Genomic DNA, 121,368 nt, shown 5'->3' with positions numbered 1-121,368 from the left:
TGATCAAGCTCATTTAAAGTTTTTTGGCTTAACTTATATCACCACTCTAAATGGAAAATCAGTATCACTTTTTGTAAGTAGGGAATAAAGATAGAAGATAATGAAAGCAAATTACTTTCATTGGAACCTAGAAAGATAATGACGATCACAGCAGGCCATCAACTTGAGACCGGCCCTCATTATTAAAGAGGAAGATTAGCAAGAACTGACATAATTAGAAGGCTTGTAAGAGAAAGAGACGACTTTCTCACTCTGTGACTATGTGTCTAATGCTGAGTCAGTAAACCACCTACCATCATCTTGTGTCAGTGGAAATGCCAGTGTGGCAAAACTGCATCATTTCTACTGAAGACAAGCTTGCATGGGGCGGGGGGGACACTGAGTCAAGATATTTAGTACACACATTGAAAAAAAAACATCATTCCACAAAGTACTAAAAGACATCCCATCTTTCCGGATTCTGTCCAGTCTTACCACTTAAAATAAACCCTCTCTCCCCTTTTCAAACAAATATATTCTGAGAAAGAAAACTTAATTAGGATTTGGCTAGCTCCTATCCTCATCTGTCTGAGCGTCAGTCCTCCACTTCTACAGAAGAACCTGTATCCCTGTGCCCAACCACAACTTCTTATTTATCATTGTGTGTCACTGATGGTAGGGGTAGGGGTCTGAGACTTACTGTAAGTCTCAGACTTCCACCCCTGCTGTAAACAATCTTCCTGCTATTAAAAAGTCCCAGTAGGAATGTCAAAAAATTGTTTTGACAAAAGAATAAAGTTGGAGCCCTATCTCACATCATTATAAAAATTAGCTAAAAAAAAATTCATAGAGCTAAGTATAAGAGTTAAGACTACTTTTTAGTTAAGACTTCTTGTTTTTCTTAGGAGAAAAAGAATAAATTTTTGCAAAGTTAGATTTGGTAATGGTCTCTTAGATATGACAGAAAACCACAAGTGATGTTGGTAAATGGAATTCATCAAAATGAAAAGCATCGTGCTTCAAATGATGGAAACAATCAAAAAAGAGAAGACACAGCACTGGGAGAAAATATCTGCAAATGATATAACTGATAAGGGACTTGTATGTGGTTTATATAAAGAACTCTTATAACAACAAAAAAATCAATTAAAAAAGTGGGCACATTTACACTACGTATATTATATATATATATATATATATAAAATCGTGGGTTCACACTGATAACTCCAATTCTAAACCAATTACAAAGTTTTAGTTGTAACCTTTTTCATTCTAAACTCTTTTCATATTTTCAAAGCCATTTCCCCTGCTAGTTGGAAAATGACTTCTGTTAATCTCAAATTACCAACTTATTGCATTAATCACCTTAGTATGTAAGCATTTTACCATCAATCTGCCATGCCATTCCATGCCCCCTCAAGAGATGCCGTCCAGTCTGCTCAGATCCTGACATCTTGCTGTGGACTACCACCAACCAGCTCCCTAACTGGAACCCTCCTTATCCCTGCTCAGGTGTTCAAACCCTGTGCCCAAGCTTCTAACAGTCTGCCTCCCCCTGACATAGAACTCCTATGGAACCTACTGTTCAAATGTCCTTTTTATCACAACTGGGCTCTGACAACCTTAGTTCAGTGATCCCCAACCCCATCCCCCTACCCACTGTGCACATGACCTCCTCAAACTTCTTTGGCTGCTCACTCCCTACTCTGGGCCAAAGTCACCCCTGCCCTCACCTTCCCACAAATGTTCTATCTTCTGCAGAGACTTCATCGCCACTCACTGGCCACTACTATTACCTACACCCTGCACCATAACTTGGCAAAGAATAATAGTAATAAAAAAGAACCTATGGCTTGAGCCCTGGATGCCTTCAAGATCCCCAGACCATCATTCATTGAGTTCTCTCTTTTCCTCATGGACAAAGGCTCTGTTCACAGCATTCTTCAAGGTAGTGTTCCAGGCGATGGACAAGGCTTCACTGAGTTTGCCAGAGAGAGGCTAGAAGAGTGAGATTCCATTTAAAGGAATAGAAAGTGCCAGTCAAAAGAAGAAACTGCTTGCTTCACAGAGGCAGTTACACTTTTGAAGATGAATCTCTGGATTGGAGATCAGCTGACAACTCTGGGAGCCATGAGTTGAAGATAGCAGAGTCACATGGGAGGAGCCTGGGTTACTGAGTCACTACTGGAGGAAAGCTTCCCCCATCTAGGAATGCTTTGATTAAATGGGGGTAAATTGGCCCCAAAGAAAATCCATGAACTGTTAACACACTGCCAAATTTGATACTGAAACCCAAGGCTGTTACTTAATACCTTTTTGAGGACCTTCAGGGCTCTGCCCCTGCCCACATGAACTGACCAAACACAAACCAGAAGCCTCCAGGAGAGAGAGGTCTCTGTGATCTTTGCAACCAGGATTAGGCTTCCACCCTGTTGAACACAATTATAATTCAAGAGAAGGAGCCTTACCCTGGGCTGTGGGCATGATCCTCTACTGCAGTGTGCCCTACAATTATGCCTGTTCAGCTCATGGGTAGAGAATACATAATGGCATGGAGCTGCTTTGATCTCAGAGGCTTCCTGCAGAATTGGGTTAAGATTAGAGTAGTCAAAGCTCATGGGTGATCTCCTCTGGCTGCAATCAGTGTTTTCCACTTATCCAAATGCACTGGACAGATAATATCACTATTTGTGCAGTGAGCAGAGCAAAGTTAGACAGTTCTGGTCTTCCCTCATCCACTCACCCTGCACCAGCCCTCAGAAGCTGTTTTCTCATTTTTGAGATAAAGTGCAAGTCTCCATGGGTTTCCTGAGAAGATTATGATACTACAAAGATGAAAAAAAAGCTAGCCAAAAGACTTTTTGCTCAAGTTAGTCAGTGAGAAGACCAGACTGATTACACAAACCAATGAAGTGCTCAAGTCACCTCCAGTAGAGACCAGTTCTCTGAAATTACAAACACTGAGTTTGGTAGTACTTATAAATATCTGGACAGCTCCACTCGTCATTTGAGAACATTGTAGATCTTCTCCCAAAAGAACAAAAGTAAGCCCCCTAAACTCTCATTCCATGGCTTGATTTTAAGGACGGTCACTTAGGGGCTTCCTTGGTAGCTCAGACGGTAAAGAATCTGCCTGCAATGCAGGAGACCCAGGTCACTTAAAAGTTCCTTCAAAATCCCTTAATCTCAAGTGACTGTCCCAGAGCATGTTAAAAGCATTTCAGAAGGACACAGAACAACTTCAAAGGGAAATCATGGATGGTTTGAAAATACATATTTTAAAGAAAGCCTAAAACTGCTATCCCAAGAAGCTATGCGTGAGGTGGAGGAAGAGCGGAAAATAAAAGAACAGGAAAAAATGCTTGGCAACTTGAAAACACAAAGGAAAGAGGCTTTCCATGGTAAAGAGGGCCCATTAAAATCTCTGAAACTGCACTAAAGACAATAAGTTTGCCTGATTTCTCTAGAGATTACATGGTTGATGGCAACTTGAAATTAGATAAAGAGAAAGGCAGAAACTTGAGAACTCTCTGGACTGTCAATCAGAAGTCAGTTTGAAGGAATCCACTGACTCTGACAAATGTTTCCTTAAAAAGGTTTGAAGGAGAAAAACCGATGACTATTTTAAAAGTGAAGAAAATTAAATAAACAAATCACTTACAGTTCAAATGAATGCTCTCCAAAGTAGACAAAGTCTTTGCAGTCTGAAAACAGTTTGAAAGTGAGGTCCAAAAACTTCAGCTAAAACTTCAAATAGTGTCTGAACTATGTTAAGAATTAAGAATGTGTGACACAAATTTGCAGAAAACAATCAAGGAGAGAATTTACTGCATATAAATTGAGAAATGTCCCAAAGTCCACAAAAATATCAGTCATATACATCAGAAGGATAATCCCTAGAAAGTATGGCCTTGAGAAAGAGCTGGAAAGAAGTACTTCCTTTTATCAAAGCTGGATTGTCTCCCATGAGGAAAAAAGCTCAAAAAACTTGTTTAGCAGCTAAAGGTACAAGTCCATCCCAAACTCCCTAACTATCCTTCCCTCTCCAACCCTCCCACCAGCAACCATAAGTTCGTTCTCTAAGTCTGTGAGTCTCTTCGTATTTTGTAAGTTCATTTGTATCATTTTAGATTCCACATATAATGGAACTCTGTTCAATGTTATGTGGGGCCTGGATGGGAGGGGGCTTGGGGGAGAATGGATACATATGACTTTGTATGGCTTTGCTGTTCACCTGAAACTATTACCACATTGTTAATCGGTTATAACTCAATACAAAATAAAAAGTTAAAAAAAAAAAGAAAGTTGTCTGGCAGTTACTGAGCTAAGAAGATAAAATAATCAAAACAGACAAAATTGGCTAGAGCAGTTTAAATCCAGCTTTTCCTAAGTTGCCCACATTGTTCCACATGTATCCCTGGACAGAGGTAGAAGAGTATCAGGAGATTCTGAATCATCAGGCCCCCAAGGAAGACGGAAAGTTAAGCTCTCACCCTGAACAGGTTAAAGCGTCTGCCCGCAATGCGGGAGACCTGGGTTCAATCCCTGGGTCAGGAAGATCCCCTGGAGAAGGAAATGGCAACCCACTCCAGTATTCTTGCCTGGAGAATCCCATGGATGGAGGAGCCTGGTGGGCTACAGTCCACGGGGTCGCAAAGTCGGACACGACTGAGCGACTTCACGTTCACGTTCACTCTTTTGCTACCATTACTGGGAGGTATCAGGTCCTCACATCACCTGCTTAACTCACCTAGTAGTCAATCGGTCTTCCTCTCTCTCAGCTGTTGCTCAGCCGTGTCTGACTCTTTGCGACCCCATGGACTGCAGCATGCCAGGCTTCGCTGTCCATCACCAACTCCTTGAGCTTGCTCAAATTTATGTCCGTAGAGTCCATGATACCACCCATCTCCTCCTCTGCCATCCCCTTCTCCTCCTGCCTTCAATCTTTCCAAGCAGCAGCGTCGTTTCCAATGAGTCAGTTCTCATCAGGTGGCCAAAGTTTGGAGTTTCAGCTTCAGCATCAGTCCTTTCAATGAATATTTAGGACTGATTTCCTTTAGGACTGACTGGTTTGATCTTCTTGCAGTCCAAAGGACTCTCAAGAGTCTTCTCCAACACCACACTTCAAAAGCATGAATTCTTCAGCACTCAGCTTTCTAACTCTCACATCCACACGACTACTAGAAAAACCATAGCTTTGACCATATGGATCTTTGTCGGCAAAGTAACGTCTCTGCCTTTTAATATGCTGACTAGGTTGGTCACAGCTTTTCTTCCAAGGAGCAAGTGTCTTAATTTCATGGCTGCAGTCACCATCTGCAGTGATTTTGGAGCCCAAGAAAATAAAGCCTGTCATTGTTTCCCCATCTATTTGCCATGAAGTGATGGAACCAGATGCCATGATCTTAGTTTTTTTGAATGTTGAGTTTTAAGCCAAGTTTTTCATTCTCCTCTTTCACTTTCATCAAGAGGCTCTTTAGTTCTTCGCTTTCTGCCAAAAGGGTAGTGTTATCTGTGTATCTGAGGTTATTGATATTTCTCCCTGCAATCTTGATTCCAGCTTGTGCTTCATCCAGTCCGGCATTTCACAGTGATGTACTCTGCATGTAAGTTAAATAAGCAGGGTGACAATATACAGCCTTGATGTACTCCTTTCCCAATTTGGAACCAGTCTGTTGTTCCATGTCTAATTCTATCTGTCGCTTCTTGACCCGTATAGATTTCTCAGCAGGCAGGTAAGGTAGTCTGGTATTCCCCTGGGAATACCTGGTAATTCCAGGTAAGGTAGTCTGGAATTCCCAATTTCCATCTTGAATTCCCCAATTTTCTTTAAGAATTTTCCACAGATTGTTTTTGATCCACAAAGTCTTTGGCATAGTCAATAAAGCAGAAGTAGATGTTTTTCTGGAACTCTTGCTTTTTCGATGACCCAATGATGTTGGCAATTTGCTATCTGGTTCCTCTGCCTTTTCTCAAACAGCTTGAACATCTGGAAGGAAGTTCATGTTCACGTACTATTGGAACATGGCTTGGAGAATTTCTAGCATTACTTTGCTGGCATGTGAAGATGAGTGCAATTGTGTGGTAGTTTGAACATTCTTTGACATTGCCTTTCTTGGGGATTGGAATGAAAACTGAACTTTTCCAGTCCTGTGGCCACTGCTGAGTTTTCCAAATTTATTAACATTTACTATGTGGCAGGCATTATCTCACCTAAATCTCACAGGAATCATGAATGGTAATTTAATTATCTTCACTCACATTACTTTTGCTTTCAAAGCTTCCTTAGCTTCCTAATTACTTTCAGCATATTTTTCAGCCCTCTTTCACCCAACACAAGTTAATTTTTAATCCTTCTTCATTAATCCTCTTAACCTGTATTATTCTATTCAAACCCAAAGGTTCTGTTCCATGTTCCTTGCACTTTTCCTTTTTAAAAATTGAAGTACAATTGACATATAACCACATCAAGTTAACATTCACTACAGAGTTATGATTTATTAATTTTAGGCACTTGCAAACATACAGTAGTGTTGTTAACTTCCTTGTGATTTTCTGTGTCTTGAATTCTAAACATACCCTTTTATCTCAATACAACCACCTTGTGTATAGCAGCTCTGGCAGCTCCCTACTAAACTCTTAGCTCTTTATTACTCTGACATTTACTTTTGTTATATTCTTTTGCTTTTTGTAGGACAGGGATGGAAACTTATCTATGTCGTTACTACAGCCTCTTTTGTATTATATGGTTCTCAATAAATGTGTAGAATGAGTTTATACAACTCTTCAGATTTGATTTTACGTTGAAAATTATGCCTTCAATTTATGTTGATAACTATATATATTAAGAATGATATTAAAAGGACTTCCCTAATGGTCCAATAGTTAAGACTCCGTGTTCCCAATGCAGGGGGCCTGGTTCAATCCCTGGTCAGGGAACGAGATCCTGCATGCTGCCACTAAGAGCCTGCATGCCTCAATGAAGACTTAACACCGCCCCCGTCAAAATAATATTATACATAAGAACACATATAGTTTTGGCTCTCTAGCACTTCATGTATTATTATTATTATTATTATTTTTGTTCGAGTTGGTTTGAAATCCTTGAGCAGAGGCAGTGGATATGTTGTTCATGTATTATTTTTAACTATAGATTTAATTATAGATTTTCAGAGTCTGTCTCCAAGTTAAATTATAAGAACTTGAACCATACCATCCCCTTCAGCTTTCTTGTTAGTAAACAACCAAGCATCAAGCACCATGATATATATAAATGCTTTTTGACAAAATGAGGAAAAATACCTGGGGCAGATGACAGCCTAATAGCAACAATGAGGCTTCAGGTTCAAGTGATGGCAAAACAACTTCTGGAATGAAGGTAAGTTGTATATCATTTCTGTATTATAGAACAGTGTAATTTTTAATAACTAAACTCCCCATCATATATTTTAGATCACTTTCAGATCCTGCCACCTTCCCAAGCTTTTAATATTAACTGTATCTTAATTTACTCTATGTCAATGACAAACTAGATCGTAAACATTTTCATTTATCTTAGTGTATGTAATAGCCATCACTGCTTTGATCATAAAACTATTGATGTCAATTATGTATTAAACACACCAATAAAATTAAGAGCCCTGGAATGAAAACAGAGATCTAAACAGCCACTTAGTATTTTATATATATACTAAATCACAAAGGAAAATTTTTTGGTAAGAAAAGTCATAAGGAATGAGAGAAAAGAGCTAATACATGAGAAAGAGGAATGTTATTTCAGCATGTTTTAACTTAGCATTTAAAATGATACTGAATACTGACATTCAAATGGCTTATTAATTCTATACTAAATGTGGAAACATACTCTTTTAGGATCATGAAGTCCTGCAGGCAGCATTGTGGCGATTTTTCTTCCTTTACATGGACACTTTAATGGATGACCTTTAAAGAATACTAAATGATAACACTGAACACAAAGAACTGGGGAATTTGACTTTGTACTCTTTGGCCAAGATTCCAGAAATCCACAACTTACCAAACTGGAGGCAGAGGAAAAACAATTGGACTTTTTGATTATATAAATCCATTAATTTCATCACATTTCTAGTAAAAATGGGGTATTACTTTTTAAAAAGTAAACTAGACCTTAAATAATATAAGCTAACTAGATTCCTCATTCGTTCAACAAATGCATATTGAATACCTACCGTGTGACAACTGCTGGGGTGACGATGAAGAAGACTAACAAAGTCTCTTTTTAAGGAAGACAGGCCTTAAATAATTGCATACAAATAATCTTATTACAGCTTTGAAGGAGTTCCAAGTACTTCTCACTCTATAACCTCAATATGAGTGACTGCAATAACATGATGCTGGCTGGCATAAGGAGATAAATGAGGGCATATATAATGAAACATTAAGTCAAAGAGAACATCTGGGAAGACCGTGAAGTCTTGAACTTTCTAGGAACTAAAAGAAAACTACAGTACAGAAAGCAAGGAGGAGGGTCAATTAAAATGAAGCTGGAGAGTGAAGCAGGCACAGACTGAAGATCCCTAAGTAGGGAGGAGGGACTTTAAGGTTCACCATACCACACAGAGCTTTGATAGTCATATTAAGAGTTTGATTTAGGAGTTAGAAAAGAATTAGTGGTTAATAAGTGAGAGCCTTCACTGGGAATAAAGTGAGTCCTAAGTGATTTAAGCAGTTTCTGGAAGTGATCTATGGAATTCTTCTCAGACAAAAGATGAACTGTTTTAGATTTTAAAAGTTAAGTAGGTAAATCAATGCAATGTATTCAAGCATCACCCACTTCTCCCTGAAATCCAACCAGTTTCTAAACTGACAAGGAAATGGGGAAGGTGACTAGAGTACAACATAGACATGATTAGCAAAGTTACTTCCTTAGAGTATGAATACAGGCTTTTGAGAGACTTTAACAACTTTCCAGGAATATTCTCACTGCCCTCTTCATTTTGGTAACTAATAAATTTCAACGTAGTTTCAAAAGAAGTCTTCAGGCCTACTCTTCCGTACTATCTTCAACCTTGGACTATCAACTCCATGTGATGAGGTTTAATATCATACAAAGATGTGGATGAGTATACAATCATTATCCCAAATAAGATAATGGATACAAACATTGAGTAAGTATAAAATCTACCTTTTATTTAAGATGAGGCAAATCTGAAATACCGTAACATTAAACCCCAAGAGTAAGCTGACCCATAAACACTGCTTTACCATGAAATTTAAGTAACTGCTCTGTACTGAAAAATATGCAAAAAAGGAGGGAGTATTCATAAATAATTTTAAAAGGTGCTCACATTCGTCATTTTAAACTAAAAAAAAATAATGCTTTTAAATATCATTTTGGAAAATCACTCTGAACCAACCCCTCAGTAAATGTATTGGGGGAAATTAGATGAAGGGTACCTGAAACTTCTCGTACTATCATTGCAACTTCTTCTGAATCTAAAATTATTTAAAAAGTTGAAAAAACATATTTGGCTTAAGATTACTTACTTTGATCAATGTAGAATTTGGTGATGGATTAAGGAAAAAAAAAGGTAAAACAATGAAATCCAGAGTGAAATTTTAAAGCAGAAGTCATGTAAAGTTATGCAAAAAGGATTTAAAGCATTAGGTTCAAATACTGAATATACCATCCACTTGAAGAAGGAAATGGCAACCCACTCAGTGTTTTTGCCTGGAGAATTCCATGGACAGAGGAGCCTGGAGGTCTTAAGTCCATGGGGTCACAAAGAGTCGGACATGACTGAAGCAACTTAGCACAGCACATACCATCCACTAGCTGAGTGACCTAGGACACATCATTTAAACTTTCAAGATTACTGTGGAAGTCAAATGAGATATGTGGAAACAAAGTTTGTAAATTGTAAAGCCTTGTAAAAATGCTGTTAGTGATTCAAATTTCCTAGCTTAAAATTCCTTTTTGTAAAGATCTGTCCTCATTTTATATCACGTTATCTTTCAACAGAACAAGAACGCACTTCAAAAATGGTATTCAAACAAGGAAATACAGCAACTCAGTTTATTACATGCAGATTCTTCTGCATTGATGCTAACAGTTCACTGGTCCAAAATTACTAAAATACTTAAAAAACTATACATTATGTAAACAAAACATAAATAAGACAGCATAGTTCTTTGTACATATAGTTTAGTACAGGTTGTTAAGGATTTAGGGATATGTACAATTTTACACAATGGACTGCATTTTCACAATGCATAAATATATATATATCTATTTTTTTACAGAAACAAAAATATTATTCCACTAAAGACACAGAATATTGTATCAGAGATACACGCTGCAACAGTCCAAATTCAAGAAGAAACATGTCGATGCAAGTGTGCAAAACCCTAGCTTATTCCAAACTAGTCAAACTTGACTGTTCAATGTCATACAGACAGGTAAATCCTGTCTATTTTAAACAAATAACCTTTGAAAACATACTCATACCAATGAGCGAAATGGAACAGATTTTTTCCTCCCCAAGAAAATCAGAGCCTTGTTGCAAGCTAATGAAAGGATACATTAACACACACACACAAACTATGTATAGTATGTTTTCAACAGTATAATAAACAGTTAAAATTTTTATGGGAGTCAAAACAATGCCCCATTATTTAAAAACTGGCTCGTTTAGTCTAAATTCAAGATGCAGCTGTGTCAGGCTTCTCTAAGCCAGATGACTGAAAAGCAGGGAAGACAGAGGCAGGATTTCGACTGGCAGATACAATCTGAGAGAGTGATGGAGAGACTGAAGGAACCTTAGATGCTGGAGTATTTATGGTATTCAAAATGGCTCCTTCTGGGCTGACCAATAGTTTTTTGACTGATGTGTCCAAATGAAATACTGAAGTGTTACTTGGCAGTGGAGGATTACTAGAACAAATGGCAGAAACCAACGATGTCTTAGCCAAAAGAGTTGCTGGAGGAGACTTAATTACTGAAGTCAGTGACACTGTTGGTACAGGAGGTGGAACAGAAACTTTAGCAGTTGGGTTTATGATTTGTGGTGCTGCAGGTACTGTGGATAGAGAACTTCCATTCCCAAGAGAGTTTACAATTTTTGTAGAGCTTTTTAGACAATGTTTTACAGGTTGCCCACTTAAAGAATTATTTGATGCTAGTGTGATCTTCTGGGCCAGGTTATCTACTGGTGTAGGCTGAGCGCCTTGGCCACTATTAAGAACTAAGGGAGGTCCATATTTTGGATTAGTAGATATAAGAAGAACATGGCTGCCAGCTCCAAGACCTTGTGGTGGAACAATAAACCGGGCTCCATTAATCATGATCTGAGTACCAGGTGCCAAAGGTGTACTGGTATTGATGACTATTTTTTGCTGAATACAAGGTTCACTGAACTGACTCCCTATTACACTAGTTACATTTGATGGTGCTGTAGCAGTGTGAATGGCAGTGACATCTGGAGTAGAACTGTAACTAGGGGTTGATTTTAAGAAAGCAGGGGACATTTGCTGGTTTGGCAGAGAAGCAAAATTGGAAATGTTAATTATTTTACCTGGATTTGGTGAAAGGGATGGCAATTCAGTTTGAGGTTTATTTGTGTTTATATTTGTTGGCACTGTAGTTGAAACCCCTGGTGACTGAATCTGGACCGAAGTCCGAGATTGTCTTTTAGAAAGAGATACAGAACGTGTGGCTCCTGGTACTGTTGCTGCTTGTGCAACTGTGTTGATTATTTTAGGGGACACAGTCACAGGTGTAGGCAAGGCAACAGTAACAGGGATTTGCAAAGCTGATGTTAGACATTTCGGAGACACTGTTGGTTGTGTAGTTGAAATCAGAACAGATGATGCAAGATGTCCTGTTTTCACAGTTGATATAGCCACAGTGTTTCCGAGATTTGACGTGCAAAGTCTGTTTGACAAACTAGGCATAATTCTTGAAGAGGTATCATTTCCACTGACTAAAACAGGAGGTCGTGTCCCAACTGAGGCAGAGGTTGAGGTCACTGAAACAGAACCCAAAGATACATTTGCTCCTGTTCCTGAAAACATGTTTACTGTTCTTGAAGCAGAAACCACTGATTCATTAACAGGAGTAATATTTTGACTCATAAAATTTGAGCTTACTGGAATTGAACTGCCACTTGTTGACAATGGTAAAACATAGCCCTTGCTACTTTTTTCTTCTCCTTTTGAGGTTACATTTTGCAGTATGTTAATTGACGGTAGAGCTGGCACACTGCCTGAAGTATTAACAATTGCTTGGCCTATGTTTAGCCCAATTTTCACATCTTTTATCTGAGACACAGTTGGCGATGAATTTATTTTTATTGGTGTTCCCACTGTAGATGGAATTAGGACTATCTGGGGCTGTTCTGGAGACTTAACATATGTTTTACTCAATGGAGAAGGAAGAGCTTGTTTTAATGGTTCTGCTACAATTGTTGGGGTTGAAGTGCCACTGGGAATTGCAGCATTTATAAAAACTAATTTCTGGGTAGAAATACCTGGAGATGTTGGTGCTGGTGCCACATTAATCGAAGTTCCACTGCCAGAAGAAAGAACAGATGGAGCTGACACCAGCATAAGTTTCTGCACTGGAGTCCCACTGATAGTATCTCCATTTGCTGCTGCTGTTGCTTCTGATCTTGTAACAGGGTAACTTTTTGTGACATAATCTACTTGTTGATGTTTAGCTGGTGTACGAATAACATTTGAACTGGTTTGTCCAAAATTTCCTGTTGATACGTTAATTACACTTACCGAACTATTTGCTGTTGATGATAATAGAGGGCTAGAAGAAACAGAGGACTTTAAGGGAGAGGAGGGCAAGGGTGAAGTTTTATCTATCATATGGCCCAAATTACCACTGCAGGAAGGTTGGCTTAATGTAAATTTGAGATTTTTCCCTGTGGATGGATTAAAGCCAGCTGGAATGGAAACAGAAGTAGGTGCTTGACCAAAAGATGGGAGACTAGATGTAGCAGTTGTTCCAGCTACTGACGAAAAAGCAGATGATGATGAAGCTGTTGATTTTGGTACCAGAAATGCCTGAAGCTGAGGAGCAATAGTAAAAACTGAACTTGAAGATAAACTGTTGGGTGAATTCTGATCTGGATTGGTCTGTACTTTTACAACTCCAGTGTTTCCACCTCGTGTCCTAACAAGAATTGACTGTGAATCTCTTATACACACAGTTTTCAGTTCTTGCTTTGCTTCAGAAGAATCAGCAGTTTGTTGTGCAAAACAGTTGAGGGAACTACCGGAATTTGTAGATCCATTTAGTGTTGTTGCTGATAACTGAGGCTGAACTGTTGAAGAAATGGTGGGTGAAGCAACGGGCTGCGGGAATGCGGCAGCTGAAACTGTGTTCTTGACTTTTCCTGCCTCACTCTGGCTGGTCTTAACTGGTGGTGCTAACAAATTACTTATGGAGGTTACAGGTGTCAAAGACTGTGGTCTAGCACTACTCACATTTGACGAATGGGTAACTGTCTTGTTGAAAGCTGTATTAGGTAGTTGGGTAGAAACAGTTCCTGTTGGGTTGACAAGAACTGATGGTAAAGAAGAGTTTACATTTGCTGTCTGTGGGAAAGGTGAACCATGTTGTTCTGTACTTTTTTGTTGAAATGGTGGTATTTCTTTTGCAACTGCTTTCCCTTCCTTGTGCTGAATCACAAAATTCTTAGGCAGAATGAGAACCTGTTGCATAATTTTTTCTCCTGATTTAGGATCTAGCATAGGTTGCATCTGAATCTTTACAGAGCTGTTATGAAGATCTATGGGCAACCACTGACCACAGGGCATTTTGTATACCATCTGTAAAGGACCTTTTGTACTGGTGTGGCAGGTCAATGCTGGCTTTATGGGGCTTGCCTCTGGAGGAGATATCACTGGCTTTTCCACAGCAGGGGCACTTCTACCTGTGGAAGGGGACAGTTGATTTGTTAAGGTCACTTTGTTCCCAATATTCTTTGCAAGCAAGGCCTGAATAGGTTTGGTCCCTTTCTGGAGAGTAGACACTGGTGTTGAATCCAATGAGGCAAATGACTCTGGACACAGTGGCTCTGTATGCTTTGATTCATTCAAACAGTCCATCTGCACATCACCTTCTGCATTCTCAACCACTGTCTCATTTGTGCTTAACTTTGCTTTCTTCCTTGGGGAAAGCTCTTTTGTGCTATCATCCAGGTAACTAATTTGCTTGGACTGTCGTTTAAGTGTTTTAGGCAGTGTCTTCAGTACATCTTTAGAAGGCAATTCCTTTTTCAACAACTTACTTCTGGCCAAAGGAAAATCTATTTCTGACAATTTCATATCATCTAAAAATGATAAAAACAAGCATTTTGTTTATATAAAACAACAACTGAATAGCAATGATAAGATCAATTATAAAAAAAGAAAGTCAATCTTTGATCCAGCAATTTATTAAAAAAACTGTAGTGTGATTCAAAAGTCTCAGTACCACTGATGGAAATTAAGGTAAGGAGACCACTGACATGGTTATCCTGATATTGTAACCATTCCCAAGAACAACATATTATTAATGAGAAAATTATTTTTGGTCAGATTCTGCTCTAATACAAGTGTAAAAGGAAACTTTACAACCTGAGATACTCAAGCCAGCAATTAGGGCTCAGAATTTAGAGTAGACTAGTACACAACTAGTTTACTTTTCTCCTTCTAGACAGAGAAATCTTCATATCAAAGAGAGATGTTTCTCCCTATTTTTTTTTTTTTAAGAGAGAGACTGTAAAGAATAAAAAACATTCAGTTTTTTTCTGCTGTTCAATTATTCCTACAGTAAAAAATTTATGTTCATATCTGGTTAAACTGGGCTGATGAGAAGTTACATCTTTTCAATTCATCAAAGACATGAAATGTAATAGGTTAATACATTTCTAAGCACAAATTTTCATACCTATCAGATAACTAAGGAAAGTTATTTAACTGGATTTATAGAATAATATAATCTGACAAACTGAAAGGAATTAAAGATAATCTTATCCAGCCTCCTTATAAGAATGAGATGTCCATTCTAGTCACATTAGGTCATCAACATAAAAAACAAAAACAAAAAATGCTTCACAATTATTAGGGACTTGCCAAGTTCCATTTAAGCAAACATCAGATATATTGTTTCAAAAATAATAACAATAAAAAGAAGAGGATACACCTATTTCAAAGGGATTGTATATTAACGATGGGTGGTCTGTACTGAGCAATAACATGCCTAGTTTGGAGTCAGGTACTGGTTCCAGAAACTCCTAGAACAGTAATAATGACTCCAAAGAACCTTTAATAAGACATTAACACACCTTCAAACATAATAGATTTCCCCAATCAATAACCCTCATTAACCAGACTATCTTCTATTGCCACAAAAGATACTAAAATTTCTCTCTGTGCTTGTAGTGTTGATTTAAAGGAAGTTTGAATGCCCACCTGAATCAAAATGATCCTTCTCCAGGATATCTAGAGGTTCTGTGGTGTCTATAGACTTGCTACTGATTTCTACTTTAGAGGTTTCTCTTCCAGGATCTCCTTCACCTTCTTCACTAGTCCACAGTTCTCTAGCAAATTTATCATGATCAGGCTGTCTTCTAAAATCATCATAGTCTTTCTTTAGGCGACTCCTGAAATAAAATATTCAGCATAAAAATATGTATGTGTTAATCTCTTGGAAGCTAAAGTAACTCAACATTTCAAACTATTTATTTCAGTATTTTCAATTAAGTCACTAAACCTATATTTTAATCAAGTGTGCGTAAGATGTCAATGATGATTGTTCAAGAAGACACAACACAGGGTGTAGGCATAGGAAGCTTAAAGATTGTATCTGTAAAGTATTTGCACATACCACCCACTATCATTTTAAAGGCTACTGGGAGACCTATTAAATGTGCAAATGTGAAAAAGATTAACTTTTTTTTTTCTAGCTGCACTGACAAAAATAGACTTGAGATAGTTTTAAAATTGATTATAATACTATTTAAAAGGTCACTTAAAAGCATTAATCAAAAAATTCTAAGAAACGATATTTATTATTTTTGACTCCTACAAAGAGTAATAAACAAAATAATCCTTCGTTTAATACTGAAAGCAATCCTATCTAAACCTTGGGTCTCACTAGAATTTTTTTTTTTTAATTAAGTATAGGGAAACAAAGCTGGAAAGTGATTTTTCACAAAGCTGGAAAGTGATCCTTTTCACGTAAAAACATAGTACTTATGTTTCTATGAGACTGAAAGAGATAGAAACATTTCCAAGTGATTGCATGGTATTTTAGAAATCCTTTATTATTCATTTGCTTTCAATTGAGTTTCTCTATTCTACTTTAATCTTTGTTTGTTTAAAAAAATCTGAAAATACATTCTCTAATTTACTTTTGCTACAAATCCCTATCTGTGCATACCAGAGTTTAAATCTCACCTCTGTCACTTAACAGTTGTAAGACTTCAGACAAGTTCCTTAAACTTTCTAAGCATCAGTTTACTTATGTGTACAAAGATACTTATCTCATAGTTATGTGTGGCACATAAATATTTAACAAATATTAGTTAATAATTACTTTCAATTTATTTACGTTTCAATGACTGCTTAAGGGTTTTACAGAGCAGATGAGAGCTATAAGATAATAGACTGGATTATCAAAGGATAACTAAATTTCCTTTTAGAACTGTCTAAAAGGGGGGGGTGTATAAAGTTTCTCCCTTTTCAGTCGTCTTTTCACCTTGGCTAAAGACTTTGCTCTTCATTTCACAGAAAATGGAAGAAGCAATCAAACAAGAACTTTCATATGCTCACACCTTGTCTGCAACTTAAGACATCCATCTAACCTCCTCATATTCTCTAAGCTAACCCCTTCAACTTATGCATCCTCCCTCAACTAGTCAAGAATCTCCAAAGTACCTTCCATTGTCTGATCCATTTCTGCCTTTCTATTTGATCATTTCCACCAGTATACAAACATGTTATTTCTCCCAGGAAGAAAAACAAACAAGGACAAAAACAAAATTTAAGCACTCTCTTGACTCCAACTTGTCCTTCTAGGTACTGCTCTATTTCTCTGCTCTACTTTTATAGAGAAACTCCAATTCCTCACCCCTCATTCTCTTCAAAAGACTAAGACTTTTACCCTCATTTTCCTCAGTTCATCATGAGCAGTTTCCTTTTTGAAACCTTTTTTTTTTTTTTAACCTGTTTCTAAGACATCACTATTTCTCTTGGTTATGCTCCTATCTTGCAGATCAGTCTCTTCTGCTGAGTCCTACCATCTCCACCACATCTAAATGCTGGAATGTCCCAGGGTTCAGTCTCTCTTAACTGTGCTCATACACTAGGTGATTTCTATTATCTCATAGCGTAAGTATAATCTATATCCTGACAACCCCCGAATTTATACCTTTAGTCTAGTTTACTCCCTTGAATTGCGACTCATATACTAAACTGTTTATTCAGTATCTCCAATTAGATGGCTGAAAGGGATATCAAACATAACATGTTGAAATCCTAACTCCTCAATCCATCCCCTCCCCAAAATTCTGTTTCTTCCATCTCAACTAATGGCAATTTCATTATTCTAGCTGTTTAGATAGAAATATTGGCACCACATTTTTCTCATTTTTTTCTGACACTCCATATGCAAGTCTTAGGGAAATTCTACCAATCCTACTTTCAAGATATATCCAGAATTCAACCACTCTTTGCTGTCTGCATTGCTACTATTGTCGTCCAAGCCACTATCATTTTTCACCTAGACTATTGCTAAGTGTAACTGATTTCCTGCCTGTATCTTTGTCCCACTCTAATCTCAACCAAGGAGGCAGAAGGGAGTACTTTAAAAAAAAGTCAGGCCATGTAATTCCTCTGTTCAAAACCCTTCAAAGGCTTCTTGTCTCAGAGTAAAAGCCAAACTCCTTAAATTCCTATATGGTCTGGCTGTGTTGTTGTTCAGTCATTAAGTTATTTCCAACTCTTTGCTACCTATGGACTGTAGCATGCCAGGCTCCTCTGTCCTCCACTATCTCCCAGAGTTTGCTCAAATTCATGTCCATGAGTTGGTGATGCTATTTAACCATCTCATCCTCTGAAGCCCTGCTTCTGCTGAAAAGACATTATTTTCTGTTTTTTTTTAATAGCCATCCTAATGAGTATAATGTGGTATATCCCTGTAGTTTGGATTTCTACTTCCCTAATAATGAATGAAATTGAGTACATTTTTTAAGTGCTTATTGGCAATTTATGTGACTTTGGAGAAATGTCTAGAGATTTTGTTGTTGTTGTTGATTGAATCTCCTTACTAGTTATGTTTATTCAGAAACAGACATGATCTGGCTACGTTTCTCTGTATTTCTCTGGAAAAGACATGATCTGGCTACCTTTCTCTGTATTTCTCTGACTCTCGACTCTTACCACTTTCCTCCTCATTCACTCAGCTCTTATTCTCACCCCTTTGCATTTCCTTTAAATGTCAAACATGCTTTCAACCTTAGAGCTTCTGCATCTTAGATATCCACATGGTTCTCTTCCCTATTTCTTTCAGGTCTTTTTTCAAACACCAACTCATTAAGGAAACTTTATCCAACATCCTGTAAAAAAGCAATCATTATCCCATCTAAACCAAGCATTTCTTTCTTTTTTAAAAAGTATTTATTTATTTTTGGCTGTGTTGGGACTTTGTTGCCACGCTTGGGCTTTCTCTAGTTGTGAGTGGGGGCTTCTCTCTACTTGTGATGCACGGGCTTCTCACTGCAGTGGCTTCTCTTGTTGAGAAGCATGGGCTCTAGGGTGTGCAGGCTTCAGTACTTGCAACACATGGGGCCTAGAGCATGGTGGCTTCAATAGTTGTGGCCCACGGGCTTCACTGTTCCAAACCAAGTGAAATCTTCCTGGACCAGGGATCAAACCTGTGTCCCCTGCAGTGGCAGATGGATTTTTAACCACTGGACCACCAGGGAAGTCCAAAACAAGTATTTCCTTTTTTTTTCTTTTCTGTATAGCACAGTGAACTATATTCAATATCCTGTGATAAACCATTATGAAAAAGATGAAAAAGAATACAGTATATAGATGAGTCACTCTGCTGTATAGCAGAAAGCAACACAACATTGTAAATCAACTATACTTGAATAAAATACATGTAAAACATTTTAATTATAGGATAACTGCTTTACAATATTGTGTTGGCTTCTGTCTTACAGTAACATGAATCAGCCATAGGTGTACGTAAGTTCCTTCCCTCATGAACCTCCCTCCCACCTCATCCCACCCCTCTAGTTGTCACAGAGCACCTGACTTGAGTTCCCCGCATCATGCAGCAACTTTCCACTGCCTATCTATTTTACATATTGTAATTTATATGCAAAATAAATATATCTTATTCCCTTTAACCAGCTTCATTTTTCTTCACAGCACTTATCCTATCTGACATTTGAGTCTGTCTGAATAGACGTAACTAGTAAGGAGATTCAATCAACAACAACAACAAAATCTCTAGACATTTCTCCAAAGATACATAAATTGCCAATAAGCACTTAAAAAAATTTACTCAATTTCATTCATTATTAGGGAAGTGGAAGTCCAAACTACAGTGATATATCACATTATACTCATTAGGATGGCTATTAAAAAAACAGAAAATAACAAATGCTGGTGAGGATGTGGAGAAACTGGAGCTCTTGTACACTTATGATGGGAATGTAGACTTGTACAGACACTACAGAAAACAATATGATAGTTCCTTAAAAAATCAGGTTAATGATGTCTATCTTCTTTGTGAAATGTACCTTCTATCATTAAAAACATTCATCTTTGTTTCATTTAGACAAAATTAAAAGTAGAATTACCATAGTCCACTTCTAGGTATACATCCCCAACATTTGAAACCATGGTCTTAGATGTTTGTACACCCATGTTCACAGCAGCATTATTCATAATAACTAAAACATGAAAAGCCTCCCAAATGCCCATTACAGATGAATGAATAAGTAAAATGTGGTATATGCATAAAATGCAATATATAGTTCAGTTGTTCAGTCGTGTCTGACTCTTTGCGACCCCATGGACTGCAGCTTGCCTGGCATTCCTGTCCATTACCAACTCCTGGAGTTTACTAAAACTCATGTCCATTGATTCGGTGATGCCATCCAACAATCTCATCCTCTTTTGTCCCCTTCTCCTCCCGCCTTCAATCTTTCCCAGCATCAGGGTCTTTTCAAATGAGTCTTTTTTTTTTTTTAATTCAGTCTTTAAAGGAAGTAAACTCTACAACATAGATGAACCTTGAAAACATTATGCTAATTGAAATAGAGACAGTCACGAAAAGACAAATATTTTATATTATATGATGTACTTAGAGTGATGCTTTCAAAGGCCCACTTGACTTCACATTCCAGGATGTCTGGCTCTAGATGAGTGATCATACCATCGTGATTATCTTGGTCGTGAAGATCTTTTTTGTCCAGTTCTTCCGTGTATTCTTGTCACCTCTTCTTAATATCTTCTGCTTCTGTTAGGTCCAGACCATTTCTGTCCTTTATCGAGCCCATCTTTGCATGAAATAGTCCCTTCGTATCTCTAATTTTGTTGAAGAGTCTTTCCCATTCTGTTGTTTTCCTCTATTTCTTTGCATTGATTGCTGAGGAAGGCTTTCTTATCTCTTCTTGCTATTCTTTGGAACTCTGCATTCAGATGCTTTTATCTTTCCTTTTCTCCTTTGCTTTTCACTTCTCTTCTTTTCACAGCTATTTGTAAGGCCTCCTCAGACAGCCATTTTTCTTTTTTGTATTTCTTTTCCATGGGGATGGTCTTGATCCCTGTCTCCTGTACAGTGTTACAAACCTCCATCCATAGTTCATCAGGCACTCTATCTATCAGATCTAGTCCCTTAAATCTATTTCTCACTTCCACTGTATAATCATAAGGGATTTGATTTAGGTCATACCTGCAGGTGACACCACCCTTATGGCAGAAAGTGAAGAGGAGCTAAAAAGCCTCTTGATGAAAGTGAAAGAGAAGAGTGAAAAAGTGGGCTTAAAGCTCAACATTCAGAAAACAAAGATCATGGCATCTGGTCCCATCACTTCATGGCAAATACATGGGGAAACAGTGGGAACAGTGGCTGACTTTATTTTTGGGGGCTCCAAAATCACTGCAGATGGTGACTGCAGCCATGAAATTAAAAGACACTTACTCCTTGGAAGAAAAGTTATGACCAACCTAGATAGCATATTCAAAAGCACAGACATTACTTTGCCAACAAAGGTCCATCTAGTCAAGGCTATGGTTTTTCCAGTAGTCATGTATGGATATGAGAGTTGGACTGTGAAGAAAGCTGAGCGCCGAAGAATTGATGCTTTTGAACTGTGGTGTTGGAGAAGACTCTTGAGAGTCCCTTGGACTGCAAGGAGATCCAATCAGTCTATTCTAAAGGAGATCAGTCCTGGGTGTTCTTTGGAAGGACTGATGCTAAAGCTGAAACTCCAGTACTTTGGCCACCTCATGTGAATAGTTGACTCATTGGAAAAGACTGATGCTGAGAGGGATTGGGGGCAGGAGGAGAAGGGGACGACAGAGGTTGAGATGGCTGGATGGCATCACCGACTTGATGGACGTGAGTTTGAGTGTACTCTTGGAGTTGGTGATGGACAGGAAGGCCTGGTGTGCTGCAATTCATGGGGTCACAAAGAGTCGGACACGACTGAGTGACTGAACTGAACTTAAGAGCAGTCAAAATCATAGACACAGAAAGTACAATGGTGGTTGCTAGGGGGTGGGGGAAGGAAGGTACAGAGTTTCAGTTTCACAAGATGAAGAGTTCTGTAGATGGATGGGCTGAGAGAAACACAACATTATGAATGTTAAAAAAAAAAAGTGGTATTAAATATACCACTGAACCATACACTTAAAACTAGTTAAGATGGTGAATTTTATTTGTGCATTTTACCACAATGAAATAAACTAGGGGAAAAAAAATATAAACCACACAATAGGGGTTTTGTTTAATTAACATTACCTTGTCAGGACAGGATCAAAAATATCTGAACTACAAATCAACGGGACACTAGTAATTCCAGGATATCTTCCATAATCATAAAGTAAGAGTGTTAAACTAAGCGAACCAGATAATAAAGCTTGATTTACCTGTTTCTTTGAAAAGCTTTCATTAACTTTGGTTCCCATGGCAGCAATTCGTTTAAAAGACGTATCAATGTACTATGCAATTCTTTTACAGCTTGCCTCCGATGATACCATTTGCCCTAAAAACACAATTTGAAAAGTAAATCCTTTAGATTTAATCTAAAAGTCAACATCAAGACTTATTTTCTGAGTAAAAAAAAACAAAAACAAAATGCCGATACCCATCAAATAAGTACATATCTCTTCTTCAGAAGATTGCAGAAAGGAGAAAAATATCCTATAAGAAATCTTCTTTGATATACTTTAAACATTTTCAACTATACAGGAGAAATCTAAAATGCATTGAATCAAACTAGGACATAAAAAGTTTTTTAAAGCTTTTAATTGGGTCAATTATAAATAGTCATTAAATCACAAAAATGTATGTAAAGATACAAACATTCATATAATTATGTAAATTATATGGCTCATTTCTGTAATGCTTTTGCGATTTTTTCAAAAGGCTGGGGAAAAAAAAGAAAGAGAAAAACCCAAACTGTTATCATATCCAAAAGCAGTCCTCTTAACAAACTTCCTTAGGAAATTTTACAATTATTTTATTTAAAAATGTTTTCAGCACAGAAAAGCAAACAAGTGGTCACCATTTCCATTATTTTTATGCTATATTAAGGGATAATAATTTGACACCTCCCTCCCCATTTGCTAAGTATTATCCTAAGTATTTCATACATGGAGAGAAAGAGACAGGGAGAGAGAGATTGAGTGAACATGAGTGTGTACATGAAACAGCAGTTTCAAAAACCTTCTAAGGTGTGTGCATTTTTAGTCTTACTTAACAAATGATGAAACTAAGGGTCAGGGAGATTAAATGACTTGTTTAAAGGTTCTCTGACTTAAACCCAGATCTGCCTGTTGGTGTAGTCCAAGTTCTAGAACTAAATGTATCACTACCTCTTAAAAACTGTATCACATAAATTCAGTCTGACACAGGTTATAAAAACCTCTAGTAAAGATATATTTTACTGTATCCATAAAATCATTTGCATACCATAGAAACAATAAGATTATAGAAGTTATATCTTTAGGTAAGCAACTTCTCCACATCTATCAACATCACCACCACTATTATCATTTACTGTTATATAACCATGTTGCAATTTTTATTTGGTAAACAGCTTTGAGATATAATTTACATACCACACAGTCCACTCATTTTGCTTCGTTTATAACAAAAACATACAAGTAAATGTTACAGATCACATTTAACCTGCATAAAACTAGATTTCATCCCACAGGAACTCTGAGTTACATTTGCATACAGGCAGAATATTAAGGCAGAAAAATAACCACTCCCTAGAGTAAAGCATAGGAGAAGGCAATGGCATCCCACTCCAGTACTCTTCCCTGCAAAATCCCATGGACAGAGGAGCCTGGTAGGTTGCAGTCCATGGGGTCACTAAGATTCGGACACGACTGAGCAACTTCACTTTCACTTTTTACTTTCATGCACTGGAGAAGGAAATGGCAACCCACTCCAGTGTTCTTGCTTGGAGAATCCCAGGGACGGGGGAGCCTGGTGGGCTGCCGTCTATGGGGTCACACAGAGTCGGACACGACTGAAGTGACTTAGCAGCAGCAGCAGAGTAAAGCATATACTAATCTGTGCATAAAATCCCCAACTTTATTTGTGTCTTCTTAGCAGCATAACAAATTATAATAAGTGAAAATTTCCAAGAAAAGTTAATTTTTATTTCATATAATATACTAACCTGAACAGACATCTTGTCAAAAAGCTTTCTAAAAGGACCCAACTAACAACAAGTTATACCTCAAGTTATTTTTCTCAAAGGAATGTTATGAGGTAGTATAAAACACTTATTCTAACCCATGAAAGTAAAACTACTAGACTATGAACAATAAAACTTAGCAAAACAATACTTTTAACCTATGGAAAGCTATCTGAGGAAGATGAAAAGGCAGACGATAGTCACCCTAAATTCTTTTTGGAATGAGGTAAGATTTTGTTTCAATAAAAAATAGAAACTAGGTAGATGGAGAAGACTTTCCCTTTAACAAGGTGTATTAACAACATTCCTTTTTCTACATCTCAACTTCTATTTGGTTCAAAAGTGAAAAGGTGACTGTGGAAATAAACTTTTCCTAAGCTAGAGAGGGAAAGTCGCTCAGTCATGTTCAACTCTTTGTGACCCTATGGACTATACAGTCCATGGAATTATACAGGCCAGGATACTGGAGAGGGTAGCTGTTCCCTTCTCCAGGGGATCTTCCCAACCCAGGGATTGAACCCAGGTCTTCTGCATTGCAGGCAGATTCTTAACCAGCTGAGCCACCAGGAAGATGATGTTGTTAAAGTGCTGCACTCAATATGCCAACACATTTGGAAAACTCAGCAGTGGCCACAGGACTGGAAAAGGTCAGTTTTCATTCCAATCCCAAAGAAAGGCAATGGCAAAGAATGTTCAAACTACTGCACAATTGCACTCATCTCACACGCTAGCAAAGTAATGCTCAAAATTCTCCAAGCCAGGCTTCAACACTGCATGAACTGTGAACTTCCCAGATGTTCAAGCCAGATTTAGAAAAGGCAGAGGAACCAGAGATCAAATTGCCAACATCCGCTGAATCATCAATAAAGCAAGAGAGCTCCAGAAAAACATCTACTTCTGTTTTATTAACTACACCAAAGCCTTTGACTGTGTAGGTCACAACAAACGGTGGAAAATTCTTCAAGAGATGGAAATACCAGACAACCTAACCTGACTCCTGAGAAATCTGTATACAGGTCAAGAAGCAATAGTTAGAATCGGACATGGAACAACAGACTGGTTTCAAATTGGGAAAGGAGTACCTCAAAGCTGTATATTTCACCCTGCTTATTTAACTTACATGCAGAGTACATCATACAAAATGCCAGGCTGGATGAAGCACAAGCTGGAATCATGATTGCCAGGATAAATATAAATTAACCTCAGATACACAGAAAACACTCACCCTTATGGCAGAAAGCAAAGATGAACTAAAGAGCCTCTTGATGAAAATCAAAGAGGAGAATGAAAAAGTTGGCTTAAAACTCAACATTCAGAAAACTAAGATCATGGCATTTGGTCCCATCACTTCATGGCAAATAGATGGGGAAACAGTGGAAACAGTGAGAGACTATTTTTTGGGGCTCCAAAATCACTGCAGACGGTGACTGCAGCCGTGAAATTAAAAGATGCTTGCTCCTTGGAAGAAAAGCTACGACCAACCTAGACAGCATATTAAAAAGCAGAGACATTCCTTTGCCAACAAAGGTCTGTCTAGTCAAAGCTGTGGTTTTTCCAGTAGTCATGTATGGATATGAGAGTTGGTGTGAGAGTTGGACCATAGAGAAAGCTAAAAAGTGCCGAAGAATTTATGCTTTTGAACTGTGGTGTTGGAGAGGACTCTTGAGAGTCCCTTGGACTGCAAGGAGTTCAAATCAGTCAGTTCTAAAGGAAATCAGTCCTGAATATTCATTGGAAGGACTGATGCTGAAGCTCAAACTCCAATACTTTGGCCACCTGATTCGAAGAACTGACTAATTAGAAAAGAGCCTGATGCTCGGAAAGGTTGAAGGCAGGAGGAGAAGGGGATGGCAGAGGAGGAGATTGTTGGATGGCATCACCAACTTGATGGACATGAGTTTGAGAAAGCTCTCCGAGTTGGTGACGGACACGGAGGCCTGTTGTCCTTAAGTCCATGGGGTCACAAAGAGTCGGACACTACTGAGCAACTGAACTAAACTGAACTGAAGTTAAGGAGCGCAGAAAGAGGAAAGATATAAGGAATGAAGCTGGGGAGAATATGCTCTTCCCAGTATAATTAAGTGGAAAAGTGTTAAAAGACTAGGGGGTGCCAGCATGCTGAATTCCTTATTGTGCGTGCAAGCTAAGTCACATCAGTTGTGTCAGATTCTTTGCGACCCTATGAACTGTATAGCCCACCAGGCTCCTCTTGTCCATGAGATTCTCTAGGCAAGAATACTGGAGTGGACAGCCATGCCTTCCCCCAGTTATTAACTGGAAGTTAGTATGAAGAAGAATGACAGGTTTGAGTCAACCTAGGCAGTATGGTTGCTGTATAAGTTAGCATAGTGGTGGTAGAGCAGGGAATACAGAATGAACAGAACTGCAGGATGTTTAGGACTAGGTAGTTGAGGCAAATGAAGTGGAGACTGTGTAACTGGATACTATTTCAAGACATTTATTAGCTCTGTTTGTGTCTTGACTAAATTACAATATTAATTTTTACAGGAAAGAATTTGAAACATATTAGGAAGACTTTACCTTTTGATTTTATTTTGGTTACTAAATTTTAATTAATCTAATGCCCAGAAAATATATGTCTGAACTAACAGCACGCAGGGACGGGGTCATATATATTCATCAGAGAACAGAGTTCTAACTTTTGTATAACTCTGTTTCACCCACTGACCTGTTTGTAAATGTCTAAGGCCTTTTAACTTGATATATATATTTTTTGGCCTTCTTCCCTTTCTTTAGTCTACATATTTGCAACTTGGGGTAGTGATGTGTGGCTCCTAATTTATATTTGAAAATGCCTATTTAATCACTCTGTATTTCAAAAAAAGTTTATTATTTTCATAACACAAATTACAGAAAGTAAAGGCTGATAAAATGTTTGACTAGAAGAAGATACACATAAAGGATATAACGACCTCAACAAAAGGGCATCCCTATATCTGCCAGGGGGTATGTGTGTTATCGATCAAAAAGTGGGACATGTTTAAAAAAAAATTCAGACTCACTGCTCTGGGACTGGTATTTGATGTGTACTTTAATCACTTGACAGTAAAAGAGAAACTCACACTGCTTGTTTCATTTATTATCTTCTTTGGTCAATATAACCCAAATGGATTTAAAACAGTATGTTCTTTTCTACCCAGTGCTGATCTCAAGAGTATCACAGTATACAATGAAACTAATGTAGAGAACTTATGAATTTTTAAATAAAGTTAGCCAAATGGTAATAATCTGACTTAACTTAGATCTAATATAAAATAAAAATCCATTTAAAATTAAGTATTTCCTGAACTTCTGACTGACCAACTTTATATACACAGAGAAAGGAAAAATTATCATGCTTCTAGGATGAAATTTTTAAAGCTAAAGGGGAACTTAGCAGACATAATTTTACAGGTGGAAAACGTCTAAGGTAAACAGAGAAGTACATGTAGGTGGGAGAACATTTTAGGACTTTAGATCTCCTGAATGCTAAAATCCACTTTCCTTCCACTGCACAAAGCCACTTCTCCTGGCTTACATATAGACAGTCCCTAAAGAACAGACTGTATTGTGTAACTCCTATATTTACATATCTCTGTGATGCAAATATTAAAATCTCTAAAATTTACTTTAATTAAAATAGTACTTAAAACTATGGTGATCTAAAGTTTAAAAGTGAATTAAAAAACAAGGAAAACGGCAAGCTCCCCATCTCCATGTAATACATGAGAGAATATGGCTACAATGAAAATCAGAAAGGCTCTTACAATCTTCATCTGCACTGATCAATACAGAATAAAAGATAAAGATGGTAGGTAGACAAAAATTTAGAGACGAGCTAACACCTATCCTACTCAAACTCTTCCAGAAAATTGCAGAGGAAGGTAAACTTCCAAACTCATTCTATGAGGCCACCATCACCCTAATACCAAAACCAGACAAAGATGCCATGAAAAAAGAAAACTACAGATCAGTATCACTGATGAACATGGATGCAAACATCCTTAACAAAATTCTAGCAAACAGAATCCAACAACACATTAAAAAGATCAACATCATGACCAAGTGGGCTTTATCCCAGGGATGCAGGTTTCACCAGTATTCACAAATCAATCAATGTGACACATCACATTAACAAATTGAAAGATAAAAACCATATGATTATCTCAATAGATACAGAGAAAAAGCCTTTGACAAAATTCAACATCCATTTATGATAAAAACTCTCCAGAAAGCAGGCATAAAAGGAACATACCTCAACATAATAAAAGCCATATATGATAAACCCACCGCAAACATTATACTCAATGGTGAAAAATTGAAAACACTTCCCCTAAAGTCAGGAACAAGACAAGGATGCCCAGTCTCACCGCTACTATTCATCATAGTTTTCCAAGTTTTAGCCACAGCAATCAGAGAAAAAAAAGAAATGAATCCAAATTGGAAAAGAAGAAGTAAAACTCTCACTGTTTGCAGATGACATGATCCTCTACATAGAAAACCCTAAAGACTCCACCAGAAAATTACTACAGCTAATCAATGAATATAGTAAAGTTGCAGGATATAAAATTAACACACAGAAATCTCTTGCATTCCTATACACTAACAATGAGAAAACAGAAAAGAGAAATTAAAGAAACAATTCCATTCACCATTGCAACGAAAAGAATAAAATACTTAGGAATAAATCTACTACCTAAAGAAACAAAATACTTATATATAGAAAACTATAAAACACTGATGAAAGAAATCAAAGATGACACAAATAGATGGAGAAATATACCATGTTCACAGATCAGAAGAATCAACATAGTGAAAATGAGTATACTACCCAAAGAGATCTACAGATTCAATGCAATCCCTATCAAGCTACCAAGAGTATTTTTCAGAGAATTAGAACAAATAATTTCACAATTTGCACGGAAATACAAAAAACCTCAAATAGCCAAAGCAATCTTGAGAAAGAAGAATGGAACTGGAGGAATCAACCTGCCTGACTTCAGGCTATACTACAAAGCTGCAGTCATCAAGACAGCATGGTACTGGCACAAAAACAGAAACATAGGTCAATGGAGCAAAATAGAAAGTCCAGAGATAAATCCACACACCTAGAGACATCTTATTTTTGACAAATGAGGCAACAATATACAATGAAGAAAAGACACAAGTGGTGCTGGGAAAACTGGTCAACCACTTGTAAAAGAATGAAACTAGAACACTTTTTAGAACTAACACCCCAAAAAGATGTCCTTTTCATTATAGGGGACTGGAATGCAAAAGTAGGAAGTCAAGAAATACCTGGAGTAAGGCAAATTTGGCCTTGGAGTACAGAATAGAGCAGGCAAAGGCTAATAAGAGTTCTGCCAAGAGAATGCACTGGTCATAGCAAACACCCTCTTCCAACAACACAAGAGAAGACTCTACACATGGACATCACCAGGTGGTCAGTACTGAAATCAGACTGATTATATTCTTTGCAGCCATAGATGGAAAAGCTCTATGCAGTCAGCAAAAACAAGACCGGGAGCTGACTGTGGCTCAGATCATTAACTCCTTATTGCCAAACTCAGACTTAAATTGAAGAAAGTGGAGAAAACCACTAGATCACTTGGTTATGACCTAAATCAAATCCCTTATGACTATACGGTGGAAGTGAGAAATAGATTTAAGAGACTAGATCTGATAGACAGAGTGCCTGATGAACTATGGACAGAGGTTCGTGACACTGTACAGGAGACAGGAATCAAGACCATCCCCAAGAAAAAGAAATGTAAAAAAGCAAAATGGCTGTCTGGGGAGGCCTTACAAATAGCTGTGAAAAGAAGAGAAACAAAAAGCAAAGGAGACAAGGAAAGATATAAGCATTTGAATGCAGAGTTCCAAAGAATAGCAAGGAGAGATAAGAAAGCCTTCCTCAGTGATCAATGCAAAGAAATAGAGGAAAACAATAGAAAGGTAAAGACTAGAGATCTCTTCAAGAAAATTAGAGATACTAAGGGAACATTTCATGCAAAGATGGGCTCGATAAAGGACAGAAATGGTAGGGACATAACAGAAGCAGAAGATATTAAGAAGAGGTGGCAAGAATACACAGAAGAACTGTACAAAAAAGATCTTCATGACCCAGATAACCACGATGGTGTGATCACTCACCTAGAGCCAGACATCCTGGAATGTGAAGTCAAGTGGGCCTTAGAAAGCATCACTATGAACAAAGCTAGTGGAGGTGATGGAATTCCAGTTGAGCTATTTCAAATCCTGAAAGATGATGCTGTGAAAGTGCTGCACCAAATATGCCAGCAAATTTGGAAAACTCAGCAGTGGCCACAGGACTGGAAAAGGTCAGTTTTCAATCCAATCCCAAAGAAAGGCAATGCCAAAGAATGCTCAAACTACTACACAACTGCACTCATCTCACATGCTAGTAAAGTAATGCTTAAAATTCTCCAAGCCAGGCTTCAGCAATACATGAACCGTGAACTTCCAGATGTTCAAGCTGGTATTAGAAAAGGCAGAGGAACTAGAGATCAAATTGCCAACATCTGCTGGATCATCAAAAAAGCAAGAGAGTTCCAGAAAAATATCTATTTCTGCTTTCTTGACTATGCCAAAGCCTTTGACTGTGTGGATCACAATAAACTGTGGAAAATTCTGAAAGCGATGGGAATTCCAGACCACTTGACCTGTCTCTTGAGAAACCTTTATGCAGGTCAAGAGGCAAGTTAGAACTGGACATGGAACAACAGACTGGTTCCAAATAGGAAAAGGAACATGTCAAGGCTGTATACTGTCACCCTGCTTCTTTAACTTCTATGCAGAGTACATCATGAGAAACGCTGGGCTGGAAGAAGCACAAGCTGGAATCAAGATTTCCAGGAGAAATATCAATAACCTGAGATATGCAGATGACACCACCCTTATGGCAGAAACTGAAGAAGAACTAAAGTGCCTCTTGATGAAAGTGAAAGAGGAGAGTGAAAAAGTTGGCTTAGTGCTCAACATTCAGAAAACTAAGATCATGGCATCCGGTTCCATCACTTCATGGGAAATAGATGGGGAAACAGTGGAAACAGTGGCTGACTTTATTTTTTTGGGCTCCAAAATCACTGCAGATGGTGATTGCAGCCATGAGATTAAAAGACACTTACTCCTTGGAAGGAAAGTTATGACCAACCTGCTAAGTCACTTCAGTCGTGTCCGACTGTGCGACCCGATAGACGGCAGCCCACCAGGCTCCCCCGTCCCTGGGATTCTCCAGGCAAAAACACTGAGTGGGTTGCCATTTCCTTCTCCAATGCATGAAAGTGAAAAGGGAAAGTTAAGTCGCTCAGTCGTGTCCAACTCCTAGCGACCCCATGGAGTGCAGCCTACCAGGCTCCTCCACCCATGGGATTCTCCAGGCAAGAGTACTGGAGTGGGGTGCCATCGCCTTCTCTGTATAACCAACCTAGACAGCATACTAAAAAGCAGAGACATTACTTTGTCAAGAAAGGTCAGTCTAATCAAGGCTATGGTTTTTCAGTGGTCGTGTATGAATGTGAGAGTTGGACTATAAAGAAAGCTGAGTGCCAAAGATTTGATATTTTTGAACTGTGGTGTTGGAGAAGACTCTTGAGAGTACCTTGGACTGCAAAGAGATCCAACCAGTCCATCCTGAGGGAAATCAGTCCTGGGTGTTCACTGGTAGGACTGATGTTGAAGCTGAAACTCCAATACTTCTGAGCATTTGACCTGAACTGAACTGAGAACACTTTCTAACAGCATACAGGAAAAAAAACTCAAAATGGATTAAAGATCTAAATGTAAGACCAGAAACTATAAAACTCCTAGAGAAAAACATAGGCAAAACACTTTCTGACATAAATCATAGCAGGATCCTCTATGACCCACCTCTCAGAGTAATGGAAATAAAAGCAAAAATAAACAAATGGGTTCTAATTAAACTTAAAAGCTTTTCCACAACGAAGGAAACTATAAGCAAGTTGTAAAGACAGCCTCACAATGGGAGAAAATAATAGCAAATGAAGTACTGACAAAGAGTTAATCTCAAAAATATACAAGCAACTCTTGTAGCTCAATTCCAGAAAATTAAGCAACCCAATAAAAAAATGGGCCAAAGAACTAAACAGACATTTCTCCAAAGAAGACATACAGATAGATGTCTAACAAACACATGAAAAGATGCTCAACATCACTCATTATCAGAGAAATGCAAATCAAAATCACAATGAGATACTATCTTACGCAGGTCAGAATGGCTGCTATCAAAAAGTCTACAAACAATAAATGCTGGAGAGGGTACAGAGAAAAAGGAACCCTCTTACACCATTGGTGGGAATGCAAACTAGTACAGCCACTATGGAGAACAGTGTGGAGATTCCTTAAAAAAACTGGAAACAGAACTGCCATATGACCCAGCAATCCCACTGCTGGGCATACACGCTGAGGAAACCAGAACTGAAAGAGACACGTGTACCCCAATGTTCATCACAACACTGTTTACAATAGCCAGGACACGGAAGCAACCTAGATGCCCATCAGCAGATGAATGGATAAGAAAGCTGTGGTACATATACACAATGGAATATTACTCAGCCATTAGAAAGAATGCATTTGAATCAGTTCTAATGAGGTGGATGAAACTGGAGCCTATTATACAGAGCGAATTAAGTCAGAAAGAAAAACACCAATATGGTATATTAACGCATATATATGGAATTTAGAAAGATGGTAATGGTGACCCTATATGCGAGACAGCGAAAGAGACACAGATGTAAAGAACAGATTTTTGGATTCTGTGGGAGAAGGCGAGGGTGGGATGATTTGAGAGAATAGCATTGAAACATGTATATTATCATATGTGAAACAGACTGCCAGTCCAGGTTCGATACATGAGACAGGGTGCTCAGGTCTGGTGCACTGGGATGACCCAGAGGGATAGGATGGGGAGAGAGGTGGGATGGAGGTTCAGGATGGGGAACACATGTACACCCATGGCTGATTCATGTGAATGTATGGCAAAAACCACAATATTGTAAAGTAATTAGCCTCCAACTTAAAAAAAAAAAAAAAAAGAACAGAAAAAAAAAGATGGTAGGTAGGAAGATTAAGGAGTAAATGGTTATCTGTGGAACAGTGTTATAACTGTTTCTATAATAAAAAATACATTTTATAAGCTTTACGTATATAAGTTTAGTCCTGACTTTTCTTTATAAACAGGTATGGGGATAAATGAACTATTTTTAATAATTAGAATTCTATTTTCAGGAATAAAAAAGGTTTCCAAAATAATCCCAATATGTTACATGAAGTTAATAATCCAAATATTTACTGATGGTCTCTTTAAAAAGAAGAGAGTGATATATCTTTCTTTTATAAATTTACTATAAAGTTTAACATGAAGTATGAATTCAAGCACACACCATGGAACCAAAAGTATACAGTATGATCTAAATTTGAGGCTTACCTTTCAATATTTTCTCATCCAATGTCCACAGCAGCTGTAGATTGCCAGCTCCCTTTCCATGAGATGGCTCAACTGTCAAATACTAAAGCTTTTATAACCTGATAGGGATTACTACAACAAGGAGTTCGTCTATGGTCACAAGATAAGTGCTTTATTATATTATGCAGTTTTATAAGCTTTATAATGTGATATGTTAATAACCTAAGGAACCACAAGAGAAAAGATACTCTGAAAAAACTTACAAAACTACACAATATTGTAAAATGGAAAGCTAAGTCTGTTTGTGTGGAATGAGTGGGGAGGGAAACTTACCTTACAACTAAAGAAAAACTCCATTCTGCTGCAGTAATCTGGGATGGGTATGACAGACCAGCATTAATACTGGCTGGGGTGTTGCGAGGAGAGGGAATTGGCAATCTACTGATGCTGGGGACACTGAACATCTAGAAGGAAGAAAAGAGGAAAACAAATAAATTCTAGATTTATTAAATGTCTTATCACTATGGATCTTTTGCATATTTAATAAGTTTAGACACTCTGAATATTAGGTGAAAGTAATTGATTTATACAGTTCATTCTGTTACTTTTAGATTTTCTTACACCGATTTCTAAACAAAATCAATATCAACTGTTGCATGCAAAAAAGATTATCATATATAAATACATAAAGAATATTTTTAAAATTGAAATGGTATTATTGTGATGATAAAAATATAATTTTTATTAAAAAGAAGAGTACAAAAACATAATGTATATGAAAAAGGCATCAATGCTCTCTTTCTACATGCTTCTACTTACACGTGTTGCTGGAGCACAGAAACAGGGATCATAAAACAGAGCATTTTTTGTTATAGGCTTGGTTCTTGTCACTGACATAAATCATATGGTGGAAAAGGATTATATAATAATACATCATGCTTTTCTAATAAAATTCAAATAGCTTTTAGAAAAGGCAAATGGATTTACATATAAAGATGTCTTATTTAAAAACATTAGGAATATCCAAAGTTAGGTTGCAAATAATTTAATGGAAATGGATAAAAAACATAGCACAAATTAACTGGAATTAAGCATTTTAATAATTTAATTATTTCACATTCTCATTAATCTAAGTAATAGTAAATGAAAAGGTAACAAGTATTTACTTTTTTTGCTTATTGCTCACCTAAAGAAACTACCACTGTATTAATATATTCGTGCATATTCACAGTTTTGGGGGTAAAATACCACATTCACCTTGGTGGTATACAGTCTCTTGAAAAAGTACTAGTTAGACAATATAGTGAAGTGTTTGAATATTAGTATGGAAGAAGTTAAAAAAAAAGTATTTTAACACTACCAGAGGTCTTAATATGAACTATTCTATCATATACTAGTATTTTCTCTTTAGGTACTCTTACCCACTTTCTCTTAATACTAATTCAATAGGAAACAAAAGCATTTAAAGATACCAACACTGCACAGCACATACAATGTTTCCACTGTATTTCTAAATGAGCATTTAACTAGAAAGCATGATGATAAACAACTACATCAGTGATAATACTGGAAATTTCAGTGTCATTTGACTTTGCAGAGACAGTGGACAGATCACATTCCCAGTGAAATAGTCATGATTACTGGGGAAGAAAATCTAACAATATGGATATAACTGATGGTATGTAACCACTTCCATTCATAAAGAAGAAAAAATCCTGGACTAGAAATTAACTACTGAGTAGTATCTGAATCTGACCCTTTTTAGTAAACTGGTGGTAGCAAAGAGGTTAATAACATTTAATCAAATCTACACCTGTTATCAGAAAGGTGGAGTCTCATGCAATTCACAGCACAATCTGAATCACTAAGTAATGCAACACTGTAACTTCAGAGCATAAAAAGTTCCATGTAAATGAAATTATGACTGGGGATATACTAAAAGTAGGGTCAGTATTCTACTTATTTTTACTTTCTCAGGCTCCACTACAATACTCAGTACACAGTAGGTCCACAATAAGTATTCAAACCACAGAAGTAAATTTCTTAGCTGAGATTTTCTGCTTAGCTGAAAAGATTTTTAAAAATTGATAAACATTCCTAAAATACATGTCTTCCAGATTTTCTGAGCACACAATGAATATAATTTAACTCTTACTGACTTGTTCATCATTATGAACAAGCCATTGTTTCATATTTTAAAGCAGTGATGCTAGGGTTTACAGGGCTATAACCTATATTCCTATATTAAATGGTTATTGATTACTGTTAGTTTTGGACCCTAAAATCTTGTTTTTCAAATTGTCTATCAGTATTTCATGCAACTAAATCTGCCTTAAAATACTTCTGTCCTAATTAAAAGCACTTGCTACAACTAGTTAGCATCATATCTTCATTAAAAGAAACTGGTTCCATTTTGTTTGTTTTCTATTTTAAAGTGCTAGAGATCCATATGTGGACTCTGTCTTCTATTTAGACTCTTTTATTCTTTGGTAGATCGGATTAATTTTCCTTTAATATATAATGTATCACTTTTACCTTCGTATCTACAGAGTATAATAAGATGGTAGGGAAGTTTTATTAGTGTTTAATCTTCTCTATTGTTTGGATGATATTCTTCCCTAATTCACAAAAGGTATTAAACTATTCTATCTTTAAATTTTGGGGGCTTTCCAAAGATTTTCATTTCTTCTGTAATATAAATAAATAGAATGATGCAAAGTTTATTTTTGGTCTCAAGCACCTCATGGATTTAAATTCAATTTGTCAGAACTCTTGTCAGTGAAAGGCAGTAGAGTTAAATAGAAATAGATAAATTAAATAGAATACAAATTTAATTGGGGCTTTGAAAAATATTTGGCATTTAAAACTTATATTTGAGTGTGTATGATTTGTAATTCAAGAGAGTTTAAAGCAAATTATAAAAGCTGCACCATGAAGCTCAAACTATAGAAGGATCTGTCACCTAGTTCAATTCTTCCTTGAAGTTCACTCCTTGCTGAGAAGACACAGTATTAATACTCTGGCTGATGTAAAAAACATAAAACATTTTCCCTTTTTAATTGGAACTTTCATTGGGAAAAAACAGGTTCAAATATTACTTTTAAGAAAGTTTCCCTGATGGGATATAGACTACGCCAAATTCCAGTAATGGAAACAGTGAACACTATTAATAGGAGTTAATATCCAGTTCTCAGTTGAGCAGAGTAGTTATTAAATGTCAAAAAAAAAAAAAAAAAAAGCCCCAAAGTGAGACCTACCATAGACAAATGAAGATAATGCATTCTCAGATAATTTGGTGACTACAGTCAATTGAAGCTTTGTCTTACTAGCCAGCTATTGTTCTGGTTCATGTTTCCCATCATCTAGTTCTCTTTCCTTACTATTATTTTGATTATGTCAGTTAATATTTGATTCTTCATAAAGTCCATGTTATCTACCCTTCCACCCTTACTCCCAAATAATACATAAACATGTCTTTAAGTGAGTGAAGCAAGTGTCTAGAAGTAGTGACTCCTGAATTTAAATGACTTGAAAATCAAAGATCAAGTCTTTTATAAAAAGAAAGGAATCAGCCCAACCAATACTGATTAAAGATTTATTCTCAGGATTGGGGAGAAAAAGCTTAAGCTCTAAAGTGAACTCCTTGAGGATAAAGACTTTCAGTCTCTGAATATCTACCAAGTTCCTTGGTGTTATGTACAGTACACAGACCACAATGAGGAAGTATGTGCCTATTGAATAAGACTAGAATATGACAGGTAAAGGAACTTATTTATTATACAGGGTTTCCAAAAGGCTGTTTTAACTTTTTGAAAGCTTTAAATATGACTATTTAACGGCAAAGCATCTTTTTCCCCACAGCTGAGAGTTTTTTCAGTTTTGTTAACATTTATCAAAAGATCTAGAATGAGAAAATAAGATATATAATGATGTAATGGTCAAAAACTTATTTAAGGATAATTTAGATATTATTGCAATCTCTGCATGACTGGTACTTGAGGCCAGATAATTCTTTGTTGTGGGGGGCTATCATGTGCATTATAAGATTATACAATGTAGAATATTTTTAGTAGCACTACTGGCCTCTATCCATTAAGTGCCAGTACCACCTCTTCAACTATGTCAATCAAATATATCTTCAGACATTGCCAAAGTCTCATAGTGGGGGTGCAAAGTCATTCCTCATTGATAACCACTGGCTTTTACAAAACTCTGACAAAAACTAGGGTGTAATCATCTTTGATCTAAGCTTCTGATTTCTCTAATGTTTGATCTAGTTAATGCATAGCCTTTGGTTAAGCAAGAGAAGTCTTATTATTATGAATTTAAATTATTTCAAGAACATAGTAAAGATTAATTTTATTCATGACTTGTAATTTCTTTCTAATTCTCTTAAAACATGTCTTACAAAAAAACTATGCCTTTTGACATACTGTAATTATTGTGTATATATTTTTGAATGTTTTTAAAAGTTAACAATTTCACAAATACTTCCATATAGTAACAATGATCTACAAATATTTTATTTTACCAGCCTTATGACATACCACTGTTAATATTATTGCTCTCTCTACTATGAGAGAGATATTGAACATAATATTGTGTAAATTACTTTTGGGGGGACAGGGGAATAGTGTGCAAAATGGGGAGGATAAAAGTTAAATACTAACTACGATTACAGGACCAAAGAGTACAGACAGTTTTATAGCTTTTATTACATACTGAATATGAAATCTGGAAATATCTGAAGTCTTAAAACCTGCTCAGTGCTGAAGTGCTTAACTGCTAAAAGGTATATTAGAAAGATATGGTATTATATTTTAAAGTTTAGTTTGTTTATATTGATGACTATCATTTATCATGTCATAGTCCAGACAAGGTTTCTTTTCTTGTATCTTTTTGTTTTTTGCCAAATGTTCACTTTTCCATACACCCCATCTCTACACTGACTTTTCACTATCAAAAAGACTGAAAACTCTTTTAAGATCTAAACAATAATATAAAACATAAGGAAATTATGCAAATATGAGATTAGGGTCACATGAAAAATTAAGAAACGTAATAACCATTTCTGTATCAGTGTTACAAAAATCTATCAAGTTTGATTATTTATACAGCAAAAATGTTTAACAAATTTCAAATATAATAGGATCAGGAAAATTTATCAATATCTTAGGTGTAAAACTGTCTTTCTAGAAAACTAATAAATTTCCAAAGTACAACTTTTATCTCTTGATTAAACCCACAAAGATAAAAACAATAAAATATCATGATGTCTTCTTTAGAGCACTAAAAAAAACCTCCCTATGATCTAAATAATAATGAGACAGACAAAAATTAAAGGATTTTGTCAAACTATATAATTCTATTTATCTCTGTCAGATGTCTCACTTTAAACAAAACTCAGGTAGGTAATTTGTATGGCACTGGAAGATGTAAAGGACATTGATTCCTCTTTGAATAAACCTTTAAATGAAGTAATGGGATCAAGTGAACTAAAGTAAACTCAAGAAAACTAAATCACTTATTTCTCTCTTCACACTATAAATCGTAAGTAGAATTAATTGTCCTGCAATAATGAGTAAACAATCCAGATTTTAAAAGACTAACTCTTCCAGTACAATGAGCAGTTCAATGGCAAAACCTCCAAGAGATTAAGAAAGCTTTTTTAACGGAACATTGACCTGGATGAGGAAATGGGGTAATTCTTCCTTGTTGCTTTGGTAAGAAAAACATCTTGAAATGCCCTGTAGAGAAGCTTCCCCAGACCACCAGGTGTTTAAATGAATCCGTGTTAAAACCCTCTATCACATATGTAATTTCTATCTTTAGTAATGACATTTATGACAACCAAAAGTTTATATGGAAATATATCTTCTTTGTTATTGAAGCCATTATTATGGATATGAATGTTGATGATAAACAACAGAGTTGTTTTGACATTATTTTTCACAGTGATATCCTTTTATGAAGAACAATATTAATAACTTCATTTGTCTGGCAATGGTGAAGGAAGCTCACTATGCAAAGAATAAACAAAATGGTTATCACTACCACCAAGTTCATACATTTCATTATTAATAAAATCTCTCAGGTCCTTACCATGAGCCCAATTTTGACAATATGGCTACTTGCTCTGCAACCATCAGTTAGGGCAAGTAAATGGACACACAAGAAATGACAGACTGACAATGAAGAGACAGAACAAAAGCAAGCAAACAAACAAAAACCTTCAAAACATATAACCTAAAGGCCTATCTGTGAATGTTTAATAAGAGTTACTGACATCAATAGATTTTTAGGGTATCAGTACAATTATGGATATTCATAATGATCCCTGAGTTATCAAGAAAAGGGTTCAATTATGTTCAGTATAGTACCAGGAGGCAGGGAAATCTTTTTCATTGAATGATTAAAGTAAGGATTTTAGTACTGAATGTTAAGGTTTTCTAGAAAATTCAGTTAAGTGGAATCCCTACTCCCAAATGATGACAAACTAGTATTCAATACCAACATAAAAGTTCAATAAAATTTATCATACTCAGTATCAGCGTTTGTAAAAAATAAGGAATGACACTGAGATGCAAACTTTTACTATTCCTTTATTCCTGGACATTTTATTAAGATAAGTTATTCATGAAAACAATATTTTAGTCAGTTTATTTTAGAGCAAGTAGCCTGTATACTGGGAATCTCAATTATTCCCAAAAAGTAAAGTTCAAAGAATTTTTATTTCTTGAAGAGCAGAAAACATATTTTAAAACTAATATGCAAATACCAATGGTTTTGGACAAGTCAAAAATTTAGAGACACAAAATCTAAACAATTAAAACCTATACATAACCTAAAATTTTCTGATAAACATACCCCCAAGTACTATAGAGTCAAATATTTGTAATTTGTATTTTCTTTTACTCTTATAATTACTTCTGTGAAGGAAGGCAATATGCTAATCCCTTATACTACCAATGGAAATGAGGTGGATGGCTTATAGAAAAACTCTAGGATGCTTGCAAAAGTCTTTTTGTCTTACACTACATACCATAAGTAAGCACATAAGCCTATTATGCTTTGAACTATCCATTAAAAACAAAACCCTAATTTATAATATGAGAACAAATTAAGATGAATGTTATTGTTTAACTGCAGCTAATAAAAAACAAATTTTTACTTAACAGAATTCTGTTTAGAGTCATGAAGTATGGACAAGTCACTAAAAATAAATGGCTTCTGCAAAAAAAAAACTTTAAATATCCTGATCAAAATATTTTTCCTATTAAATAATAGAATCAATCCTTTAAAAACATACACATAAAATACATTAAAAAAAACACTGGTTGAGGAAAAAATATTTTAATATAGTTTGAGAAATATATCACAGAGGTTGTTTTAAAACAACATGTAGGGTTCGTTCCACACCAAGAGATTGCTGACATATTCAAAACAAAACAAAGCAAAACAAACAGATAACCTCTCATAGTCTTATAATGATCTAAACCATTTTTAATGGAAATAATCCTAAAATAAAGTTTTCTGCATTCTCAGATTATATATTGTACACAAAAGTGTACTGAACATGATGCTTTCTTAACGCTTTTGATAGCTGTCCTCATATTATCTCATCTCTTAGATTATAGCCAATAGTTTCAGGGGTATCATGTGAGATACTTCTGAAATGCTTAAGGCTGTTTTACCTCTGTATTAAATGATCTCACAGTACTTTAATTTCCTTCCTTCAAAGTGCTACCAATATGCCCTTTCTGAACAACATATAAAATGAGTATTACAAATCTGCTGATATGAATGAAGCCTGCTGTACCTCTAACCTTATTATCATACACAATTCTAGATTAACAGGTTCTGAACAAGTTCCTAAATGTGGTTTCATGACATTCCTGAGGCATAAAAAAAAGAGATTTTTTAAAATAGTGACTGATTTTTTTTTTCAATGCTTAAAGCCTTCTCCATTTATTTATTGGTGTTTGTGTTTCAAATCTATGATATAATAGAACTATAAATGTCAGTTAAATGGGTATTACTAATTTAATAAATAACATAATTGAGTGTTTTACCAAGTGCTGGGTGAATAAAAATAAAGCCCTTTATATTCTATTCTCTCAAGAACAGTTAAAAGCAAAGGTAAAGATTAATTGTGAATTTAGTATAGTGAAAGTTAAAAGACCTTTAGATGCTAAAGGTTCTTAAGATAATACTGTTAAGCATGTATCAAAAACATCTGGGGCAAGATTAAATAATTTACATGTTATTTATGTCAGAGCTAATCCATTAAAAGCATATAATTATTAATTAAGAATATCAGTAAGGTAAGCACTACCCCAAAACTACCAGTCAGAAAACAACCAACCAGTATATTGGGAAATACATAAAACTAAACCTGTTGGAACCAGGCAAACAAAATTAATGTACTTGCCCCAGCACCATGTTTGTCTACTAAAAGTGAAAACTAGACCACATAGGAAAAATAAAAGAAACATCTTTCTATTTTTCAAGCAAATTTATATGTAATTCAGGACAACAAGATTTAAAAAGGCTTTAGAAAAAGCAGGAATAAATTTTAATGCTGACAATAATAGATAGAACTTTTGGATCAACACCTACCGATTTTTTTCTATTGTTTTCCAGATCTTTGAGTTCATTCTCGATTTTTGTGATTAATTCCCTGAGTTCATCAAGATTAGTGCAAATAAGCTAAAATAAAACACAAAAACACAGCTTGATAACACATAATATAAAACACCCAAAATGTGGTAACAGAAGTTGTTTTAACACACATTGAATTCACAATTATTTGTCTTTGTAACAGTAAAATGCAAAGAAAGCTCCACAGTTGATATTTTAAAAGATATTTACTTGTTATGATGTATGAACTTCAGGCTTAGTATAAAATTAGCTGAAATTTCAACATTGGTGGTTTCATCCCATGTCCCCATCTTTCAGTTTGTTTTATAATCCAGGTTTTTTTTTTTTTTTAAAACATTCTTAACTTTCAGCCCAGAATGACAAAGATCTGGAAACTCACCCTATATTTCACAAGTTACTGGATCACCTTTATGAAATGTTTCATCAAGCAGTCTCCGAGCAGGTGAATAAATGCACCCCTGGAGAACAACTGTTTTACTTTTGCTTTGGTTGCTAACTATATAACTTAACAAATTGTATCATTGCTGTTGGGACTGCTAATAAAGAGGGACTCCAACTATATGAATATATTGAAAGAAGTTAATGAAATTAAGTATACATTCTTTATATGACCTTAGTAGTCTTTAATAAAACCAGATCCAAAGATAGCATCTATTGCCTTTCATAACTGTGTGGTTTACCTTATTTCACTTTGGTAATATTGGCAAATGGTCAAAACAACTGGTCTTTAGTTATTAATTAATAATCAAGTTTGGCTTAACTGCTAAATATTTATAAACAGTGAAGCATCAGCAACATAACAAAAATATTAGTAACTACATTTTAGTTCTTGTAAAATTATACTGAATGTTTCAATCAGTTTGATAATATTCAACTTTTTTTCTAAAATAATTTAAGCTTAGATTTTTAAAAATCTGTTGTGAAAAAGAAATAGAAGATTTCTAAAACAGAACTGCAATCACATACAGGGGAAAAGTTTTAGATTTAATGAAAGTCTTATAATTATATACCGTATAAATGAAAAATACTATACTTATAAAGCTATTAATTCATTATTAATTTTTTATTAGTTTCATGTTTTTTACATTCATTAATTTTTGGTAAGGGCACTGTTTTCCTAAAAGGCATATTTTCTTCTAAAAGAAAATGGACAAAAACATAAAGCAAAAGAGAATTACAACAAGATCATTCCCAGTGACTACTATGTGACAAAAATGGGAGACTAGGAACCTCCACACTTTAAGTTGAACCATATGAAACGTTGATATGCCTTTGATTACAAAAAAAGACAATATGGTTCAACCGAATAGACTAAGAAAGAATTATCACAGATAATATAAATTATACTCCGTATTAACAATGATTAGAAACATCTACATAATTTCAAACTCACAGAACTGACAAAGCAGGGGAAACATGTATTTAGGTAACCCAAATTAACAATTTCAGAGTAGAAAACACCAGTATAACAACTAAATAGTAGGATATTGCTGCTGACACATTATACACATTTCCATTTGCCAAATCTAGAATTATGGAAGAAATGTTGATGGTTAAGTAGTAAAGTGGCTAATTATGTAAGTGCCTTTAGAACTAGATAATGTCTTCAACTTCTATCATAAAAATAAAGCCTCAGAACTGTGTTGGCCCTACACCAGGTTTCTAGTAAGTACTCAATGGGAACTAAACTTGTATAAACTGCTATTATGACTACCATGTCAAATTTGCCATGGAACTTGCAAATGGTTACACCCCATTCATTGAACTTGGTGTACTAGTTAATGACATGGCATGGATTTCTCATTTGTACATACAGCAAAGCTCAGAGCAATTTTCACTTAGCTGTCTCATTATACATGGAGTAAAGGTACATTTTCTTTGTACTTTTGTAGAAACTCACAGTAACAATGAAAATATATACCCCTATACCTGAACACATCCTAAAAAATTTAAGATCTTTTAATTAGCAATTAGTCATGAGATCAGAAAATATTTCTATTTCATTTATGGAAATAGATAACGTAGTTTTGAAGTCAAACTAGGAATTATTTCTATACTGTAAGAGCTATATATTAAAAAAATACTTTCCTAGTTATCAAGCTGTATTAAATCAGTGCTTCTCAAACTTCAATGTGTGTAAGAGTCACTTGGGAATCTTGTTAAAATGAGGTTTTTGATTTAGTTGGTCTGAGGTGGGACCTAGGATTCTACATTTGTAACAAGTTCCCAGGTATGGGCTGCAAATCTCACATTTTTGGGCAATTATGTTCTAAATGATTACGAATTACAAATCTGCATGGTCACAGAAACATTTGGTAGTATGGAGCTAAATGAGTACAAAATTTAAAAAGATTATCTTCAAATAGGGGATGGAATACTGAATTAAAAGCACAAATGTTCAATGTTAATGCACAAATGTTCCTTAAATGCCATGATTCAAACATAAATTTTATTGAATTTGAGGGTTAAAATATTTTTAGCAATATTTACTTTGAACCTATCTTAAAGTGACTTAATACCTACCTAACAATTTATACTCTTTAAGTACTAATATATACCTCCCTCTACATATATATGTAATATGTAATACGTATACTCCAAATATAGAGTCAAGTTATTAGAAAATTCTTGTATGAGAACATTATTCTAAATTTGTTACTTATCATTTTGAGGTTATATTTTAAGGGAAAATATTTATGTCAATTCTGTCATTTATACACTCTTCTCTTTACAAAGTAAGGTGTGTGTTTGTGTGGCCTTTTTTGTGTGTGTGTGGGCTTTATACTCAGCTTAATTTCAAATGATGCTTTTAAAAATACAATCAATCCAATAAGAAAAGTTCACTTTAATAAGGAGAACATAAATTTTTTTGAACAAAGCAAAAAACCTTATTAAGACCTCCTTCTCATTACCTTAAATTTTGGGAAAAAAAAAAATCTAGGGCTTAGTGCCTCCAAGGGTGAAAGAAAGCTCCACAGCAGCTTGGATTACAGTCAGGACAAACTGCCAACACTCAAAGAGAAGGTTTTCAGTCATACTGCAGAGGTTAACAAGAAAAGTTTTATCTCCCAGGAAGAACCTCTTCAAGGCTGTTAAACTCTCCCTCAAATTAATCTTTCACTTGGTGCAACTTGTGACAGTCACAAAATCATAAATTTTAGAGCTGAAAGGGACCAAAAGAAAAAAAAAAGTAATTTGGTCCAAACCTTGGCCAAGGCTAAAGAGGGGTATCTCCAATTCACACACAAGCTAGTTGAACAGAGATTAAGTGACCAAAGATGACACACTCATAGAGAAATACCATGGAACCTAGGACTCCTCTTCCTCTTACATCATATTCTTTAAGGGTTCTCTCTAAGCAAAATGAAACAAAAAAAAAATCTAACAATAATTTGAACGTGTATTATAGTTTTGAGCTTCACAGGTGGCGCCAGTGGTAAAGAATTCGCCTGCCAGTGCAGGAGCCGTTAAGAGATGCAGGTACTATTCCTGAGTGGGAAAGAGGCCCTGGAGAAGGGAATGGCAACCCACTTCAGCACTGTCTGTAAAATCCCATGGACAGAGGAGCCTGGTGGGCTACAGTCTCGCAAAGAGTCAGAAAGAACTGAACGACTGAGCACCACATTATAGTTTTAGGAATTAATTTATATCTAAGCTTTCATATCAAATTTAAGTATTAAAAGGCCCTCTCTCCAACTCAAGAAGCAAAAATGTGTGTATATAGTCTATAGAAATAAGTGTATATAGTGGAGAAGGGGAGGTCCTGTAGAGATCAAAAGAACTCCATAATCACATCTCAGAAAAATTACAAAGTAAATCACTATTTTAAGCTACATATTATGTCCTTCAGGTATAAATTCCATAGGTTTGAGAGATATTTACTTTATTTGCTCCAAAAAGAATGTAAGTAAGATAGCATACAAAAGTAAAACAATTTGGTAAATTACATTAAAAAGCAAAGGGAAATGCAGAGAAGTCAAAATGAATAGGTCCAAATAAATAGGTCCAAATAAAATGGACCATGTTCACTACCATTCTAATAAAACATTCCAATAATTTATTACATTATAAAGTTATAAGCAAAAAACTAAATGCATGGTATAAATTCAAAATCTATATTATACTTAAACTAAAATTATATTGATATCTGTTAAAATTATTAGGACAGAACATTCCTTCTCACTTCTTATGATCATCATATCAGCAATAACGATTACTTCAAAACCTGCAAATAAAGATGGCATGAGCAACATGACAAGTCTGATTAATAAAATATTTTTATACCACTATATGAATAAAAACCTTTCTCTCAAGGCACAATATATAAAAACAGAAAAAAATTTCAGGGGGAAGTAAAATTCCATGATGTTAAAAGTGAAATAAAACGCTGAAGCTGAAAATACTCATTTTAAGAGGCAGCAATTCAAAATAACAATATAATCAAAAGGTCCTTAACTCTGTGAGGCAGTTAAATTCTAATTTTAATCCCAAACTGTCACATTGAGGATAGTACTTTATTTCATATCCCTTAGTTTCTCCATTGGTTAAATGGAGCAACAGTTTTTTTCAGAGGTATGTTAAGGATCGTTGAGTTTATGCTTATGCTGAAAAACAATACTTCTATATAAATCTTAGTCAACACCTGGGTTCTGGATTTTCTCTGCAAAGAAGACTTTAGAATAAATCACACACATGGAATAGGAGCAAGCACACATGACATAAGGTTCTTAAATTATTTTAAAACTGTATCTTGAGACTTGACAAACCATGTTTTAGGAATACTTCCTATGACTCTGTTATAACTGTGCACAAAAAGAAAATTCACATAATATTAGGCTTCTCTTTCAAATATTAAACATTAATATTCTTGGTAAAAGTTAACTTTATTAAGAAAATCAATATTCACTTTTCAATCTAACAGTCTTCCTTGTACTACAAAACCGGATATAGAAAAACAAAAAAATAGTCTAGACAATTTAACAAAAGTAATCAGTAAAACTGTTAAATCTGACACAAAAGCTTAAATCACCCACATGCTGAAGACTAAAAATATTTCCTGACTTTTTGAAACTATTGCTAAGTAAAAACATGGCAACTTCCCCTATATGCCAAATGTATAACTCCCGATAAGCACTACAGCAAGAAGGGCTAAGCACAGGTTTTCCCTCTAATGATGCAAATACTACCACTTGGTTTTTCACTTTTCAAATACTTGTAGGATTAATGATGAAATCTGACCAAATCTGAGACTTATTCCAAGCTCTTAAGTTGCTGGGGAAAGTGGTAAAGGTCAGTAATAGATGCTCTTTAACCAATAATTAATTGATTTTCCTACTCACAAGTACAGTACTATCTGAAGCATCTGACATGCTTATTTAAAAAATAAGATAATAAAACATTAAGTTCTATCACTTAATCCTGATAACAACCTTGTGAGGTGGGAACTATTATTATTACCCCATTGTACATATGAGAAATTAGAAGCTTTGAGCAGTTAAGTAAGTTACAGAGTTAGTGCTAAAATGGCATTCTAACCCAAGTAGCTTGGTTCCAGAATCTACACGCTTAAGCACTGTCCAGATTACTAATATCTATCTAGACTTTCTGAATCAAGGATGGACCATTAGAGGATGAAACCCAGGATTTTTCATTTTTAATAAAAGTGTAAGTTTCTTTTTATGCCATTGAACATTTGAGAACCACTGATATAACTCCTAGGAAAAACTGGTACAGATATGGTCAGCCTCATTATAATATACACACAAATATAAATACAACAGGCCTTTGACTGTTTACAGTGTATACTTTAAACAGGAGTGGGAGATTACTGTCTTGTCCTGAGGTATAGGTATCACTTGTTTATATGAATAAACATGGATTCTTCCTGAAACAAACAGGCTTACCCATTTCAACTAGCTAAAAAAAATCAACAACTATCAAATTAAAAAGTAGTTGAAGTCAAAGACAGGATTTACTTTTTTAATTCACCAGAACCTTAAAAAAAAAAAAAGAAAAAAACTTCATGCAATTTAATCCCTGGACATGTTTCTGAAGTACTAAATGTCATATTGTTAGAGCTTTTTGAGAAGGAAATAAATTCACTTGTTTTATAATAACCAGTCTTCTTACATGTGGAAGACTTTCAAATAATTAAAGAAACTATCACAGAATTATTCTAAAAGGCAAAACTGTAAGTTCCGCATGTAACAACAAAGTTTACTAGTGACTAATATTATCTCCTATTCTTTGCTTATTTGAAGCAAATGACCTATTTCTTGGGAGATGGCTGTCAATTTTCTTCCTCAATACTACCATGGTATTTAAATTATAAATTAGGAATAAGAACACCTGTTCCCATAAGTCTATTCCCCATCCCTAGCCCCACCCACCCCCAACACACAGCCCTGCCCTCTTTCCAGAAAACCTTAAGAACCAGGAAGAGGATGTTGTTTATTTTAAACAGTTCAATTCAGAAAAACATGTACTTTTGACCTTCAGTTTCTGAGTGGTAAGCAAATGGTCAGTAACTAACTAAAAGCATCACTTAAGACAGTGTTTTTCATACTTTTTTGCCCAGAACTCATGGTCAAAAATACATTTTACACTGCATGTCAGTAAACACACACAATGGAAACCAAAGTTTTATGAAATAACATTACCTTTACTATATTTGACACACTCTTAAAACTTCTATTTTAACTGTGTTAGCTTAAAAAAGAAATGCCGGCCATGTAATATACTAAATTAATTTTCATGCCTCACTAATGAGTACCACCTTCAATTAAAAAAAAACAATTACTTTATGCAGTGTTACTTACTACATATAAAAATCATCAGTTTAATATAGGGATGAAGGCAAATATCAACAATGGACCAGATCTGTCTTGAGATTCATATTCCCAGGATGAATACTTTGGGGTATTAAGGAAAAAAAATAAGTGGGAGAAGCACGAAATCAGTGGAAGAATGAATAACCATATACTCTTGTAGCATTAAATAAGGCTCACAGGCAATGGTAGAAAGGTCTCTAAATAAACAGCAAATACTTTTTTTTCTTTTTATGGAATATGCTGAAACCAGGGTTACTTTATATAAAAGGATTCTGTAGAAATTATTCATCCTAAGGATGTCATTAAAAATATTCTAAAATACTAAGAGAAAAACATATCTATTTTCTTTATTGTTCATTTAAAAGTATTAAATTTGACCAGTTATTAACTTCCATTAAAAAAAAACACTTCTAAAATAGAAATTTTACTTAAAAAAAAAAAAGGATGTGTCTACATTTTTGGATATATGTAGTTGTTAAACTCATATTACATATTATCAATATTTTCAGTTATTACTCCTTTATTTTCTTTTTTGTTACATTTTAACATCACTTATATTTTTTGGAATTGTTAGTTTTATCACCTAAACCAGAAATAGATAGGACACACTACTAGAAGAAAATTTTTAGAAAGTCATTTGTTGTAGAAAACTCATCTTTTATAAAGTAGAAAATAAAAATATTATTTAATTAAGGTAAACTTCTCTGCTTATTCCAGTATCAGCTTCAAACAGAAAACTCTTCACATAATCACACAGCAGAACATAAAAGTACTTTTTTTCTTTTTGCAGAAATGTTTAAAAACCATTCAGTTAATAGTCTCTCTGAAGTTCATATATAGCTGTGTTAAAAAAAAAACACTGTTTTTTAAGTTAATAAATCTATCATTTCTACAGTGCCCAAACAAATTAAAATAGATTACCTAGGCAATATTAGCATGTACAAACTAGAGTTTGTTCTTGGAAGACTTTCATTTAACACATTTATATATATATGTGTGTGTGTGTATATATGTATATACACACACATACACTATATGCTACACTGTAGTTAACAGTTTAACATAGTTCTATTAAACCACTTCTATAAGATAGCATAGCATAAACAAACCACAGATTTTTTAAATATCAAGACAAAAAGAGAGGTAAAAATTTCTGAAATACTAGCAGATTAAATCATTGCTATGTCTGCACTTGCAGGGGAAAAGTCATAGTTGGAAATATTTCATTGAAGTATTGTGTGTTATGGTGGAACTTGGCCAGTCTCTTGAGGAACAATGTAAACACAGATATAAAAAATTAAACTGAAAAACTTTGAGACAAAATTGAAACATTTACCTGAAATTCTGGTACAGTAGGTGACTTTGTGACAGTTTTCCTCTTCTTTGTGATTGCTTTTTTAGATATGGATTTTTTTCCTTTCAAGATTAAAAGAGAAAAGCTTCATAATGCTGTTTATAGCATTTCATTAACAAAAAGCAAATTACATAGAACCTTGAAAGTTAAATTATAACTAACAGATGGCTTCTAGTGAGTCAAATAAAAATGAATCAAAACAAGCCCCAGCAAAAGCAAATATCAAACGGTAACTACCCATAACAGACATATTAACAAATGGTGTTTTCTTAACAGCCAAACTATTATAATCTCTAATGTGTTGCATGGTACCAGAATTAATTACAATAAGATTTGGAAAATAAAAAGTCATATTACTACCGCTTAGTTAAAATATAACTCACAACTTAAAATGAGGTTACATAAGGGAAAAAAAACCTTACCTTTAACAACGACTTCTGTAGTCAGGAACTTGTACAGAAATATATTCTGAAGACTATATATTCTTTATTCGACCTAATGTGAAAATCTTCTCAGCTTAGGAAACAAGATTTTCCTTCTATCTCTTTAGCTCTGCACTCCCCTAATGGGCTGCTGTTGGCAGTATTTAATAACCAGTTTTAAAACAAGGTAAACATTTCCCTTTAAAGTGCACCTCACCATTTGTGCAATCAGAAACCACAGGGAAAAATAAATCCATATTCTTAAAGAATTTCAGTTTATAGCATAAAGTATATATAATCTATAATATGTATTTAAGCAGACTAAAGAAATACTTGCATACATACAGCCTCTATCTTATTTTAAGGAACATATTAAAGTAAATGTTTTTCCCCATTTATAATTGGCAAAATCAATTAATAAATTATTTAACAAACAGGAGACACAAGTACAATTTATGGGGACAACAAAGAATTATAAAATGGAAACCTTGCCCTCCAAAAGTTTACAAAGTAAGGGAATAAAAAATTAATTTTAGCTCACAATCATTTGTATGCTAAAATCACTTTAAAAACTATTTTTTCAAAAGAGAAAATTGCTATACTAAATAATTCCTATTGTTCTTTTCTAAATATTTTCTTAATAGATATGATTTTGCATGAAAACAATCAATCTGATAGCACATTTTATTCAAGTCATAAGCATATTCTAGTTTACAATATAGTTGTATTTTCTTTTGTATTTGTAAAATCAGATCACAGAACTATAATTTGAATCATTTCTAACTTTGACTCAATAGAATCCAAGTATACCACACTTGAACTACTGCAAATTTTCAACTGCTGAGATTCACAAGGGTTTTAGTGTTTTGCTCTAATAGGTAACAACCTGCTACTGACTTTTGCTTTCAATTAAATTTAAGAACCTAACATATATTTTCTTTTCTCATTACTCTTATTTGCTTATGTGCTCACACAGTACAAATATTAGAACTAAATTTATACAAAAATAGGTAAGTGGGTGGGCTGCTTTAGCAATATCCGAGAAGTGATTCCCAGGTGGTGCTACTGCTAAAGAATCCACCTGTCAATGCAGGAGACGCAAGGGATGTGGGTTCAATCCCTGGGTCCAGAAGATCCCCTGGAATAGGAAGTGGTAATCCACTCCAGTATTCTTGCCTTGAAAATCCCATGGACAGAGGAGCCTGGCAGGCTACAGTCCATGGGGACCACAAAGAGCTGGACATGACTGAGCACTATCTTACTATATAATACAGCTAATAACTGATTTCTAAACTGGGTGCAATAGGTAACTCTCAAGTGGACTGATGGATCTGAACACCAAAATGTCTCTCCTCTGAGACATGCTATCTTTACTATTATCGAAAGTTTACAGGAAAAGATTTAATTGCTTGCTGACTTAAGACAGTTTGAAGGAAATGAAATCCTTCCTCATTCCTATTCCCCACCCCTCAGAACGCCTCTAACTAGCTTTTTAAAAATAATTTGATTTTGTATTTACTTATTTACAAGCACAACAGAGGACATTTTTTGTATTTCCAATTAATTTGATATTATTGCCACAGAAACACCAAACTTACATAATAAATTCTCAATTAACTCTAACAACCACTCTATTTAAATAAATTAAGCAGCTGAGGTGATTACTGGGAACCTCCTTTCATCATGTCATTTAGATAACTTAAATGTTATTTAGAAACTGGAATTAGTATTGGGAGTTTTGGAATTAAACTACCTGGATTGGAATTTCCGCTCTAACCACTTACAAGCTGCAAGACCTTGAGCAAATTATTTTATTTCCTTGTGCAGCTTCACTAAAACAGGAATAATATTTCCAACTTTGTGAGAATTATACAAGTTAAAGCATGCTAAGAGCTTAGACTACTATCAGGCACAGGGTAAATCATCAACACATGTTAGTGGTTCTCATCTGCCTTAGATACGTTGTGATAAGAGTTTAAACAAAATGTTAATTATTTTTCAACCTTCTTCAATTTATTAACTTACTCCTTCATTTTAATTATTCCTGTTCTGATGTTCTCTGTTACCATTCAACTTTGTACATATATCAATTAATGTAACACTTACCATACAGTGTTACAATTATCTGTTTATATGTTTCTCTTCCTTACTAGATTGGGAATTACTGACAACAAAAATCCCATTATTCATTTTGTATACAAGTTAAGATCCTTAAATATAAGAATCCTACTCTTCATCAGAAATGTTCAGTTTGGGGATAGGGAAAGGGAGGCAGGTTAACTGTTTACAATTCTGAATCTACTTTATAATAGAATGTAAATAATTTACACAATTTGCCAAAGAGTTTCACAACATGACCTAGGAAGGAAACTAACATTTACTGAGCACTTACTAAGTGTCAGTAAGGTGATATATAAATTATCTCAGTTAATTCTCAAAGAAACCTTCCAAAGTAGGCAAAACCTCCATTTTAATGTGGGATAAATGAAGATCAAAAGGTTTTTAACTTACTTAAGTGTTACACTATAATAAGTAATCCCCACAGCCAGGGCCTCTTAACTCCAAAGTTCATGCTTTTTCCATTATGTAATTCTAACCTCTTAAAAATCATAGTTACCATTTATTGATTCCTACCATGTGCCAGACACCATGCTGGGTACCATGCATTCACTATTCCATTAATTTTTGTGAAATTACAGCAAGATAAGTATTAGCTCATTTTTCACAGAGAAATAAACAGGCTATAATCAGGTAAATAAATTAACAGAGAACTTATAACTAACATGCACTGAAGCACATACTTGTACTAGATATGTCTCACTTCAAAGCTGTGCTCTTTTTATGGTAAAATACTGCATTTTTTCAGGCTTTCTGCAGGGATGTAATTTGTATTTGACTGGTTTCAGAACATTCCTTTAATTAGGGTTATAAGATCTGCATATTCACTATTACTTAATATCTTTGTCCTCAATGGAACAATATGAATACAAAGTTTTCTATATTCATCAATAAAAATTAACTGTTACTGTTCATTAATTATTGCTTTTAAAATGGAGAATGGAATACTATAAAACCACACAGCCTTTATTTGGTAATCTGTTTTTGCTCCAGGGCAACCCACTCCAGTATCCTTGCCTGGGAAACCAATGGACAGAGAAGTCTGGCAGGCTATACAGTCCATAGGGTCATAGAGCTGGAAATGACTAAAAAACAAGTTATATAGAGGGCAAGTTACATACTTCCCCCACCCCAGGGGGCTTACTTGATCATACCCAGAGTTTTACACCCATTGGCCTAAGTCACCTGGTCTCATAAAATATAACTGTCAAAAGTCAATTTAAAGCATACAAAGAATTTCAACACAATTCCTGAGCCTAAAACATAGACATGGCAAAAAGTATCAACATGTACCTCAAAATGGAAAAGGAAACCTAAATATGGCCTCCTAATTAATGATATAAGCACAACCTAATGAAGTTTTTTAAAATTATGCTTAGATCAGCTCTAGAAGGAAGCCTAACTTAACAAGGAAAGATAGAATTAAAAATATAGATTTATACTATTAACAGGCACAGAACTGTAGTCAAGAATAAGGAGATACACTTCATCAGAAAAATTAAGGTGACTATCATTCCCAATCCAACTCTTTCCTCAGTCTCTTACTCTTCATTTTTATCTTCACCTGGTATCCCTGCCTGTATTCACTCCTTGGCTCCCTGAACTACTCAGACCTCCACTTCAATGCTCCTAGATCCAGCATTCTCATATTTAAAAACTATTCAACACACATACTTCTATCTCAGTACTTTCATTTTAGGGATTCTGATGTGAATGAATACTAAGACACTGATCACTATACTAAGACACTGATCACTGTTAAAATCAGAAACCCAAGGGCATATGTATTATTAGCAATTCTGGCAAGTGCCTGTTAGACTGTAAAGTCACAGAAAGTCTAAATATGATCTTTATTTACTAAATGTCCATATCTTGGCTAATATATATATATATATTTTTAAGTTGGCATTTTACTTTTATTTATTTATTCTAAGACTTAGATGAGACTTAAAAGGCTTAGAATAGTGCCTGGTACACAGTAAGCATTATAAGAGTACTGGGTTTTGGGGGGTGGGGTAACTAGAAGGCATTAAAATACAAGGCCATGGAATATAATCAATTCTTTCACTCCAGTATCTTGGCATCTTGAATTGGTTCTCTAAGAATTTTCTCCATAAAGATACATATCTATAGTAATATTAACACAGAATTATACAACTGTTTCAAAAATACAGGCCTAGGTTTATCTGATTATTCAATATAATCAAATATTGTAGATTACATTACTTTCTCAGTCATTCCCTATATGCAGCTCATTACTTTTTATACATTTGATATATTTTATTTCAACCTCATTTCCCAGACTGTATTCCTGATTCAATTATCTAAAACAGCACCATAAACCCAGAAAGAGATCATCCCCAAATGGCATATTTCCATCATTCAAATGCCTTCTAAACCATCAACTTTTCAACTTTTTCCTTAAGTTCTTCTCTAATTACTCTACTCTTCCTCAGTGAAACTTTGCTTATTTATACCTCCATGGTTTTGCTCACTTATTAACCACTTTCATCTACCCAACCCCCTTATTCTTCAAAGTCCTTCATCCTCTATAAAATCATACTATTGAATACATTGATTTATCCTCTCTGACCTTTGATTGTATGGTCTTTACTGTATACTTAACAATTATTAAATGAGGCTATTTACTAATTTTGAATCTTAATTTCTTCAATAATAAGAAAATAACAATACTTGTCCTGTTTATTTTAGTTGGTTTAGATGAACTACACAAAATGATTTGGTTGAAAATAATGACCATGTAAGTAGGGAAAAAGCCTTCCAAACCAAAATAGTTGAAATAAATAACTTAAAAATACCGCAAGCTTTTTCATAACAGTCAGTGTACTGTGAATCATTTCTGTTTATTTTTTCAGGTTTTATAAAAAATCCTCTCATTTTTAAAATTTATAACTCACTTCAGTCAACTCTATTTGCTCTGTACAATCTACAATAGTATGTTACTGAAAACAATCGAAATGTCCATTAAGGAAGCTAGTTAAATGAACTACACAATACACATAACAGAATCCTAGGCACTCATTTAAAATGATGGCACAGAGATCTATTCATTGCACAAAGATGTTCATGGTAAACTGTCATGTGGGGAAAAAAGCAGACTGCAAAATGGTATGTATAGTATAATCCTACTCAAAAATAAAAATGCTTTGAAAGAATATGAAAATACATGTTAAATGGTAAATCTTAGTTATTAATATATCTTGGAGAATCATACTGTGTGTGTTTATTTATTCATTCAATAGATTCTTATGCAATGTGTCAGTTATTGTGCTAAGTATTAGGGAGCAAAACCAAAAATAATCCTTCTATTCTCAAGGATGTTATAGAAATGAGGGGAGACAAGCATCAAAATAACCTAGAAATAAATGCAACTATTAAGAATAAATTTTATAAATAAGTATTATGAAGGAGAAGTATCTGGTGCTGTAAGTATGCACAATTGGGAAAATGACAATGTTTTTATATTCTGTAATGTTTCTAAGAATAAGGAACAGGTTTAAATAATTGAAAATAAATTCAAAATTTACAAGGCAGAAAGAGGGCTCCCCTGATGGCTCAGTGGTAAACAATCCACCTGTCAGTGGAGGAGACACAGGTTCAATCCCTGGTCTGGGAAGATTCCACATATTGCAGAGCAACTAAGCCTGTGCACCACAACTATTGAGCCCATGTGCCCTAAAGCCTGTAGTCTGTAACTAGAGAAGCCAGTGCAATGAGAAGTCAGTGCACTGCCACTAGAGAGTAGCCTCCGCTTGCTGCAACTAGAGAAAAGCCTGCATGACAATAAAGACCCAGCACAGCCACACATAAACAAATTAAAAACAAAATTATATTTTAAAAAAGCAGAAAGAAAAGTCTAATTCTGAAAATAGACTAAAATGTTTATGGGTCACAAAACTGCCTCAGTGCACTTAAATTAGCAAATCATTTTCACCCAATTTGTCTTTGTGCCTTCTACTAAAAATCATCTGCCATTACAATAAGAAGGTTTCACTGACCTGAGGAGTCCACCAAAATTTCAGGTACATGTAATCAACAGAAAATGGACCAGGCTGACTACATAAATCTAGACCAACCACATCTAGTCTACCCTAAGTAGAGGTTCATAAATCAGCCATGGATGACACAGCTTATCCCAAAGCATATTCTACAGCAAGGGTCCCCAACCCCTGGGCCTCAGATTGGAACTGATGCAGGGACTGGTACTGGGTCTTGGCTTGGTAGGAACTGGGCTGTACAGCGAGTGGCAAGTGAGCAAAGCTTTCTCTGCCACTGCCCACCCCCATTACCACGTGACCCATCACCCTCCCCAACTACTCCCACCCCCGTCCATGGAAAAAGTGTCTTCCCTGGTGCCAAAAAAGCTTGGGGACTGCTGTTCTACAGAATATTATTACTTGAAAAAAAGTTCTGTGCCGGGACCCAGCACGGGAGATCCCACCCATGACAAGGTCATGCGGAGAGACCTGACGGGGGAAGGTGAGTCAGGTCTCAAGGGGTCCTCTGCCTGAACATCTACCCCGAAACCAAAATCTGACTGTTTATTGTCTGCTATACTATACTCTTCTGACATTACAGGGGGCTATCCTCGACCACCTTTCTCTGGAAAAAGTTAACTTAGAGCTCCAACTGGTCTCCTGCATATGAAAGGAGTGTCTCAGCTCAAATCCCTCTGATGGCTCTCTAACTTGCCTGACAGTTAGAGCCTTTTACAACTTGTGATTGTTTACAGGCCCCCAACCGCGAGAGGCATGAAGCTTAAAACATCTTAAAGATATAGAGCCTTTTCTAAAGAGCTAAAAATTATACTGGTGATGGGTTTCACTGTTGAGTCAATGACTGCTGCCAGGCCTTCATATTCTTTATCTTTTAGGCACCTGGAGGATATTAATCAATGTAATTGGGATATAGAAAAAGGAATATACTAGTTTTGATGTTAGCAACACTAGACTTTTGAGTTAGTGAACTTTCTCTTTGTTATAAATCACTGTACTCCTCTTTCCTTGTTATAAATTGTTGTGTCCTTGCTATATAAGAATGTAACTTTATTTAGTGCTTTCTGAGAGTGGCACCAGACTTTGGAAAGAACAACACTTTTAAGGCAAATAAGTTTTCTGGTTGACAGACCTTATCAGAAAAGGGCCATAAAATGCTAATAGGCTTCCTGACCAGAAGATGATGCAAATCACCTAAGACTTGTGTATACAGCTAGGTATGCAGAGAGAAAGCCTGGTCTCAATAAGAGTCAGGGCTGCTGACACTGCATAATTTTGTATTATCCATTGATCTCTATGTACAATCAAAAGTATAAAAAGCTTTTCTGGACAATAAAGGATGGACCAGTCACTGGAAAGACTGGTTCCCCCATGTATTCTTTTCTTTCTTACTCTATTTTCTGGCTGATTCCCATCTGGGGCTTAGAGGCTAGCTGTGTCTACTTATTTGCCCGGGCTTCTAAGACCCACACGAGAGACTGCCCAATGCGGGGCACCCTCTGCTATTCAAGCGGGCGCCTGTGGCCCTACGTAGATGGTTCAAGTCCCTTGTCTCAGGGCTTTATTGGCTTTCTATGTAAACAAAGGAATACAGCCTCTCTCCTCCTCTAAATTTTCTACTACACTAGTCTTTCCTAACCTCTCTTTATATTTCTAAATAAATAAGTTTTTCCTCGTTGACTCCATCCCCACTTCGAATTCCCTGGATCCACTGGGGCTGGACCCCGGCAGTTCTGTATTCAAGTAAACTTGAAAAATACTAGGTTAAACAAAACTAAACAGTTTTCTTCAAGATTTTCTGGAGTCCTTAATACACCAGCTGAGAATCATATATGTGTAATTCTGAAGTCCAAAAGTTTCTGAAAACTAAAATTTTAAAAACAACTTCTATCAAAACATGATCAAGTGTTATGAGGTTCTTTACAGTCTTCATCTCATTTAGACTATTCATACATTTTCCTGTAGAAATTATACATTTGATTACAGGGTGGCCCTAAGGTCCACTGGGGATGTTATTTAATAAACATTACATGCATACCCTTCTAAAATCTGAAAATTTCTGAAATATCTGGTACAAAGTTTTGTAAGCTGCATTGTGGACCTGTATTAATGCAAAATGTGAATCTATAAGAGGACAAGTTCCTAAACCTATGACCATGAGGCTCACTTTTAAAGAGTAAGAAAGAAAACACTGGATTAGGATATGCCCAAAACCAACTATAAAAGGCCCTGAAGTTGAATATCTAATTAAAAAAAAAAAAGCTCAGGGCAAAGTATCAGAAAGACAAGTATACAGAATGATGTAAAATAAATGTTTTGTTGTTATATCATTTTATATAATACTGTTATGATAGTAAGAAGTTTAGTGTCCAATGAAGAAAAATAATTGGTCTATGCTTACTCAGTACTAACAAGGGAGAGGAAAAGTGTATTAGCCAGATGCTAGTATTTTTGTCATGGAAAACTGACTTTCTAAAATTTGCTCTGAAGAAAAAAAGAGAAAGTATATAGGCAAGTGCATTATTTTCTTCTACTTCATGCTGAAAGCCTTTTCTTCCCAACAACAGGCTCTGAGAGCATGCACAAGTACTCACTGAATTTGCTTTCGAGTTTTTTTCATATACTTGTCTAGAACTGGACATGCAACTCCCACAGATTTTATATCTGACCTACACACACTCCAAACTTTCATTTAAAAACTGTAGCAACACTTTGTGTGTTTACAATATAAACTCCTTTTAATTCAGTCCTCAGGAGCTAATGCTTTTCTTTTGCAATTGGTAGTCTGTATAGGAGCTACCATCAATATCTATTCTATAAACCATCATAAATAAGTCATAATTACATTTGAACACATGAATAGTAGGTCATAAATGAACACTTAGAAGGTTTTAGGTGACAATGGTATTAATAAAACTACATACTTTAGAAGTGAAAAAAGTTTTTAAATTTAAAAATATTACTTACTATTTTAGAGGCTAACATTTCAAAGAGAACTTGGTAAATCAGTCAAAATAAATTTACATAGCCTAATGGATTGCTTGTAAAATTTAATGGATTTATTACTGAGAGTTACCTTAAAAAAAACTGTACCTTTTTATCATATAGATCATTGTGGATCACTCTGCAATTTTTAGTTCAACAAATTAAGCCTGTTCTTGATGGTAAATTTTATACTATTTCTTTATCAATTATATATTACATACACATTTAAAAGTATTTAATTGTATTTAGTGATTTAAACAACTAAGGTATAACAGCAAATATATCAACTAAACAAAGTTCACTTCCCTTATTTGCCAACTCATTAAGTTATTGTCAAATCTTAATTATCTTTGTTACTGAGGGAAAGAGTAAAAAACTGAAACCCACAAATGATGATAAACCGCAACTTGTTTCTGTAAAACATTCAAGCTTTTCCCAATCAGGCAACATTTTCTTAGGGTTAATTAAAAGAAGCTTTTATCTCATCCATCCTATTGGTAACTGAGACAAAAATTGATTAAATGGCAAACAACAGGAAAAGCAAAAGCACCTGACTAATTTAAAATGCAGCGCAATCACTCACTGAAAACTTTATTCGTAAGATTTTCTTGTTGTTAACGTTCAAACAGGCTTGTGACAAATACAATGAGTACTTAAATTTGGTGTAAGACAAACTTACAAACCCTTAAAACAAATAAGCTTCATAAGTTATTAAAGTAAAGTAGTTGCTCAGTCATGTCCGACTCTTTGCAACCCAATGGACTGTAGCCTACCAGGCTCCTCTGTCCATGGAATTTCCCAGGCAAGAGTACTGGAGTGGGTTGCCATTTCCTTCTCCAGGGGCTCTTCTTGACCCAGAGATCGAACGTGGGTCTCCAGCATTGAAGGCAGACGCTTTACTATCTGAGCCACCAGGGAAGCCCATAAGTTATTAAGTTGATGTAATTTTTTCCTTATAGACAACATTTTTTCTGGATATGAAAATATATACTAAGAGAACTTTCCAGAGTGCTAAAAATATATAATGTGGGAAAAAACTAGGACCCAGAAAGAGACTCTAACTTGCCTTAGTTTAAGAAGCTAGTTGCTATGAACTTTAGTTTTAGGAATGCTAGGTCCTGACATCAGTGCTTTGTCCACTGCACGGAACTGCCCTTAAGGTGGGGAAAAAAACACTTCTTAAAAAGGATGGCAAGGATCACTTATGGAGAAACTGGTCCAGAGAATGTTCAAAGATTTTCAACTGAGAATTAAATTCAAATATATTACATCGGTATTTTGTTGTTGCTAGTATGTAAAACTTCTTCTGCTCCGGGTTTTAATTACGGGGACTAATATAAAACTTTTCACACACACACACACACACACAAAATATATTTCATTTTGTCAATCAGAGCCTTCCATGATGCCTAATTGAAAGAACTACTTGAAGTATGCTAAAATGTAATCGTTGCCCATTTGTGTCAGCTTACCAGATTTGTGCTTCTTGTGTTTTGCTTTCTTTTTGATGATCAGTAACTTATTTTGGATCTCAGGTTTGTAAGACTTGAATGGAAGGGAATGAAGACTTTCGCGCTTTCTCTGTAAGTTTTCATTCAAAATATCTTTCAATTTCTTTTTTTTCTTTTTCTTCTTTTTTGCCCTCATTTTAGTTAGTTTAAGTTTCTTGTGGCTCTGCAGTGACTGTTCTAATAGAATATCCCTTACAACTTTGTGGCAGTTAATGTCTGGATGATCACTGTGGCTTCCATTTACATGTATCTGGCAAGATTTCAGAGCATTTTCTTTTAACGGACTGGGTTCAAGCTTTACTCTGGAAGCTTCACCGTATTTTTCCTGATTTTCTATAAACCTTATTTCACCTGGACTGAGAGGCTCTCCAAAGCTAGTAACCTCCCCTGGACTTCTCGGTTTCTCTAAATTTTCTTTACAACAATCAGTTATATTCATTTCACAGGGCCTGCGAATTCTAATTTCACAGTTAGACTTCACTTCTGTTTCAACAGAGATGTCATGATTATCTAAGTTCATTTTAGCAGGGCAGCAGGTTGGATCAAAATTAATTTCCTGCTCTTTTCTGAAGGCAGAGGGCAGGGCTTCTCTACTACACCTATGCTCTCCATTACTTGCACTCACATAGTCACACTTCAATTTCTCCAGTTTAATCCGAGGTACTCTTTGTATTTTAATGGGTGGAATTGGAAATTCTGGGGCCTGAAAAGGTCTTTGTTTGTAAATCCGTACATCTGCACCACAGAACTGTGGAAAATGTACATAAGCATTCTCCAAATAATCATAACCAAGAATAACTTCCCTGCATTCATGAATAGGTTGCCCAAGTACAGCATCTTGAACTTCCTTTTGTGTTTCATACACAAAGTCACAAAGACCCTTAAGTATCCATACTTTTTGGTAGAAAGGTAGCTCATGAAAAGGTTTTTCTTCCAATGGATTAACTTCTCCAAGAACTTTAAAAAACTGAGGACACAGCCCAAGTTTTTCAGCACAGCTGTCAGGATTTTCTGTCTGCCCTACAGCTGTGTACCACTGCTGCACTCTCTGTCTCAGTGCTGCTTCCCAGGTCCTATAAGGCAAAGTAGGTCTTCGATGTAAGGTAGGTCTGCGATGGGGAGGACTTAATAGAGAAGTCATTATTTTAGATAGAAAAGCATTACACTGAGGCATCAGAAGACAACGTTCCAATTCGTAAAAGACTATTTCTGGCAAATTTAAAATTTGCTGGGCTAAACAAAGGAAATGCCCAATAGCTGGAATTTCCCACATCGTCTCCATACAAGTTGGAGCTGCTTGAGCTAGAAGTTTTCTTTCCCATTCTTCTATTTCCTTTTGACTAGCTTCTTCTGCTTCTTTTCTTTCCTGCTCCCGAAGCCTAAAAAAATTTAACAAATTATATTATTACTATTTAAAATAGAGGATACCATAAAATACTCAATTTTAAGTATGTCATATTTATCTTCAGACAACAAGGCTTTCCAGTTTAGATGTACTTTTTTTTTTTCAGATGAAGAAATACACATACAAATTGATACTGAGTTTTATGGATGGAGGATTATCACTGACATTGCCACTCAAAAGTAAAATTCAAATCACAAGTCCATCAACTTCAAAATAAATGGACAAAAATTTTAACTGTTTACTAAACAAAACCACAATGGCAACCCACTCCAGTACTCTTGCCTGGAGAATCCCATGGATGGAGGAGCCTGGTAGGCTGCCGTCCATGGGGTCACACAGAGTCGGACACGACTGAAGTGACTTAGCAGCAAACAAAAGCACAGTTTAATGTTTTCTAGAAGCAATATGATGTCATATAAGAACTATAAAGATGTTTACATCCTTTAATCCCATAATTCCATGCCTAAAGAGTTACATGTCTGTCAGTGTTAACTGGAGTTCTATATTAAAAAAAAGAACTATAAAGAAGTTGTATTACACAGCTGGAAAATAAGCTGGCTATGTTATATAGCCTTTAAATTAAAATTATGAATATCATCTATAAACACAAAAAATATCAGAACACAGCACTTAACAAAGAGTATCAATAATAAGTATATGCACATACTAATAAGGAAATGACAATATTCCAAACATAAATGGCTCCTAGGTCAGTGAGATTATGAGTGTTTTTTTCCCCTTAAAAATTTCCTCACGTTGAAACTGTAAAAACAAACAAAAATTTTTCTTTATGGGTAATGCTTTAAATTTTCTTAAATAAAAAATTAAATTAGATAAAAAGAAGTCTTGTGATTTTGCATTAGGCAATGTGTTTTTAGATATGGCACCAAAAGCACAGTGACATAAGGAAAAATGATGAAGTGGACATCATCAAAACTAAAGCTTTTTGTGCTTTTAAAGGACATCATCAAGTGAAAAGACGATGACAGAATGGGAGAAAATTTTTTCAAAATCATGTATCTAGTTAAGAGATCTGTAACTAGAAAATGAAAGAACACATATAATAATAAAGGATAAAATAGCCCAACTAAAAATGGACAAAGAATAATTTCTCCAATGAAGACATACAAATGAATAATAAGCAAATAAAAAGATGCTCAACATCATTATGCATTCAAGAAATGTAAATCAAAAACCAAAATGGGATACCAATTCATGCCTACTAAGATGATTACTGTACTCTGAGAAATGTGGAGAAACTGGCACCCTCACACACTGTAAAGGGTACAGATGCTTTGGAAGGTAGTCTAACAGTTCCTCAAAAAGTTAAACATGTGACCCAGGCATCCTACTCCTTGGTACATGTCCAAGCGAAATGAAAATATCAAAAACCTGTACATGAATGATCATAGTAGAATTACTTAAAATGGCCAAAGAGTAGAAATATGAAATGTCCATCAACTGTCAAATGGATTAATAAGAAGTGGCATATCCATACAATGCAATATTATTTGGCAATAAAAAATATACAGTGCTGATATGTTACAATATGGATGAACTCTGAAACGTACTACTACATGAAAGAAGTAACCCACAAAATATCACATATTGTATAATTCCACTTATATAAAATGTCCAGAAATGTACAGAGACAGAAAGTAGATCAGAGGTTTCCTAGGATTGAAAAGGTGTGGAAAATGGGAAGTATCTTAATAGTCTGTCTTAGATGACGAAATGTTCTAAAATTGACTGTAGTGATGTGTGTACAACTCTGTGAATATACAAAAAACAAAAGAATTTTATATTTAAATACGTAAATTCTATGGTGTGTGATACAATAAATCTGTATTTAAAAAAACTGGAGCATATAAGGTTTTAGGAGAGACATTACAATATGACAACAAAGGGGGGGAAATGTAATAACTTCTCTTATTTCTGATTTTTCAAGAGTGAACTCTTCCTCTAGAATAGATATATAAAGATGTGACTAATTCATGAACTCTAAATGAACACTGAGGTATAATGTCTGACATTGGCTATTTTTCTGTTAAAAAACAGCCTAACATCATATTATAATCTGTTAAAACACAGTAAGAACACTATTTTAGCAGTATTGGGACTTCTCATTTTATTGAAAAAGCCTACTTTTACATTTCTGGCTGAGAGGTCACACTACAACTACCTTGCTATTACTGATAAAACAAATTATCTGATCAAGTAGCCTGGTTCATTAAAGAAGTTAATAGAGAAACATATAAAATGTGTGATTTGGCATTTAAGTATATTAATTACATCTAAATATCCAAACAATGTTAGACATTTTAGCAAGAAAATTTTTTTTTCAAAAGTGCTTATAGTTTTGAGGAGTTTCAGTTTTTCATTGAATGGGGGTGGTGGTGGGATGGTAGAATTTGGCTTCCCTAGTACAAAGCTGAGATTCCAAAAGCCCACAGAATTAGCAGAAAGGTGTACTAGCAATAATAGTCCCTTCTTCTGGCCCCAACTAAAGGCCTGAAAGGAAAACTGTCTTCATAACAGGAGTGGTGGATGGAAAAAAATAAAATCTCTTCTAAGAATTTATAACTGTAAGCTGACTAATGTGGATTTATTGCCCACATTCACATTTCCTGGGTGCTCAGAAAAGTTTAACGTAGTTTCATGTCAAAATGTAGTTTCATGACTTGAACAGAAAAAAATTAAATCTCTAAGGCAATGCACTTTGTAACTGGATCTTAAGGAACTCCCACACGGATACAATGACAAGGAATGAGTTAAAAAAAAAAAACACCCCAAAATATAAAAGGAAAGAAGTTATTGTGAGGCTCAGGAAAAAAAGTATGACTTCTAAAAATACTACAGATATGGGAAATTTAGGAGGTGGAAAATAGGTCTGGTGAAAAGAAACTGAAAACATGGGTAAAGAGGAGATTATTTTAAAATGGCAAGGTAGTATGAAAAAGAACTGAAGAAAATGAGTAAATATGGAAACTAAGAACTTAAAAGATTTATAGTTAACTCAACAGAAATCATGGAAGCCAGAAGACAATGGAATATCTTTAATGTACTTAAAAAATAACTATCAATGTAAATTTCCATTCAGAGCAAAAGTATCTTTCAAAAATGACAAAAATATAGATATTTTCAAACAAAAATGTCATATTTGTGATGAACAGAACCTCAGCCAAAGGAAATGCTAAAGGATTTACCTCAAGTGGAAGAAAGGTCAGTGATACTGGACTGATGATTAGAGATGGGAAAAGAGTGAGAAATTGGAAATATATAGGTTAATCTATACAGATAGGGCATAAAATAATGATAAAAGTGCTTTGTGGAATTTAAAAGGAAGACAAGATAAAATTAAAATATATTATAACAATAGCAAATAAGCTGTGTGAGAGATGATTAAATTTAATAGTGTTTCAAGGTCCTTGTATTAATCAGGAAGATGGTAAAAATACTGATTAGGCTTTAATAAGTTAATGAGGCATGTGAAAGTTCAAGGTAGGGACTAAAGTAACAGACTTTAAACATGCACATTAGTAGAACCAGAAATATGGAAGGAAAAACACATAGCAATGAAAACCGGTGGGATACATGTTAACTAAAGCAGTACTTGGAGGGGCATTTATAAATAAGAATGTATATTTAGAAAAGAAGGAAAGTTGAAAATAAAATATTCATATTCATTAAAAGAAAAGAAAAAACTAGATAAAAACAGCAAATCAAAAGTCCCAAAGTTGAAAGGAAATAGCAAAAATTAATGATATAAAACAAATAGAAAAATAATTAAATTCAAATGTTTGTTCTTCAAAAATGTTATTAACAAACGCCTGATAAGACTGATGAGAAAACAAAACATACACACAAAAAACCAATACCAGAAATGAAAATGAGTTTATAGATTCTATAATTTAATCCTATAGATTCTACAGATATAGATACTACAATGTTTATTGTAAGAAATTTTATGCCAAGAGATAATTTTAATGAATAAGCAAGTTTTTTGAAGAACACAAATTAACAAAACTGACACAAGAACGAAAATCTGAATAAACCTGTATTTACTGAAGAAACTACACACTTCAAAATCTTCTCTACATAGAAAAATTGGGGTCCTAAAGCCTTCACGAGAATTCATCTCAAAAACTTCAGTTAATGAAACAAAATATAAAACGGGCATGTTAAAGAAGTAAAAGAGGGAATTAAAAATAATGAGTAATAAGAATATAAAACAGATTCAGGTCAAACTTTTAGAGATGAACACTACAATGTCTGAGATGAAAATGGGACTGAATGGGACTAACGGCAAATTAGACATAGCAGAAGAAAAGATCAGTGAACTTGAAGACAGTAACAGAAACTATCTAAATTTAAAGATACAGAGAAAATATTTCTATAGTATATACTTCAGGAAAAAGATGAGCACAGAAGTTCTAAGATGAAAGAAGGATTGAAGAACAAATCAACTGTGAACCATGTAGGTAAATAAACATTATTACAAAAAACAGTAACAATAATGTCTAGTTTGGGGTAAAAAATGAGATAGAGCTGAATTATTAATCAATAATACATAAAACAGATGAGGCAGAAAAGATCCATATTAACAGAAAAAGAGCATGTAACTTGCAAATTAGCAGAAATACTTATAAGTGAAATAAATCTTCACTTCCACAGATGGATGTCAACAGATAATGCCAAGCTAAAAAATCAAGAACTCTTAAGAGCAACATAAGCATATATTAAGAAATATGGAAATAATCACTAGAAAAATTACCTAAAAAGTTAAAGGTAGATGTCTCTGAGTCATGAATTTGAAGATGAGCTGAAGTAAGAGTTGCTGTCTTTCATTAAAAGCCTCAGTAGTACTATTTGACTTTTAAACTATACAGCCAATGAAATAAAAAAAAATTTCATAAATAAACTTTTTAAAAGCTAAAGAATATTAGCCAGGAGCTATAAAAGAGCCAAAAGACTTATAGATACTGTATATCTTACCATGTTAGATTTATGTATATTTTGTATCTTAACATGAAACTGAGTTTCTCTACAGTTAATATATACTGAGAAGAGTAATCATTTATTCAATGTTCTGTTAACTAAAGGAAAGGTTTTCAATTTAATCTCATGAAATGTAACTCAAGAGTTTAACGGTTCGGTAGAGGAAATTGCATCTGTTCGAATATCAGCCATCAAAAAGTGCATTCAGTATACTTGGCACTGAAACTGATTTTGGTCAACCATGTCACAATCAGTTATGCTCTGTTTTTGTATCGGTGAAAGAGTAATAACTAGTACTCAGGGAAGAAAATGAAACGGGGAGTTGGAGCAGACAAAACACTTTTATGGACTTGTTTTTGCCTAAAACAGTGTTAGCAACCTTTGGCCAATAAAGGCTAGAGATATGGCAATTTCAGATACTATTCAACTTACAGATGGGGACATTAAGGACATAGAAGGACGATGAGATAATTTCTTTAGGCTTACATAGTGTATTAGTGTAAGATCAGCAATATAAATAGTCTGCCATTGGTAGGTTAAAGTTAGCACCAACTGGCTTACTCTGGGAAGAAGAAAATTTACACAATTATTCATGCATTCTGCAGGATCACGTACCTGGAAAGGCCATGACATAGTGGTGTTATGATGCAGCCAAATATGGACACTGCCTGAAGTTATTCAAGGGCTGCTACTCATGCTTATGTTGCCTACGAACTAAACCTTTTAGGAGACAATGATGGATTCTAAATTCAAACCATGAGTACTGAAGAGGTAGGAGGAAGAGAAAGTCTGGTCTGGTACAGGCCAGCATAATGTGGAATAATCCTTTAGAATTGGAACTGAGAGTCTCTATCCTGTCCTCAGCAGTGTGGTACATATGGAATGGGAGCTTGCCAAAGACCTCTAGAGTCAATATCTATAATATGCCAATGAAAAAAAAAACACTTAAAATATAAGTAAAACAATTAAAAAACACTATATTAAAAAATGCGGAAGCAAACCAGTGTGCTCACCAGGACAGATTAAAAAAAAACAGCTTTCAAAGTTATTCTTAATTTAAAAAATTGTTCTGAGGTGTTATACTAAAACAAATACAGTGCTACATGTTTCTAAAATGTTAGCTCAAAAAGTAAGCCTTCAGTATTTGTGTGATGCTATAAGACTGCCTGAGGATACTTATAAAAACCACATTCACTAATAGGAAAAAGGAAAGTTAAAGAGAGTAGATCCTAATAGTTCTCATCACAAGGAGAATTTTCATCTTTTCATTACATCCACATGAGATGATCGATATAATTAAACCTACTTTGGTAATCATTTATGTAAATCAAACCATCATGCTGTATATCTTAAACTTATACAGTGATATATATCAATCATTTCTCAATAAAACTGTAAATAAAGGTAAACACTACGAAATGAACAATTTTTTTTTTCCTGGACAAGTTCTTGATTGTTCCTTACTGGCTTAGAGAAAATTAATCTGTTACTATGTAAAATACTAACAGAAGCTGTGCCTAAGGTTATTTTGATCATATATAACTTGGCAGGAACATCACTCATGAGTAAATAGCTTTACAAAAAAGTTATTATATGTTTTAAAGTATCCTAACTTTAGTAGTTTTATAAATTTTATCTAATGCCTATCATGTATAAAAATACAAAGAGGTGAAAGTATGGGCCACACACTTTACAATCTAGTAAGAAACATATACAGGAACTGTAATGCAAAATAATCCATTAACTGAAAAACCATTATAACACAATGTTTAAGCTGGTTGAATGAAAAAGGAAAGCAAGACATTCATTTACATTTTCAATATAAAATATTATATTTTAGGAAAAGCAATTATTGATATTGTTTAGTCAAGCTTTTTACTTAGCTACAAACAAAAGAATCTCTTCCAGCTGAGTAGAAAAGGAATTAAGCTCTGTTAACGGTTTGTTGTTACAAACCAAACTTAACAGATATGAACTGCAACTACACTTTGACAACTTCTCCAGGAAAAATTAGACTGCCACTATTATTTGGTATTTCTGATCCTAGCAACCTAGAACAACTAGAAGCTCCCACCACCACCTCTATCAAAAGATAAACTTCCTTGCCTAAGACTGCCACCTCATGTTGGTTCCAAGCAATTTCAGGTGAGAAGAGTATGACTGGTCATGGAACTTCTTAGCTTAGTTGTGAGTGGGTATGAGAATACAGATTTCCTGGCAACTGCTTTGCGAAGTCAGGAAGGAAGGAAGGAGAAGGGGATGACAGAGGATGAGATGGCTGGATGACATCACCAACTCGATGGACATGAGTTTGAGCAAGCTCTGGGAGTTGGTATTGGACAGGGAAGCCTGGTGTGCTACAGTCCATAAGGGTCGCAGAGTTGGACACAACCGAGCAACTGAACTGTGCTGAACTGCTTTGTTAAGTTAGGGCTTATAACATGGGAAATTACCAAAATGTAGGGCAACTGTTCAAAACTGTGGGGTTGTCACAAATGACAAATGTCTACTTCATTAAGTCATTGTTACTTTAGGTTATTAAGAATTTGAAAATAAATCAAATGTAAATCGTAATTTCTAAATCACAAAAATGCAGAAAACATTTTTTCTTTTAACTTCAGCACTTTCCAGATCAATAAAATACCAATAAGTTTATACAACTTACATGCACACTACTTCTGGTAATCCAAATCGTTTTGCAAAGAAAAGAATGGTGCAGTGGTACAATATTTTTAACATGGCTATTTGATTAAAACTGCTACCTAATACTATCATATTTCGGATTAACTGAAATTTACTTGAGGAAAGCTAGCTTTCAATTTTAACAATTTTTTAAAAAACAGTTATCTAAAATGTATTACATACATTCCGGCTTAATAAACAAGGAACACAAACTATAGTTTAATCTTTTCTTAATGATTCAACGTCATCATTATTAACAAAATGCAGTGTCACGAGTAGCTTAAAGACTATTCCAGCAACTACACATTAATCAGCCCTTTCATTCCATTTTCTTCTTTGACTTATAGTGCTCCTGTCTTCTAAATCAACAGTGCCTCTCTACACTAATCAGCTCCAAGACTGGCTGCTACCCTATTAGCATTTACCTGGAGAAGGCCAGACTACCAACCCCTCAGTTCAGTTCAGTTGCTCAGTCATGTCCGACTTCGCGGCCCCATGGACTGCAGCACGCCAGCCTTTCCTGTCCATATCCAACCCTTACTCAATGTTTATTTCTCTCTGTTAAATACGTATCATCTGCCATCTCCTTTGTATTGGTTCCAATGCATCTAGGTAAATAAAGATAATAGTATAGGAATATCAAGATTTTTGTAATCTGATCTAAGAAACCATGGTTTTTATGGCCTATAATGTACAAGCAAGGGAAACTACCTACTTTATAAAAATAAAATACAGAGTAAAGACTCCCTTCCTTTAACTGAAACAGATCACAAATCAGAGACCTAACTGTTGGACTTAAAGATTTTTAAAAATAGTTTACTTTTAGGTCTGTGTCTGCCCAGATGATCACCTAAAAATTATTAGATACCTGTCTATTAGATACTTTAGTTAACTGAAGTATTGCCATATTACCATAATATGGACTAGAATTATTCAGTTTGCTGCCAACTTGAATTTCCAATATATTGAATAAAAAGTTGTTTAAAGCTAATGAACAGGAGAACATTTTCCCACTTCTTATACCAGAAGTTTTAATCAAAAAACAATGAAAAAGAGAAAGGTACGCCCAGGTTTTTAAGCACAACTACAGTAACCTCTGCAACCTTCCTTGTCTTCCAATCTGACCTTTCTTTATGATGTTTTCAAAGTCCCTTTCAGACCAAATTTTTCAGTAGCCATATTCTCAGCTAGTCTCTGACTAACTCTCAACAGGATAATTAGATCGACAGATTGATAAAATCATGATAGCCGGCAGAATAATTGTACATAGGGAGGGAGGCTTTGTTTAGCACTCCTATGTATCACATTACATGTTGCTGATGAAATGTCGTATATTCCTTCTGAAGACATATCATAATTTCCTTCCTTTTTTTCCCACCAAAAAATCTTGGGAAAGGCCCAAAAGATGTAAAAAAAAAATAACAAAAACAAAAAACTCTGCTTATCCCACAAGTTAGGTGGCACTTTATAAATTTTAATACTTACTGCATTTTCAACTATAAAAGAAAATCATGCTTATGTTAGAAAATTTAGAAAACAAAGGTTAAAATAAAAGGTCTAACTATTCTTGATACATTTCATATGTTTTTAATGTAAACTCTAAATTTGGATGCACATAAAGTTAACAATCTCTTGGCACAGAAGAGAGAAAAGGGAGACTAGCGTGACAAGCATAGCAAGAATGTGGGATAAAGGGTGTAAAATGGGGTTAGAGAGATAGGATGAGGCCAAAAGTTGAAAGCAGGGTCTTATAAACTATATTAAGCCATTAAAGTTCTTGTGTGTACCTGCTTTGTTTTGAGGAGGTAGAAAGTAATGGGAACAGGGAAGAGGCATGATCAAATCTGCATTGGGAAAAGTTCATTCTACTTTTTAGACATGAATCTGAGCAAATTCTGGAAACAGTGAAGGACAGGGAAGCCAGGCATGCTACAGTCTATGGGGTCGCAAAGAGTTGGATACGACTTACCTACTGAACAGCAACAAAATTCTACCTTTAATGTGAAAAACAGAATAGAATGAGGGTAAGCATGGACACAGTTTCACTAATTAAGAGAAGATTATAGTTGTCTAAGTGAGAGATTAAGGAACTGGATGGAAACAGAGAAGACAGAGGGAAGCAGATTAAAGAGAGATTTAGGAAATAAAACATCAATATTTGGGATTGAATTTTGATTTGTGTATAAGGGAAAGGAAGATGTCCTGTATGAATCTCAGATTTCAAACTTAAGTAATCTAACAGATGGTGGTGCCATTCACAAAGATAGGGAGCACGACAGTGAGATCAAGATCTAGGAGTAAGCATTAGGCTTTCATAATTAATTTTTGATGTAATCATTTTGAAGAAGAGATCTATGGCAAATGTCTTTTGTTTGCCTCCAGAACTATTCTCTACTGTATAGTTTTATCTGTATCAGTAGGCAACCTCATCCGCTACCTTTCCTTAGGTTTAGTCAAGAGTGTCCTGGCAAGATAGGAAAGTAGGGTAAAGTATTTATTCCCTTGGCCTCCTCTTTGTGAAGTTTTTGCTATTTGCCTAACACACATGTGCTATACAAATAATAACAGGGAAATAACTTGAGATGATGACTAGCTCTGTTTAATATCCTGTTAAAATTTCATGAACAATATAAGCATAACTGTTAAGAACGTGTGTATTAAGTTCACGTAAGTGGAATAAAACTTTTATAAATGGACTTAAAAGTTTTGTGGGGGGAGTTGTGTCCTTCAAAGGAAGGTATCATCTCAATAGTCTCTTCTTTGTACTTCTAATGGCAACCCACTCCAGTACTCTTGCCTGGAGAATCCCACGGAGGGAGGAGCCTGGTAGGCTACAGTCCATGGGGTCACAAAGAGTCGGACACGACTGAGCGACTTCACTTTCACGGTACCAGTAACTAATCCCCCTTGTTTACTAACAGCCTTATGTGTTTTTTTTTTTTTTAAGACACATTTATTCAGAGTCATGATCAGACTATTACATTTAGCAATCAACAGCATGGGTGCAAAAAAACAACAACAACAACAAAATGCTTTACACTTTCCACAGAACAGAAATTAAAATTAGCTGTTACACAATTAATCACAAGTACAGTCCTCAAGTTGCATTGTCTAAAACATGTCTTCTTTGTAGCAGCTAGGCCCTGCTACCACTCTGCTTGGCTAAGTTCACAAATCTGTTGTAAGCTGTAGTTTCCCTGTCACTTCTCTGGCTCTCCTCTCCTGCTAAGTTTTGTTTTCTGCCAGTAATTAAAACATTCCATCACTGCCATAGCTACTGCTACTACTGGAACCACCAAAGTGACCTTGGTTTCATGGTTTGGTGAAGTACTGGCCTCTACTGCCATAGGGGACAGAACTTCTGCCTCCAAAGTTTCCACCTTTTGTGGGTCCAAAATTTGAAGACTGATTGCTGCAATTGCCAAAATCACTGTAGCTTCCATCATCTCCAAAATTGCTTCCATCATTACCAAATCCACTATAGCCATTCTCACAGCCACGATATCCACCACCAAAGCCACCTCAACCACTAAAGCTTCCTGCATGACCAAAGTTGTCGTTCCCATCAAAACCACCTCCACAACCACCACTGAAGTTTCCAGGACCACTTCGACCTCTTTGGTGGATGAAGCACTAGCTATCTCTTAGTTAGAGCTTTTCTTACTTCACAGTTGTGGCCATTCACAGTGTGATATTTCTGAATGACAATCTTGTCTATGGAGTTATGGTCATCAAAGGTTACAAAAGCAAAGCCTCTCTTTTTGCCACTGCCTCAATCAGTCATGATTTCAATCACTTCAAATTTCCCATACTGTTCAAAATAATCTCAGGTGATGTTCTTCAGTGTCATTAAGGTCATCAATAAAAACTTTTTTTACAATTAAGAGGGCATTGGGTATTTGAGAATCTTCTCTTGAGACGGTCCTCTTTGCTTCCACAATTCTCCCAACCACCTTGTGTGACCTCACACAAAGTGTGAGGCTGCATCCACCTCCTGCACAGGCATATGTGACAAACCTGAAGCCTCTGCAGTGCTTGGTGTTTGGATCCCTCATTACCACACAGTCTGTGAGCGTTTTCCATTGCTCAAAATGGCTTCTCAGACTCTCATTGGTTGTTTCAAAGCTCAGTCCTCCGATGAAGAGCTGCCACAGCTGTTTGGGCTCTTTGGGAGACTCTGACTTAGACATGACAGCAGTGGAGTGGGGAGACTTCTATGATGCTTATTGACAGCATCCATGGGCAGAAAGGAGTAACCTAATGAATGTATCTCAGCTTCATGTCTTAATGTTCAGCTATATTCCAACTTCTTTGGAAATAAACCCTCTTTGAATTTTCCCATTTGAATGTGCCACCTATTTCCTGACAGATGAGATACACTGATAACGTCACTGATAGATATTACATCCAGAGAATATATTAAGTATGCAATTAGGCTTCAAATTTAGAGAAGTCTGGGCAAGAGACATCTATCCATAAGTCTTCTATATACAGGTGGTATGAGAATGAATGAAATCACTTATGAAGAAAGTATGAGAAAGGAGAGAATCTTAGATTAAAAACTAGAGCTGTGGCAACAGTTGGGCAGTTAAGAACCAGAAAGAACTAAAATATTGAACAATGATGGCACGTAAGACTGAGGGGGAGTATCTAGAGTTAAAAAGTTTAAATATTCATGTGTTCTTGGGAAGGAAAATAGGTACATTAAATTTACTCTTTAAATATATATAATAAGACACTTTATTGTCATAATTAACTGCTTTATACAAAACTAGTATGATGGTAACTACTTTATCAATATAACTTCCTTACAACAACTTTAAGAACATATTAGTGTAGTTATTAGCGTAGCAACACTCTTTAAAGCACTAAAGAACTTCCCATGACCATAAGATTAAAGGCAGAATGAATATAGAATTGAATGGAAAAGAATGAAGTACCTAGAAGGTGAAAGACCAAACGCATCATGCTCCCTGACTTCAAGCGATGTTACAAAGCTATAGTAATCAAGACAGTTGGTTACTGGCATAAAGACAGACTCACAGATCAATGGAAAAGAACAGACAGCCCAGAAATAAACCCATGTATATATATCAACTATTTTATGACAAAGGAGACAAGAATATACAGTGTGGAAATCACAATCCCTTCAATAAATGGTGTTGGGGAAACTGGACAGCTACATGTAAAAGCATGAAATTTGACCACTATATTACAACGTACACAAAAATGAACTCAAAAGGATTAAAGACTTGAATGTAAGATCTTATACTATAGAACTCCTGGAAGAAAAAGACAGTCAGTAAGCTCCTTGACATAGGTCTTGGTAAAGATTTTTGGATCTGACAACAAAAGCAAAAGCAAGAAAAGAAAAAAATAACTAAGTGTGACTACATCATACTAAAAAGCTCTCTACAGCAAAGGAAGTCATCAACAAAATGAAAAGGCAAGCTATTAATGGGAGAAAATATCTGCAAATCATGTATCTGGTAAGAGGCTAAAATCAAAAATATATTTAAAATTTTATACAATCCAATAGTAGAAAACAATTTGATTAAAAAATGGACAGATCTGAATGTACATTTTTCCAAAGACACAGAGGGTCTACAGGTACATGAGAAAATGCTCAACATCACTAATTATCAGGGAAATGCAAATGAAAACCACAATGAGATATCACCTCATACCTGTCAGAATGACCATTATCGAAAACACAAAAAAAATAACAAATCATTGGTTAGGATGTGGATACAAGGGAACCTTTGAGCACTGTTGATGGTAATATAAACTGGTGCAACCACTATGAAAAACAGTATGGAAGTTCCCCCAAAAATTAAAAATAAAACTACAATATAATCCAGCAATTCCACCTCTGAGGATTTATCTGAAGAAAATGAAAACACTAACTTGAAAGTATGTATCCCCATATTTACTGCAGTATTATACACAACAGCCAAGATATAAAAACAACCTAAGTATCCATCAATGGGTGAATGGATAAAGAATTTGTGGTATTCATACACGATAGAGTACTATATAGCTACAAAACAGAAGGAAATATTGCCACTTCTGACAGCATGGATGGATTCTGAGGACATTATGCTAAGTGAAAAAAAAAGTCAGACAGTGAATGATAAAACTGTATGGTCTCTCTTGTATGTAGAGTCTAAAAAAAAAAAAAAAAAAAGAGAGAGAGAGAGAGAGAACAGATTGGTGGTTGCCAGAGGAGAAAGGGGAGAGTTGGGAAAATAGGTTGAGTGAGTCAAAATATAAAGAAGAAAAATAAAATTAAAAACAAAGTAGAATGGATACACACCCACAGATCTATTTATCCATATCCTCATTCTTAAATAAGACAAGTACATGAATTGTTTACTGTAGCATTCTATATAATGCAACTCTAGAACTAATCCAAAATGTGTATCTTATCAGGTAAACAGATAAACTGTAATACAGCCAAATAATGTAATATTATACACTAGCACTGGAAATAAAATACAATGAAATAATTCAACACAGCTAAATCTCAAGACACATGTTGACTGAAAACAGAAGACTGCCATTTATATAAAGGTTAAAGACATACAAAACAATGCTATATATTATCTATTAATATATACATAAAAAATGCCCAGAAATGACCTCCTTTTCCTGGTCATGATGCAGTAACTGAACCAATCTTACCCTCACTCTGTAAACAATTACAAATTGAGTAAGATGCATGAAACAAATGTTTTCAGACATTGAATATCAAACAGTACAAGACTGTGATTCCCCAAGAAATGAAATAAATGAGGTGATCCCTACAATTGACTGACCTCCTAACCAAAAGCAATTAATTTCCAGACCATGAGCAGAGACAGCAGAAACCCAAATGGTCCAATGGAGTTGAGCTGAGATGAAAATCAGCATTAGGGGAGTAAGGCACCTAGAAGTTGTGAGATAATTCTAAAAACAAGGAAGCTATGCAGAAAAGAGCTTCAGAAATCTATACAAGGGTACAAAGTAGGACAAGAATGACTAGAAAATTGTAAGATCAAGAAGTTCATAGACACAATAGGGAGACCAGAGGAAATGCGGAGTTCTCAGTCATCACTTGGGGGCATTTGGTGGAGACTCCAGAGAGGTTAGATCTTAGCATGTGCTTAGTCACTCAGTCGTGTCCAACTCTTTGCGACCCTATGGATTGTAGCCTGCCAGGCTCCTCTGTCCATAGGATTTTTCCAGAAATAATATTGGAATGGATTGCCATTTCCTCCTCCATGGGATCTTTCAGACCCAGGAACCAAACCTTTGTTTCCAGTGTCTCCTTAATAGAAGGATTCTTTACTGCTGACCCACCAGGAAAGCTCATTAGATCTTAGTAGCAGGGCTGAACTGGAATGAAGGTTATTCTAGACACATCCTGTAAGAGCTTAAAGTTGGAGTTGAAAGGATCATCAAACTGATCCACAAGGAAATTAACAGCCTGGAGTTGAAAGGATCATCAAACTGATCCACAAGGAACTTAACAGCCTGGAAGAACAAAGCTCAGTCCTCTTTTAAGAAGGTAAATACAAATCTAAATACTCAACAAGGTAACATTCACAACATACAATTTCTAATAAAAAATTACTGGACACGTCAAGAAGCAGAAAAATGTTACTTACAACAAGGAGAAAAACTGGTCAACTGGCTTAGCAAAGACTAAGATGATGGAGCTAACAGAAAAGGACATTAAAAGGAACACAATAAGAAATGAAGATATTAAAAAAAACAAATGTAACTTCTGGAGCTGAAAAAATACAAACTCTGAAATAAAAAAGTTCCCTGGATTAGACACTACATTAAAAAAAGATCAGCAAAACTTCCATGCAATCTCAATCAAAATTCCCTCAGGTGTTTTTATTTTTGGTAGGATTTCCAGTATGATTCTAAAATTATACAGATATGCAAAGATCCCAGGGTAGCCTAAAAATTTTAAGGGGAAAAGAAACAAAACACAAAGTTGGAATATTCACACTACCAAATTTCAAAGCTTATTATAAAGCCATAGTCATTAAGTCAACATAACTTAAGGATGGACCTATAGATGGTAAAGAACAGAAAGTCCAGAAAAACTCACAAATATATGTTCAACTGATTTTTAGCAAAGATGCAAAAGTAACTTATGAATGCTGCTGCTGATTCTAAGTCGCTTCAGTCGTGTCGGACTCTGTGCGACCCCAGAGACCGAAGCCCACCAGGCTCCCCCGTCCCTGGGATTCTCCAAGCAAGAAGACTGGAGTGGGTTGCCATTTCCTTCTCCGATCATGAAAATGAAAAGTGAAAGTGAAGTCGCTCAGTTGTGTCCGACTCTTAGCGACCTCATAGACTGCAGCCTACCAGGCTCCTCCATCCATAGGATTTTCCAGGAAAGAGAACTGGAGTGGGTTGCCATTGCCTTCTCCAACTTATGAATAATAAATAACAAAACTTAAAACAAAACTATTAAAAAAAAAAAAACTGCTGAGTAGTGGGTACCAAGGCCTTTGATTTTATTCTTTGTTCCATGCTTAAAATATCCCTAGTTAAAAAAGAAAAGGTTAATGCTTTACCCAAAGAGCAAGCTTAATTCATATTAAATTATCGTAGTTACTAGACATTTAAAGGAGGGTTTTTCCCGTGTCTTAATTCACCCATATTTATTTGATGTTATGCACAGGACACACACACATACATATTTAAAACTGGAGAAAAGAAAAGGATTCTCATATTTCCAGATTCTTACTAGCCATTCCTACTTACTTGCTTAAATGTTTCCCTCATCACTTCAAACAACTTATTGAAGACTGTAGTTCACGGGATCTGTCTCCACACCATTGACTCAAGCTCTTTTATTTTCTTTGATGGTTCCATCATTTTTAGGTCATAGGGACAGCATACTTCTCAGGAGTACAAACTATAACCATAATGCTCTGGTTCAAATCTTAAATTTACCATTCAAAAACTGCCTGACTTTGGGAAAGTTACTCGTCTATCTGATTCAGGACAAATACTGAATACATATGAGGTACTTAGAGGTGCTGCTGCTGCTGCTAAGTCGCTTCAGTCTGAACCTGGCAAATAGCCCTGCACAGTAAACATTAACTATTCTTTTTTATTTTCTTCTTATTGCTACTATTACAATTATCTCCAGTCTCCTCTGTCTCTTCCTATGTTCCCCCTATACCAAGGAAGGTACTAAGTCCTACTGATTGTTTCCAGAACAATCTGACCTTCTTCCTATTTCTGGTCATCAGTAGTGGAGCACTAGACTCCTTACAGCCTTCTTCCTATAAGCCTTCCTTTTCTTCAATTTCTCTCTACACTAACCTACTGCATACTACTGTCAGATTAATCTTTAGCCCCTTCCATACAAACTCCTTTTCGATAGCAGGAGTAGTTTTATGAGGCTCTATACAAGGAAAAGAACTGGGTTTTGTTTAGTTTTTGTTTTTTTTTTTTGAGAACACTGTGGGTTCTCAACTACCAACTATTATTAAAAAGTATGGTAGTACTGAAAGCCTCAGGGTGAATTTTAATCCTACAAAGCAAGCTAATTTATTATTACAATATATTATAAATTGACTTTGACTAGCATTAGTAGTTCTCTATTATATCAGCAATTGCTAATATAGTTTGGGATAAGATTTAATATAAAAATTATCAGTCTTTTCTGAGTAATCACTTACCTCTCTGGGCCCTACTCTTGCTATTTAAAAAAACCTTACAGATAGGTCATCAATCTTTGTACTCCCTGACCCTAAAAGTTAATACTAATTGAGCACAACATTCTTTCCTGATGAGTCCAGAGTAAGCATACTTATTCAGGAAATTAATACCAGTGAAGGAACTGGCATAAGTGAACTTGTATGTCATTTTGAACTACATTATCTCCAGAGGTTCTCCTAATTTTAAATGTTAAAGGTCTGTGCTTCTATTCTAAAGTTCTACAAATCTATTCAAAATTTTTCTCATTTAAAATTTATAATTCGATTGAGACTACTTCCAGAAGTATAGAAAGCAACCTGAAATCTTTCATAAAAATTATTTTTGTATAGTTTTTAAATAATTTGGTTTAACATTTAAAACTGTACTTTGAAACAAATTCAAGTTTGATATTTCAGTATTAACTCATATTTAGGTGAGAATGCATTTTGGAAACACTACTAAAATGGGCCCAGAAATTTGATATGGGCACACAAAAGTTACACAGCTACTCTCTGAAATGTAGTTCTTAAAAATTTAAACAACATGAAACTTAACTGTTTTTTTGTGTTTTTTTTTTTTTTTTTTTAACATTTACCTTTTTTCTTCTTTTGCTCTCAGCTGTTCTTCCTGTCTCAAAACTTGAACCATTACAGATTCAAAAACTCCACTTGTCAAGCCTGCCAAACTTCGTGGTGTTGACCGACGCCTTGTTGAAGTACATGCAGTTCCCTTCTCATCCTCCAATCCATAATAGCCTCTAGATGTAACTGCTATCGTTGTCTTTTCTCTCAAGTGCCTTGGAGAAGAATAAGTCATTCACAGGTCAAATCTTCTGGGTAAGCAATAAACCCCCTCAACCAGCATCTTAAGAAGAATCCTTTTTGCTAACTACATAAAACTTAGTTAAACCGTGCTTAGCTATGTTTCAGATTTTTATCCTTGCTACATAATTTCTAATTTTCCTTACTCATGTCATAAAATCAGTCTAAGGGACAGTGTCTTCCCTACATTAAAAAATATAAAACTGAAGCACTAAATTAAGAATTAAAGATCTCTTTAATGAAAAAAATTTGTAAAATTAAATGTAGCAAATCTTTACATCTCTTTATAGATTTCATACTACTTATCATTGGTTTGGGAAAGTATATAATAATAATAAAACATTTTGGGAGAGAAAATTTATGATACATAAACATGTTGAAGTAATTATAAACAAATGAAGCAATATATAAATATTAAGTGGTAAGCATTATGATATATAATTGTAAATTTAGAAACTTTCTGACTAAACTATATAAAGAACTTAATCTAGAGTTCTTCAACATCACCATAAATATCTCCCTTACACTATATTTAGTAATACAATATTAACCTAACGCTTAAAGATAATGATGAAAATGTTTCTCAGCAGTTTGATTAATTACCCATAATTGAATAAAAACTATTTACACTAAAGAAACACTAAATTAATCTTATAAATTTTTAAGCCTAGACCAAAAACTGACTTCTGAATTTATGAGTTAATTGTGAAAAGCATTAGGGAAAATAACTGCTGTTGTATCTTTGCAAAACATGCCAGAGCCTCTGAAAGCTTTGTACAGGTTGTTTCTACAATGGTAAAATCAAACCAATCTTAAAAGCAAGCGTTCATTATGCTGGAAAGGAATGTACATCAATTAGAATAGAAGTCGACCCTGTAGCTATATTTCCCTACTGTCCTAAAGGCACAGCTTTCTTTAATACAAAATAAGCTAAAGGATCATCAAAACAAGATTTTATGGCATGAAATAAACTCCTGTACGTCTTGGACTGTATTTACAGTGGTTTATTACTCTAAGTTAGAATAACTTTATAACAGTCTTACTCTCAGGCCATCTAGGTCCCATGAATAGTATGACTGCAAGGGTCTACTGAACTGTGGCACTGTTACGTGTTTTGTTTCCTATGAGGAGGTAACATTTTAATTAATTCAGCTTTCAGCAGGGCATAAACTTTTAAACTGGTTTTTCAGTGTTGCTAAAGAACTTGAGCTAATCTATCCATACTATTTCAGGCTGTGATCTTTTAATCACAACAGCATACATCTGTATAATAGTTAACTGGGCTGGGAGTAAGGAATGTGGGCCCAAGGAAAATAAACTGGCAATAACAGATACTGAACGGGTATATCTGGGTTCATTTTAGTAGAGTGTTCACACTGGCAGACTGACTAGTTCTATAATTTTATTTATCTCCTTGTCAATACTAATGGAAAAGGACATTCATGGACAATATTACACTAAAAGATGAAGACATATCAGAAGTCACAGGGCATGGAGCATGGGGGAGAAGAAGAGTAAAGGGAAACATTAAGTCATATGCTTAAACTGTCATGTAAACAAGTCAGAAACTAAATTTTACCCTTTAACTTCAGTCATTTAAGTACAGAAGATGAAGTTTCAAACTACTTTTTTTAAACATTATTTTCTCAAAGAGAAATTAATATCCTTTATAATCAGAAATAAGAATTTATAAGCTTTGATATTTATCATTCATAATTCAAATACAAAGAAAACTGTTTGACTTGTATCAATACGTAAAGGTGTCTATCCAACGTGAGTGGGTATGTAAAACTGTCACAGCCTTTTCGGAACTCACTTTGGTAATAATCATTAAGATTTAATGTGCACATATCTTTTGACCAATCACGCTTCTAGGAATTTAGCCTACAGACATATATCCATGACTGTGAGCAACAATACACACACACAATATTGTTTGTTATTCAAAAGAACAACATGGAAACAAACTTCTTTCAGTAAGAGATCAAATAAAGTTACATACATCACACTGGAGAAGGAAATGGCAACCCACTCCAGTATTCTTGCTTGGAAAATTTCATGGACAGAGAAGCCTGGTAGACTATAGTCCATGGGGTCACAAAAAGTCGGACATGAGTGAGCACGCACATCACACCACAGAATATCATCTATTAAAAGCAACAGGTAAATCTGTATGTACTCACTATAAAAGATGTCCTTATTATATTGCTGAATGTAAAAAAGAAATTTCTGGACAAAACATATTTTTTTAACCCAAAGGAATTATATACAAGTATATGCATATATACACCAGGACTTCCCTGCTGGCTCAGGCGGTTAAGTGTCTGTCTACAATGTGGGAGACCTGGGTTCGATCCCTGGGTGGGGAAGATCCCCTGGAGAAGGAAATGGCAATCCACTCCAGTACTACTGCCTGGAAAATCCCATGGACAGAGGAGCCTGGTAGGCTACAGTCCATGGGGCTGCAAAGAGTCGGACACGACTGAGCCTTCTATGGTAGATATGCATAGGTAAACATACATATGGCATCCAGTAGTATGTAGTGTGTGTTTGTGTACATGTTCCAACTCTTACCTAGATTATTGCAGTCTCTTTGTGACAGTCCCCTGGCTTTTACTCAAACTTCTCTACAGTCTATCCTTTAGGCAACAAACCAAGTAATCCTTTTAAAAAGGTAATTAGATTAAGTCAATGCCCTGCTGTCTCCTCTAAAGCCTTCCGGTTATACTTAAAATACAACACTAAGTTTCGATGACCTACAAGAGCTAGTATGATATGCTTCTCATTTACCTCTGCAGACCCTATCTACTATGACTGTGCCTTTAGCTTTTTGTGTTCTGGTCACGAATGTCTCCTTATGATTCTCAGTCACACCAACATTCACTTTGCACTGGATCTCTCTCCTGTAAGGCACTTTCCCCCTAGATATTTGTATAGCTAGGCGTTATCACTTCATTCAAATCTCTATTAAAATGTCACCATATCTGAGAGGGCTTTCTTGACCACCACAACCAGCAACAGATTCCCTGTCATTCTCTATTCCCTTACTCCACTTTCTTTTTCTTCATGCTACTCATCATATACTACATGATATAATTATCTATTTACTTGGTAATTATTCATCTCCTTACCAGAATGAAAGCTCCAGAAGGATAAGGACTTTGTTTTGTTAATGGCCATTACCTTCAGAGCCTCAAATACTATATATACATGGCATTTGAAAGGATACAAGCCAAACTATATTTTATTTTAAATTTACACACATAAAGTTGAAAAATTCCAGTCATCTATTCTGTTGTTCACAGTAAAAGAATCTTTATCAAACATCTCTTACTAACTAGTAGTTTTCATTTTCATTCATCAGAGAATAAAGGGCAATATTATAAGATGAAAATAAGTCTCACTTCCAAATAAGAACTGTCAGATAATTAATCAACCTTCATGTTATTCAAAAAATAACTCCCCTTTTCTAAAATTGAAGCTTTTTCCTTCCTACTAGGAAAATTATTCTATGAAATCAGTCTGGTAGTAGTTTGAAAATAACAGATTGCTAACTGTAAGTAAAAGCTAAGCAACAATTATAGTTGATTCATTGACTTTTATAGTTATCCTTTTTTTCCCACTCACAAAGTATGAAAGGTCTTTTCTGTGGTGTTGATATATTCCAAATTTCAGAATTCAGAGGTGCAATTTTGTTTGAAATAACTAAAATATATATTAAGATGGAAATGAAATGACATTAAGTTTTATTTAATGTTAACATATGGACTAACACTGACCCTCTATTAAATACAGATATTTGGAAAGGTTTCCACTATTACATGACTTTATGTTACTAAAACAATGTAAAAGTGACACCTATAAAATTTTTTATCTGTATACTTAAAAGTTGGAAACAGAATCATCTAATCTGCTTAAAAATATTCTAAATGAAGAGTTTCAACCTCTTTTAAACTCATTTACTTAAAAAATTTTAAATGCAATACAGCCCTCAGGGTCCTGACAAGGAAGAGAGAATACTCAAAAGGAGGTGATGTTTAATGAAGAATTTATTTACAAATGTGCAACTAAGCTTCAGGGAAACTAGGAAGGGATGGAGAAGCACTCGTGGACCAGCCATAGAGCATTTTATCACTCTAGATTCAACATGGGAGGGGAGGAAGTAGTTACTGGAACCAAGAAGCTGCCATTGTAGGAGAGAGCTACACATGATGATGTACAGTTACTGACAACCTGCAACACAGCAAAAAAGCAGCTGTTAGATAAATATTTCTATCTCTCTGTCAGTGCCTCCAAATCACTGAATCCAATCAGAAGCCAGAGAACAAGGCAGACAAACTGAAGGAGTCCTTAGAGTCAGCCTCCCAGGACACACAGCATAGTGCAAAGGGTAGAGAATAGATCTGAAGGGGGCTAATGTATGCAGGTCAGGAAGCAACAGTTAGAACTGGATATGGAACAACAGACTGGTTCCAAATAGGAAAAGGAGTACGTCAAGGCTGTATATTGTCACTCTGCTTATTTAACTTATATGCAGAGTACATTATGAGAAACGCTGGGCTGGATGAAGCACAAGCTGGAATCAAGATTGCCAGGAGAAATATCAATAACCTCAGATATGCAGATGACACCACCCTTATGGCAGAAAGTGAAGAAGAACTAAAGAGCCACTTGATGAAAGTGAAAGAGGAGAGTGAAAAAGTTGGCTTAAAGCTCAACATTCAGAAAATTAAGATAATGACATCCGGTCCCATCACTTCATGAGAAATAGATGGGGAAACAGTGGAAACAGTGTCAGACTTTATTTTCTTGTGCTCCAAAATCACTGCAGATGGTGACTGCAGCCAGGAAATTAAAAGATGCTTACGCCTTGGAAGGAAAGTAAGCAGAGACATTACTTTGCCAACAAAGGTCTGTCTAGTCAAGGCTATGGTTTTTCCAGTAGTCATGTATGGATGTGAGAGTTGGACTGTGAAGAAGGCTGAGCACTGAAGAATTGATGCTTTTGAACCGTGGTGTTGGAGAAGACTCTTGAGAGTCCCTTGGACTGCAAGGAGATCCAACCAGTCCATCCTGAAGGAGATCAGTCCTGGGTGTTCATTGGTAGGACTGATGCTGAAGCTGAAACTCCAACACTTTGGCCACCTGATGCGAAGAGCTGACTCACTTGAAAAGACCCTGATGCTGGGAAAGATTGAGGGCAGGAGGAGAAGGGGACAACAGAGGATGAGATGGTTGGATGGCATCACCAACTCAGTGGACATGGGTTTGGGTAAACTCCGCGAGTTGGTGATGGACAGGGAAGCCTGGCGTGCTGCGGTTCATGTGGTCTCAAAGAGTCGGACACAACTGAGCGACTGAACTGAACTGAACTGAATGAAGACTATCCAGCACAACAGTTTAGTACTGGTTTTCAATAGCAACTGACTGATATTAGGGAAGGCAGAACTTTTTTTGGTGGATTTGAACAAAACCTTTTGCATGTCTGATAGATAAGAACCAATTATGCAGTTAGCCCAGCCTGTCATGCACTTTTTCCATCTGTATTTGTGTATCTTTATGAACTCTGAAATGAGCTTCCTTGATAGCTCAGTTGGTAAAGAATCTGCCTGAAATGTGGGAGACCCTGGTTTAATTCCTGGGTCTACAAGATCCCCTGGGGAGAAGGGACAGGCTACCCACTCCAAACTACAACAGTCTTTGAACCCCAACTTAAAACAAACCTTTCAAATAGCTCTAGAGTCAAGGATTAAAACAAGATTTTGAAAAACTAATGAAATATCAAAACATCCTACCCCAAATAACTTCATATTGGTATTTTTTTTTAAATAAAATATGCTTAATCTATTATTTCAATTATCTAGTTTAATGTGTTATATATAATGTTTTATAATATATACAACACAACTGTACAGAAGAATCCATATATAATTTATAAACAAATACGCATACAATTGGGGTACATATTGGAAACCTGGAAACTTTTTCTGCTTGAGGAGCCAGACCATAAAAATTTGGAGACCACTTCTCTCATTGCAGGTATATATCTGATACCCCAGTTTTCAGAACAAAGAAATCTTCATCCACACACACACACATTTATCACAGACTGTTAAATCTGTTTCCTAATTGATCTTCTTTACTTTCTATTCTCCCAATTGTTACTCTTATTCCCTGTGCATTTTTAACTCCTCTTTATCCAACCCTCCAGTTCCTTGAGTTCTTTATTTGTTCTTTTTACTCTAACATAGTTCAGCCTCATATAGATAACTAGTTGGGATCCACTGATCCATCATATATGACTAAACCTCTCTTTTTCATGTTTTTGTTTTGGCCGCACACTGCAGCATGCGAGATCGTAGCTCCCCAGTGACAGAACCCGTACCCCTTACAGTGGAAGTGCAGCGTCTTAACTACTGGATGGCCAAGAAGTCCCATGACTCACCTCTTCTTTTATCTCATCTCCCTTGACCAATATATCTTTCTATCTCAGGCACCCTATCTCTCTCTTGCGTCTCAGCTGAAAGGTCCTTCACTCCTATATCTTCACTACTAAGGACAGTAGGAAAAAAAAAAAAAAATCACCACTTTGTAGTCTACTGTCTAACTGTAACCTAAACTGGACTCACCTAAGATGACTGCTCTGAAGGAAGTCAACTCCCTCTTTGGTTCTCCGTAATAGCAACTTCAAATGTCACCATTATTCAAAAGCTTCACCTCACTATTCATTATCACATAGTAGCTGACTTTACTACTTATTTCAGAGAAAATGGTAGTTTTAAAGAAAGAGTTCCATTAACTTTGTTTCTCAAAAAATAAAATTATCTGAATCCAAACAAAAGTTATCTGAATTTTAAGTTGCAGTGAAAAAAGTGCTTACCAAAAACTAATCCAGGAGTAGGTTTTCAGAATTTATATTTCATTAATTATTTCCTGCATTTTCAGCCTGTCCCTACTAGTTGCCTTTAGCATATAAACATGTCCAAGTTTTTATTAAATACAAACCATTTCCCCTCAAGAAATACCACATCTAAACTCTTGGTCCATTTCACTTTTCACACTTCAAACTATCATTTGCCTATACCTACTCCACTGAAATTCCTCTTCCCAAATGACCTCCTACTTACGTAATTCAAATGATAATTTTTCATTTCTTATTCACTCAACTTCTCTATACCATCCAATTACTCTGTCAAGACTTTAACATGGACTTTGCAGAAAGAATAGTTTTAGATAAATAGGCAAAAGTGGAGTAGCAATACAAATTAACAAGAAAAATATTCATTCATAGTATTCAAATTCATTCATTCAAAATATTTACTGAGCAACAGAGATTCCTCAAGGACATGCTGACAGTTTGCATATAATCAGGCTGAAACAATGGTGACACCACTGGAAAAAAAAAAGTGAGAGTTGAAAAGAAAAACAGGAAATCTGGGAAGACCTGGGTTAAAAACACATTTAGTTTTTAACATTGTCACATAACAGTTACACAACCAGCTGTGAAAGTTCTATAGACAGAAATAGGAAACTAAAACAAACGGAAAGGCTGAAGATACAGATGTGGAAGTCTTAGCAATAAAGTCATAAAAAACAATCTCTCCACAGAGGAACAAATATAGGGAAACATGATCTAGAAGCATAACATTAGGGATCATCCATAATTATAAAGAAAAACACAGCAAAAGAACAGGAAGATTCAAAAGATAAGTTATTCTTAAGACAAGAAATAGCACAATAACCAACAAAGAGAAAAGTTTTAATATCAAGTGATCTAAACTACTTAATCCTCCAGGTAGATGGAGAAAGTACTAAGTAAAAGTCAGGGATTAAACAAGAAGACATTCATTAGTAAAATTCAAGAGGGCAACTTCATAAGGGAATAATTAGAAATAACTTTGTAAGTTAAAAAATATCTCAGAATTTTTGCTCATACCTGAAGTGGACATCAAAAAAAATTGACGATAACACCCCTCCCCCAAAGAAGCATCAAAGACCACCACTGAAAACCAATCATTTCGCTTAGAATAAATTTCCGTTTCTTGATTTTGCCTTTCTAATTTAAGGAAGGCACAAAGGTAAATGTCAAGTTTTTATTTACATAGGAAGGATGCTGAGAAGTGCCTTACCAACCTTGATAGCTCTGATATGCATTTTCCATAAGTTAGGACTGCCCTGTTGAACATTTTACTAACTTTACAGCTATTCCTTATCACACAGAAGCAATCAAGAGTTCTCAGCACAGAGGGCTGAGAACAGAGGACTCCCTAGGTCACTATCTTTCAAAGACTGGTTACGTTCATTTTCCCTAGAAAACACTAAATCTGTGACAAGTCTGCAAAGCGGGCAGACAGATACTTTGACTTCCTTTTCTTGGCTAACTCCTCTAAATATCTGCCAAGTATTGATGAGGATTTAAAGTGGGATACTGTAAATTCAGAATACTTTCAGATGTGACAAAGACACAAAGAAGAAAGCTGGGAAAGCTAGGGTGAGTCTTGCCTCTACCCACCTGAAATAACAGATCATAAAAAAGAGATGTAGGGACCTGACAAGAGCTGAAGACTTAAATGAAATTAGGAAGATGTAGAAAGTGGATATCATGGTGTTTATAGAAAATAAGTAATGCTACCAACTTCTCTATTGTTCATTTCAAGAATCGGAAAATGTCATTCTTACTCCCCACAAACTAGTAATTCCTATTGTTCACTCATATACTTTTAATTCAAAAAGGGCATTTTATTTCCCCTCCTTTATGGAGATATAACTGACATAAACCACTGTGTAAGTTTAAGGTGTATGATATGTTGATTTGATACACACACATTTTGCAAAATGATTACCAGAGGGTTAGCTAACACCTCCACCAGGTCACGTAACTAAAAAGAAGTATTTAAATTTTTCATTTCTGAATATTATTTTTCTTCTGATTTAAAAAATCTTCAGTTGTTTTACCCTGCCCTCTGGGTTTTGCAAGGTTTAGCGTGTGTTACAGGACTCTATCTGGCTGTATTGTCTCTCATTTATTCCATAAATATTTATTGAGCACTACTGGGTCCCAGGCTCTGCTTTGGGAGCTGGGGATTCAGAAGACAATGGTCTTTGTCTTCCAGGTACTTCACTGCTCTCTTGCATTTTTCCATTCAGATATGCTGCTTGGTACTGCACCTCTGCACCAGTTTCTCTGTTCTTTTTTCCCCCTCACCATCTGGTAACCTTGTTTCTTCAAAACCTGAGCCAAATCTCTCCCTCCTTGGAGACTTCTCTATCTTTGATAATAATCATTCAACTCCATCTCACTGTGGTTCTGGTCTTTTTCACTGATGGCTATTCTGCAAATAGTTATGATTTTGGTGTGCTTGTGAAATGAGGTGAGCTTTGGGTCTTTCTACTCTGTCATCTTAGCTAATCTCTCCATCTCTCACTTATTTCTTCTGCCAACTGACCAAAAAATGAGTGGTTCAAATGTTGATTCCACAATACTATAAAGAAATATAAAAAGTAGCTTATGTAAAAATAAGAACATAAAAATTTCATTTATGGAAAACTAAGAAAAAATCATTTGACAGAGAACTCATCTGATTAGATATTAAAATGGATTTTAAAAGTCACAGTAATAAAGAATTTTAATGCCAGAAGATGAAGAGTTAAAACATACCGACAGTATAGTGAAAAGAGTTCAAAAGTAGATCCAAATATTTAAATATATTAATATTACAAAATGGTATATCAAAGCAATGGAAAAAAATAATGCTGTGACAAATAGCTGGATGTGAGATAAAAAATAAAGCTCAACTTCAACCTCAATGCTTGATCAGACTCATTTATTTCTTTTTTCAATACTAAGTTCTCACAGATACTGAGTTAGGTGCTGGCATCAACACTTACAGGCAAAATTCCTCCTTGCTGAGCTTACAAGCTAGTAAGAAGATACACAAAAAGTGAGTAAACAAATACATACACATAAGTCCTAACTATAAGATACTGTAAGTTCTGTGAAAGACAGTCAAGAATGATTTCTCCAAGGAAATGACAGGAGTCGCCAGCCACGATGAAAACAAGCAAACAAAAAAAGCAAACCAAAAAACTGAAGAAAACTTTGGGGATAAGAGTGTTCTAGGTAAAAGAAAGAGCAAATTTTATAAAGATGAGGTGAGGTGAGAAATGGCTTGGCAGGTATATAAAGAACAGTAAGCCAAACTCCTCACTATAGCCTCAGTGCCAATGAAGTGCCTGATGCAAGGTACTGACTTCTCAATGCACATTTTTTTTTTTTTTTTGAAGTCTACCCTGGCTGCTGAGTAGAAAATGGACTCTAAGAGAAAAAAGCAGAAGCAGGAAAAACAAATCAGCAAACTACAGCAGTATTCCAGTCAAGAAATAATAGTTTGTACTTAAGGGGAGACAGTGAAGAGAAATGGGCAAGATTTAAAATATACCTCAGAGGAAGAAAACTCAGAAATTGTTGATATACTTAAAATGAGAAATAAGTAAAAAGGAAAAATCAATGAAAAGAGCTCGTTTTTTGGTCAGAGCAACTTCACAGACAGACAGTGGAATCATTTGCTCAGAAGGCAAGAATAGGCAGAATAGGCTTAGAAAAGAAAAAACAAACCCAAAGGTAAGTGTTTTTTTTAAATTTCAATACTTTATTTATTTGGCTGTGCCCTGTCTCAGTTGTGGCACTCAGGATCTTTGATCTTCACTATGGCATTCAGGATCCTTTTTACTTTCTGCATGCAAGATCTAGTTCCCTGACCAGGGATTGAACCCAGACCCCCTGTACTGGGAGCACAGATTCTTAGCTACTGGATCACCAGAGAAGTTCCTGAAGTTCAATTTTGAACATGCTAAAATTTGGAATAGCTAACTTTTGTTCAACATAGTATTGGAAATCTTTAACACAGCAACCAGAAAATGAAAAGAAATCAAAATTGGAAAGGAAGAAGTAAAACTGTCACTGTTGGCATATGACATGATACTACACATTTAAAATTGTAAAGACACCACCAAAAAAACTACTAAAGCTTATCAATGAATTCAGTAAAGCTACAGAATACAAAATTAATATATAGTAAGCTGTTGAGTTTCCATACACGGACAATTAAGTATCAGAAAGAGAAATTAAAAAAAAAATCCCATTTACCATCAAAGCAAAAAGAATAAAATATCTAGGAATAAATCTAAGGAAATAAAAGATCTGTACTTGGTACAGTGTACATTATAAGACTAATGAAAGAAACTAAAAATGATAAACAGATGGAAAGATACTCCATGTTCAGTGAATGGAAGAATTAATATTGTTAAAATAACTATTCTACCCAAGAAAACCTACAGAGTCAATGCAATCCCTATCAAAATACCAATAGTATTTTTCACAGAACCAGAATAAAGAATTTGAAAACGTGTATGGAATCACAAAAGACACTGAAGAGACAAAGCAAGCTTGAGAAAAGAAGACAGATGGAGGTATCAGGTTTCCTGACTTTACTACAAAGCTACGATGATGAAAACAGTACAATACTAGTACAAAAGCAGACACACAGACCAATGCAATAGAATTGAACACCACTCCCGCCATGGTTAATTAATCTGTTACAAAGGAGGCAAGAATATGCAATGGAGAAAAGGAGTCTCTTCAACAAATGGAGTAAAATAATGAAATTAGATTATTTTCTTATATACAAAAGTAAACTCAAAATGGACTAAAAAACTAAACGTAAGATGGAAAACCATAAAACTACCAGAAGAAAACATAAGAAGAGCACTCTCTGACATAATTCATAGTAATGTTTTTTAAATATTTCCTTTCCTATAGCAGTAGTTCCTTTTCTAAAGCAAAGGAAACAAAAGCAAAAATTTAAAAGCGACGTCTTACTAAACCGAAAGCTTTTGTACAACAAAGAAAACCGCCAATAAAGTGAAAAGACAACCTACACTGGGAAAAAATATTTGCAAACAATGCGAATAACAAGAGATTAAGATTACTCTCCAAAATATACAAACAGCTCATACAGCTCAGTATCAAAATACCAATACTAATTTAAAAATGGGTGGAAGCCCTGATAAGACATTTTTCCAAATAACACATACAGATGACCAACAGGTACATGAAAAGATGTTCAACATTGCTAATCATCAGAGAAATGGAAATCAAAATCAAATGAAATATCATCTTATATCTGTCAGAATGGCTATTATCAATAAGACCATAAATAACAAATACTGGCAAGGATACTGAGAAAAGGGAACCCTTACTACTGTTGGTGGGAATGTCAAATGGCACAAGTACGGAGACTCCCCAAAAGACTAAAAATAGAACAACCATATGATCCAGCAATTCCACTCCTGGGTATATATTCAAAGAAAACGAAAACACTAATTTAAAAAGATACATGCATCCCAACATTCATAGTAGCATTACTTACAATTGCCAAAATATGACAGCAACCTAAGAGAACATCAACAGATGAGTGGATTAAAAAAGATGTGGTTTGTGTGTATGTGTATAAAATATACATAACAGAATACTACTGAGCCATAAAAAAGAATAAATTCTACCATTTGCAACAACACAGATGGACCTGAAGGGTATTATGCTTCGTGAAATAAGTCACACAGAAAGACAAATACTGTATGATATCACTTACATGTGGAATCTAAAAAATAAATGAAGAAAACAAACAAAAGCAGACACATAGATATGGAAAACAAACTAATATTTACCAGTGGAGACAGGGAAGTAGGGAGAGGCAATCATAGGGGTAGGGGATTAAATAGATGCCAACTACTAGGCATAAAATAAATAAGCTGCAAGGATATATTATACAACATAGGAAATATAGCTTATATTTTATAATAGCTTTAAATGGAGTATACTGTATAAAAATTTTCAATCAGTATGTTGTACACCTGAAACTAATTGGAAATCAAGTTATACCTCAATAAGAAAAAAATGGTAAAACTTCACACAAACAGAAAAAAAAAAAACCCCCGAAACATCCAAATGAATACAAGAAACTAGTTACAGTATTAACCTATTTTAGTAGGGGACCAGGCAAATGAAGAAAAGATATTTTTACTGTAATACTTCTACCATTTAATTTTTTGCCACCAAGATGTATATATTATTTTTTAAATTAATAAACTACTGAAAAAACAAACACCACTGAATTGTTAAGCAAAGTCAGTGTACATCAGTTACACTATTTCCTTTAGATTATCACAATAGTTACACTTTATATGCATAGGTTTTAATAATTTATACTGCAAACACATATTGTTGACCTCACCACCACAAGTATCTACATGCTCCCTCCACCCTGAAATCTGTAATGATCCTATTCTCTCCAGTTTCTCTTTCAGGCAGAAAGGCTTTTCTCTCAATCTCTACAGCTCTAGATCATAAGCAGCAAGCACTGTGATTAAGCACCTGGGCTCTGGAGCTAAACAGATTCAAATCCAGGTTCTGCCATTAATTAGCTTGGGTAAACTAATTTTCCTGTGTCTCATTTCTTCATTTGTAAAATACGTTATGTAAATCATTAATTACTTCAAGAGTTGTGGGGATTAATAATTTAATATAGATAAAGTCTTTCAAACAGAGTGGCATTACTGGCATAATGCAGCCAAGGCAGGTTGCTGCTACTCCTTGTTGTAAACTGGCAAATTAATCACACGTATTGTTTAAAAGTATAGCTATACAGTAATGAAAACATTAGGAACTAACTTGTGTGACTGGAAACATTTAAAAATAGTTTTAATGTATATTCTTATTATTTCACAAATTCATCATGCCATCATTGATGGCTTCAACTTATTTCTTAATAAGTTATGCTAATTTTTAGTGAAAAGCAGTTTGCATTTTTTTGTTGGCAAGCAAACAAAGCACACGGAGAAGGCGATGGCACCCCACTCCAGTACTCTTGCCTGGAAAATCCCATGGATGGAGGAGCCTAGTGGACTGCAGTCCATGGGGTAGCCAAGAGTAGGACACGACTGAGTGACTTCACTTTCACTTTTCACTTTCATGCATTGGAGAAGGAAATGGCAACCCACTCCAGTGTTCTTGCCTGGAGAATCCCAGGGACGGGGGAGCCTGGTGGGCTGCCGTCTATGGGGTCGCACAGAGTCGGACACGACTGAAGCAACTTAGCGGCAGCAGCAAACAAAGCACAAGATGGCTAATCCACATGATGAAAAAATGACCTTAGAAGAAAAAACTAGAGTCAAACAAAACAAAACCATCGCTAAAGGAAAAGGCCCTACTGTTGCTATCCTATAATCTGACATGCAACAATATAAACACATAACAATCAAACAACAAGTAAAATCAAATCTAGTTAAGTGATAAGCAGAATATATGGCAAAATACATAAACTACATATGGTAAATTAAAATTCTGTACTGAACTTTTTGTGTGTGAGTAAATGATACATATATAGATGAGATAAAGAAGACTAACAAGTGATATCTGATGGGATAGGTGATTTTGTATTTTTATTTTTTTTAACAATTTTCCATGTGTTTCCAGTCTTCTTCTATAATCAGCATATAGAAAGAATGGATAAATGTTAACTATTCGTAAAAAAGGATTTACATGCTAATTCGGTGGTGGTCTGCTGCAGAGCTGGAGGCACTGAGTGTAGCAGTGGGTGCATGGGACCTTTTGAAGGAGGTCACCATTATCTTCATTACCTTCACCATAGTCCGAAGTAAAGTGAAGTTGCTCAGTCAAGTCCAACTCTTTGCGACCCCATGGACTATAGCCCACCAGGCTTCTCCATCCATGGAATTTTCCACCCAAGAGTACTGGAATGGGTTGCCATTTCCTTCTCCAGAGGATCTTCCTGACCCAGGTATCAAACCCGGGTCTCCTGCAATGCAGGCAGATGCTTTACCTTCTGAGCCACTTTGGAAGGGGCTGAGCCACCAGAGAAGCCCCCACCATAGTTTAGCCCCAGGTAAATAACAGGGAACACAGCCCCACCCATCCACAGAAAATTGAATTAAAGATTTACTGAGCCTGGCCCCGCCCATCAGAACAAGACCAGTTTCCCCCTCAGTCAGTCCTCCCATCAGGAAGCTTCCATAACCTCTTATCCTTCTTCATCAGAGGGCAGGCAGACTGAAAAACCACAATCACAGAAAACTAACCAATCTGATCACATGGACCACAGCTTTGTCTAACTCAATGAAACTATGAGCTATATTGTATAGGGCCACCCAACGAGTAGGTCATGGTGGTGAGTTCTGACAAAACATGGTCCACTGGAGAAGGGCAAACCATTTCAGTATTCTTGTCTTGAGAACGCCATGAACAGTATGAAAAGGCAAAAAAGAGAATTCACTGAAAGATGAACTCCCCAGGTCAGCAGGTGCCCAATATGCTACTGGAGATCCGTGGAGAAATAACTCCAGAAAGAATGAAGAGACAGAGCCAAAGCAAAACCACCACCCAGTTGTGGATGTGACTAGTGATGGAAGTAAAATCTGATGCTGTGAAGAGCAATATTGCATAGGAACCTGGAATGTTAGATCCATGAATCAAGGCAAACTGGAAGTGGTCAAACAGGAGATGGCAAGAGTGAACATCAACATTTTAGGAATCAGCGAACTAAAATGAACTGAAATGGGTGAATTTAACTCAGATGACCATTATATCTACTACTGTAGGAAAGAATCCCTTAGAAGAAATGGAGTAACCCTCATGGTCAACAAAAGAGTCCAAAATGCAGGACTTGGATGCAATCTCAAAAATAAGAGAACGATCTCTGTTTGTCTCCAAGGCAAACCATTCAATATCACAGTAATCCAAGTCTATGCCCCTACCAGTAATGCTGAAGAAGCTGAAGTTGAAAGGTTCTATGAAGACCTACAAGACCTTCTAGAACTAACACCCAAAAAAGATGTCCTTTTCATTACAGGGGACTGGAATGCAAAAGTAGGAAGCCAAGAAATACCTGGAGTAACAGGCAAATTTGGCCTTGGAGTACAAAATGAAGCAGGTCAAAGGCTAACAGAGTTTTGCCAAGAGAACACACTAGTCATAGCAAACACCCTCTTCCAACAACACAAGAGAAGACTCTACACATGGACATCACCAGATGGTCAGTATCAAAATCAGATTGATTATATTCTTTGCAGCCAAAGATGGAGAAGCTCTATACAGTCAGCAAAAACAAGACCATGAGCTAACTGTAGATTAGATCATGAACTCCTTATTGCCACATTCAGACTTAAATTGAAGAAACTAAGGAAAACCACTAGACCATTCAGGTATGACCTATATCAAATCCCTTACAATTATACAGTGGAAGTGACAAATAGATTCAAGGGCTTAGATCTGATAGAGTGCCTGAAGAACTATGGACGGAGGTTCGTGACATTGTACAGGAGGCAAGGATCAAGACCATCCCCAAGAAAAAGAAATGCAAAAAGGCAAAATGGTTGTCTGAGGAGGCCTTACTGATAGCTGTGGAAAGAAGAGAAGCAAAGGCAAAGGAGAAAAGGAAACATATATCCATCTGAATGCAGATTTCCAAAGAATAGCAAGAAGAGATAAGAAAGCCTTCCTCGGTGATCAATGCAAAGAAATAGAGAAAAACAATAGAATGAGAAAGACTAGAGATCTCTTCAAGAAAATTAGAGATACCAAAGGAACATATCATGCAAAGATGGGCTCAATAAAGCACAGAAATGACATGGACCTACCAGAAGCAGAAGATATTAAGAAGAGGTGGCAAGAAAACACAACTATACAAAAAAGATCTTCATGACCCAGATAATCAAGATAGTGTGATCACTCACCTAGAGCCAGATATCCTGGAATGCGAGGTCAAGTGGGTCTTAGGAAGCATCACTACGAACAAAGTTAGTGGAGGTGATGGAATTCCAGTTGAGCTATTTCAAATTCTAAAAGGTGATTCTGTGAAAGTGCTGCACTCAGTATGCTGGCAAATTTGGAAAACTCAGCAGTAGCCACAGGACTGGAAAAGGTCAGTTTTCTTTCCAATCCCAAAGAAAGGCAATACCAAACAACGTTCGAACTGTTGCACAATTACACTCATCTCACAAGCTAATAAAGTAATGCTCAAAATTCTCCAAGCCAGGCTTCAACAGTACGTGAACTGTGGACTTTCAGATGTTCAAGCTGGATTTTGAAAAGGCAAAGGAATCAGAGATCAAACTGCCAACATCCGTTGCATCATCGAAAAGCAAGAGTTCCAGAAGAACATCTACTTCGGCTTTACTGACTACACCAAAGCCTTTGATTGTGTGGATCACAACAAACTGTGGAAAATTCTGAAAGAGATGGGAATACCAGACCACCTGACCTGCCTGCTGAGAAATCTGTATGTAGGTCAGGAAGCAACAATTAGAACTGGACATGGAACAACAGACTGGTTCCAAATCAGGGAAGGAGTACGTCAAGGCTGTATATTGTCACTCTGCTTACTTGACTTATATGCGGAATACATCATGTGAAATGCCAGGCTGGATGAAGCACAAGCTGGAATCAAGATTTCGAAGAGAAATACCAATAACCTCAGATATGCAGATGACACCACCCTTATGGCAGAAAGCAAAGAACAGCTAAGATCCTGTTGATAAAAGTGAAAGAAAAGAGTGAAAAAGTTGGCTTAAAACTCAACATATAGAAAACTAAGATCATGCATCCGGTCCCATCACTTCATGGCAAACAGATGGGGGAAAGAATGGAAACAGTGACAAACTTTATTTTGGGGGGGTTCAAAAATCACTGTAGATGGTGACTACAGCCATTCAATTAAAAGACACTTGCTCCTTGAAAAAAAAAGTTATGACCAACTTAGATAGCATATTAAAAAGCAGAGACACTACTTTGCCAACAAAGATCCATCTAGTCAAAGCTAAGGTTTTTCCAGTAGTCATGTATGGATGTGAGAGTTGGACTATAAAGAAAGAAGCATGTCAAAGAATTCATGCTTTTGAATTGTGGTGGAGGAGTCACTTGCCAGTCCCTTGGACTGCAAGATCCAACCAGTCCATCCAAAAGGAAATCAGTCCTGAATATACATTCATTGGAAGGACTGATGGTAAGCTGAAACTCCAATATTTTGGCTACCTAATGCAAAGAACTGACTCATTGGAAAAGACCCTGATGCTGGGAAAGACTGAAAGAGGAAGAAGGGGACGACAGAGGATGAGACGGTTGGATAGCATCACCAACTCAATGGACATGAGTTTGAGTGAACTCCAGGACTTGGTGATAGACAGGAAGGCCTGGCATGCTGCAGTCCATGGGGTCGCAAAGAGTCGGATATGACTGACTGACTGAACTGAAAAAATTAAAAATAGATCTCAGTTATCCTATCATTTACACACTTGCCAAAAAATCTTTAGAAATAACAGTTAATTTCAATTTCATTACCAACCAAATTCCCTACCATGGAATTAGTAAGTAGAGGAACTTATTAATGTATAGGCAATTGTATCATTATCAGGGATTCAGATAAACTGGAGGATATTAATGGTCCTCATACTTGTTCAGTGCTCTCTGGCTCACCATGAAATAATGTCGTATGTAACATAACTTTTTCTAAAAACCTTTTATTTAGCTTGTTATGTTTAAGATTATGTTCTTATAAGTACCTATCAGATACAAATATAGGCTTGGGTCTATAAAAATCAAGTTGACAAATTAAGCATAACTAGCTAATATTGTCAATATGTACTTGCAATATAATTATATTTGTCCTATTCTTTTTTTTTTTTTGGTGACTGGTAAACAAAGTTGTAGAAAATAACTTGGAAGATATAGTAATTTAAATAGGCAAAATTCTGCATTTAACACAGTTTTTTCCCCTGAGAAATAGAAGACTGAAATTATCCACTTATAGAAACAAAACTAAGTCCAATTTAAATTATTTAGATATTTAAACATGGCACACTATCCAAGTTATTTAGCAAAAGAAAATATTCTCTTCTTTCTAGCATTATCCTAAGATTTTTGCTTAATAAAAAATCCTTTTATATAATGTAAACAGATACATTTCTATTTAATCCTTCACCAAATCTGCTAAAAGAAGCAAAGTCAAATGTAAAATTAAAATCTATTAACTAAGCTTAAAATTAAGGGATGGGAAAACATCAAACTGATGTTAGTTTTCTCTTCTAATTCATCCCATCTATATGTCTCTTGTAATTCTCTAGCTTAAAAGCTTTTAACTTAATAACTCACTAACAAGGAATATCAAACTTTCTATTAGCACAGCATATTAGACCCTTTAAGATCTGGCTCCATAATCTGGCCCTTCCAGTCACAGCTGTCATTACTTTTCTATATATAACTAGCACTCTAGCCAAACTAAACTACTGACCATTCCCTAACTACATATAGTGACTTTGCTGCCTCTGAACTTTTGAGTATGCTATTCTTGTTGACTGGAATGACCTCCACATCAATTTAGTTTATCAGCTTCTGTCTTTTCATTTTCATCTTGAACCCCTCTACACTGCTGATCAAATAATAAGCATTGTAAATATATTTTGACCATAAGGAACATTACCCATCTTTCTACATTAACCATACACTATCTTCTATTATGCTTTTATTTATTGTATCCATCCTTTAAGAGAGGATATGGTATCTGAACTCAATTAATATATGCTAAGTTTCTCTGCCCTTGAAAACCTGGTTTCTAGAAGTACAAAAGCATCAGAAAATCTTAAACTTGGGGGGGCAAACAGATAGCTTCAATATCATGATATTCAAAATCTTCAATACAAATCATATGAATACAAAAAGTGGGTTAAGAACAGAGGAATATACCTAACCCAAGCTGAAACAAAGGTGGAAGAAATTGTGTAACTCTCCTTAGGAGATAACAACTTTGCTGAATATTTTATAAAAAGCAGCTATTCTGACTTTGATATAACTGAGTATTTATTTGATTTTGATAAGCTCATTTATTTCATTAACTGAAGAATCACCAAACAATTAATATCACAATACAGACAGACACATAACTACCATAGAATTTTTAAGTGCTATAACCAAATGCAAAGTGAAGAATCATGGAATGCAGTGAAAAAACAATTCTGTATCAGACTTCATAGAAGAGGTAAAATCGGAGCTGAGCCTCAGATATAATTAGGATTTCATTAGACATAGAAAAAAGAAGAGAAGTAGACAAGAAGACACTCCTGATGTTTTGAAATTGCTCTGAATTTGATGAAGTTAATGGCAACAACTGGAAATTGAATTCCAGAGAAAGTCAATGTCTAGTTCAACACAAGTGTCGGTGTCAAAACCAGAATTAAACTCACTTTACTTCCAAAGTTATCTTCAGTGCAGTAAGTCATATATTAACTTTCAGAGTCCAGAATACCAAGGGGGCTATTTCTAAAACATTTTTCCTCTTAATTTAATGCAGAGCAAAACTACTACTTAATAAACAAGTGTCTCTGAACACCAAAGAGTATAAACACGGGCATAATGTAAGACTATCTTCAGGTGCTATTCAAATTCTGTTATTTCTGTTAAAAGCCTAATTCTTCCTTCATTTAATTGGAATTTTCTCTACTTTAACCAAACATCATCATAACTTATTGAATGTTTGTTAATTCTGTGTCTTAAAATTACAATTCTTATCTTATTTTGGGTCTGTGCTCCTCTGCTGACCTAATAAAAAATTTTGTACCCTCTCCCTAGATAAAATGTAGGCACCAGTCCACACTACCACACACACTTTTGCATACAATATGGGGTAGGGATGGTTTAGAACTCTAATTTTTAAATATTATAAAGGCTTGGAACTCAAACTTAACTATAAAAGAAAAATACAAAATTTAAAAAACAAAAGACTATGAGGTCAACTAGTACATCACTTTGCCTGATATAGTGCAGAGCAAAGCTATGAGAGCTAACCTAGATCTCTTTTCACTGCTCCCCCAAATCAAATAAGAAACATAAAGAATACCATTATTATCCACAGCTGATTTATGATGTAAGATCATACAAACAGGCTTACATGCATAAAAGTGACAGGAATAGAATCTTGGATCTTTAATTTCAGGCTTTTAAAAATTCTGGTATTATTTAACACATTAGCCCTATGTAACAGGAATTACTCAGAGTATTTTAATTCTAAATTAGAGATTGCTCTGTGTAATATTCTATGGTAAACATGTGACTTTCAAGGTCTCTCCATTCTTTTTTCAAAGGAATAGAAATGCAAACACCAATATCATGTGTCCCCACCCCTCCCCCAACACTATTCCTCACTTGTTACCACTTCTTCAAGCTGTATGTATTTCACAGGAACACATGACTATATGAAATCTGCTTCTTAATTCTCTCCTACTGTCCCTTCATTCTGCCTAAAGGTTGACAAGTGTAAAAGAATAATTAAAACAAAAATACTTCAATGAAAGAAATTTTAAATTCTGAGGTGAAATCAATCATGAAACATTGTTACTATATCCTGAAGTATCAGTCCTGGAACTTTATTTTGCATAAAAATCATTTAGGAGTTTATTAAAAATGTAGCCTCCTTCTCCCCACCCTGAGATACTGGGTTAACAGATTTAAGTATGCTATTCTGGGGCCAAGGTCTCTGCCTTTAACACAATTCAAACGCTGGTTATTTAGGAAACACTCTGAGAGGCATAGCCCCCAAACCTTTTAAAATGACAGGTACAACTTATAGCTACCTACTACTTAATTTTTAATCAAAATTTATAGAAGTCAATAGCAACAAGCCAAGCAGAAAAAGTCCCTGCCTGCATAGATTTTATATTCTAGTGAGATAGGAGAAAAAGATATATAATTAAATCATATTATATATTAGGTTGCAATAAATGTTCTGAAGGAAGACAAAGAAGGTTAAGAAAGGATAGAGACTGACCAGACAGAGGGAAAATTTGCATATAAGGTAGCAACAAAGTAGAAAGTGAGGAACACAGAAAATGAGCTTATCTGTGGGAAGAGTCAAATTTAAACCTGCTTTTCCTCAAGCACAAGTATTTGAAGATAGATGTAAAATATGTTTTGTATGTTCTATTTTGTTTACTGATTATATTTTAATATTTTTATCTTCCAATTTTAGTAACTCATATGTTAAAAATTGGGCTCGTGGGCGAACATGGAAACAGTTCACATTTATGTCTATGGGGAAACGATTCTATGTAACCTAAGTTTTTGAGATGATCTGCTTCTTTCCTTAGCGCCAAATGAAATGGATTTGTCCTTATTTTATGAAGACACAAGAACAGACCCTGAATTCACTAGGAATTACATTTTTAGCAGAATCTTGGTGTACCTTACTGCATTTGTTAAGTAAGCTACCACTGAAATTGAAAACAAGTTTAAGAACATAAAACATGAAATGCTGCAGGGAAAGTAATTCCAATATTCTACCTGCATGCACATTTTGTAAGAGAGATTTTCTTTCTAATCTCAACCATAAAAAATGGAAAATATACATACATCATTACCATAAAGGTCAATGTACTAGGCTAGCATAAATTGTAGAACTGAAACAAAACTATTTACCTTTAAAGCTTTTGCAAACTTAAACTGTAGTAATTATAAACCGGCATGTTACCATTTGAAAGAAACCTTATGTCTAGCAGATGAGACATATCTGAAGGAAAAAGAGGGATATCTTTTAGAAAGAGAAGCTCTCCAAAACACTTCATGTGCTAAATAGTCAGTTCAAATACTTTATGCAATTTTATCTTGGCATAGTTTTTTTCACTGATTCTAACTTAGAAGGCTTAAACTTCCACAAAAGAGCAATATTAGTAAAGTAGTACTTACAAGGTAGAACAAGAGGTAAATAGTTTTACCTTAAACTAGTTTATCTCAATCTGTATTCTCATCTTTTTTTCTCTTTTAGAGGGAAGCCTAGAGCGAAATGAACAAGTCTGAATTTCCAGATATACTACCATTGAAGAGATATAAAACAAGCTATCAGAAGAGTTATTTTTGTCTGAAGGTACATTCATCATTTGCAGCCATGAAATTAAAAGACGCTTACTCCTTGGAAGGAAACTTATGACCAACCTAGACAGCATATTAAAAAGCAGAGACATTACTTTGCCAACAAACATCTGTCTAGTCAAGGCTATGGTTTTTCCAGTAGTCATGTATGGATGTGAGAGTTGGACTGTGAAGAAGGCTGAGTGCAGAAGAATTGATGCTTTTGAACTGTGATGCTGGAGAAGACTCCTGAGAGTCCCTTGGACTGAAAGGAGATCCAACCAGTCCATCCTAAAGGAGATCAGTCCTGGGTGTTCATTGGAAGGACTGACGTTGAAACTGAAACTCCAATACTTTGGCCACCTGATGCAAAGAGCTGACTCATTTGAAAAGACCCTGATTCTGAGAAAGATTGAGGGCAGGAGGAGAAGGGGACGACAGAGGATGAGATGGTTGGATGGCATCACCGACTCGATGGACATGGGTTTGGGTGAACTCCGGGAGTTGGTGATGGACAGGGAGGCCTGGCATGCTGTGGTTCATGGGGTCGCAAAGAGCTGGACACGACTGAGTGACTGGACTGAAGTGAACTGAACATTCAGATGGCTCTACTCAAAAGCTTTAAATATGAAAGCTTGAAATGAGTTCTTAATACTAGCTATATCAAGCATTTCAAACCGTACCTACAAAATCTGAAGATTTTATATTTTGAATAATATTATAAAAAGTAACAACAGTAACACATGATCAGGGTTTCCCAGGTGGTGCTAGTGGTAAAATAACCTGCCTGCCAGTGCAGGAGACGTAAGAGACACAGGTTTGATCCCTGGGTCTGGAAGATCTCCTGGATGAGGGCATGGCAACCCACTCCAATAGTCTTGCCTGGAGAATTCCATGGACAGAGGAGCCTGGCAGGCAGCAGTCCATGGGATTGCAGAATTAGACATGACTGAAGCAACTTAGCATGCACGCATATATTGTAAAAAAAAAAAAAAATACAAAGTGGATGGGAAAATTAATCATCCACAGTTATACCACCCACTTACAGCATCTAACATGGCTGTACTGTCTTACAACTTTGATAATACATATTTTTAACCCAATTCTTTTTCAAAGTTGTAGATTCTAATTTCCTTTAAATATAATCTTTTATTATTAACTATAAAACAGAAAATCTGACATATAGAAAAATTTAAAAGTAAAATGAATAACCACTATTAACACTTTATTGGTTTTCATAAGTCTTTTTTTTTCAAAGTGTATATATTTAATATCTTGATTTTAAGCACAATTAATTGTGGAACATTCACTGGTCCCCAGTGGAAGATGATGTAACAAAGGGCTTGGTTATAAGATAACATCACCACTGGGGTTTATTAGTGCTTCCCATTAAAAAAGAAGAACAACCTCTTCAAGTAATTTAAAATACATTTTAAAGATTCATATTATTGTGGAAGCTCCCTGGAAATGAAAACAGCTATTATTTGTTCTCTTCTCTTGTGGAGAGAACCTAGAGATCATTTGAGGGCTAAAACACAAATACAAAAAGAACATAATCTTCTCTCCAAAAACATGATTTCTTTTCCTTGCTCTAATTTTTTTTCTTAGAAATAAAAATAATTAGGAGGGCAGAAATACAATGAGAAACAAACTTTGAGGCAAAACACCTTACAGTCTATTAGGGCATTTTTTTTACTGGATTAGATTTAAATCATTTTCAAATGGAACAAAATCTCCTAAAATACTAAAGCCTGTAACTTTACTATATTCCAACTGATACTTTTTATTTATTCCACAATGTTTTTTTTTTTTTTTTTTGGTGCACAGGCTTATTAGCTGCTTCATGGCATGTGGGATCTTCCTGGACCAGGGACTAAACTTCTGTTATCTTGCGTTGGCAGGCAGATTCTTTACCACTGAGACACCAGGGAAGCCCTTATTTACTCCAGAATAAACTTTTCAGCTTTATTAACTGCCTTTTCTCAATTATGGAGAAGGAAATGGCAACCCACTCCAGTATTCCTGCCTGGAGAATCCCATGGACAGAGGAGCTTGGTGAGCTACAGTCCACGGGTCGCAAAGAGTCGGACACGACTGAGTGACTTCACTTCACTTTCACTTTCTCAATTAAGCATTTCAATTTTTGATATACATTATACACACTTTAATCATATTTTTCTAATCTTTCCAAATTGAAGACAAATCCTTACACAAGGTTCTGTCTTGGATCCCCTTGTATTTTTACTAGACTCTATCCTGGGCCTTCCCTCCTATTTCTTCAACCATTCTCCTTTTGCAGGTTAATTCCTAATTAAACACCTCTAATCTAGCACCAGGCTGAGCTCCATATTCAGCCTTCTAATAATTCTCAGCTGTGTATCTTCAAATGCATGCCTCCTTTCACATTTCCTCAGCATCACCATCACTTGGGCTCAAATTTATTCTATTTTGGACATCATCCTCTCCATCACACCCACATCCAGTAGCTTGCTACTGTACTACTTTTACTTGCGGAATTTACTCTTATAGCTTTATCCGTCTATTTATTTCTACTGCTTATTATTTTTTGATGGTATTAACTCAAGAGCCTTTTAATAAGTTTCCTTCATTCTCTCTTCTTCCATTTTAGCTCTCAAACCTCAAAATAGTAGTACAATCATGTCACTCCCTTAGCTAAAAATTGTGATGAATCCACACTGCCTACATTATAAATTCCTTAGCAAGCAATCAAGGTCCTCCGTAATTACTGTTGCTGTGGTTCAGTCGCTAAGTCGTGTCTGACTCTTTGTGACCCCATGGACTGCAGCACACCAGGCTTCCCTGTCCTTCACTATCTCCCTGAGTTTGCTCAAATTCTTGCCCATTGAGTCCGTGATACTATCTAACTATCTCACCCTCTGTCACCCCCCTCTCCTTTTGCCATCAATCTTTCCCAGCATCAGGGTCTTTTTGAACGAATCCTCCATAATTAGTCCCAGCTTATCTTTCTAGACTTATCTGCCACTACAGGATCTCATCATTCTAACCAACCACTGGATATAAACCACTCCTCTGCAATATGCCCTCTCCTGCCTCCATACATGTAATTGTTTGTTTACTTACCACCTTGAAGTTAGGGATAAAGTCATGTTTATCATTGTAACCACAAAGCTTCACAAACTACCTATCATAGGATAGGTCAAATAATTGTCTCATGAACTCTTAAACTTCACCTATCAATAGTCTACTCACCTTTCAAAATTATGACCTCTAAAACAAAATCTAATGAAGTATTTTTTTCAATCCCAGCTTTCCCACCTCCTTCGAGTAGTTGATCCCTCCCCTGTACTTTCATAAAACTCTATAATAAAGCTCATGACAGTAGTCCTCAAAGAATGCACCCTTAGAATATATAGTTAATCCTTGAACAAAAGATGTTTTAACTGCTTGAGTCCACTTAAACCCAGGTCTTTTTCAACAGTAAATACTACAGCACTGCACAGTCCTCAGTTGGATTCAGCTGGTGGAATCTGCAGATTCAGAACCCAAGATAGGGAAGAACCAAGTACATGCATTTGAATTGTGATGCTGGAGAAGACTCTTGAGAATCCCTTGGACTGCAAGGAGATCAAATCAATCAATCCTAAAGGAAATCAACCCTGAATACTCATTGGAAGGACTGATGCTGAAGCTGAAGCTCCAATATTATAGTCACCTGATGAGAAGAGCTGACTCATTGGAAAAGACCCTGATGCTGAGAAAGATTGAGGGCAGGAGGAAAAGGGGACGACAGAGGAAGAGATGGTTGCATGGCATCATTGACTCAATGAACATCAGTTTGAGCAAACTTCGGAAGACGGTGAAGGACAGGGAAGCCTGCCGTGCTGCAATCCATAGAGTCCCAAAGAGTCAGATACGACTGAGCAACAGAACAACAATAAAATATATGGAGGGTCTATGCAGGGTAACGGAGAAGGCAATGGCACCCCACTCCAGTACTCTTGCCCGGAAAATCCCAGGGATGGAGAAGCCTGGTAGGCTGCAGTCCATGGGGTCGCTGACGGTCGGACACGGACTGAGCGACTTCACTTTCACTTTTCACTTTCGTGCACTGGAGAAGGAAATGGCAACCCACTCCAGTGTTCTTGCCTGGAGAATCCCAGGGATGGGGGAGCCTGGTGGGCTGCCGTCTATGGGGTTGCACAGAGTCGGACACAACTGAAGTGACTTAGCAGCAGCATGCAGGGTAAAGTTAGATGCAGATTTTCAACTGCATCAAACCAACATATACCACCAAAAATCCAAAAATGATTATGTTTTCCCAGTTTGTAGGGAGAAAAATCTGAGGAGCTAGGCAGAATCTCATCATTAAGGGTTTCCTTCCATAATTTCTTTTAAACCTTTTTTATCCTCTGGCAAAAAATCATACAACTAAATATATCGATATCTCAGGATGCACTGTAAACAGTCCCATGACTTCCAGGTGTTTTGACAATGGATCAAGTCTGAAAATCAGTTTTAACATATTTTAACCCTTTACCATAACTGTGTATGTAAACCTCTTGGGCCAAGAACTGTCCCTTAAGTCACAGAACAAAGCAGGAGCTCAAAAAACGTTTTGTTAGTTGAAATCCTTCCTCCATCCTTTCATCACTGCACTTAAAACATTTTCTTAATCTTCTTAAATAGCACTTTTAAAGAATGGCAACTATAATAAATAGAATTACATGGTGTATCAAGCACTAACATTCTATAATTCTGAACAAGAAGTAAATCCAGATGCTATTAGCAAAGGTACTCAATTTTTAAAGATTTACATAAAAAAGATAGAATTACACATTCCACTGGGAGTTGAACAACTAGGGAATAAGAAACATCTTGTTAAAATCCCCAGTTAATTTCTGGGTTTTGATCTTAGTTGAGAATAAGCAAGCCAACAAATTTCAAATTTAACTAAGGAGATTAAAATCAATGTACAAAATCCATATGTAGTTCAATTACTACTTGTACTTGGAAACCTCTGTTTTTAAATTTCTGAGGCTTCATAATGATGCTTTTGTATTTTCATGTCCAACTAAAAAGCAATTACAAAACTAAGTAATCTTTACCTATATTTAAGAAAGCCTTTTTTAAAAAATAACCCCTTATATGTGCCTCTCTTTAACAGCAACTTAACTCAGAAATCAACAAAGATACATCCTGTTCAAACTTATTTTCACCAAAATATTATTTTAAATGGCCAAAACTAAAACTTCAAGTTCAGCTCTGTTGGGGTCACGGGTGATGCCTATTCTGTAATTACAACTTATTAAAACTACATAGCAATATTCTTAAAGCTTTCAAAAATATGTTTAAATTTAAAAGCATTCAAAAATATAATTTAAAATTCAGAAGAGGCAAAAATTCTTATTAGGCATAATTTCTATTAAGTATTTTCTATTCCTTTCCACTTATTCGATGATTTTCTCCGTTTCTTAATGCTAATTGCTATTTCCCTCCTGGGTGTGTGGGCGTGTTCAGTTAAATCCGATTCTCTGTGACCCCATGAACTGTAGCCCACCAGGCTCCTATATCCATTGGATTTTCCAGGCAAGAACACTGGAGTGGGTTGCCATTTCCTACTCCAGAAGATCTTCCCAGCCCAGGGATTGAACCATATCTCTGGCGTCTCCTGCACTGGCAGGTGGATTCTTTACCACTAGCACCACCTGGTAAGCCCTCAGTTGCCTCAAATACATGAATGAGATCCTTTCTAAAATATGTAACTGTGAGACTAGATATGCTAGTGTTAGTCGTAGTTCTATCACAAATATTATATATATAAAACAGATTGTTATATATTACTAATATAATTACATATGATAAAATGTCATTTGTAGATCATATACATGTAGTGTTATCATAAACACAAGACGCAAACCAAAAAACTTAGAATTGTTAACAGGATAAAATAAAAATAAAATATACTAAAGTTGTAATATTTTCTTCCTCCTCCCCAGTTGATCATCCCGCATACCTGCTGAAAAGCAGACACTACCCTGGAGACCATACTGTAGCCATAGGAAGTACCTGTAGTTCCCAGAAACACCTTGCTATCCCATGCCTTGCATTCATTGTAGTTCAATATTCTGGAATGTCTCTCTCAAACCCTCTAAGAAAATCCAGAAGCAATCTTCAACTTGTTTAAGAAACAGTTGAAGTATAAACTTCTCTATATCTTTTAACTCCATTATATTGTAGAATCATCAATCTTTTTAAGTGTCTTTTCCCCTACTCAACTATATACCACTTAAAAGAGTAGAAAACCTCTTTTGATATCTGAATGTGTAGTTCAGACAGATACACATTTGTGCAATCAATACTTTCAAAGAACAGATGAAAACACTGAGATTCAAGTTATACAATCTGCCCAAGGTACATGCCACTGGACTGCTCTGCAATAATGTGACACCCTCTCTATCTGATGTACCTCATTTCTTGCTCAGTAATATATGAAGCAGCTGTAAAATTCTCCTTAAATTTGAAAATAAGGATTAATTCAGTATCTTACAAATACATATGAAAAGACAAAAGAGAACAAATTTAATATGTGTTTTTTATTACTAAAATATGATATACCACTTATTTAGAAATAAGGTGTCTGAATCATCTATTTGCTGAAAATCATACTCATGTGAACAGTCTATAGAGTATTGTTCTGGAACATCTATATATCCTAACTGCATACCAAACAGTTATAATCTATGCTTTTCTTGAAGTGGTGCCCATTCAAAGCATTTATTTAGTAAGAACTCAGATTTTAGACTAGTACAGAAAAAGAAATGATTTCCTAGATCTACAACTGTGGTTTGTTGAACCTATTATTTACAAAATGTTTGTACATCTCAAATACAAAAAAAGTGAGGGACTCAAAAAGCCTTAATTATCTCTTTGAGATCATCATATTACTCTACTACTGCAAGAATTTACTACTAAACTGCAAGAATTTTATCTCTCCTGGACTAAGAACGTCAGAAATACATTATTATGTTTATAAACAAAAGAATGTTTTAAGTATGGATGGTATTAGATCATATGGTAATACAGTATTTTGAACTTTAGTCATTAGGAATGATTCAAAACATTCAGAAATTAACCTTTATGTAAAAGAAAAATGGTCTCCCTGCTATTTTGCAGGACTTATATACGCAATGGTTCTGAAAACACCTGTATTCAAACCTATTTGCAACTTCTTAGCACTTTTCATGCAGTCATTATCCAGCCTCATTCTAAATCCCTGTTTCTAATCTGCAAAACTAGATGCTTGAACCAGATAAACTCTATGGCTTCTTCCACATCTAAAATCTTGCGACATCAACTTGGAATATATTTTACTACTTAAAAATAATGTGAATGGACTGTTTCTCATGTGAGTCATAACTATAAAACACCGTGAAGACAAGGGTAACAAACACACCACACAAATAAAATGCCACTAAATAAAGTATTAAAAGTAATATACAAATTTGTGAATTATTCTGTTACCAAATAATTCAGTATTAAGAAAAGATTCAACAAGAGGTTCCTTAAACAGAGCTGCCCTAATGAGTCAAGCACTAAGTAACCATTGTTTTCAGGAAAATAAGTCACTATGTGGTAGCCTTGAAAACAGCATAATTGGAAGCCAGCAACAGATAAGATTATTTTAAAATTACAATTATAAATCAAGGACAGAAAAGTTAACACAACTTTTCAGGAGCTTTTGGATAAAAGCACTGGCACATGTCCCAGTTTCAGATATGAGAATATTCATTTTATTCAACTACCACTACTAGTACTATAATGGTTAAAACTTATCTTGAGCTAACTATATGGGACTGACACATTCGACTTTACATTTATTAATGCATTTAAGAAACAGCAACCCCATTAATTAGGTACTGTCATTATCATTTTATAGATTGAGGAAACTGAGGCCAAAAAGGTAGAGTGACTTGCAAGTTCCCTTCCACTAGTAAAGAAAGGGTCAAACAACTGGATCACTTCAACCACAATTTCCAACAACTTTCAATTACTTTTTTATTCCTGACGAATTTCCGCTAGAGAAATTCAACTGGCTCCTATCAATCACAGAATTATAAATTAATATGTTTATTTTGGTAGCCTCCTGTGTTACATTATCACTTCTTACAAAGGAAAAATAATTGAGTAGATATACGGGTGGAGTATACCTAGAGTGTGAGGAGGGCATGGGCAACCCACTCCAGTATTCTTGGCTGGAGAATCCCCATGGACAGAGGATCGGGCTGGGTACAGTCAACGGGGTCTTAAAGAGTCGGACACGACTGAGCACACCCACCCACCTCGAGTGTACCGAGAGCATACACACACCTACTCACCCTCCCACCCACGTCGAGCCACCTGACCTCCCTATGACTTCCGGGAGAATAAACACCAACATCCTAAGCGTATTAAAATTTTTGTGTTGATACAAAAATTCAGTCCTCTCAGAGGAAGCTGAGAGAAAAAAAGAATATGCCATAGTAACTGTTAACCATTTAATAACACTATACCCTCCGATGACCGAGCTGAGTAGTAAAACGATATAACCTTAAATTTGAAACCACCTTTTACACGAGCCAACATAAATTTCTAATGATGTTTCATTTCAAAAACGTTTAAAATTTTCTTGCCAAAATTGCTAATAAAAGTTGCAAGGCCATCTTCCATTCCACTAAAACTTTTCCTCTCCCTACTCCTATAATTCTTCCTACGGGCACCTTTTCGCTTTACTTCCACAAACTTTACCTGCTCTTCAGCGCTCGGTTCTCGGCTTTCTCCTCGGGTTCTTTTCCGTCTGGGCGTGGGGTTTTTTCGGCCCACACCCACCACACCCCTGCGGGCCCCCGCCCAGCACTGCTCCTCCTCCCGGGTTCTGACTCAGCACCTATCAGCGACGCCCCCCGGCCCCTGGCCCAACCCATCCTCGGACACGTGCGAGGGTGTGTTTGTGTCAGTCCGTCAGTCCCGCCGGGAACTGGGCTCACTCACCGAGAAAGAAGCGCCAACTTCTGCTCCAGCATCATCTCCAGCTTCTGGCCCTGTTTGGAGATCCAGTGGTCTACTCCATGCTGGCGGTAGCACGTCTCCAGCATCAACCTGAAGTCCGCCACGAACTCGGTGATGCCCCCGTACTGGCCGCTGGCGAACTTCTCCTCCATCTTCAGCAGACACATGCCCTGACCCGGCTGCTGCGGGAGGGCGCGACTGCCCCGGCCTCCGCCGCGGGGCCCCTCGGCCGCCTCCTCTTCCCTCGTGGCAACGCCCCCCAAGGGCTGGAGGAATGGGGCGGTGAGGCCTCGGTGCTTCTCCTGCAGGAACTCGCCCAGGATGCGGTAACCCTGCTGCAGCTCGTAGGTCAGCTCCTGCTCCTTGCAGCCACCGCCCCCGACCACCATCTCCTCCTCCTCTTCGTCGTCGTCCTCCCTCGAGGCGGCACTCCTTCGGGCCGGCCGTGAGGCCGGGGCCGCTGCCACCAACTCGTCGTCGTCCTCTTCCTCGGCCGCCGCTGGCGGCCGCTCCTCTTCTCCGACCGGCTTCATCTCCCCCGGCTTCCCAGGCACGCTCATGCCTCCGGCAGGCCCAGCTTGGGCGGTGTGCAGGGGCCGCTCGAGGCGCCGGGGCACGCGTGAGCGCGGACCGCTTCCTCAGGGCTCAGGGGCGCCGCGCAGCCTCAGCCGCATCGGGCCTTGCTCTCCTCAGCCGCCGGCTCGGCTCGGTGCGCGCGGGGGTCTCGAGCTTGCCGCCGGCGGGGCGGGGTTACATGGGGCGCGGGGGAGGGGGGAGAGAAGAGGAGAGCCTAGGTGCCCTCCTCTCCCCTCCCCCCGGCGGCGGCGCGCGCGCACGGCCCTAGCCTGCCTCACCCCTCCGCGCCCCGCCCGGCCGCTCTTAACCCGCCAGGCCTGGCTTGGCCTCCGCGCCCCACCCCCTCCCGGGCCGGCTTGAAGGCAGGGAGGGGGCGAGGAGAAAAGTGGGCTTCTTCTCTAGCCTCCCCGGAGGGCGCCGAAACGCTGGGCCACCGCGGCTCGGGCTCCTCCTCCTCTCCCTCACACTCCCTCCCGCCCCTCTCTACCTGCGGGGGACCCAGGCAGGAGGAGGCGGCGCGCGGACGGGGCCTGGCGACAACTGTCAGTTAGAAGCCCTACTGGGCGGGGGGAAGAGGAGGGGCCGGGAGAGAAGGGGGAGGGCACTCAGCGCCCCCCCCCACCCCCCCGCCCCGGCTCTCCAGGTTGGGGCGAGCTGTGGAAAGAAGCAAAGAAAGAGGCACCGTCGCCGTCGACGGTGAGCATGCGTAGTAGAACACTACCACCCCCACTTCACGTACCGCTACGTGAAAGCCAGGACTTCTTCTCAGCTTCAGGCCCTGAGGCCTGGTAGGTTGCGCGGAGCAATGATGTCATCAGCTTGTAGCCAACTGGAAGGGGCGGAGTGAAGAGAGAAGCAAAGCGGCCGCTGGGCTTTGCTCGCCACCTCCTGAGTGGGAGGCTGAAAGGGTTTTAGAAGTGGGTTGTGCTAAAAGGGTATTTGTTCCGCGAGACCCATGTTAGCGATAATAGCTAAAATTAATCCTGCAGGCGCTTGCTAGACAACTTTCGTTGATGGAAAGTGAATTGTAAGTAGACATAGAATGTAAAACCTATCCTATTGTAAAAAGTTTCCCTTTGCACACTCCCATCCTCCACCCCCGTGACTACTAGTTTTTCAACGTAGAATTGGGAATTTTGTAAAGTTTAGAAAGGTTCGAGGACTCGACCAATTTGGAACATATGTTCACATGCAAAAGAAAAAGAGATGATGTGTAGAACTCGAATTTCTAAAACTCCTGTCCCTGTCTTAACATTAGTTCCTATTTTGGAAGTTAATCCCGTGTTTTCCGTTAAAGTGAAAAGACATCCCCACCTTCTCAATTTTTGACATCTGCTAAGAAGAGTAATGGAAGGGAATGGAACCTCATTTAAAGTCCTTGGGACTTAGTCTTCAAATATTTCAAATTAAAAATGAGTAAAAAGTAACTAACGGCTCCTTAATGCAGATAATACTATTTTCTCACGTTCTTTTTCAAAGATGCACATATTCCTTTTTCTGCTCTTGCTTGAAACGTCAAATTACTTGAATACAAAATCAAAATTTTAGAAAGTAAACATTTTAAAAGTAAAGATGTGTAACAGTGATTGCGATATATTGACTCTTAAGTCTGTTTTACTTCCCATCAATGTGGACCTTTAAAGCACTGATAAAATTCGAAACTAAAAAGCTTTTTCTTTTTTGCGGGGCGGGGGGTGTCTAGTATGTTAGATAGTCTTAGGTAAGAGTTAAATGGGGACACTTTTAAGGTTTTAGGGTATTGACAACCCCCACACACAAACACACACCCATCATCTAGTTTATCTAGATCTCCTCTTACCTCATCAGACATTTGTAATTTATTAGGCATTTACAGCATTCTCTCTCCTTAGCCCATGAGTGAAAGTCGCTTAGCTGTGTGGACTCTTTGGGACCTTATGGACTATACAGTCCATGGAATTCTCCAGGCCACAATATTGGAGTGGGTAGCCTTTCCCTTCCTCCCAACCAAGGAATCGAACTCAGGTCTACAGATGTACCTTAAATCAGGAACAAAGGCAGACCAGTCTTACTTCAGGGACTGGCAACCAAAAATGTGTCTGACTGGCCCAAGAATCTGGAGCCATCCCATCAGATATCACCTCCTTCTCTTTAGCCACCAACCATATTTCATGACTCTCAGATAATATTAGCTTATATTTATTGAACCCTGTGCCACTGATCACTTTATATTCATTACCTTCTTTAATTCTCACAATTAGTTAGGCCTTATGCTTATTTCACTGATGGAAAACTGTTTAGGTTAAAAAAGCCAGCTTGCCAAAATTCAAATCTAGGTTTGTCTTCAAAATTCTCCAGGTGCCTAATTCCAAGTCATATGGTAGGTTTTCCAATTTTTCATGCACAAGAATATATGGAATTGGTAGAAATGTTTACCAAAAGCTTCTTAAATAAAGAATATTAATAAAGACACCTGGATGAGTAGCAGGAAAGTTAGCTACATGTCACTGAGAGGCCAATTAACTTTGATCTTAACTATTATGAAAGTAGAATCAGGTCCTTGAACTTTTAAAAAATATAGATAAATGAGAAGAAAAACTGCCTTTCAATCCCACCATTCATAGAAAACCTCTATTAATACTTTGTGGTGGGGTTTTTCTATTTATTCATCTATACTTTTAAATTTAATCTTATTAAAATAATGACTATACTCCAACCAATGTCCTTTTCTTTCTTTCCCCTCATTAACAATAAATAACTACAGGGAATGTATAGAAATTGCATATTTAAAATCTCAAATTTTGTATCTCTGTCCACAGTGGCCTAGATGGCCTGGTCATGAACTGGTAGGAGGGGAAACAGGGAGATTTTAATATAAAAGGAATTCCAGACCATAAAAAAGAACACAGAAGAGGTACAAACACCAACAGCAGTAACAGCTACCATTTATTAAGCACTTACTAGGTCTTAAATACTCACTAAATACATACACAGTACTCATAACAGCCCAAGGAAATCCATTACAGATGTATTTGTTCTTAAATTTTGGATCAATAATTTGCTGAGTAGAAAGCTTTTTTTCCTACCCTACAAAAAGCCTGAGATTAAAGACCAACATTGTAATTAATATGTTACCCCAAATTTATAGAACTGCTTTCTTAGAATTCATACTGCTAAGTGACTGGTCATCTCAAAGCTGTTTTCTTTTTCATGTTTAAAGATTAACTTTGCTTCCCTTTCATGATCACAATTGAATTCTCTTTAATGCTACTAAACAACTGAGTTTCTTCAAAATAGAAATCTATTTAAGCCCCATTTTGAATCAGGGCTTCTCTTGTTGAACTGCTTTGCAGGGGAAAATAGCTTACATACACAATGCAATATTCTGCTCAAACACGTAACAGTGATTGACTCCCACAAATAATCATTTACTCTTTGTCAAATACTGTATTACAGTATGTTATATGCTACCAATGTTAGATGTACCAGGATACCCTTTACAGTAACTGTGGTCCTTAAGAGTCCTGGATAAGTTAAAATAGACAGACTGATCTGGCTAAGTTTTTAAAGTTCTCTTAACTATCAGCTGGACACCTTGGGAAGCAGAATATGGATATGTCTCAGCCTCAGGAGGACATTATTAAAAAGTTCTTATGTATTATGGAGAAAACTCCCCACATCCACTGCAGTATCTCAAAACTTTTCCAGTACCAGCATCCTCCCATTACTCTGAAATCTAGGAGTATCATAAAGGAGGAATAAGCCTGCCACTATATTCTTCACTCACAATTCCAAAGAGTTTGTCCTGGAAGTTCTTCTGTCCCATCTTTGTGCACTTTTAACATCTTGTATTAGGCAGTAGGACACCCTGACACCAAGCACACTGCTTGCCCAGCATCAGGAATTTAGACAAATAGCAACAATGTACATACTTCACATCAAATAGAGGAAAGGTGACAAACATTTTAAGACAACAGAGCACAGGTTATCACCAAGGTCTGTATTTGATAAAACATGCAAGGTAAACAGAGGCTATAACACTGACTAATCATGGAGAAACACTGGGAAGGAATATAAACTGCTTAGCAGGAAGAGAACAGCTCTCTCAATCATAATGGAATCCACTCACAACACTTACTTGGAGTTACTTTTATGGGGGATGATATTCAAGTAATATTAAAGTGCTTCAAGCAAAATTTAGCAATTCCTGTAAGGCTTCCTGCTGCTCATCATCAAGATGGGAAATGCATTCCAACCATAATTCTTCAGAAGTCTGTACCTGACGTACAACATTAGCTAGGCGTTTGGCACAAGGATCTTCATAGTTAATAGTCTCGTTAATTTTTCCTTCTGCAATTATACTAATTATTTTTGGAAGATTGGAATTATTTGGACCAAGTACAACTGGGTGGTTACTTTCAATTAAGTCACAGAGAAAACTCAAAGTCTGAAGAGCTTCCTCTTTATCCTCATGCAGTGGAAGCCATGACAACCAGTGTGGAAGAACTTCATCTACGTTTACACAGTTAGGCTTAAACCTCAAAATCTTCCCTACTGCTGAGATACAGTTCTCTGTAGCAATGACATTTTTTTTGGTTTTGGAATTTGCACATTTAATAACTTTTACCAGCAGCGGAACAGCTTCTGAACATAAAGAACGATAATCATCTCCACCAAACTGTGCCATAACACCCAGGCCATAAGCAGCAGCTTGCCTGACTTCAGGGTTGTTGTCTCGCATATTTAGTAGCATTGGCCACCGAAAATATTCAACATATTTAAATGAGGTTGGACTGCAGTGCTCTATGATATCATCAAATATGCACAATCCCCACTGTCTGTCTGGCCATGGCCTATTAGAACAAATTAGATTTACAATTAATGGAAGTAGCTGTTCAAACCACGGTAAAATCTTTTCCTTGTAAGTACTAAATAATGAGTGCAAAATATCTGATACTTTGGTCAGAATATAAACATCACATTCATCCTCATCTTGCAGAGACATTTCAACCTGTTGATCATAGTTTTCTTCCTGTCTTTTAACCTGTCTTAATTCTTGGTTTTTAAAGTGCCCTTCAAGTTTTGCTTTCAGTATTTCTCCCAGTTCTTCCAAGTGTTCATCATTAAGGCACCCATCTCCCATTACTTCAATGGATTTTGCAAAAGAATTCATTATTTCTGAGAGTACATCTGTATCAGGTTCGGTCCCAATAGCCTTGATTAAGGGATCACATATGAATTGCCACATCTGTGCAAGATACTCTGGCCCCCGAATTCTTGCACATTCCAGGAGAAAAGGCAAGGACTCTGCAGCTGCCACTCGAACATTGTCATGGAAATAAAATTTCAGTAAAGGAACCATCAGTTTTACAACTTGTTCTGTATAGTCCATAAATCCTTCTCTTAACTCCTTAGCATAATAAACCAACATCTGGCAAGCAGTTGCTTTTGCTTCAAGTCCTGAAGTTTTAATTCCAAAACTTTGCTGGTCTCCAAGATTTACAAATTGCCATCCATCATCATCACTCATATTCTCCACATCTTGTGTGTCTAAGAGAGCAACATCAGGTTTAGCTGAAGCAGTCTTAATAAGAGGCTCAATAACCAGTGGAAGGTACTGTTGAAAATCACTTCCAAGAATTTTACACATTCTAGCCCATGCTGAAACCATGTAAGAGGTCTGAGGGTCATCATCTTCCATATTATTTAAGTCTGATTGTGTCTTCAACAATAACTGCATCACATTTGATGCATCTTGCATAAATTTTTCCTTACCAACAGCAAGACCAACATGGCTAATGCATTCAATAGTCTTTCCTTTCAGAAGTTTGAGTTCCTTTTGAACAGCAAGCTCAACAGTATGCTTTAGTGAGGGCATAAATATATCATAGTATGGTACAAATTTTTCTTCTATTGTATCTGCAACTGAGGCAATGGTTGTCACAAGCTGTTCTAAGGCCAACTTAGTTCCATTGCGAATCAACTCTTGAAGTTTAATCACCAAGATGGAATGTAGATTTCTTACCATACTATCCAAATATAGAACCAGCAATGATTTGGGACAGTCTTCAATAAAAATAATAAGCGCAGAAGCTGCATGTGACTGTACACGCTGATTACCTTGATTTTCCATAGTACGCAACAGAGCTGCAATCACAGTTTCATGGAATTTCTTTTGGAAGTTAGGTGCAAAATCTGTAGCCATCTGTCCAAGTGTAGTACAGGCTGCAGCCCTCACCCTTGGATGAGGATCCTGAAGAAAAAGCAAAACAGAGTTAACTGTTTCATCTAAAATTGATTCCATTTGCTGATGGCATCCTTCTCCAATAGCAGATAAGGCCATTAATCCAGCATGTCGGTATTTCCAGTCAGGGCTCTGCAGCATCTGCATGATATGCTCCTTAGTCATTGGTAAAACAAGTTTTCCACCGAGCCCACAAGCCAGTCTGTCTAATGCACTCTCAGCAGCAACTGCATTGCTGTCAAAATCATCTTCTTCCATTTCATCAGCATTTACCCAGTCCTCGTCATCTTGTAGATCAACCATCATTGCTAATATATGAGGAACTGCCTGTGCAATAATATTTGTATGTTTTTTCAACATTGGGGTGGCAGTTTCAGACAAGGTCACTATTACTTCAAGTGCCAGCTGGCGTTGCAGATTACTAAGTCTAGAGTCTCCACATAACTTTAGACTCAGTTGCAGAGTATCTTCTAAATAAGGACCCAAATATTTAGGTACAGTATCTGCAATCTCGACAAGGGATTCTAGCACTGAATCATCATCCTGGTAGCATGAATCATTCACAGCCTGTAAGATTCCAGGAAGCAAGTCTGCAAAGTCTTTGAAAAGACCAATATTATTCTCATTAGCAAGTACAAATGCAGCTGCAGCTCTAGCAGATAATGTCCTGATTGCTGGATGTTCTTGATCTTGAATACACTGGTCCAACAACCTTTTGATGATATCCAAATCGTGCCGCTCCTGGTTCCCAAAAATCCCCGGAAAGTGCCAGAAAACGTGAAGTGCAACTTCCCATAGAACCACATTTTTAGAGTAGATTGAATCAACAAGGAACTTCAGACCTTCAGGCCAGTGGTTAGTGCCATCCTCATCTATCAAATTCCTGGCCAGGACTGCAAAAATGTCACAAAGTTTTTTCCTCATACTAGCATGTGTTTCTAACTTAACAGCCAGTATCAGTTCAATCTTGACGTCCCTCTGAACATCAGAAGGCAAATTTGGATAGACTTCCTCAAACCCAGAGGACAAAAGCCGTCGTAGCAGGGCGGCAGCCATTTGTCTCACCTCATAACCTGCTCTTCTATTTCTGACGGCATCTAAGAGGAATGTAGTCTTACACAGACCTGGGATATTTTCATAGATTTCCTCTGCCTGCCGCCGCACCATACAGCTTGGATTGATCAGGTTCTTCAGAAGCTGGTAAAACTCTTGCTTTCCCGACACGGTCGCCGGTACTCCGGCAGACCCGGACGCCGCCATCGCGTTCTGTCAAAGCAACCGCGACGGGGAAGGAGTGCGGAGGTCTGCGTCCCGGAGCAGTGACATCAGCGAGGCGCCGGCGCGGAGGGGCGGGGCGGGGCCACTTCCTCCCTTGCCGTGGCTCGTCTTGGTCCGGGCTTTGGGAGGCGGAGAGTCCTGTGGCGCGGGACTCGTGGGGTCGTGGTGGTAGCGAGGGTCGCTCTCCATCTGATTTCCAATAAAATGAAAATGCACCTACAGAGAGGAAAAAATATAAGTATGATAATGACTATTAGAATGGGATTATGGGTTTTTTCGTCTTTTATTTCTAAACTATATCTACGGTTGTTACACTGATAATTTTAAAACAGAGCGTACCCCTTGAAAATCTAAGTGAAAGAAGACAATCACGAAAGGCTACATGTTTTATGATTCCCTTTATATGAAAGGTCTGAAATGGAAAATCTATACA

At 36.2% G+C, this 121,368-nt stretch overlaps 2 protein-coding genes across 4 annotated transcripts; both read right to left on the bottom strand.

Annotated features, from left to right (window-relative positions):
- Window positions 1-10,005: 10,005 nt before the first annotated feature.
- Window positions 10,006-113,648, bottom strand: LOC120860216 (uncharacterized protein KIAA2026-like). Of its 2 annotated transcripts, XM_040235999.1 has the most exons (8): window positions 112,841-113,648; window positions 80,640-80,840; window positions 61,210-62,627; window positions 50,179-50,258; window positions 41,971-42,060; window positions 22,123-22,238; window positions 15,424-15,614; window positions 10,006-14,300 (listed from the first exon to the last, which is right to left on the bottom strand). In XM_040235999.1, the coding sequence occupies exons 1-8, from the start codon at window positions 113,416-113,418 to the stop codon at window positions 10,660-10,662; spliced, it is 6,315 nt and encodes a 2,104-aa protein (XP_040091933.1). In that variant the 5' UTR covers window positions 113,419-113,648; the 3' UTR covers window positions 10,006-10,659. The 2 variants fall into 2 exon arrangements, with proteins under 2 accessions (XP_040091933.1, XP_040091934.1); XM_040236000.1 differs by lacking the exon at window positions 41,971-42,060.
- A 2,680-nt stretch (window positions 113,649-116,328) lies between these two features.
- LOC120860218 (ran-binding protein 6) lies at window positions 116,329-120,953 on the bottom strand. 2 transcript variants are annotated; one of them, XM_040236002.1, is made up of 2 exons: window positions 120,782-120,953; window positions 116,329-119,666 (listed from the first exon to the last, which is right to left on the bottom strand). In XM_040236002.1, the coding sequence occupies exons 1-2, from the start codon at window positions 120,915-120,917 to the stop codon at window positions 119,596-119,598; spliced, it is 207 nt and encodes a 68-aa protein (XP_040091936.1). In that variant the 5' UTR covers window positions 120,918-120,953; the 3' UTR covers window positions 116,329-119,595. The 2 variants fall into 2 exon arrangements, with proteins under 2 accessions (XP_040091936.1, XP_040091935.1); XM_040236001.1 differs by having other exon boundaries at window positions 116,329-120,943.
- Between the last annotated feature and the right edge of the window lie 415 nt (window positions 120,954-121,368).

The sequence above is a fragment of the Oryx dammah genome, unplaced genomic scaffold, assembly GCF_014754425.2.
Source record: "Oryx dammah isolate SB20612 unplaced genomic scaffold, SCBI_Odam_1.1 HiC_scaffold_11050, whole genome shotgun sequence".
Lineage (NCBI taxonomy): Eukaryota > Metazoa > Chordata > Mammalia > Artiodactyla > Bovidae > Oryx > Oryx dammah.
Note: the sequence above shows the minus strand (reverse complement) of the source record. Positions and strands in the feature narration are given on the sequence as shown.

What these genes read in the sequence shown, in the direction of transcription:
- LOC120860218 (XM_040236001.1), bottom strand. Translation starts at nt 120,917, where the DNA reads ATGGCGGCGTCCGGGTCTGCCGGAGTACCGGCGACCGTGTCGGGAAAG.
- LOC120860216 (XM_040235999.1), bottom strand. Translation starts at nt 113,418, where the DNA reads ATGAGCGTGCCTGGGAAGCCGGGGGAGATGAAGCCGGTCGGAGAAGAG. An exon ending in AAGTTGGCGCTTCTTTCTCG is followed by an intron (nt 80,841 to 112,840) that starts GTGAGTGAGCCC and finishes TTCTTCTCCAAG; the next exon opens with GCACTTGAGAGAAAAGACAA. An exon ending in AAAGCTTTTCAAAGAAACAG is followed by an intron (nt 15,615 to 22,122) that starts GTAAATCAAGCT and finishes ATTTTATTTCAG; the next exon opens with GAGTCGCCTAAAGAAAGACT.